The sequence below is a fragment of the Salminus brasiliensis genome, chromosome 14 (assembly GCF_030463535.1).
Source record: "Salminus brasiliensis chromosome 14, fSalBra1.hap2, whole genome shotgun sequence".
In the NCBI taxonomy this organism is placed as follows: Eukaryota; Metazoa; Chordata; class Actinopteri; order Characiformes; family Bryconidae; genus Salminus; species Salminus brasiliensis.
The window spans coordinates 31,440,622-31,566,544 of record NC_132891.1 but is presented as its reverse complement, the minus strand read 5'-3'; the positions used below and the strand labels follow the sequence as shown (position 1 = coordinate 31,566,544).

Genomic DNA, 125,923 nt, shown 5'->3' with positions numbered 1-125,923 from the left:
TAATCTGTACATAAATAAATGTCTAAAAACTTTTCAGATTTGATATGGGGGGCTATAGGCTTCTTATTGTTTCTCTGAGAAGGTTTAGTTAGGTAACACTGTGTTAAAACTACCCCCCTGTGGCTGAAGAAACAGTAGAAGCACCCTCATTTCAGGAAGGGGCTACAGAGAAACTGAGCAGCTGGACATTTTCAGGCAGAAGTGGGATACATAAGATATTTACAGGATTCTTAAGAATTAGCTCCAACTTGTAACCAAAGTACATCTGATAGATGGGTTGAATCGAGGTCAGTTCATGTTCAGGTCAGATCACAAGCGAACCGCCTCAGAGTTAGTTTGGGACCAGACCGATACCACCTCCTCTGTAGGGTCACGGTGCGGTACGCTCTTAAAAGAAGTCCTGCCTTCGAAAACTTACATTCAGATTAGAGCTGGGCAATGTGATGATATTTTATCGTATCGTGATAAATTTTGTTATCGTAATAACAATATGCTTTTCTTTTATTGGTGCCTAATAAACACTGATTAAAAGGTAAAGATGCACTGCAGGTATTTGTCACTGTACAGCGAAATGTGTCCTCTGCATTTAACCCATCTGTGGTAGTGAACACACTCACACACACACACACTAGTGAACTAGGGGCAGTGAGTACAAACACAGCCAGAGCGGTGGGCAGCCAACTCCAGCACCCAGGGAGCAGAGAGGATAAAGGGCCTTGCTCAAGTGCCCAACAGTGGCAGCTTGCCAAGCCCGGGAATCGAACCCACAACCCTGTTAGCGATAGCCCGGCGCTCTAATCGCTGAGCCACCACTGCCCCAGGTCAGCTGCAGGTTTCATTATTAACAGTGTAATTAGACTGTATTTAAACTTTAATAAGATGAAGAGCAGCAGATGTTGAATAAAAATCACCGTGCTCAGTACAGGAGAGGATCTGAAGAGTAGTTTATAAGAATGATAAATATTGATAAATATTGTGTATCACAAAAATATCGTGATACAGTATTTTCACCACATCGCCCAGCCTTAACTCAGATGTATATCTGACTGGTAACCATTGCAATAACAAGCTTCATTTATTTTACATTACCAGTTCATGTAAGCACAGGAACGCTTCGAGCTTAGTTGAGTACAAAAATGCGTCTTGTGTAAGCTGCATTTTGAGCATTGCTATAAGAGGTGCTACAGCAACAGCCAAGTTGTTTTGTACTGCCGGGTGCTTTTTTACGAGTAACCGTTCATGGCCGACCAGTTTGGATTTTGATTTGTCCTCTATCGCCCCACCCCGAGTACCGAGCAGGACTGTGCGTTTGCAGAGCGCTGGCATTAGCGCATGCGTACTAGTGCTGAGTATGTTTCTGGCATTAGAATCAAACACACTGTTTTGGTACAGCTTCATTAAAACCTCTATATGTTAATACGCTTTGTTCTGATTGGTTGTACCGTGTTTTGCTTTTGCATAATTCAAAAAGCAGTTCCGGATGAAACACTGCATATAACTTCTGTCTAACCGGGTGGGGCTAAACTGTAAATATATATGTAAATGTGTTGGTTTTTATGTAATCACAAAAAATACATATATTTCTTTAAATTATATTGTTCCTTTAAATACTTATAGGCTTTGATTACAGATCGTTACGTTGTTCAAGAGGTTTGTACATCAGTTTTCAGCTGTGCAAAATGTGAAATGCTTCACACCAGCTTCTATCAGCAGGCTGGAAACACATCACCACTGAGAATGGAAACTGGAAGATGATGGTTGGACTAATGGTTCAACTGGAAAAATAATGGCTTTGTAAGGGTAACACAGATTCCACGTCTTTTCATTAAGTAGTCTGCCTGAGACGAGTAGGCGTCATAAAATCAGATATGTAGATTTTTAAAACAGTAAGTCTGGATGTGAAGGGGAATGGAAAGTAGTGGTTTAACTAAATGTATGTGTTAAAATGGGCTCGCAATATCCATGTCTTTTGTGCAAAGGAGAAATTCTCCATTTCATTCTTCCATATCCATTTTATGCATAATTCAGTGGATGAGATGCATTAAAGAGTAAACCCACCCTTCTGCAATTTAGAGGATGTGAATAACAATAGAGTCAATAGAGTGACACTAACACTGCTGAATCAGTGGTGACACTAACACTGCTGAATCAGTAGGGATACCAACACCAGTGAATCAGTAGTGACACTAACACTGCTGAATCGGTGGTTACACTAACACTGCTGAATCAGTGGTGAACCTAACACTGCTGAATCAGTGGTGAAACTAACACTGCTGAATCAGTAGGGATACCAACACCAGTGAATCAGTGGTGAAACTAACACTGCTGAATCAGTAGGGATACCAACACCAGTGAATCAGTGGTGACACTAACACTGCTGAATCAGTAGTGACACTAACACTGCTGAATCAGTAGGGATACCAACACCAGTGAATCAGTGGTGACACTAACACTGCTGAATCAGTAGTGACACTAACACTGCTGAATCAGCAGGGATACCAACACCAGTGAATCAGAAGTGACACTAACACTGCTGAATCAGTGGTGACACTAACACTGCTAAATCAGTAGGGATACCAACACCAGTGAATCAGAAGTGACACTATCACTGCTGAATCAGTGGTGACACCAACACTGCTGAATCAGTGGTGACACTAACACTGCTGAATCAGTGGTGACACTAACACTGCTGAATCAGTAGTGACACTAACACTGCTGAATCAGTAGGGATACAACACCAGTGAATCAGAAGTGACACTAACACTGATGAATCAGTGGTGAAACTAATACTGCTGAATCAGTAGTGACACTAACACTGCTAAATCAGTAGGGATACCAACACCAGTGAATCAGAAGTGACACTAACACTGCTGAATCAGTGGTGACACCAACACTGCTGAATCAGTGGTGACACTAACACTGCTGAATCAGTGGTGACACTAACACTGCTGAATCAGTAGTGACACTAACACTGCTGAATCAGTAGGGATACAACACCAGTGAATCAGAAGTGACACTAACACTGATGAATCAGTGGTGAAACTAATACTGCTGAATCAGTAGTGACACTAACACTGCTGAATCAGTAGGGATACCAACACCAGTGAATCAGTGGTGACACTAACACTGCTGAATCAGTAGGGATACCAACACCAGTGAATCAGTGGTGACACTAACACTGCTGAATCAGTAGGGATACCAACACCAGTGAATCAGAAGTGACACTAACACTGCTGAATCAGTAGGGATACCAACACCAGTGAATCAGCAGGGACACAAACATCACTAAATCAGTAGAGACACTAACATTGCTGAATCAGTAAGTCAGTTAGGACACCAACTCCAGTAAATCAGCAGGAACACATAAACTCCAGTGAATCAGCAGGAATACCAACTCCAGTGAATCAGCAGGAACACATAAACTCCAGTGAATCAGTAAGAGCACCAACACCAGTGAATCAGCAGGAACACATAAACTCCAGTGAATCAGCAGGAACACATAAACTCCAGTGAATCAGCAGGAACACATAAACTCCAGTGAATCAGTAAGAGCACCAAGACCAGTGATTCAGCAGGAATACATAAACACCAGTGAATCAGTAAGAGCATCAACATCAGTGAATCAGCAGGAACACATAAACTCCAGTGAATCAGTAAGAGCACCAACACCAGTGAATCAGTAAGAGCACCAAGACCAGTGATTCAGCAGGAATACATAAACTCCAGTGAATCAGTAAGAGCACCAAGACCAGTGATTCAGCAGGAATACATAAACACCAGTGAATCAGTAAGATCACCAAGACCAGTGAATCAGTAAGAGCACCAAGACCAGTGATTCAGCAGGAATACATAAACACCAGTGATTCAGTAAGAGCACCAACACCAGTGAATCAGCAGGAATACATAAACTCCAGTGATTCAGTAAGAGCACCAACACCAGTGAATCAGTAAGAGCACCAAGACCAGTGATTCAGCAGGAATACACAAACACCAGTGAATCAGTAAGAGCACCAACACCAGTGATTCAGCAGGAATACACAAACACCAGTGAATCAGTAAGAGCACCAAGACCAGTGATTCAGTAGGAACACATAAACACCAGTGAATCAGCAGGAATACCAACACCAGTGAATCAGCAGGAATACCAACACCAGTGAATCAGTAAGAGCACCAAGACCAGTGATTCAGCAGGAATACATAAACTCCAGTGATTCAGTAAGAGCACCAACACCAGTGAATCAGCAGGAATACAAACACCAGTGAATCAGTAAGAGCACCAACACCAGTGATTCAGCAGGAATACACAAACACCAGTGAATCAGTAGAAATACATAAACTCCAGTGATTCAGCAGTCAAATCGTATGTGAGTTTCCATGGTTTCTTTACCAGCTGTGTCAGTAACTATCGACGGGGCTCGATGTAAATCGGTGACCGTGAGCGCGCTCGGTCCCGCCTCAGAGGAGCTCTCCGTCCCTCCCATTGGTTCACAGTCACGTCACTTTCGCCTCCATTGGCGCGTCGCATCCACCGGCCTCTGATGTAAACAGGAAAAGTCCTACACACTTCAGCCAAGTTTTCAGCTGCCTAGCTGATGGAGTCCCTAGCTAGAAGTAAACACAAGTGGCCTTAAATATTCTAGTTTCCTCCTACTGATGTAAGTAAGGTAAGAACCTGGATATAAAGAAGACTGATCCTCCAGAACGACTAACCGACTGATCCACCAGATTCCGCCTGCCTCCGCTCATCTGCTCGGCTATGCTAACGCGCTAGCCCAACCCGAAGTGAAGTTACAGCGTGTTTATTTGTAGCCGTTAGCACTTGGCTAGCTTGCTTTTTGGGGGCTCAGTCGCTTTCAGGTGGAGTATAGTTTTGGGAAATGACCGTCTGAGGGGGTTTTAGAGGAAGCGGCTCGCTTAAACAGCGACAGAGGGGGGCTAGCCAGTTAGCTAAGATGGCTAGCAGGTTGGCTAGCGTCAGTAAACTTTAGGTAGAGTAGGTTGGAGCCTCGAAACTCCAGCCTGGTGCTTATAGGTAGCTAATATTTAAACTGTAGTTTAATGTGGACACTGTAAGGTACTGTTTTTATTAGCTAGCTACGTTATCAAGGCACACTGTTGGGTTCAGGTAGGAGTTCAGTCGTTACGTCGTCACGTCGTCGGTGAGCTGATGTTTCCTCAGGCCAGTGCCACAGACAGTCGGTGTGACTCACTGAGGCATTTTTCTAGCCTTACTTCTTATTATAGGACGTCTGCTGCCATAGTGGAGAACAGCACACACCTTAGTTTTGTCACTGGAGAGAGAGTGTGTGTGTGTGTGTGTGTGTGTGTGTGTGTGTGTGTGTGTGTGTGGAGATGCCCTCACATCTTAATGCTCTCATAGTGCTCAACCATAAAGTCACCTTCAAGGCTGTGCTTTGATTTCACCATTTTTTCCCCCTCTTAGTTTATTAAATCTGTTATTCAGTTTATAAGGGATGCTGTATATAAATAAAACATATAATCGAGTAAACAGATTTAGAAAAATCAAGAGACAGATTTGTTAAATTGAGTGAATTTATATAATTCATTCATTCATTCATTCATTCAGTATTTTATATATGGCTCAGTACACTTCTTGTAGTTTGTCATTTAGTAGTTTAACCCTACTCTAGTTTTTTGGTAACTTAGTGAAACTAGTGAAATTCCCCGTTACTTGACTCCTATTCAGAGTGAAACTTGAATAGGAGTCAAGGGACTTTCTGTCATATCTGGTGAGACACACAGTCACTCACTCAGAGTGTTTTATTAAGGATATAATGATAAAATATTAGAATCAAGGAAGTTAGATACTTATACTTATCACAATACTTCAAAATATGTTCTCAGTATGTCAGTGTCAGTCGTTTTCTCTAGTGGCAAGAACTGGGAGATGACAAACAAATGAATACGTTTATGGTATTTAGCAGACGCTCTTATCCAGAGCGACGTACAAGGTTATTCATATCACAGAGGTGGGCCAATGTAGTGTTAGGAGTCTTGCCCAAGGACTCGTAGTCACCCAGACCGGACCAGATCGAACCCTGGTCTCCCACATGGTGTTGTAACTCATTGGCAGGTAATGGTGTTATCTGTTGCGCCACACCAACCACCATATTGGTCACCAACAATACAAAATATGACTGCTTAGACTGTTTAGAGGGTTGCCAGGTCTGGTGAAAATCTCCTTGTTTAAAACCCACCTTTAAATGTTTGAAGAAACCGGGCATAAGAACCTCTGAGGAGTGTTTTTAGGGTTATTTATTTATTTGAGCAAGAAATGGAGTCTCATGAAGGTCGTGCTCGTCTTTCCCTTGTCTTTTAAATACTAGTTGAGAAGTTGTCATCTTCCAGAGATGTTCACGTGTTAGAATTGTCTACTTTCTGCAGTCAGAATCATCTGTTTGGTACCTGTGATCAGCCATTTATTAATGATTAGTTTCTGTGTTTTGACCTCTAGTGTCTTTGTCATACTTGCAGTGCAATCATGCTAAGGCACCCCTGGAGCAGAGAGCGTTAGGGGCCTTGCACAAGGGTCCAGCAGTGGCAGCTTAGCAGACCTGGTGTTGAACCCACAACCCTGTGATCTATAACCCAGAGCTCTGACCACTGACGCACAAAACTAAGCACTTGCCCTTCTGCTGTGTACCGAGCAAGATGGTGAATATCCCAGCTGGTAACTACAGGCATGGTAATAGTGCTTAGTGTGCTTAGACTCACAGACTTTTTGATTGAATCTAGTCTATTCAAACTAGCTAAGGGTAATCTTGAGTAAACCGCGAAGCTCTTTTGTAAGTCTCTCTGGATAAGAGCATCTGCTAAATGCTGTAAGTGTATTGTAGATGTAGTCAGTTTTATACAGATTTTGACGTTGCTATTCACAGGAAATGACTTATCCATCCATCCAAATCTTGGTGCAGCTGAGCATTGATTGATATTCAATCTGGTAACAATGTAATCGCTTTCTGTTTATTGATAAACTGACTGGCCATAGTGTTAAGGAAGATCCAGCGATATATAAAAAATGCCAAAATCTCTTAAGAGTGATGATTTAAGACAAAATAAATATTTTTGATGTGAATTATGTTGAAAATACTCTCTGAATACCGTCTTGCTGTATAGGCTTAATAAACATTTAGATAATAGACCTCTTTTGGGAATTCTTTGTGTCTAACTAAAGTATTAACTAAATATATAAGTGTTTGATGATAATGCTTTAGGTACAGCTTTAAATTCATTTAAAACAAATTTTAAAACACTTTTTAATGATAATTGTGTTCAGTTCTAGTTTTGCTGTGCATGTTTTTAATCGTACGACTGTTGGTGGACCGGTTATGTTGTGAGCATGCTTCTAGGCTTTTAAAAAAAACGTATATTTAAAATTATGTATAAATTATAATAAGAATCCTTTGTGAACCTTTTTTAAGAGTTCCTTGATAAACCAAAATGCCCTTGCAGTTTCTCTGTGGATTTGCTCGTTTTCATATTTTACATGTATGTTGTTCTAAGAATATCTGCAAAACTTCTCAGATTCTACAGTCTTAATGTGATGGATTGACTTAAAAGTCTAAATGTAGATACAATTTGTCAAATATTCAGTTTGTGAAAAAGATCAAAGGTCAAAATATACCATCTTAGACCTCATCCAATGTTTTCATAATGATATTTAGTTTTTTTACGAGCTTTGATAAGTTGAAACAGGCAAACATGTGCATTGCAATCAAAGCAAGACTGTTGTGGCCTCTTGCAATGCAGTAATTAGAATAGAAAATAGGTTGCAGCTTGACTGCAGTTTCTAAACATCTGTTTGCAAAGCAAGAATTCTTAATCTTGTGTCAATGTTTTTATTTCCACTGTTGTTGTTTTTTTTTTTTTTTTTCATCCCTTTATTTATTTTTTTCTTCTCCAAGATGGACGACATCAATTTACACTACAGGTTCCTGAACTGGAGGCGTAGGATCAGAGAAATCAGAGAAGTGCGTGCCGTACGCTATCAGGAGCGATACAAGCGCATGCTGAAGGATGGAGACACTCTGAGGTATCTAGAACCTGTACATCTCTTCTGCAGCATTGCTTTTTGTTATAAAATGTAAACAGCTTCGTGAGATGAATGGCAGAAAACAGCTCTGTATTGTTGCTGTTTCCATTTTTTAAAATGTAATTAAATTAAATTGAATTGCAATACGATCTTTTTTTTCTTTGACGTTAAGAAGGTTTTTTTTTCCTTTACCTGTAAAGTTGATGTTTTGGTGATGCAAGGTTTTTGTGCAACAGTGACAGTATACTTATGAGTTATGAATTATTATTATATGAATTATGTTCCACATAATTTAATTTGCATCCTCTCTGATGGAAGGACGAACACAGAGAGTGAAAGTGTGACTTTTTTCATACAAATTTAGAAGTTACAAATACTATACTTATGACTAGTGGTGTTACAAATCCCCAAACCCATGGTTTGGATTGGATTTTGTGAGTCATGGATCAGATCATTTTTCAAAAAAAGCTAAAAAAGAAGAAAAGAAGCCAAATGATGCAGTGATTTTAGCTTTCGGTTTGAAAGTATTTTGTTAGTGACTTTTATTTTGACACATTCTGTTAGTTCGTTTGTATTAAAGACCTTTATTTTGACGCAGCCTTTTCATTTGTATTAATGACTTATATTTTGACGTATTTTGTTCGTATGTTTGTTTGTCTTAGTGGCTTTTATTTTGACTCGGTCTGCTTGTTAGTTTGTATTAGTGGTGTTTATTGACAGGTTCTGTTTGTTCGTTTTGTATTAATAACTTTTATTTTGATCCGATCTGTATGTGATGTAGTGGTTGAGTCCGTTTGAGACTCCCTCTCCTCACACTAACCAAACTCTGCTCTCCACTCACACACCAGGCTGATGGAGCTGCAGGTGTGTCGCTGTGCTCGATGTGTCACCCTCCGGCTCTTGAGACTCTCTATAGTGTTTACAGTCCGCACGCTCTGGTCACGTGACAGACAGCTGCTCAGTCTGTGTGTTTCCAGACTGAGGGAGTTATTACTGTAAACACTAACAGCGACAGGAGAACTGTAGTCCACGCTGTCATGGTTAAACTTTGGCCATTAATTTGCAAACCGTGCGCGTCCCAAACCGAGTGGACTAGATCTGTGGATCTGTACGGATCCTGGATTGTCTGTGATCCGTTGCGCTACTAATAAGTAGTAATGCTGCTAATTTTTTCATGTCCGTGTCGCTTCCTGCACATGGTTCAGAAATGCCACAGTCAGAGCTAAGTGCAGTGCTTCTGTTTCTTGGGGAAAGCTGGGGCTTGTCAGCGAGGTGGACTTGGGACTGAAAAGCATCATGTGTGCGTGCATTCGAGCCATCAGCTTCCACCAAAAACGCAAACAAGGCTGACTCTCTCAACCTCACTGATTGAAACAATTATAATCTCAGGGAACGTTATGGACTGCTTGTTTTTTGGTCAGCAAAAGATGAAAGGCGCGTTTGACGTATTGGAAAAAGCATCAGTCTTCGTGCAATATGGTGTTAGATTTCCTCAAAACATTAAATGTTTTTTGCACTTTTTGGATGTTTGAGTGCTCTTGAGGATTCGGTATCTGTGTCCTTTTGTACTGTGGATGACCTGAGTCAGTTCAGAGAAAGAGTTGAACCCTTCAGAACCTTGTATTTTCTGCCTGGATGCTCTTGGTCAAGTTTATTCTGAATCATAATAAATAAAAAGACAGTCTATCAAACAACACACTCCCTATTTGAAGTGGCAGATCTTTATTGAATAAAAGGTTCAAACAATGAAGTTCATAGATGGCTAAAAACCTCTCTAACCTCGAAAATTATGACTTTCAAAGGAAATGTCATTAAAAAGCTAGCAAAGCTTACAAAAGGGCTCCATCAGCCCATGAGCGCTATACAAAGGGTCAGTGTAGTGTGTAGCATAGTGTAGGGAACTTGTTGACCCCTTCAACAAGTGACAAACCTTCAAATCCGAACCTTGCGCATGATGACTTCTCTGACTGAGTCTGCCGATAAGATGAACAGTGAATGTGTCTTTGGAAGGTTATGAAGGAGGAAATCACAGAAATCTTTTTCTGAAAATATTTTTACTAAATACAAAAGAGTCCCTTAATCCTCCACAGCAGTGCTGAAACAGTGTTCTGTGGACAGCTGTTATTCATGCTGTTATGTTTAGAGAAAAGCTCTGCATACCAACATTAATACCCATCAAACTGTGAAACATGGTGGAGGGTGTGTTATGATATGGAGCTACTTTGCTGCCATTGGGCAGCCCTTAAAGCTAACAGACTCTGTATGACTAAAGAAACACAGGGGAAGTTCATATTTTGCATATTTTGTGTGTAAAATTAGACTGTCTTTATTTGTTTTTTATTTTCAAGAATGACCTTAATATTTTCCTCACAACACAAGTCAGTGTGGGAATAGTTGGTGTGTTATTTTGCCTCCCGAGCCAATCTGAGTCTCTTAACCCATTCAGTCCGATCTCTAATCCAGTCTGACTCCACTCCCTGACTAATCAGCTCCCAGCTCCTTTATAACACTGCAGTCAGCTCACTTACTGTGTGTGTGTCTGTGTGTGTTCTCCGGTTCTCCCGCTGGTAAAACAGGGCGTTTCAATGAGAGTTTTATAAAGGTTCAGATATTATGGTCTGTCTTCATGTTCCACTGTAAAATAGCTCCACACTGCCGACCCTCAACTCCCTTTTTTTTACCTTCTGAGAACGTCCTCACTGCTGCAGCCGGCTGGGAATAATGTCTGTTAATGGCGTCCTGAGGACAACAGATCGGTCCGGGACATCTCTAACATGGACCGTTGTCTATTGTACTGTCCGTGACCTGGCTATGTCAAATGTAATCATCTGTCTAAATGCAGATGACTAGTTTTTAAGCAAATATCTGGCAACGCTGATGCAATTCTGATATCATTATGCGCCCCTAGTCAGTACTTTTAGCAACCGTGCTTCATATTACCAGCTAAATGGATGTCTGTTCCCTTCTGTAGTTACCAAGGGAACTCTGAAGAAGTTGGCTGCTATGTGGCTTCGCGGCCCTTGTCAAAGGGAAACTGCTACTTTGAGGTAAGTTGCACATCAGCATTGAGTGTCTGTGCAAGTGTAAGTGTTGCAGTAGTGGCATATGGGTTTGGTTTGTACAACCTGTGTATGGATGGGGGGTCACAAAGGGTAGCAAAATAAATGAGATGCCACTTGTCCCGCACTGACACTGTAAGTGCATATTCAGTGTAAATTCCTGGATTAACATGATCAACATTTCATTTCTGTCCTCATTTCACTCTTCCCCATTTTCTCTCACAGTGGACCATTGTCCATTCTATTAGCTCTGTGTGATGATCTCCAGTACTCGCCACAGAGTTGCCAGGTTTGCGTTTTTCCTGCCAAGTTGGGCTAGTTTCAAAGTGTAGTCACTGGTGAAAATTATAAAGTTGTGGGCTAGGGTTTTTGGGGCTGCTTTTTAAGATGTACTGCAGCTGCTGAAAAAGGTCAGATTGTATATTTATCCTGGTTTGAATATCTGGAAGCATCTTAAGCACCAATAAATACAGGAGATACAGGACTAATGTTAAGAGAGAGGAGAAAGTCACTGTGTTTAGAATGATGAACTTGCTGTGGAATGACAAATATTTAGCATGAAGTATTTGAACAATGCTGTAACAGTGCTGACACTGTATACAGCACTGCTTCTGTAATAAGAGACGATTTTTAAAGGCAGTTAATGAGTGTGATGCATTTTTTATGGTTAGGCTTCCGCTCCTATTCACATTCAAAAACGCATCTAGAATTTACTGTTAAGTTATTTTTCTCATCACAAAATTGGTTCCATCCACTGGAAATCTAAATATGCTTGGTTGATTCATTTGTCACTTTCTGATTGTTGTTGCTGTCACGCAAAAAACATTAGTAACTTTCAATCGAAGTCCAGATAAAAAAGATTTTGTTTTACCAAGAGTAATTTTGACCCAATCTAAAGAACAACTGCCTGATTCATATCATGTCAGAAAGTAAAAACCTGCAAAAGTGATCATGCATAAACAACATTGTGTTGGTAGATAATTCACTTTGGTTCCTGAAGATCTGACCAATCATAGAGCTTGTTTAGCTGCAAAGAAACGCCAGAGAAAATAAACATTTTGAAGAGTTACTTTAACCTATTTGTTTCCAGTGTTACAACAAAAGAGAACTAGTACTGTAGCACTTGCAGAGGGGGTGGACAATATACTAAAAATATTATTTTATAACATTAAAGATACGCCATATTAATCGCAATACTTTGACACAATACAGATTTTTAAAAACAGCTGCCCAAATACTATTCCATAATATAAAAATAAATGAATTTTGGTCAGAATATACTGCACTTTATTCAGTTTAACAAGAAATGAAGTTGGTCAGTGTTCTCTAAACACTGACGATATCGACGATCTGCTCAGAAAAGTGTTTTGTGAATCACAGTAAGAAAATTGATTACAATGCCTAAAGCAAACGTTATGTATATTTTAATTCCTATAAGTTATTAGGCACTCTCTGGAGGCCTAGAAGGAGATGAGGGTCATTGTTGTATTATCTTATGTGTACATCCCAAAGAAATTTGAAGGCAGGCTGTTTGCGTGTAACATCTTGATAAAAAAAAAAATAAATAAAAAAAAAATCAAGAGTGAACGTGGGCTCTAATAAAACCACCTCGTAAACTCTCGTCCACTCTCTTTGCCTGCTCTCGCATATCGGAAATTAGGCCACAGTGTTGCATGATGTCATTTTCCTGCTTTGCTGCTTTTGTTGAAGAATTTCCATCTGAAATCAAATTGCAATTGACACACGTATTTGTTTTAGCTGCTTGTTGAATTCAGCTCATTTTTAAACCCAGGTTTCTTTTAATGAAAACCAAAAATCTCCATTTAGACCAGTGCAGACATCTGGTATTTCCAGTGACTGAAAGATGGAAACGGATTTGAAACGTAAACTGAGTGAAATTTCAGCTTGGAAATCATATAATGATGAATATCCTGCTGCATGCGTTTTTGTCCATTCTGAAAATTGCTTTTCCCTTGTCTTTCTGTAATAAGAACCTAGATATCTTCCATGGGAGTCATGGAACACAGGCTTCAGTTTTTCCTGTTTCTTCAAGAACATGGTACTGCAGTGCACATGGTTGAAACACTGGGGAAATAATCTGTAGTCACCCACTCGAGTATTATTTTGGCTTTGATCCAAAAGTTAAATCTTTGTAATTTAAAATGGAAATTGAAACGAAGCCATTTTACTCATCCAATGTTTAAATGATACTAAAAACTCCTAAGGCTTTAATGGATTTCTGTGGCAACATTGTAAGTAGTTCTTCTTTATTTCATTCTTTCTCACACTTTGTCCATTCAGGCATATCATGCTTCCAAACGGTACAAAACAAAAAAAAAATCTGGACGCCTATCAGTTTGGAAAAAGTTACAGAGCTGTTGGGTCAAGCCAAGGTCATAGGGCTTCACCGAAATACAATCAGAGCTACACTGTCCAAATGGAGAACGTTTGGAACAGTACTGAATCTTCCCAGGAGTGAACGCCCTTTTAAAACCTCTGTAAAACCAAGGCGTAAAATCATCCAGGAAGTGAAAAAGAACCCAAGAACAACATCTAAAGAACTACAGGCCTCTATTTCCTCAGCTAAGGTCAACATTCATGACTCAGACAAACCGTCAGAAAAAACACTGGGCAAGAGTGGGTGATCCATGGGATCCATAGCAGAATAGCCCAGCAGAAACCAGTGCTAACTAAAAAGTATATAAATGCTCGGTTGGGTGTTAAACAGAATAGGCTGTGTGAAGTCTTCTGAAAACCTAACCCTGTTTTTTAAAGTTAGAACCTCATACCAGCTGTGAAGCATGGTGGTGGTGGTAGTGTGATGGTTTAGGGATGCTTTGCTGCATTTGTACCAGTAAGGGAAATCTGGATCATCAATCTGGAGTGGATCATGCAACAAGACGCTGAACTTGTTGAAATTTTAAACTTTAAGAAAGTTCTAGTCAAAGTCTTAAGCTGAACCCTTTTAAAAATGTTTGCAGGATTTTGAAGCATTACAAATGTCCCAGAGCTGAAGCAGTTCTGCTAGGAAGGGTGGGTAAAAATTCCACAGTAGCAACATTTAACATACTGTTTAACAACTACACAAAGCCTTTGGTAAATACATAAAATGCCTATTGTTGAAAATCACATTAAGAGGTATTAAGATACTGACTTATTTTATCATTTTATGAATGATCAAATTTGGATTATTAGAACATTTTTGTTAATGTAAAGTATGTAACATTTACACAAAATGTAGTCCGAATAACCCTCTTTACACCTTTTAATGTTAAATATTTTTTTTTAAAATTCAAATTCACGATATACTCCTCTTGCAGATTCAGTAAACTTTGTTACTGGGAGTAATTTTTATTCACAAAATATACAGAGTAATTAGTAGAGACCGATACAGATACATGAACTTTGTGTATCAGCCGAGACCGATCCGATACCATTATTGAATTAATAAATCATATATATCTCACCATGTGGGAGAGACATCAGGATTGACTTAAACATTACTTTACTAATAAAATAAAAAAATCTATAACAAACAAACACCGGTATAAATGAGCCCAGTTGTTGTGGACTTTTGTTCTAAAATTTAAAGTCTGTGAGAGTAAAAAGGCTAGCAGCTCCGACCTTCTTGGACGAGCTGGATTACTCGCTGAGAGATGATGACAGGTCAAGGGCGCTACCGATACTTGCTGATTGCTATGATATATGTGTCTGTAGGTTACTCTGATCCTGAGTTATGAAACCTAGAATATCGGCGGTGCGAGAATCAGGTTCTGTGGATCAGACTAATTATCTGATACCCGATCCAGCTAATTTCGTTAGTATCGATGCACCCCTAGGAATTAGTAAATCAATTTCCTGTATGAAAGTGTTGCATATGATTTACATAAGGGTGTGTTACTTCCAATTTAAAAACAGAAATACTGAGAGAGATTGAACCATAGTTTCTATGTGACCTAGAAAAGTTTGGACTTTTTTTTTATACTTAAATTGACTTAAAAAGAAACTCAAATTTTAGTGAACTGGAGGCTTTATTTTATTTTAATAAAGTAAGATATTTAGATCCAGCCTTTACACAGTCAGTAGAAGTCAGTAGTAATATGCAACATTTGGCCTTTTTTACTTAAATGCTGCCTACTGTGATGCTCTTGTACTGGAAACCTGCAGCGTTTGGAGGGCAAGATGGATTCTATCAAAAATACTAAAATAAAGCATCAGGCCTTCTGTAAGGAAGCTGAGGATCAGGTGTCATTTGGACATCCCAACAAGACAACGATCGCAAAGCCCACCAAGGCTTGATTTCAGAAGAAGTCCTGGAAGATTCTGGAGTGGTCGTCACAGTCGCCTGACTTGAACCCTATAGAAAATCTTTGAGGGGGTTTTTAAAGAAGGCAGTTGCCACAGCAGAAAACACAAGAATATTGGTGAACTGGAGGCCTTGTTTTGTTTTAATAAAAGAAGTGTTCTGTATTTCTAGGCTTTCTTCTAACAATGTCAGTTCTGTTTATTAGTTTATTTAGTCATTATATATGAACTACAGTGACCCATAGGACGGTAGTAGTGGTAGTAGTCTGTAATTCATAGAGACCGGGGCTCAAAGTTGCTTGTCAGCAAATTCAAGTTATTTCATCAAGCAAGAAATTGAAGATTTATTTTTTTGGGACATAAGTGGGTTAATGATTCTGGAAGGGCTGACAATATCCTAGATATAACATGAACTTTTTTTTTTTGGTGATTCTCCAGAACATATTGCATGTCTTGAGTTGATGCAGGCGTACAAGCATTACCTGCCCCGAAACATTTGCCAAAATCCACTTCAGGAAAAAAAAAAAAAAAGGATCCAGGTGATTTAATACGGGAAAGCCTGCAAGGTTTGGGCTGTAAATTAGCTTTTGGGAGAGGGCACACAGCTGTGATTTATGGAGCTGGGCTGAGGCCGTCTGGATGAGAGGCAGCTTCTGCTGGGCTGTGGGCCGCTGGCAGCTCGGCCCGGTTTGATGGACTTCCTCTCCTGGGCATTGGAGCTGGAAAATAACACCCCGTCCATTATTCTGCTGCGCCGCACACGCATGCAGCCCAGCATTCAGCCCTCCTCAACTCACTGTAGCTTTCCTCCTGGAAGCTCTGACTTCTGCCACCATCTGAATCTCTGGCAGTGTCAAGGTGGCTGTCCCGCTGTTGGACGTTTTGGGACTCATTCTTTGTCGGTTTGCTATAACCTAGTTTAAAATGAAGGTTGTATTTTGGGGACACGATAGCTCACATGCAGGAGTTAAACTTGAATTTAACCCCTATTAATTAGGTGGGGGTTGTATATAGATGCAGTCGAAATTGTGTAACCCTGATTGCAAATAGGATTTATTAGCACATTTTACAAACTTTCAGCTGCTTGCAATAAACCAATCAAATAAGACCAGTTTAAATAGCGCAACACAACTAATAGAACAAGTGCTTCTTCACCTTTAACACAAAATGCTATTTTTCAGATTTCTTCAGCCTCTTCATGACACAGCCAGACAACAGCTCCTGGCAGCGTTCCTGAGGAATCTTAGGCCATTCCTCATGGACAGTGGCCTCCAGTTCACTAATGCTCTTGGGTTTGCTGCTGCTGCAACCACCTCCTTCGAATCCCACCAAAGATTTTCTATGGTGTTCAAGTCAGGCGACTGTGACGGCCGCTCCAGAATCTTCCAGGACTTCTTCTGAAACCCAGCCTTGGTAGACTTTGAGGTATGCTTGGGGTCACTGTCCATAGTGGGATTTGAAGAAGGCGGTTGAAGCAGCAAACCCAAGCATATTAGTGAACATTATATAATATCATATTTTGAAAAGTGTGTATGTATTTTCTTAAGTAAAGTAAGGATGCTTCTAATTTTGCACAGCACTAATTGGTACAGTCATCTTCTAACACCCAACCCATCCAAACACCTTAATCAAAATTGCAGAGAGTGGATAGAGGGATGGATATTGGGCGCCATACCAGCTGGAGACCCCACTGGCCGGCAGTTCAATTATCCTCTGAACTAAAAGGCTGCATCAAGTTGTGTAGCATGCTAGCAATGGCCCTCACTATTTTAATTGATGTTTCAGTACAGCAACACCAGCGAGGAGGCAGACGGGGTGGGGGGTGGACTTCTGAATGCCTTCGTATGAGTGTGCCCACAAGCTTAATGAAGATTCTCCAGTCCTCACCAGCGGGTTTGACATTTTCAGCCATCAGCTGAGCGTGATCGATTTTTCTGGGTGATGTAGGCCGCCTGATTGTGACGCACGTTTCTGAGAGAATCCCATGGATCACGGGAGTCTGGGAGCGTAATTTTTTTTTGTTTCTGTAAAGGTCAAGTTCCCGTTCGGAATATGCGTCAACGCCACGCTCATGTTTCCTCGTTACACTTTCACAGGGGTTTCATTTCACCTCTTTTGGCCCCCGAGCAGCAGCCCACTTGCCTGCTTACCCGGTACGCTCGCACATAGACTGCTGAACCCTTCTTTTTTTTTTTTTTTTTTTTTCACCCCCTTTCCTTGTTTCAACAACCTCATTGACTCACTGAAAAATAAATAATAAAACCTCCGTGATCTAAAGCCGTCTGTTTTTTCAGGAGGCTCGTGTGTGCATGTGTGAATCCATTTTGTTCTTAGAAAAGTGGAAATTTTCTCTATTAGCCTAAGTGGTTGTTTGCTCTGGAAGAGTCGGGTGGAACTCTGTAGCTGCCGAGTTCACGGCAGGGTTCTGTTTTGAGGAATGGCGTGTCTTCGGAGTTCATGGCACATCAGATTCACAGTGTGACACTTGTAGAGTGAACAGCGAACATTAATATTTAGGAAATGCTTTTAGGATTTACAATAGCTTCATAAAGCTTGGAGAGCAAATCCTCGAAAGAGTCAACGGGAGAGATTTTGGAGAGGGGTGTGAGGGGTAGACTTGGCCTTAAACGTTCAGGAACCTGAGTAGGCTTTCTCTCTCTCTTTCTCTCTCTCTCTCTCTCTCTCTCTCTCTCTCTCTCTCTCTCTCTCTCTCTCTCTCTCTCTCTCAGGCTATGAATAAGCTTTGGCTCTGTGAGCAATGTTTAGTTTGTAGAGCAGGAAGAAGTGGAGAGCCAACAGCTGTATAGCAGCCACCCTACTGGAGATGGCTACAAACATTAAACCACGTGGAGCAGGATCTAACCTGGTTTCCTACTGTGGCCAAGTTTCCTCAAAAGCAATGAATTTCAGGTCGTTGTGACCTGTGTGAACAACTTAATTTAAGTGTTGCATGGCAGGATGTAATTCGTTAGTAAAGAAAGGTGCTGAGATGTGTATTCCGAGGCAGTCGTTTAAGGTCAGGCTCAAAGTAGTAGTGGGGTGGTATTGCAGTTCATCTGGTATATCAGTTCACATATGTCCTCATTTTTTGAATTCATGGATGTTTCCATACAATTTCAAGTGCAAATGAAAGTGCGGCAGCCCCTCGATCAGTCCATACCCGTGTCCGCAATTCTAATGGTGGCTAGTTTTGTGGTAGTGTGTTGCTTGGGACACAGCCCCGCTGAACTAAAGCCTCAGACAGAAGTAGTTAAAGCACAGGGCCGGTCTGCGAAAAGACTCACCCCTGATGAAGCAGGCAGATGCGGGTGGCCTGACTTTGGTGGAGCGAGCGGAGAGGGTTGATGCTGCATTTTGCGGGCAGGAGTGAACTCGTGCCCAAGTCTTATTTTGGTTCGTTTAAATGTCTTTGGATCGTATAGTGTTCATACTTCAAATGAACTGCTCGGGTGGTCTTAGCCCACCAGAGTCCAAAAGGCAGCACTCAGACTAACAAACTGAACCAACAGAGCACTCGCACCAGGGTTCGTTTCAATCGAACCAAAGCTGACAAGTACTCTTAATACACCCTTGACGTCTCTTGGGATTAGCCTTAGCCTGAACTGACCACTAGGCCACTTTTTTTTCTGTGTCTTCTTGCACTGCCTAATATTCTGCCTCATTTGGTCAGCCGCATCGGTCCCCGAGTCTGATCCGTGCAACAGGACACCTGCCTCTAATGGCTTCTTTACCACATTCCTGAATTGTCTGGCTTCTAGGGCATACCCGAATGCTCTGTTTAAGGTGGAATGGAAAACTCTAATAAGAAGGTCAACAAGGTGGTATTTTTTTATGTTGTGCAGTAAAATACCTCAGGCCTGCTTTTGTTTGCAACAAAAATATGCAGATACACTGTGTCCAAATGTTTGTGGACACCCCTTCTGATCAGTGCATTCACTACTTTTAAGTGTCACCCATTCCTGTCATGGACATTACGTGAAAATACACGCTTGTGTAGTCCCATTGGCACCATGCCTAATGTGAGGTGTTGGCTAGAGGGGAATAGAGCCCCCCAGCATTGAGCTGTGGAACAGTGAAACCAATGCTTTAGGTATGAGTTGGGGATGATGTGTGTGTGTGTGTGGGGGGGGGGTGATCATTCAACATCCTGACCTCACTAACGCCCTCATCACTAAATGCATCCAGATCTTTACAGCAGTGCTTCGTAATCTAGGAGAAAGCTTTCCCTGGACAGCAGAGACTGTTTCTCCAACAAAAGCAGGAAACATTTCAGAAGAAACAATGAATGAGTAGGTGTCCCAATACTTTTGTCTATAAAGTGTATGCGTGCCGTGATTTTCTGAAACAATCCGGAAACTCCGATTAAACCATGATATCCATTTTTGACCACATCCCCCTGTACGTCTCTGAAGGAGTTCTGAAGTCATTGTGTTGGGATAATGTGATCCTACAAGATCCTACCATGCGAATCCTACATGGTAGGGCCTGGTTGGGCGTATTGCACAGTTGAGACGTTGTTTTGCATACAGGCAGTAGCTGGGAGGTCGCATTCTTAATAGCAGGTTACTTGCCATGACTCCTTCCTTCTGACTCAGTGGAGCTCTGCTAGGACCACAGGGCTGTTATTCCTGGCAACCTTTTTCTCGCAATGTACACAGCCGCTGGCACTTTCGTGGGTGCCCCTCCCACCCCCCCTATTGTGTTAAAGTCACGTCAGTAATGTTGCTTATTAAGTTTCAAATGCCCGCCGTGAGCTTTAATGCTGCTAATCTCCATTCAGTGGGGCGCTAAGGTCATTCTGGCTGGTTCTGCTAAAGGTTAATCACAATACAGGAGGAAACTTTTCTGTGGCGTATTAACAGTGTCTGTGGGTTTTTGTGAGCGTGCATATTTAATAAGATATTTATTGGGTCTATAAAACTGAAACGACTTGTGTTCTTGGGCCTGCAGGTGACCATAATGGACACAGGTGTCAGGGGGACGATTGCTGTAGGCCTGGTACCTCAATACTACAAGCTTGACCATCAGCCTGGCTGGCTGCCCCACTCCATAGCTTACCATGCTGATGATGGCAAGTAAGTAAACCCATTTTTTAAAGCCGTAATTCAGGTGTTTTGCCATGTTGATGTTTATTGATGTTTTGTGTTTACCTTGCGTTTTCTTCTGATGAATCTTCCATGTATGCCGTATTTATGCAGGTGTCGCTGCACAGTAGAACAGTGCACCACCACTCCAGAGCCTGCTAAATCTTCCTGAACTGGGATTTAAATTAGCCCCACTAGCAATCCTACAAGTGGTTTTCTTGGAAAGTTATCTTCCGGAGCTCAGCTTGACCTCCACCATCTCTTAATTACATCATGAACTGAGGAACCGGCTACAGGAAACTGCTTAGCTGTCTTCTCACAGCCTTGTCCTACTTTGTGGCCATCAGTTATTGTAATCGTCAGAGTGCTAGGAAGCAGCTTAGAGGCCTCCATGGCTGCTGATTGTTTAGACAAGGGCCGTTTCTCAGTATACTCACAATTCTTGTGTGTTTTTGCCTGACTGCATCTTCCACTGCCCAGGTTGCATTCCAGTACTCAAGAACACGTTTAGCAAAAACAGGTGAACAGTTTCTCCACCCAGAAAACCCAGGATGCATCGCTCTGTGTCTCGCCGTCGAGAACAAATGCAAATACCCAGCATCCGCTGCAAATTTAGCACTGACACAATGGCGATAGGTGCTCTTATTCACTTATCTTAGATGCACCTCACAGTTCATTTAATACAAACATATTAAATATTTATTCTGGTATGTTGTGAGGCTTGTTTACCCTCCTGTGGTAGCTGTAGCTAAGCTGGTTAGCTGTGGATAATGGTGACTAACAGCTGGGCTCGTTGTGTTGCGCAATAGCGAGTACACAGTGCATCTCAATAGGTGTCCTCAGTCTTTGTGTTCTTGCGAGTTCGTTCTTGCAAGGTAACTAGTCCAGAGCGTTCTTCCCAAGAACACAAGTCCGTTTTTCGTGTTCTTGGTATTGAGAAACACCCATGGTGTTTGAGGGGTCAGAGTAGTTATTAAGCCTCGAAATTTGCACCACCTGGCCTTTCCTAATGGTTACAGTAGACAAACCATAGCCCTAAGAAGCTATTTAAGCCCTGATAAGTCAACAAACTTTTAAATGGTGCTCCCCCCCCCCCCCCCCCCCCCCTAAAATTGTACAAAACTAAAACACTAAGAGATCAGATCACTATTCAGCAGGGAAACGTTTGCATTCCACTGTATGAATGCGACTGTCTTATATAACTGATGTTGCCTTTTTCACCCTGTTCGGATTCGGTGCTGTTTTTGTTCTGCTGTTTTTCTGTTAATGAAAAACACTTCCTGCCCTCTCAGCCCCCACCTTCCAAACGCACAGCTAATCAGATGTTGGTGCTGAAGGTCTGCTGACTCTTGTCTCTGCTCTGCTATCCTCTTCAGACTGTATAACGGCAACCCCGTTGGCCAGCAGTTTGGCCCCAAGTGTAACCGCGGCGATCGGATAGGCTGCGGAATCTATGCAGACACGTTTGACGCTGGACTCACGACTGTGTTTTTCACCAAGAACGGCAAAGAGGTGAGTCACGCTTGCTCAGAAGGCACCTCTGAACCTCCCCCATTCATGAAACCGTCGTGTGGCAGATGTGTGGACATGAATGCAAACTGTAGACCACAGATAATCCTTGTGCGATGACTGTCAGTTCACCTCAGAACAAACGGTTCAAGAACAACATTACAGCATTACACTGTGTTGGGCTCTTAGATCAGGGCTTCCTGGCTTTATTTTTTACTGTTCACTACTTCCTGTATGTGACCTTCTTTGAAAAGCAACTTCTCAGAAACGAACAGCGACTTCAAATGAATTAGATAACGCCAGAGTGTGAGCGGAGTGATTCGGCTCTGGCGTTTCGCCCATGTTGATATTCTCCCTGTGATGTAACCGACCAGCAATGCTGCTGTGCATTGTGGGTAAACGCTCGCAGTGAGAAAGTTCATAAGCACTTCGCTAATGTGCTGGCAAATATTTACATGCCGTAAAACTCGCTCATCCAACGGTAAGCCTCCGGCGCTAAAGCATCAGTTAATAAGCCCATGTTTTCCATCAGGCACGATCGGGGCCAACAGAAATGTAGGCCTCATTTCACACAGCGAGTTCTCCTCCAGCCTCTTTTGCACTTGCACAAGTGAGGCATGACTCGTAAATAAGTACCTTGTTATGACTTTCCATTCTCCCTTCTCATTATAATATTAATGGCTTGCAAACAGTTGCAGTGCAGATGTCGGAAAGTTGTCGTTTGCTATGGCTTGTCTGTTCGGTACGTACATTTTCTATTCGCTTAATGCTTTTGTGTGCGCAGGTGGGCTCTGTGGTGGTGCCGGTGGCTCCGGATGGACTCTTCCCAGCTATTGGTATGCACTCTCTGGGGGAGGAGGTGCGGCTAGACCTGCAGGCTGAGTGGGGCACGGAGGAGGAGGACAGCGTGATGATGGTGGACAGCCATGAGGACGAATGGGGACGCCTCTATGATGTCCGGGTCAGCGGAACGGTAAGCGGATTGCTTGTGGATAGTTTCAGCCTAGTAACAGCGAAGCCATGAACTGGCTGTAGATGAGCTTGACCGGGCAGAAGTGATCCAACTCCCACGTAAAGTACTACTCGCAAAGTTCACGCCACAAGGTAGAACTGTTGATTTACAGGTCTTGCTGGAAGCTTGGCCCTGAATGTTGTCTTCTGAGGACCAGCCATGCATGCCACTAGTGTAAGGACTTACTTTTGATGGGTGAATGGAAGAAGACTGTGCTCGTGTGCTTGCTAACATTGCTCGTGCTGGCTACAGCTACTAAAATGATCATTTCCGCTAGGGTGATATTTGTAACTAACATTCCAGCAGTATGTTCTTCATTTTGGATGTATTTGTATTGTTTGCCAGTGACTTCTTTAGAAGAAAATACTTCGCCTGCGCAGATTTGAATCATCCTAGTTGGCATGTAGCACTTGCAGGCTGATAGTTCCACACACCACTAGGCAAATTCAGTCACCAATTTGAAGTCGAGTGGCTGATGTTTTAGTGTGGAAACCTCAGGATCTGTTGATGTGTTAAGCTGTAAGCCTGCTAGCTAGCATACCTGATACCTGAGGGAGTTCTGATTCTGGGGAACTGATACTCTACTGATACTGACAAGTTTAGAGAGTATAAACCCTAATCTAAGGAAGTGAAGTTGTAGTAGCAAGTATCCAGAATCTCACCAGAGAGTGTTGTGGTGTGTGGAGATATTAGTTTGAAGGTCCCTCCGCATGCATTTGTGCCGTATTTAGGGTTGTTGTTAAATGTATAAACATTCAGTGTGCGACATTGGTTGAGAAGAAAATGCTCAGATGCGGTTTTACAATCCAATTTACCACCCTGTTATTTTGCCACACTGATTTTCCTTTTAAAGTGAGGTTGTAATAAAATAAACGTTTTTTAATGGCACCACAACAGATCACGGTAGCCACGTAGCATCTCATAGCCCAGCACTGTAACAATAGCAAATGTGGCTTCCTGTGGTCTGCCTTTCGTCCTTCTCTGGTTGGCCTAGTGTAGGGTTTCTAACCCTTCCCCACCTTTCACAAGCCACGGCGCGCCCATATTCTCCCGAAGTAGCCACTGTGTTTAACTTTGAAAGCTGTTCTCTGGTGGGCTGGATGTATAGAGATTGTGGGAGTAAACATAAGCCGGATCTTCTTTTCAGCGGAGAGTCACTTGCATGTACCGAACTCGTATTATTCAACTATGCCCTGGAGAATACAGTCTTCTAGTCAAGGGCACCATTAGGCTAGTGACCAGCACAGCCAGTCTGCAGTTTAACGTTTTAGCAGTTATTAGATTATGAGATTGCTGAGAAAACACATTTCTGGTTAATAATGACATTGGGAACTAATTGCTGGATATGTAACTTATAAGTTGTTTGGGCACGGGGGATAAACTGTGATCAGTTCGACATGTGGGGGGTAACACAGCTCTTTACTAGTCTTTCTTATTTGCACGTTGCTTTGGGTTTACACCTCCATTAAACTTTCATTTTCACTTTTCCAGACACGTTTAAAAAATTGCTTACATTTCTATTACTGCGTTATTTAAGGTTAAGGTTTTTTAATGTAATAAAAGGTTCATTATTTGTATTTATGCATAGTAGATTTGTGATTGTGTAGAACCTTTTAATACGTGCTTGCAGTGTCATTAATTTCTTGAAAATAAATTGCTAATTTAAATTGCAATCACAGTGTTTGTCAGAACAAAAAATACCAGGTTTGGATCTTTCCCCCTCCAAATTGAACAACCCTACCTGAACTGTTCCTCATTAAGAAAGTGAAAGAAAGCCTAGAAACATTGTTGCGTTGTTCTTTTTCCAAAAAATAAATGATGATTAATTGCTAATTGTGCTTTGCTAATTGTCAGTTTATAATTTATGACTCCTGTTACGCAGGAAATGTTGCTGTAGCAGAATTTGATCATCCCCATTTTGAAAGAGTAGTCTTGCAATGCTGTGATTAAGGCTGCGTCTCAAATATGTGAATTATTTACTGGCCCCAGGACAGGGAGTTAGTGTTTTACCAAACCAGAGTGAATTATGAAAGGACTGGGCCCGAGCTACAGGCTGCTTTTGTCTTGGCTGCCTGTGCGCACGTAGTTTACAGCACCTCCACTCTTGCGAAAAGCACCTGGAGGGCTAGTGTTACAGAGGAAGGTGCTCCGTGCCAGGCGTGTGTTTTTTTTCATACAAGATGACAAATTGGCAGAGGATTGTGGCTGCCAGAGGCGATGGTCTTCACCCATAATTCTCCAGAGTGTTGAAGTGAGTGCGGCAAGGAATGTTCAATTTTATTGGGATTAAAAATTCTCTGTTTGCAGATGTGTTTCTGGAAGGCCAGGTTTGCCCAGTCATCTTCCCTGATGCTGGATGATGTTATGCATCCAGATCACTTACCCAGTTTTCAGCCAGGCGCTCATCACAACTGCTGCCTGTGGCTGCAATGTGCTTTCCTGCGGGCTGATGGCACTGGCACAGAATGGATGAGAAAGCCAGTGCTATTATATGACCAAAACTTTTTAAAGTGGAACAGTGGATCTGTAGAGTTTGATGACAATAGAAGAAGCACTTTTGCTTCCCTAAACATGTTGTAGTGGGTGGTTCTGTAAGCTAAGACATGATTGGCAACAACGTTGTTTTATCATGCACTGATCAATCTTAAGATTTTGGTCTGTTTTCTCCAAAAAAACACATTTTATCCACCATGATGCCACAGGCACTGCACATTACTTCACTAATCAGATTCAAATATGGGCATTTCTTTTGTATCAGCAACAAATTGTGAATAAAAAAAAAAACTAGACTACACTAGAATGTTATAATTTAACTTTATTTAGTTTTAAGTCTGAGTATTTCTATACATATTCAAATAGCAAAGTAGAAATAGCAATAGCAATATCCACTCCTATATAAGGGTATAGTGCAAGAGGTATTATAATATGTAAAATAAATAAATAAATAAAAAACAAACAAATAAACTCATTGTATTAATAAATCAATGACTGGGCTTCATCATTTAATAAATATCTATATAATATCTATCTATATATGGGTTATTACATTTTATGCCTAAAAACATGGTAAAATGTTTTTTCTTTAAGTCTGTTTTATGATTTATGCAGTTTTTTTTTTTAATCCCTACGTAAAGATCTTTTGAACCTGACCTGACTATTCTCTGTGCAGATTTATGTACTTGAAAGTTTTGCAAACTATTTAATTAAGCATATATTAGATTATTTTAGATAATGCCACTTTTGCCTATTTAAATATAGAAATAAAAAGTGAGTGTGGCAAGGAATCTTTTAAGGAATTTTATTGGGATTAAAAATTCTGTCTTTGCAGATGTGTTTCTGGAAGGCCAGGTTTGCTCAAACTCCTGTGCCCAGTTATCTTCCCTGATGCTGGATGATGTTATGCATCCAGATCACCTACCCACTATCCTCTGCGACCATGACTATCCTCTGTGCAGATTTGTGTACTTAAGTTTTGCAAACCATTTAATTAAGCATATATTAGATCATATTAAATAATGCCACATTTGCATATTTAAACATAGATTTTGTTCAAAAATTCAATAAAAACCTCATGTTAATATAGGTAAACAACTGGGGAAGATTCATGGTGATCTCTATTAGTTATTTATCCTCATATCTCCTGTAGTTTCTTACCTTAAAAAGCCACTTCTATAAATGAGAAGAGAATGTGAGTGACTTTTTTTTTTTCTTTTTTCTTTTTTTTTCTTTAAAGAACCTCCATAATTCTGTTGTGTAGGAGGCCTTCTGGCTTTGTCCCGCCATGTTTGGGTTGAGGCCTTCACCTGCATGCCTCCATGAGGTTAAAACTGCTACCCAGAGGTGATAAAGGCATGTTTTGACAGGCATTGAGAGTTTGGGCTCAGAAAAGTGAGGGCCGACTGCTCTGAAGTCCGTTTTCCACATTAGTCACCGGTGAGTTAAGTAATGTTGTTGTTGAGGCACTTTCAACATGAATGCTTCATGTGAATGCTGGACTGACATTGTTGATCCAACAGTCAGTCGTTCTCATTGTTATAAATAGTTATTTATAGTGGACGAGCTGAATCAGCCTGAAGTGTTTTGACAGCGATATCTTGCTGGGTTTTCTGCCCATAGTGCTGGTTTGACAATGAGTTTCTGATTGTCTTTTATTTACTGATAGGGCTGCTTGTATTCTCAAATAATTTGAGAATGCTCTGAGTACACGCCAAGTATTTTGTTGTACTTACTGAGTAATAAGCAGTTCATTAATTTATGGTTGTAACTGAATAATTTATAGTAGTTCTTGTAGTTGGGGATAATTACTGAATAAACTATAGCAGTTGCTGAATCGTTTCTAGTAGTTGTGGGATACCCTGTAGCAGTTACTGAATATTTATATTAGTTACTGAATACCAATGTGCAGTTACTAAATTTCTAGTAGTTTCAGAATAATTCAGTTCCTTAGTCATTTATTTACTGAGTATTTAGCGTTTCTCAGTAAGGCGTTTTTCTGTTCCGATACAGATACTGATGCATACAACTGAGAGCCGCTACCGATTCAATGGCATGTTGAATAATTAAGCCATATACACCTGACCATATGTGAGAGACTTAAGGCATCAGGATTGATGTTATCAATACTTTACTAACTTTGTAAAACCATCTATAACAAATAAACACATATATAAATGAACCCAATTTCAGTTTATTGGGCACCAAAATGAATAACTGCTGGACCTCAGCACAGTGTTGTCTGGGCTTAGGACTTTTATTCTGAAATTCGAAGTCTGTGAGACTAAAGAGGAGCTGGCAGCTCCTCCCTTCTCGGTTCTCCTTATATGCAAGACAAGCTGGATTACTTGCTGATAGTTGATGGCAGGGCATGCTGTTTAGATCGGGGGAGTCTGGCTGATTGCTATGATGTGTATGATGTCTGTAGGTTACTCTGATGCTGGGTTATGAAGCCTAGATTACGGGCGGTGTGAGAATTGGGTTCTGTGAATGAATCAGACCTATGGATCAGACTGATTATCCAATACCTGATCCAGCTAGTTAAAAGGATTAAGTATCCTGAAATGCAGTTTTACTCGTTTTTTGGCTCACGGTTTGTGTTGCGAAGGCGGCCCAGAGTAGCCACGTAGCCTAGCCTGGCTACGCATTGTAACTTGGACACACTGTACATTTCAGGTTTCTTTTACTGCTTTAACTAAACTTAAAGAAAGAAAGCAAAGCAAAGTGTTTATCAGGCTGGTTTGTCTGATGATGAACATCAGTTTTGAACTTGCACACCTACACCAGAATGGTGAACGGTGAGGGAGGGGGGGGGGTTGCTGAAAAAGGTGACAAACTACACTCAGATGACTCAGAAATCCCAAACAGGCCTTAATGAGTCTGCTTTCCTAATTTCAGTAGCTGAGCACCCCCTTAACCTCCCACGCTTCTCCTCTCGCCCCTTGTCACGGAAAAAGAGGTGAGAACTGTCTTCAGAAAGCTAAATCAGAAGAAAGCTGCAGGCCTTGCTGTGTTCAGCAATGTCTCTCAGCTGGTGCCAGCATATACGGCTGTTTTCAACAGCTCCTGCGCTCTGTGTGAAGCGGCAGAATGCTTTAAAGTGGCTTTGATAATTCGGCTATCCAAGCCCTTAATAGTTTCAGACTTATTGACCTTGCTGCAGTTATGCAGGCATCAGTCAGTTAAACTTCATCAGGGAACCCCATAGGGTGCCATTCAAAATAACAGGTATGTTTAATAAAATTGCTTTGTATTTGTTTTTACTGGGAATTCATATAATAATCATATAATACTGTAATGGGTTGGTTGAGCGATGCCGTAGAAGAACCACTTTTGGTCCCGTAAAAAGTGGCGTAATGTGTGAAGGACTTTGTAGAATTTGTACAGAACTTTTACATTAAGTGAAGAGGAATTGGGGCATTTTAAAGTTACAGAATGTCCCACACAGAGTCCCAGTGTGCCTTGGTTCAGATGGGAATTGTGGGAACAGCGCTGTGCCTAAGTTGTTTTCTCCGTTTATGGTGATCCTCTTGTGTTTCCCTGATATCTTTTTTTTTTTTTTTTTTCCAAGGCCAACGGATTTCCATTCTCTAGAAGAGGATCTTCATCTTTTAACAGCTAGCATTAAGTTTGCAACTGGCAGCGTATTGTGTTTCTGTTAACTCCTGAAGTGAAGCTGAAGTGAGATCTGGCCTTGTGCTGCATAGCCATCAAGCTAAGGACTGTAGCCTTGCAACGCATTTGACAGTAAAAGCAGTCCAGTCGAAGTGTCCGGTCTATATTATCTATCACAAATACACTGGATAGATTCCTGTGCCATCAGTCGAGTTCATATACATTTACTTTGGTTTTGCTGTCCTCAGCTCTTCTGACTGGTATGTATTTTATGAGGTGAGTTGGAGGAGGGCTTAGCCACAGAATTCACAGAACACCAAGTTCTTGCTCGCCGTGGAGCCTAGGCTTTTGTTAGCTCTGTTGACATTCCCTGCCGGTGGGACGGACACTTCTGTTTAGATAAGCGGGTATTACAGTATAAGTCAGTGCGAACTGTCATCGCAGCTGTCTACGCTGACCCCAAACACTCCCATGAATTATATTTTTACATTTATGTGGCATATAGGCATCGCTGTTAGTTTGCTAATTTCAGACGATAGCTGGAGGTTATTTTTGTGCTGCATTGTGTTCTTCACGCCTGATCCCCAGTCGCCTTGATTGATCCTGAAACCATGACCACTGCTACTACTGGAAGTACCTCCTAGGCAAAATGAGGAGGCCTATTGATGTATCTTGACCTCTTACTGCCAGAGTAGCCTGAATACCCATTGGTGTGGTCCCCTCTGTTTTCCCTTGACTGATTACCCCTTCAATGTGGTTCAACCCCCCAGGTTGCCTTCCCTGACATCCCTGCAGTGTCTTCCCCCATGCTCCCACCTCTGACTTCCCTACAGTGTTGGTGCCTGGGTTCTCTCCCCCGATTTTCCATGCGATATGTCCCCCTTGTTCCTTCCACCAACTTCCCTACAATGCAGTCCAGGGGTTCCCCTTCTCTGGCTTCCCCGCGATGAGGTCGCTCGGGTTCCTTGCAGTGCCCGTGATACTCCCCCTGGGGATGCTTCCCCGTGCGGATACCTGAAGTACACCCCCTTCTCCAGTCGAATTAACGTTAGCTTTTAGTAGCCATTGTGTTTAGCCTCAAGACTCTCGCTCGTGGGCTGGGGTGTATGGAAATCTTGGGGTTGTAAATATGTAAGTCATGAGTATCATGGGGTTTTGGAATTGTCTCATTTTACAGCTCTGTTTTGGTTTTGTGGGATTACATCTAGGGCACCTTTTAAGGGACACTGACATCCATGAAGGAAGGCCTTTGGAGCAAGAACAGGAAAGTTGCTGACTCCTAAAAAAGTTTTCGCTTTTGTGCAGCAGACGTCTAACCACAGATACCATTAGCACTGAAGCCCTCAGCTGTTTCTGTCCAAACTTAATGGGTGTTGCTGGTAATGATGATCAAGTCATTACTGCTGAGACCTCACCCGGAACGCATTTAGACCTTACTGTCATACTCCGAGCTATTGCAGGGTTCAGTGGCGTGAAACTCGAAGCAAAGTAGACTGCGGTTGCTTAATAGTTTTTTTTTTTTGTTGTTTTTTTTTTTCTTTTTTTTTCTTCTTCTTCCCCCGCTGTACTGTTTGTATTATGAGGATGCGTTTGGCTGGGGTCGGTGCGTACGTGCCACTCCATGCGAACGCAAGCCAGAGATCCCGATGTCTGTTGCCACAGCAGTGGCTGTGCCCGGCCGTTTAATCCCTCTGTTCTGTGGAGCGGGCAGACTGCACCTGGGCCTCTATATCTACCCCCCCCCCATCTCTCTCCTTCTCTCTCTCTCTCCTTCTCTCTCTCTCTCCTTCTCTCTCTCTCTCTCTCTCTCTCTTTCTTTCTTTCTTTCTTTCTTTTCTTGTCCACAGTGAGCCACAAGACACAGATGTATAGAATCCTGAAACATGCAGAAACATAGACACAGCACAAACCAACGAAGGCTGACTGTTGAACTGATAGTTTGGAACATGATTTTCCCCTTTGTCCCAAATATAGGCAGTCTGCCAAGTGTAGCACTGGAACTAAAAGGCTAATGGCTGTGCAGTGCCTTGCAAAAGCATTAGAACCCCCTTAGAGTTATCAGATTTGTCTGGATTACGGATGACACACAGATTGTTCCAGCCAGCGTTTTTAGTCCAAACCAATATGCTCTTAAAGTACATTTTTGAAGTTCACATTTCAATATGCATCATTTATCAGCAGATCTTTGAAAAAGCTAGAAAATGCTGCTTGCGTAAGTATTCAGGCTAATACTTGGTAGAATATTCAGTTAGTAAGATTTATCACAAAATATTTTCTTTCAGAAAAACCATCACTTTAATTTAATCTAGCCTGAATGTCAATCTATTAAAATAAAACGACTGCACCACATATTAAAGTGTCATTTGTATTTTTTGGAATTGGAAAACCTGAATTTTCTTTGGCATAGTTGAAAAATGGGAGTTATGGAAGTACATGGAAGAGACAAACCGTGAACCTCAAACAGTGCTGTCTTTCTTCGTTCAAAGCTGTATACCAGGCAACTATTTAATACCTGTCCCAAAATATATTTACGCCCCCAACATTGATATTCACTCAGCCCACTAGTGAAAGCCTTTAGAGGTAAATACAGTGACTACTTCAGGGAGAAAAAAGGGAGGCAATGCTAAGAAGGCTAACAGTAGGCCTACCGGAACAAGAGCTGCTGCAGGTATCTGTGTGGTAGAGATAAGGGATCGGAGTTGCTGCACAGAGAAGCAGGGTAGAGGCTAAAGGTCTAAATGCTGATGCTAGGCTGAAAGAGGAAGGGTGAACTATGTGATGCTTACCCAGCCGACCGGCTACAGTCATTTCACCAATAGGACCAAAAGATGATGGCAGCACTGTTTGGAAAAAAGTTGGAAATAATTATGAAAAGCTTTAGTTCTTGTTACAGTGTTAGGCCTCAAGTGCCATAAACATTGGATTCAGGCGATCCATTTCGGCCTGTTGCCACAGGTGTATAAAATCGAGCACCTAGCCCTGCAGTCTGCCTTTACACACATTTAGTGAAAGAATAGGTGGTTCTACTGAGTTCACTGAATTTCTTCCCTCCTAGATAGTCCAGCATCAGCTTCAGAGTTGCGTTTAGGAACCACAGCAACTCAGCCACCAAGTGGAAGACCACATAAAGGACGAGTCTGTGAGCAGCAGCGCCTACCAGCGCCATCTATCATGTATCAATAAAGGCGCCTCCATACGCACAGAGCGGACTGCCACAGCTACAGGTCGGCATGCATGTGAACTGTAATTGTGTGGAATGCAGTTTTACGGCTGCTGCAGTCTTTAATGATATTCAGACGATGACCCTGAGTGTTTCTTCTGTGTTGGATTTTGCGCATTCTAATAGAAAATGACGGCATTTTTATTTATTTATTTATTTTTGAACCAAGTCTGACTCAGACTCAGCCAAAGCCACCGTGAAATGTGTAAAACTGATGAGCCTCTTGAGGATGAAGAGTAAAGCCACACATCTGAAGTGACAAAGTTTGTCTCTACTTTTTATTTTTGCAGATCTGAAAAATGATCTCAAAGACTCAAAGTTTGTGATCCGAGAAGAGCCCATTAACGTGAACGAGGCATTTGAACGAGTGCGTTGCTCTTTAAAAGGGTGCAATTGCATTCTTATGCTATTATATTATCATTATATCCGTTTGCATAACATGGTCTCAAAATGACAATAATATGGTTTATTGCCATTATTTCTGGGAACAATAATCGTCCAAAAAAATAGTTATCCTGACGGGCCTAGTTCCAACTATTTGGGGCCCAAATCCATATTAATGGCTGTGAATTTAGAGTAGGTTGTCATAAAAGCCCCTGTAGGAGTAATGTGTAGTTGTCCAAAAACTTTTGTCCGTATAGTTTACATACATGCACACGCACTCTCTGTCGGTTCCTAGATCCGTGCACCCACTGACTCATACGAGTGGTTTCGTCTCACTCTTGTGAGTGGGTGCAAAGGTACGCGAGTGCAGGATTTGTTGGAGTAGCTCCTTTGGGCCTCAACACAGACACGTAGCATTAGGAGCTTAGCCTATTTGTTTCAGTGCTGAGTGCAGTTATCAAGGGCCGACGGAGTTGGGTGGTGGCAGATGTGTCATCCTGCTGCAGCGTGTCTCGCACCCACTCGGCTCAGTGATTTATTGCAGTCCCAGTCACACCCGTGCGGTGAAGCCTCTCACCACACTGGCTCTCTGAGCACCGCACCAGAGCCGAAAGATGCTTACTGTACACTTTTTCTTACAATTAAATTTCTATGAGAATTAAATCATTGTGGCCGCTGTATTGGGATGACGGTAACGCTAACCGCTGACGGCCAGCCTGCATAGCATATAAATGCGCTAAATGCGCAATTGGGGCATTGTTTTGTGCGTGGGCTGTTTCGCTTCCCTTCAATCCAGTGTCCTTTCAGAGACCCTTTTCTGGGGTTTTTTATTTATTTGTTTTTTAATTAATTACACACTCGTCTTAAGATGTCTGGAGATGTTTCACATGCACAGACAGTGAGCTGGCTCCTTCAGTCAGGCAGGGTTCATCTCTTTCCTGTAAACCCTTTGGTTCCTGTATGTAACCAGAGTGGGAGAGCAGTGGAACAGTGTTTTTTGGATTTCTCTCTTCTCTAGGAACGAGAACGCGTGAGAGAAAAGGAAATGCAGACTTTATCGCTGGCAGGGTGAGGCCAGCTAACCTGCTTTAACAAGAGAGCTTTCCACTGTGGGCGGGACTGCTGCTGCTGCCCTGTTCGTGATGGAAAGTGAGACGATGACGACGACGACGGCGAAGAACAAAAGAGCCAGGATTCTGGTTTGGGCCTCGTGGTCTTGACAAAAATCAGATTTATGATTGCTCGTGAGCGTTATTAGCTGTCGTCGGCAGGGATTAGAACATTCCAGGACGTTTCATTTAGGGAATTTCTGTTGGAATACCCCATGATGTTCATTTCTACCTGAAGACTCTGGAGACATGAGAGCAGTGCATTTAATCTTGACCAGTAATGAGATGAGAATAATGTTAGTATTAATGGCGTAGGCTCTGCCGTTAGCCCAGGTCTTCTCGCAGATCCAGGGATTCTCGCAGATCCTGCTGAACTTAGAGGCAGGGGGCAGAGCCTAGCTCCAGGCAGCTGCCAGTACCGGAAAAAGGGATAGATGTGATGTTATTTTTATTTGTTTTTTTTTTTTAACACAGTTGGAGGCTGGTGATTGGCTGAAGAAAGGTGACGCTGTATTATAGTCTCCTGGTAGAACTTTTACTAGAGCTGAATAGGTAGGGATATGGTAAAGCAGTGCAAGGACACGAGACTGGGTGCATAGACAATAAGTACAAAGACAATAAACATAATAAATACAAAAATATTCCAATATGTGCATGTGCTGGGTGATTAAGGTCCAAACTAAGTTACTACACCAATGGTAAAATGACATAAATGTAGGATAGCTAGTAGTGCGGCGTGTAGGAGTGCTAAGGTAGACCTGTCTGGTACAGCATCACATATGTAAACAAGGTGTACAGTGCAGTAATGAGTATAGCAGCTCGGTGTTCAGTTAGAGAGAACAGTACCCAGCTTACAGTTACAGTAGAGCTCCGTGTGGGTAGGACGAATGAATTGCAAGGATCAGTAGCAGTGATCAGTCGCAGTCTGAGAGTGTGTGTCCAGATTCTGGTTGGTGTTGCTGGTGTGACCAGTTCAACAGCACTCAGGAAGAAACTGTTCTCAAATCTGGTGGTTCTGGCTCTGATGGCCTTGTACGTCCCATATAATGGCAAATCTATAATTTTAACCGTTAACCAGTTTTAGAAGTCTAAATGGGTCTTGTATAGGGCTGTTTTTTTATAAGCAGTGACCATAATTCTGAACATCAGCTAACATTATGCAAACGCACTTGCCTTAAAGGTGCCAAGGACCAAATTTATTGACTATTTCAAGTTGTTCTTTGATGGATAAATAGCAATTATATGAGCTTAGTTGGGGTTTAAAATACTTAGATGTGGTTTTACAAGCCTATTTACCACCCTGTTATTTAGTCCCCGAATGAATGGTGGACTTGTGGTGCAAGGATTACAAACCCTTTTACAACTTTTATTGGCTGCTTTACATCACTGTAAAGCCCACAGCTCCATAGTGTAGCCTTGCCTAGCCTGGCGTAGCTTTTGAGACTGTTAACAAACCTTTTTGTAATTATTTCCAGAGTCTTACTGTGATGTTGCTGTCCTCTCTATGACTTCTCTGCATCTTCTCAGCATCTCGGCGGTTAGGTAGCAGAAGAGATTTTCTGAAGCAAGATTCTGCAAGATTTTTGCAACAGAAACTATTATTAATGTTCTTGGAGAGACATTCAGAAGGTCTTTGATGAGGAGTTAAGTCTTTACTTTACACATGCTGTAGTTCGGTGGACGACATTGCATGGATCCAGGGCTCAAAGTTGTGCTAAGGTTCAGTTGGTACTCAGTATTGTAAAATGGTTAGGTCGCTGCCTCTTTGGGGTAATACATAGCGATTAGCAGTGGAGAGTTGAGGGCAGAAAGAGAAGACCACTGAGGCACTAGACGAGAAGATGGACGATTAACGGAGGCTGACAGAGGCTCTTATACAGAGAAACTTAAGAAGGTTAGCTTGCTTACTGTAATACCAAATACCTATTAATGCACAATACTCAGCAGCTCCATACATACTCTACACTGTGCCTGATCGTCAGAGAAATTAGAGTAAGACACGAGTGCAACGGTCTTACTCTAGAGAACGGTCGTCCGTACATCTTGAGAAAGGGTTGGTCAAGCCTCCGACACTCTTTAGGCGTCAGGCTCGCTGCCAAGCAACCTGTACCGTTTCTAAGAACCTGTGCTGATATTTCTGAATTTGTAATAGTGACAGTACCACACTGCACTGCCTGTTTGGTGCCATTTGATAGCATGAACTCCTTTTAGGTTACAGTATATTTTAGAGCTGTTTTTGGGTGCAATGTCGATCATCTGTTGTCTTTCAGGATGATCTGTTGATTACCACTACCAGTCGAGGGTGAGACTGGATGCCACATTGACCTTTCCAGGAAAACCTGGTAATGCATCATCCAGCAGGGCTTTTATAATGTTCCTGCATCAACTCTCAAGATAAAATGTACTTTGCTTTTTGGAATCAACCACATTTAAAACACCGTTCTTAAGAGCCTGTTAATTCCCTTGCAGAACTGCACTGTGGAGCTCCTAGAGTGGAAACAGCTGAAAAGGGCTGCTTATCACTTTGGACACGATTCCTCTAGCTTTCCAGCTGTTGCTGCAGAGAGGGGTATCCGATTAGTGGTGTTATGGTCTTTACTCGGCTGCGACCCACCAGAGTTGAGTTCATCACAGGTTTTAATAAGCTACTGCAGCCATGTGAAAACTCTGTAGGTCCAACTAGTGGTTGAGCAAGGAGTTACAGCTCCCTGTGGAGCATCATGCAGAGCTGCTGTAATCCTTAACTTGCGAATATAATCTGATTGGCTCTTTGAATTGGATTGCTGATACATATCCAATCGATTTTTCCATCACTAGCATATTTGTAATGACCCTCTGATGGACTGGCGCCCTGTCCAGGGGGTATACCTGCCTTGTGACCAGTGATTTCTGCGACCCTGACCAGGAAAAAGCATGTAAGAAGATCTTCTCCTTAGTGGCTTATTGAACCAGTTCCTATTTGAAACTAGAGAACCTAGTTTTCATCCCCCTATCTTCTTCACATCATGTCAAGTGCCAAGATAAGCTTTGTGCTTCATTGGCATCAAGTTCATCCAGTGACACAAGCTAAAGGGATAAAGGGAGGTTTAGAGAACTGGGACTGGTCTCAGTAACTTCACATAGATGGTTATCACTTGGTAAGATGTCCAGAAGCATCATATATCAGTCCGCTGTTACAGTTGGTAGTATCCTCTCAACAGTAATAAAAGTGTCAACGCAGTCCAAGCAAACATGGGATCTTGGAGCGCTGCCCCACTTATTTTGATCCGACCGTGCCAAGATGTCCAAAATGATCACCCAAGCCATTAAATTTCACTCCGTTTCTGCACTCAAGGTCTGGATTAAGCCTTATTTTCTTTCTCTGTATGAATATGAAGTGTCATTAAGGCTTGCGTAACTCCTAATGCCCGCTTCTTGCTGGTTTACTTTACGGAGTGTTGAGGTACATTTGCTAGGGATCTTTTCGAAATATTTTGGAGCTCCTTGGAAACCTTGAGTGGCAGTTGTGTCTGGCACATAAGACCAGCGTGAAAGTGTTCTATCAAGCCTCTTAATGGAAGATTGTGTCAATTAGATTGAAGTGCCTCTCATGTAGAGTGTGTAGACATGCCTAAAGAAGCTCTAGCTCTTGTTTAATGGCAAAAGCTGTCGTCTTCGTTTCCATCGCAGTCAATCACGGGGTGACAGTAGGTGAGAACATGTTCTGCTGTCCAACGACTGACTGACAAGCAGGACTCAGATTGCACAAATGACAGAAGCACTCCTGCTGATGGAACGGTGCCAGTCAGTCTCCTCCTCACCTCTTCCAGCTTTTCGAGATGCTCCAGGAACCGGGAAGCCTGTTCAGAGTGCTGCACCTGTTGCCTGGGCAGCGGGTCAACAAAACAAGCTTCAAACCCCTACGCAGGGCCGTGGATGAGAGTGGCGGCGAAACAGGGCTGGATCTGTCAGCACCATCACCGGAGCGTGCCGGGAGCTGTCGGGAGCCGTTGGGAGTGGCCAGCCTCCCCTGTTACTCAGCCTCGAGTAGGCAGGAAGGTGTGACTCCAGCAGTTTTACCTTTGCCTTCAGAAAGAAGCAGGCGACTGGTCCTGGCATGAAGAGTAGGAAGGTGGAGAGGAATCTTGGAGCCAAGGAGAACAAAAACTAACAACAGCAGTACAGTCACCCGCAGCAGAGTTCTAAAAAAAGAAACCCCACAGTCTATATCCATTAATGGAGATTAGCAACCAGGTGCGTGCTATCCTGAGTCCAAAACACCAAAGGAGGACATGCCATTTGTACAATTTTTGCTTGGCAGTGCTGTGCAAGTTTGAATATCCCAGCATATCCCATGTGCTGTCCGTGACTAAAGGCCCTCAAGACCACTGATGGGGACCATCAGTTTGGTAAGCCTTAGTGGAAGAAAATGAATGAAGGGACGACGAGCCTGACCCATTTAGACCAAAGCTGTATTTGACTTTTTGGGTACCTGTCTGTGATCGAGTGAGGGCAAGATATGGCCCATGAGGAATCTGTGCCAGTATTGCTTCACCACTCTCTGTGTCTAACAGCCAATGTCAGTGGTAAACAAGGGTTCCAGGAGTTGAAAATAGCATCACAGGATTGTTTCCATTGCTTGGATACATTGGGGTCATTTCCAAAATCCAACAGCAGTTTGGGGCAGTTAATGAAAATGCTTAAAATATGAAAGTAATTGCAGAGCTGGGTTGTGGATTAGCTTAAGCTTGTTTGTTTTAGAACAGTAACATGATCACAGTGTCCTTATCAGTACACACTATATGGACAAAGGTATTCGGACACCTGTTCGTTCATTGTTCCTTTTGAAATCAAGAGTATTAGAGTTTATACTGCTTTTTTTATTGGGAGAAACCGTCTCTACAGTCCAGGGAAGTCTCTAAAGTTCAGCGTCAAGAGCGCAAGTGAGGTCAGAATTATAGGTGATTACCACCCAACCTCATCCACACCTCCCCAACTCATCCCAGAATTATTGAATGGAACACCATCCCACCAGAGAGAGTTGCTGGGGTGCTTTATACCCCTCCAGCCCACGCCTGGCATTAGGCAGTGATTCTCTACAGAGTCTACACAAGCTGTGTATGTATGTATGTATGTGTGTGTGTGTGTGTGTGTGCATTTGCACATCTGTGTCAGCAATGGCTGCAACTTAAAGTGGCTTAAAGTGAACATGCACGGATGGATGGATTTGATTGCATTCAGCGACGAGAGCGTTAGCGAGGTCAGAATGTTGGATGACGATCACCACCCCACCTCATCATCCCCAACTCATCCCAGAATTATCGCACGAAGCACCATCCATCATTCCAGAGAACACAGTTCCACTGCTCCACAGCTCAATGCTTTACAGTGTAAAAGTGATCTCCACATCACAGTTTGCTTCATTCCCGTGGAGTTAAAGGTTCAGATGCATAAATCAAAGACTGACCTTGAGCAGACTGAGGGGAGACTGCAGCACTGCCAGCCTTTACGTTGGGCTTGTTCACACAGTCAGGGTAATTTTAAAATGAACCTAAGTGCTCAACAGATGTTAAGTGATTCTAGTAAATACCACCTCCTCACCTGTCTCACGTGGCTGCACCCATGTTCTTCTTCTGTGAGCTTATTAAAAAAAGAGCGGTCAGCCTTTATCCCGCTTTAGTCAACCTATTACAACAGCATCTCTATGCACACACCTATAAACATAGAAACAAACACAAAAAAAGCTTCTGAAAAGCACTCACTCATCTGGCACACAGAAACTCTGCTCAAAAGAGGACACACCTTCTGTACAACTGCTGCCTAGCAGCAGTGCAGCTCTGGATTGAGTTCCAGCTGCATCGTGGGTCCTTCGGTTTTTCAATAGGTTCCCCAAACACAGACAAAGGTTCTATTTTGGGCTTTCACTTGACCTGTTGTACAGTAAGGTAGATTTTGTAAAAACTATTTTTGGGCGCCCCTGGCTTCAGAAATTTTTTCTGTTACTGTGAGTAGTTACGGGAGGAGAAGAAGAGGAACGTATCTCCAAATTTCATAACGACCAAGTCACGTTCAGGTAGTACTGCTTGTAGGATTGCTCGAAGGGCAGACAAATCCCCTGTTTGACAGCAAAAGGCCTTCAGGCTTCAGAGGTAATCAGGGTTCGCCCTCTCCACACAATTTCAAGATCTACAAGATCAACATCTAAATGAACCTGATGTAACGAGTCATGTGGGCTGATGAATCAGATAAAAAAACAACATTTAGGCTGAACTGAACAACGGGGTGTTTTGGAAAGAAAGGTGCAAAATTTCATGAAAAGAACACCTCTCCAACTGTTAAGGACGAGGGTGGGCAGTTCATGCTTTGGGTTTGTGTTGCAGCCAGTGGCTCCAGGAACATTTCACTGGTAGTGGAAGGAATGGATTTATTTAAAAACCAGCAAAAATCTGTTTAAAAAAAAAAAAAAATGCTGAAGATGAAAAAAGGTCCTAATGGTCCTAAACACACCTCAGTGAATCCACAGTGAACTTCCCTGAGAGGTGCAAGCTCAAGGTTATGCCATGGCCCTCACAGTGCCATGTTGCCCCCCAATCCAATCTGATAATAATATTCACACAGTTTCGGTTTCTATAATCAGACTTTCTGGACTGATTGATTTAGTTTAGTCGAGACTTTTCTTAAAATCACTGTTTTATAGTGTTTAATATCTTATAATCCAGTCTGATCTCCTCCCTGACCAATCAGCTTTCAGCTCCTTTACAACACTGCAGTCTAATCACTTCCTGTGTGTGTGTAGTGTAATGGTACACATTCTGGACTGATCTATCTAGTTGTTTGTCTGTTGATGTGATATAGCGGGTGAATGTGCTGTGTGTGTGATTTGGATTTCTATAGTGTATGTGTGTGTATTAGCATTAGCGTTAGCCTTCCCTCTGTTCTGAATGGGTTCTTCAGTGCTGGTTTAAAAACAGAGAAATGCTAGCGAGTCTCCCGCTGGTAAAACAGGGCGTTTCAGAGAGAGTTTTAAAAAGGGTCTGAAATTATAACATATAAAATATTAAAGATGTGTCAGAACATCATTCCTTTTTGGATATCAGGTCATGTTTTACTCTCCTAGTTATTCACAGTAACAGCTTTTTTGTCACTGTAAATGTGCTACTTTTTTCTGGTATCACCTAGGATGATCTAATCAGTACCGTGCTGGCACAGCAAATAGGAGAGGATTTTGGCCTTTCAGTGACCGTGCTAGACACCATTATCCATATCTGCACTGGTATGTGAGCCTCTCATCTGTTCCGTCACTGATAACTCTTCTGATGTGTCTCTCCTCAGTTGCTGGAGTATGTGGGGAAGGGGAAAAGCATCATGGACGTGGGGCTGGCTCAGGCTCGCCAGCCGCTCTGCACACGGAGCCACTACTTCGAGGTGGAGATTGTGGACCCTGGAGAGAAGTGCTACATTGCCCTGGGTCTCGCTCGAAGAGTAAGTGAAGCCCTTATATATTGTTTATGATCCTGTTTGTATGGACTGTCCTGTTTAGATCGCAGTATTCCTGTATATTTAGAGAGAACGAGGTGTTGGATTGACTTTCTTAACTTTCTTTTTAGAGCAATTTAAAAACAAAACATATATGTCCAACTACAGTGTGGGATATTTAGAGAAGTACCGGGTATGTGTCTTTCTTAAGACCACACGTATGGTTTCTGTACAATAAAACCAGCCACCCATGGTGCGGCGTCCATTTACACCTTCATTGAAGCACAGCACATACATGAGGAGCGTCCTTGTGATGAATCACCTCTAGCCCCTTCCAAAGTGAGAGAAGCCGTGCAAAGGAAAAGAACACTCAGCACTGTACTCAGGCACGCAAAGTACTCGGAGCAGACTTTGTTTCCATGTTGTAATCAAAAGAGTGTTCCGGTGCACAAAGCCATAAATTAAAAATGCACTTTCTGAGTAGACAAACTGACATCCCTTTTTTTTTAATGTCTTGCTCTGCCTCGTGTCCCGTTGTTGTTTCAACCCTAATGAGTTCAAACGAACTGTCCATGTCTCGGAATGCATGTAATGAGGTGCGTCAAATGCGCGTGTCTGAGTACGGGCGCACAGCCTCCCCGTCTCCCTGCCTCTCGTCTCGGGCAGCCGTTGTTGGAGCTCGGGTAATTACTCTCAGGTCTCCAGACGCAGACGGTAAACAGACTTGTCAAGTAGAAGGTTGAGCAAGGCCACTGCCTTGTCGTCCTACAAGAGGGGGGGGGGAAAGGGAAGTGGGGACGGCGGGGGGAGGTTTATCAAAGGTGCTGTGTCTTTCACTGGAACGTTGTGGTCCTTGTGCATCTGCGTTTCATTATACATCGTTTACAGCAAAGGCCAACAAAGGTGGTAAAGCAGGTAATTGCAGGGCTGCTTAATTACTGTTTACTTGGGTCGGACGTCAGGCTTCTCACAGCATCCTGTTTCTAAGAGACCGTCGCATGCATGCATTCATGCTCGCGAGCTGGAGGTTCACGTGTTTGAGAGAGAGTCCTAACTGGTCTTTTTGGTTTCCCACTCACCTCTTGTACTGGCAGGACTGAAGGGGAAACCCAGTGTTGAGCCCTGGAAGAGCAACTTCATTGGAAAAACAGTCTGTTTCATGAACTGGTTTCAGCTGGATCCCGTCTTGGAGACCAGTAGGTAGAGAGCTTGGTGCTCAAAGCCTTCAGAACAGACCTCTCCATTTCATCTCCGGTTCCAGCTCAGTCCCCATCCCCAGGTGCATCAGGAGCTATCAGAGCCATACAAAGGGTGTAATGAAGCTGGTTGGTCTGAAAGGTGGACGTGGCTCACGTTCTAGCGCGCATAATTGACGTGCATGGAGAACATTCTTTAGATGGCTAATGTGATTTCCCTCAGTAGACGTGTGCTTGAATGCGTGGAGGCAGATGGGGGCTGGAGTAAAAGTAGACGGCTGTTATCTGAGATCAGTGAACCCTCACCCCGCTGGCTGAAGACTGTGCTGCTTTAGTTTTAAAGCCCCCCCACCCCGTACCCCATGTCCTGCCAACAGCTTGTTTGCAGATCCGAAGCCCTTCTGCTTGCATCTGGAATACAAACTTGTTGCTAGGATGCAGGACAAAGGTCTGCATGACCCTAATGAGAGGCGGCGGCGTGTCCCGGTGCACCGGTGCCCCAGAGCCCCAGAAGCCGCGGCCGAATCAATGGCCTCGTCCGTTATCGGCCTCTGGCCTTCCCGACCTGAGACGGCCCTTTCCTCTCTTCCCTTCCGGCTGCACCACTTCAGCTGTTCCCATGGAAAGAGAATGTGTGTGTGTATATATGTGTGTGTGTGTGTGTGTGTCCACTCACGCACGCATTTGAATGTTAAGAAGTGGTCATGTCAACCAATTCCAATATTTGAGACTATTAAATAAGAGATATATGATAATATACAAAAGTATACACATATTTTACCCTGCTTATGTCAGAGTAACTGTCTCTGCTGTCCAGGGAACGCTTTCCATTGCATTTTGGAGGATCTGATTGCCTTCAGCTACAAGAGCGTTAGTAAGGTCAGAATGTTGGACAATCACAACCTCACCTCATCCCCAACTCCTCAGCTCATCCCAGAAGTTTTGGATGGAGCAACATCCATCATTCCAGAGAACACCATTCCAGTGCTCCACAGCTCAATGCTGGGGGGCCTTTATACTTCTCTAGCCCACGTCTGGCATTAGACCAAAAGGTTCATGTTTATCTGCTCCCGATTGGCTTTTCCACTAGCAGTAATTCTCTACAGGGTCTAAACAAGCTGTGTGTATGTGTGTGTGTCTATGTCAGCAATTGCACCTGACTTCTTGCACCGGGAAGACTTTTTGCCTGCGAACGTCCGCACGAGTTCAACTTCGTGAACTTAGACACTTATATTTTGCATCCCTGACCACTAGCGTGTGGCGGCTTTGGCTGTGCCTGTTCTCTGTCTGAGCCAACACTGAGGAAGCGCTGTATTACAAAATACAACACAAGCGAGAGGCGGCATGGTACACAGTCGGGAGGTGGGATTAGATGGTAATTGGCGCGTTAGCTAGTTTGTGAAAGTGCCGAACCGAAATGAAGGACCTTTTACACCTCTGATTTCCGGCCTCGCTCGCAGCCACAGCCCCTCCGCCCATTTTCAGTAAAAACTGAATATACATAATGAACAAATTAAGCACTAGTCAGTGAAGCCAGACCCTCCACTGAAAGCTGAGTGTGGTACAGATATTGTGGGGTGTTTATAGACTTGAAAAAAGCATTCAGTAGTATTGATTATGGCATATTAATGAAGGAATTAGAAAGGTATGCTAGTAGATTTAGGCCCAGAATTGTTTATACTGTATAGAAATTATATTTGTAAAGTGGCAAAATACTGCTCTGTAAAAGGTTTAGGAACAGCTTCAATATACAGTGCTAAAAACTGGAGAGTCTCACAGAAACCGTTTGATATATATCATTATGTTGAACATATCATCACCGAATTAATTAGTAGAACAAGTATTTCATATTAAGTTCATATATTTGGCAATCAGACAGTGAAAATTAAAGTTAATATTGGGCTGCTAACTGACCATTAATAATGGTGGAAACCACACAGCCATTTTTCAACATAGTGAACCATAAAGGTTCATTTAAGACGTCAGTTTTGAACAGTGTAACCGCCGCTGGTTGTGAAAGTGCCGAACCCAAATGGAGGACCGTTTACACCTCTGATTTCCGGCCTCGCTCAGAGCCACAGCCCCTCCGCCCATTTTCAGTAAAAACTGAATATACATACATAATGACACAAGAAACAACAGTTTAGATATTAAAACAAAACTGTTTTAGTTTCTGTTGAACTTGTTGCTGAATCAGAAGTCTGCTGAATACAACACATCTGACATGCTTTTAAATATGGCATGAATAACTTGCACACGTCATGTTATAAAGCATCAAAAATCCTAACACTAATGTCTAGACGGAGGACTTCAGTAATAAAATGCTTCACACATCGATATAAGATCAGATTTAGAATGCTTTCAAGGCAGAGTTTCATCTCTAGTTTGTGTTTGTTCGTCTCCTCTAGTTCCTTTCTTAGAAATCTCCCTGGGACTGGGCTTTTATTCAATTATGTATTAATTCTTTTTTTTTTCTCTAGGGGAGCAAAGGCTCATAGTGCCCCGGGACCTCATCCTAAACATCCTGCAGTTCAAAAACACAACACTCAGTCTGTACACCAGCACCAGCACCGGCAGAGGCCAAGGGATTTGCCTCCAGATGAATTTCATGTTTATAATTCAACAGTGACGAGAGGTTTTGGCACAAAGGAATCTTTTCACACTCCCATCCTGCCCTCATTGTGAGGGTCGGGGGCCCGTACCTTAGTCTCCCTCGCTTATCTCTTTGCTAAATTTGTACCTTGGAGATGGGCATCAACCTCCATCAACAGCCTCTCGGCCACTTGTTGATTTTGCCACAGTGTGGAAATGCAGGCTGCTCAAATAACGCAGACCAAAGCCCCCGAGGATCAGATAGGACTATGCCACTGACACAAGCACTACTGTTTGTGTTCTTTGGAAGCTTGATGCCTCAGTTTAATGGCTTTTGCAGCCACTCTCTGCTCGGATTTTCCTTCCTTTTCCGATCCTCTTTTTTTTTGTTTGTTTCTCGAGCAGCAGAGAGGGTTAATTGATGGCGTTACTTTAAGTCCTCCAGCTGTTGTGTTGTGTTTTCTTTTCCTATGGTACCTGCACGTAGGATTGACACGATAGTGTGCTCTGTAATATTATTGTTAAGTGCCTGCGCTTGTGTGTGTGTGTTTGTGTCTGGAACATGATATGGAGCACAGATGCAATCGAGCAAACGTACGGAATGTGCAAACATCCATCACGCTATTAGGAAACCCAGACAGAAACTCATACAAAATGAAAACGTATATGAAAATGATTTATTTTGACATGTACCGTCTCTCACGACAACCGCCTATTGTCCCTGCACGCTCGTCAGCTTTGCCTGAGGTGTCATCGCCTGGGTTCTCCCTTTGCAGAACCGAGGCGATTGAGATGGTTCTTAACTGTACTCCGGGGGGATGGAAATAAGGGGATGGATATTTAAGCATCTCATCCATCTTGCTAAGGCCTGGGGTCTGTGGCTTTCTCACCAAGACAGTAAATCCTTCAGCTTCTCCTCTGCTGGTCACTGACCTCGTCTCTATTCCTAATTAGATAAACAGATCAAACGACGCACGGTTTTCGGCGCTGAAGACGTAAGGAAACGTAATCTCGGAGAAGAGTTTGCGAAAACCAGGTCTCTTGCGGTTACGGAGCCGAGAGGGAGGATTTGGCTAAAGAGGAGAGCATAACTTGCATAGTTCTGCCTCTGCCTTCTCCTTTCCTAACACTGCCCACTGCACATCTTTCCAGACCCCCCTACTCGCCTGTGGTGGTGCTGCTTTCTCCGGTCCACCTCAGACACTTTGAAACAAGGGACTGAGTAGAACAAATTAAGCACTTGTCAGTACAGCCAGCCCCTCCACTGTGAAAACTGAGCGGCGTTATATAGCACAGATATTGTGGGGTGTTTATAGACTTGAAAAAAGCATTCAGTAGTATTGATTATGGCATATTAATGAGGGAATTAGAAAGGTATGCTAGTAGAAGGGTAGCATACTCATGGTTAAAAAAGTTATCTTGATGATGGGCATCAGTATGTACAAAGAAATAAGTCTAAGGTTAAGGGTTAATTGTGGGGTTCCACAGTTCCGATTTAGGCCCTAAATTGTTTATACTGTATAGAAATGATATTTGTAAAGTGGCAAAATATTGCTCTGTAAAAGGTTTAGGAACAGCTTCAATATCCAGTGCTAAGAAAATTGAGAGTCTCACAGAAACAGTTTGATATATTGAACATATCATCACTGAACTGAAGTAAGACAAGTTCATATTTCACATTAAGTTCGTATATTTGGCAATCAGCCAGTCAAAAATTAATTAAGTTAATATTGGGCTGCTAACTGACCATTGATAATAGTGGAAACCACACAGCCATTTCTCAACCATAAAGGTTTTTTGTTTGTTTTATTTTCTTTTCCTATCAAATGAATTATGTTTTATTTATTTATTTATTTTTGTGAGAGAATTTATTCTGGAAAGTTATTAATAAGGACTGAAACAAACCACTACTGCTACTACATACACATCACTACTAATAGAATGGCTCCCCAGGGCAAAAGATGTCCCCTACCACGTTTTTCTTCGGATCTTGATTGAGTCATCCCTGTAATTCCAAGCCAGTAAGGGACAAATGCTTTATCTGTTAAATTTAGATCTTCAAAAGAGAGAAGGCAAAACATCTCAGGAACGTATAAAGGTTGCGTATTACTTGCGCAGGTGCTTTGGTTGCAAAAACACATTTCCAATAATTAACTGTGACTCATTCTCCGATCTTATCAAAAAAAAAATTGGCCTTTCTGAGTGTTTGTGCTGGCGTGGCACGGCTATATACAAAAGACGTATCCTGTGCTGCTATGTGACAACACTCCAGCAATCGGTTCTCCAGAAAGCTGTAATTGTTTTATGTCTGTAGTGCTGAAGTATGAATAATTAAATTGATGTGAAAGTGTTGAGTGAGGCGTTGGATTTGAGTGAGTACATACACCATTTCAATGGTGTTCAGTTGAATCTTGTAGAGAATGTATATGTAGAAGTGTTTTATTTATGTGTTTTTATTATTTCTTTTTCAGGACTACCCAAAGAACAGACACCCAGGCTGGAGCAGAGGCTCGGTAGCATATCATGCAGGTGGGTACCCACACCTTCTTTCTCTATGCTGCAATAGTCACTCAGGGCCAGTCCCATCCCTGCTTCAGGAGTGGGGTCCTGCTAGTGCTCACCTCAGTAGCAGGAAACGTCTGGATAGGATAGGCAGTTTATCTCCTGGAGCAGCATTTTCCAAACCTTTTAGAAAGGAGTTGATCAGAAGGTCTCTGGTATCCATTAGAAGGCTACTCACTGGCAAAGGAAAACCTTGTTTCTCCACAAAGGCAATTTCTTAAATATCAACCAAGTATTTAGAATTTCTGTTGATCAGTTCTTTGGCACAGTGTAAAGACTGATAGACAACTGCTAGATTCACATTGTGTCAAAAATTGAGTTGCAAGGTTTTTGCATGACAGCCACAATATATTAGACCATAATCTTTTGAGCAGTCTAAGAATAGTACACAGATAAGGCTGAAGTCTTCAAATCTGTCACCATTCTCACATTTATGGCCTTTAGCAGACGCTCTTCTCCAGAGCAACTTGCAAAAGAGCTTCACTGTTTACTCAGAAAACACCCTTAGCTAGTTTGTATAGACTAGAATTCAAAGATGCCTCTAAGCTTAGACCTTACTAAAAACAATATCAGTCAATATGGAGACCACAATACTCAGCACTACACTTCACCTATGTACTCTCGGAAGAGGTAGGTCAGTTTGCGTTTGAGCAGCTCTACCGTTCAGACACCCAGGGGACGTTCGTCCACCACTTCGGTGCCAGGACAGTTTTCTGTTTATCTTAAGGGATGGCGGGTCAAGCTGAGCTATACTTGAGGCTCGAACGGCTCTTAGTACTGATGACCTCCCAGTTGCTAATGTACCCACATACTGTGAAGCACATACTTTGTATTGTTAATGGACTCTACAGATGAGCTTTGATTATCAACAGAGTGTTTACGGAAACTCTGTTGGTTTCCAACAGGTTTAGGTTTGGGATTAGATTTAAGTTTTGGGTTGAAACTGAGCGGTAAATTGGGAAGTCCTGAAAGCCTTTCAAAGGCGGCCAAGTGTAGTTCAGTTACCGAGCAGCTGATTGGACAATCGGTATTTAACAAGAGGTTTAGCCGGAGTCTGAGAGAGCACAATTGGCCCGGGGGGCACTTCCTCCACACATCACTCCTAGCTGTTGTATCAGAGCTGGGGAGCTGCGTTTTCCCCTACCTAGCGATGCTGCATTGGCGGCAGTTTGAAAAAAGGTGGTGGCTGGGGTGGCTTTACCTGTGTCGAAGGAGACGTGTGCTAGTATTTGGCCCTTCTAGTGTTGGGGGCTTTGCTAGTGATTGGAATAGTTCACATGAATGGGGTTTGGGTATTTGGCCTTCTGTTTCGAGCATCAGTCTTATTTTGTAGCCCATAACCCATCAGCCCTAATATGCTTTGTTTTCAGAACAGCAGCACTGTGGCCAAGATCAGTAGTTCCCTCATGAAACATGAGGATGGGCTTATGATTTTGACACTGTGGTAACCTGAAACTTAATTGCAAACCAATGTTAATGTAATATAATATCCTATGTCAGTAATATGTTACAATAACATTGTTCTGTAGACTTTTTGTGCTAAGCTGGAGTCTTAATTCCTATTATTTTATATAAGAAATGAATCATTTTAACATGTAAGTAATGAAACCTACAGCAAGAACTTCCGAACCAAGAACCAAGTTAATCTCAAACTCCCCAAACATTTTTTTAAGCAAGCATCTCTGTGGTGTTAGCATGTTACTTGGAGTTGGAGAAAGATGGATTTAGAGGCTTCATAGACTGTAGATTAGTCTCCAAGTCAACTGCAAACTGAGAACACGCCCAGACAGTGTGCTGGTGGCTCATATACACAGATAATACCTTTTTTATTTTGGGAAACTGGTATGTGCCTAATAAGCCCCTGGTGATGACTTCGGTGTGGGGGGGGCTGTTCAGACAACAGTGTGTTGCGCTGCCTTTTCTTAGGACTGTTTTTTTTTCTCCATCTAAAGCTTTAAATCTGCTCCATCATCTACTCCTGTTTTATGTGCCTTTGCTTACCCATGGATTACATGGAATTCTAGTCGGGGGCTTTTTAAGTGTGATCAGGAGCCGCAGGGTGGCTACGTATCGCCGCATCTGTGGGTTTTGTGTCTGCAGCTCAGCGAAGGCCTGATAACAGGCTTCAGGAGATGGAAGATGGAAGGGCGATTAGCAAGGGGAGCTGGGCTTCTGAAGACCCGGAGAGGATAAATAGCGCTATCTCAGCCTGCAGATTCCCATCTCCGCACAGCAGAGAGAGGCAGTCCTGCGCTATCAGATAGAACTGAGTAATGATGCACAGTTGGCCCCACGTGAAGACGGCCACTTCTGCGCTATCCCTCCACACATCTATCGTGGCATCTCGCTTTGTACTATAGTGATTTAGCCTGGCTGGATTGATGCACTGCATTCCCATGACTAAGCTGGGCTTGGTTTGTGGGGTAGTGGTGAATTGTAAAAGACTTCAGTGATTCAGAATTGACCGTTCTTTAGAAAGCAGTTAAATGAATGAATCTTAAATTTGGACTTACTGTTGAATTGGCACGTTCAGCTTAATGGATCACAACGTATCAAGCTCGCAAAGGTGCTGGTTTTAATCAAGCATCTGAGCTCTGTGCACTGCAGCTGTTGTGGTGCGCTCCCCACCGCAGCAGGCCAGTGTGGCATGAGCTCAGTTCTCTGCCACTCACCGGGGGTTATGTGGGTTCTTGTGGCTCCTGGCCTAAATCTGAGAAGGCCTTAAACATTTGTGCGCCTCAGCGCAGCTCCTGTTAATCTTATTTGTTAGTGGGGTGAGTGATGGATGTGGTTTTCCATGCAGTGTGCGAGGTTTGCTTTACCATGCTTGGGTTCACATGCAGGCGTGCAGTCCTGGCTCCGTGATTGCAGCAAGAGCCTCTGCATGGTGTGTTCGCAGCTTCGGTGCTAACTTCTCCATCAGCACCTCGAGCCTGGAGTAACAACCTTTACTAAACCTCTTTACAATCGTGCTCCCAAAACAGACAGCTTTGTTGTAGCTTCTAGTTTACTTGAGTTCCTTGTCTAAGCAAAGACATGCTTGCTTCAAGGCTGTATTTAACTAACAAGCACTGGGTGCTTATCCTCGCCAGTTTACATCATGTAAACTGCATGCTTAACCTCAAACCGATGTGGTTTGAGGCACTGTTTGACATACAGTTATCCCTAAAAAGTGATAAAATAATTCAGGCTTGTTTTTAGCTCTGACCTAAATGTGCCCATCTTTTAATCAGGGGCTATAAGGTTCCTTTATGTGTAAGCTACATTAGCTTAGCAGGAAAACAGCCTAGAATATCACTCCTGTTTTTCAAACTCAAAGTTTTAATCTTCGACTCACTGTCTAGTTTAAAGAGGCCCTAGAAAGGAAACCCGTATTTACCTTGGCATAGTTGCATAATGAGAGTTCGGTACATGGAAGTGACAAACCGTGAACCTCAAACACCTCAAACTCTTACATAACATCTTGACTGGTTACGTTTAGGCCGTCAAAGTTAAGATACTTTCAGTCCACTAGTGAAATCTTTCTGATGATAGATGCAACAGCTACAGGAGAATGAGGATAAAGGCTGAAGGTCCGGAGGAAGTGCCACTGTTTGGTATCTGCGTGTGGAAGCCCGGAGGACCATGAAACAGCGTGTGGAAGCAGGGGGTGCGGCTGAAAAGGCTAATAGGTTATGCTAGTCCGGCCGGTGAAGACCGAGCGGCTCGCCAGAGGAAGCAGGGGAAGCAAGCAAGTGAGTACTAGGCTGAGAGTGGACTGAAAAAGGTGGAACGGCCCACTGGGGAAGCAAGCGGATGCTAGGCTAAAAGCTTACTCCGCTGACTGCATAGCCCACCGAGAGGACCCAGAGGAAACAGCAACACTACTTGCTAATTTTGTAATTATTCTCGAGAACACTGCGGTACCCGATAGTGTTCTTATTACAGCTCCTACCTGGGCTAGGCTATGCTATGCTTCGCTTCTGTGGGACGTTGCGGTGACGTACCAGCCAATAAAAGCTCTTTGCTTACTGCTTTTTCCTTGAGCCCACCCATCGTGTTTCATTCTGAGCTAATGTGTTATTCTACAGCAAATAACTGCTTAAATACTCTTTCCTCTAAATGTTACTTTCAAGAAGAATATGATCGTAATCTCACCAGTAATCAGGATGTAAAATCCTCGGCATGAAATACCAGTGGTAGAAATGCCAAAAAAATACATTTACACAATACTGCACTTGTCTTCAGGTAGCCCTATCGGTCTTGCTCCTCCACTGTTATTCTTCCCTGTGCTGTGAAAGAGCCTGCCTGCTTATCACACCCATCAAGCTGCAGTTGTTTGTTATTGGGAGCTTGCAGAGATTTCTTCTGGGACGCTTCACAGTGCCTAGGTTATGGCTGGTGTCTCCTGAAGGAGCTTTGGCAAGGCCTCAGCAGCGGGCCAGATGCAGAAGCCATGCCTCATTAAGGTACCCAGATCTATACGAAGCCCCCATTTGTGAGGCATAGTGATCACAACCTGACGCCACTGCCTGGTTCTGCCCTACGCGGAGCCTTGGGGCGATGCCCTCACGTAGATCTCTCCCAACCCCCTGTTATTTTCTGATCTCAGCGAAAGCAAAAAAAAAAAAAAAAAAACGGGCTAGTATGTGACTCCTGTCCGTAGAAACCAGCCAGGGTTTACATTTTGTCCTCGGCCTGCAGTAAAGCAGTGCTGTCTGGCCATTAAATGATAGTTTAGTTAAACCTTGTGGGGAGGGAGGCTTTGCTCTTCAGAGTTTAATACAAGTACTGACTCTGCCAAATGGGTCAGACCTGTTGGCAGAGTGTCCATTCCACAAACTGCCAAATCAAGTACAGTAAAATCCAATATTACTCCAAGAAATGCAGGTACGTCAACTTTCCAAAAAATGAGATTACCCTTCTGTCTGGAAACAAAACAGTTTGCGTGGAGACACTTTGTAGCAGTAGAACGAACCTCATAGTCAGGGTTTCGCACAATATTTTTGGCTGGCACAATATCGTTTTATCCTCATCTTAATTGAAAATGACCATTTCAGTATTTACAGCCGTTTTAATCTAATGTCTACGTTTTTTTTTTTCCCCCCGTAGATGTGCTAAAGCTTCTATCACAAGGCTTTTAAAAAACGCAAATCTAAAGGGACTCTTTACCTTGCAGTAACAAAGTTTATTGATTCCTTAAATTATTAATTATTTGTTTTATTTAATGTTAATTAAAATACAATTATTTGTATTCATATGTACGTAGAACTATCTGCTATTGGTTAAGGGTATTAGAACTAAGCTCTCAAGGACTCTCCATGTAAAGGATATAGTTGCTATTGCAGATCAGGTTAGGCTTTTTTGTTTCCTATAAATTTTTGGATCCAACTTTTCCCTTTTTCTCTATATTTGATTCTGGCAGTTCATAGCTCCTCCTAGCACTAGCAGTGCACCCAACACTAGGAGGGTAAGGGCTTTACACATCTCCACTGATACATGCAAAGTTGGCTGCCCACCGCTCCGGGTGTGTATTTGCTCACTGCCTCTTGTACACTGGTGCGAGTGTATGTGTGTTTGTGTGTGTGTGTGTGCTCACTACCAGGGATGGGACAAATGTGGAATACACATTTCACTGTACATTGTACAGTGACAAATACTTGCACCTTTAGCCAGCCTGTGCCACATCGCCGGGCAGTGACGCCTGTGCCGGCCAACGTCCCTTTTATAGTGACATGGGGAGAAAGCGGCATCAACACACCCGCAAAGAGCACGGCCAATTGTGCTTTATTGGACCCCGGCGGCTGATGGCGAAGCGACACGGGACGGGATTCGAACCCCTGACCCCTGGGCCATAGTGCTTGTTATTTTTTTGATTGATGTTTTATATTTAAAATATTACCAGAATTTTCAATGATTGAAAGTTCAATAAAAAATGTTCCTTTTGTTACCAGATTCTGCAGATATTAGGGTCTCTTGTCAAGAGCACCAGAATACCCTCGTGGACCACTTCCCCAGGTTCCCTGGTTTTGCTCTTCAGTCTGAAAGGACCATAAAGTATCCGCCTTGTTTGCGGAAGCATTGGAGTCAGCAGCATCCCGGCGGGGATGTCTTCTCTCGTCTTTTCCAGACAGGGCTCTGGGAAAAGGCCTGTCGTACGAGGAAAGCCCTGTGCATTCTCTGGTGTACCGTTTCCCATCTGCTCAGGTGCCAGAAGGCCTAGAAGTGTTCCAGCAGGCCAAGAAAGCACACCCAAGCCCCCCTCCACTCGCCCCCTCCCTTGTCTATTTTTAGCCATCTTCCTCTCCCACACTGGTCATGGTGTTTGCTGAGTGTGTGGTGTTGTGACAGGGGCCCGCATGGGAGCTTTAATGATACAGTGTCTCCATCGCCCTCCCCGTATTCAGATAGAGATTGTTTAAACAGTATCCTGAGCCGGGGACGGGTCCCATGACAACTCCACAAATATTTACCCTCCACGCGGTGCGATGGGCTTTTTTCTGCAGGCTACCTTTTCAGTGTCTTTCTTTCACTCCCTTTTTTTATTGTTGTTGTTGCCTCCGTCTTGGCATCTTTTGTTTTGTTTTGTTTTCCGCCAGAGAGCTCAAATAAGAGCGGGGAAGAAGTTTAGATAGAGAGGAGAGAGCTCTGCTTTGTTTTGACCTGTCAGTCTCCGCATCAAGAGCATAACAAGGTCTAGGATCATTAAGAGCTGGATACGAGCGGAATGTTCTAGCTGTACGGGGACATTTAGGTTCAGACCAGGTCTCAACGTGGAGGAGCAGGTGCGGAAAACCACTGGCTTCAGAGCTGTTTCTGTCTCTCTCTCTCTTTTGTTTTTAATCCCAACTTGCAAATACATTGGACTCTTATAAGTATTACGGCCTAAGGATGGTCTATTGCTACATACACTCTGTGGCTGTACTGGTGTGTTAGTCCCTAACTCTCTGGAGTGGATGAACATGCTGGTGAGAAGGCTGAGAAGACTGGTCAAGAAAGTCGTCTGGGTTAGGATTAGGCTTTGGGTTGAGGTTAGGGCCAGTATTAGGGTTGGGATTAGATTTTTCGGGTTGCAGTTAAGGTTTAGGATTAGACCCAGGATGATAATTAGATAATTATGGTTAGGTTTTGGGTTGAGGTTAGGGTAAGGATTAGGGCCAGGGTTAGGATTAGGTTTTGGGTTGAGGTTGAGGTTAGGACCAGAATTAAGGTTAGGATTAGGCCCAGGATGATAATTAGATAATTATGTTTAGGGATTAGGATTAGGTTTTGGGTTGAGAGAAGAGTAAGGATTAGGGCCAGGGTTAGGATTAGGTTTTGGGTTGAGGTTAGGACCAGAATTAAGGTTAGGATTAGGCCCAGGATGATGGTTAGGGTTAGGTTTTGGGTTGAGGTTAGGGCCAGGATGAGGATTAGGATTAGATTTTGGGTTGAGGGAAGAGTAAGGATTAGGGCCAGGGTTAGGATTAGGTTTTGGGTTGAGGTTAGGACCAGAATTAAGGTTAGGATTAGGCCCAGGATGATGGTTAGGGTTAGGTTTTGGGTTGAGGTTAGGGCCAGGATGAGGATTAGGATTAGATTTTGGGTTGTGGGAAGAGTAAGGATTAGGGCCAGGGTTAGGATTAGGTTTTGGGTTGAGGTTAGGATTAGGCCCAGGATGATGGTTAGGGTTAGGTTTTGGGTTGAGGTTAGGGCCAGGATGAGGATTAGGATTAGATTTTGGGTTGAGGGAAGAGTAAGGGTTAGGGCCAGGGTTAGGATTAGGTTTTGGGTTGAGGTTAGGGCCAGAATTAAGGTTAGGATTAGGCTTTGGGTTGCAGTTAATTATCTGATTAACTATATATGAACTATAACGCTTGAACTATTGGCTACATTGGCCCCACAATTTCCAGTGGTGCTGCTCTCTTTCTTCAGGGTCTGTAAGCTTTCAGAGAATGTGCACAAATATGGAGAAATTGAAGGCGGAGTACAGACAGAAGGCTTAAGGAACAGAAGGAAAACCTACATATGTATCTTGTATACACTCAGGGCCTCAAATAGGGCATTGTATCTTAAGACAGAAGGTTGGAAAATTGTTCTTGTAGCCTGTAACCTTGAGGTTTATTCCCCTTCAGAATAAATAGGTTAGTTGTATATGGCCGACGATGCTCTATTAAAACTCATCTATCTGTCTGTGTCATTACCACACACTAAATTACACTTTTAATACAAAGTTTAAGGCATCAGCTGTGCAACGGCATTTTGAACACTAGCCTACTTTTCCAGATCCTGTTTCAAACACTGAATCACAGCCGTAGCCTTCTAGACCACCTGAACATACGGCAATAGACAGCTCTGCATTTTGCCCTGTGAAGGCATTAAGAAAAGTATTGACCCGCAGCTGCGTAATTACTGTTCTGTAATACAATGAAGAAGCATGGTGGCTTTTTTTGTGTTCACCAAATAAAGTGACCCATGTAAAACTGACCACTGCTTGTTTGTTTGGTTTGTGTCGCTGTCCAACAGACGATGGAAAGATCTTCCATGGCAGTGGAGTCGGAGATCCCTTTGGGCCACGCTGCTTTGAAGGGGACATAATGGGCTGTGGGATCATGTTCCCTCGTGATTATGAAGGTGAGACTTCTTTTTGAAAAGTGAACAGAAGCAGCCAAAAGTTTGGACACACCTGGTTGAATGTGTGCTCATCATCATCATCATCGTAAAAACATTGGGTCCTGTGGACCGTGGTTACGATGTCATGGCTGGGGGGGGGGGGTGGAAATACCTCTCAGCTACTGTATGTAAATAATACAGTAATATATCATCATTGACTCATTAAGCAAGACCAATAAATAGTAATCTCCTGTACTATTGTAATCTCTTTACAGTTCTGCATGCAACTTAGGCCTACTTTAAAGATCCCAGATTTGCAGTCACACAACAACCATCAGTTTTTCTTGGTCTTCCAGACCTTAGCATGACCTCCACCATTCCTATTAACTTGATTGTCATGTCTTGAGGACCTTGAGTACGTTGTGAACTAATAAAATGGCTAGATGAAAGGCCTTTAACTCATCCGTGCAGTGAACACACAAAGTGGATAGCGAGAACACGTGCCAATAGCGGTGGGCAAGCTGCCATCTGCCAAGCTGCTGTGGCTCCCGAGGAGTAAAGAGGGTGAAGGGTTTCACTTAAGGGCCCAACAGTGGCAGCTTGCCAAGCCCGGGTATCAAACCCACAGCCCTGTCATCAATAGTCTGGTGCGCTAACCTCTGAGCCACCACTGCCCATAAATTGCTTTGCTGTATAAGCAGACCTAAGCAGCCTTAGAGGAGCCCGTGGCTGTTGATTGTTGGCGCATGGTTTGAGGAGTCAGAGTATTTATGGATTAGCTTTGAAATGAGCATCTCCTGTCCTTTCCTAATGATTTTTTTTATTGTTGTCTGTCAGATGAGATAGACGATGGGGAGGCAACAGATGAGCGACCCAAGCCGGGCCGTGTCCAGAATTTTCTGTACCTGTACGATGAGGACGAGGAGGAAGAGGGAGATGATGTGGATCAAGAGCAGGAAGGCAGGAAGGTTATGGTAAGTGGTTTTGACATCTCTGCTCAACTTCATTCCTGGGGCTACAATGGAAGTGTGACGATAATAAAAAGTTGACAGTACAACAAACGAAAAAAAACTTTCCGTGGAATAACTTCACCTAAGAACAGGCAATAGCACAGGCAATAACACCCTCGGAAAAATGTTCATAGCCCATACTGAAATCTCTTACGTATCCGATTTGCGGCAATGCGACCTCAGTCTGCACGACCGTGCAGGAATTTATGTGACATTTCCGTCAAGCCAACTTAGTTTCATTGTAACTTCGTGCGCACGGGAATAGACCCCTTACGGCAACGTCATCAAATGCCTGTTACTATGGGCATACTTTGTGTTGTTCTCGGCAGGTATATGGAAGATACAGAGGTGCTGTGCTCAACATGTTCGCATTTTCTTGTAAGCTGTATTGAGGTTTTTACGGTTTGTCCTCCAGCAAGTCTTAAAGTAACATTAGCAGTTTTCTCCACTCATTTCCACATCACGCATGACGGTCAGTTCAGCAGCGTGACCTGTTCAGACTAATGTCCGATACAGTCCACATCAAGAAGACCGAACACAGTGTGAACAACCAAACAAAACTATTGGGTTTGGGGAATTTGGGGAACTTTTTGGGTATTGATTTATCCAAGAGATAAACATGCTGAGTTCATAGGCATTAAACTCGCCTGTGGACACTACTTTGGCCTGGGGGGTTCAAGTCTGAGCTCTCTGGGTAGGTAGATGTCGCTCTGTCCTCTCTTTACTTTTAAAACGATGTTGGCCGGCACAGTCATCTGTTAGCTGGTGCAGTGATCTGATCACTTTTAAGGGGGTTGAGTATTTTTGCTGTAGGTGGTCATTTAGAATCGTGCCAGAATAGAGCCATACTCTAAATGCGCACAACCGTCAACACATCAAATCAAGTAGGTTTGATAAAACATTTCACGTTTAATAAATGTTATACTTTTGACGACCTTGTTAATTACTGTTATTTGGCTAATAAATGACTTTTAGCTAAATGTCTGGTACTGACAGCTAGTAAGCTGCTTGTCGGTCTCAAACATGCACACCTATGTGCACACACACACACACACACACACACACACACACACACACACACACACACATACATACATACATACCCATACCCATGTGCGCACTCATACAGGCAAATGCTTCTCTTAGAAACTTGCCTTCATTTGTTGTTGGCCCTTTGACAGACACTCCTGTGTTTTGGAGTTTTTGATGCCTGCGCATGACCCAGACTCTTTCATCATCTAAAGCATGGCTGTTTTTAAAAGTGTAATCATCCATATTTCTTTTTTTCTTTTTCTTCTTCTTTTTTTTTTTTAACAACTGCTCCCTGACAGGCGCTCGTTTGTCTCTGCAAGACCTCAAAGCCTTAATTTGACAGCTACATAAATTAATCGTCATGCTCTTTGTTAGATGCTGCTTCAAGTGCAGACTGGAGTCGGTCGCACTTGCGATATTTTTTTCCCTTAGCAAAGGGCAGATCTTTATGCGCTAGCTTTGTGCACACGCATTCCGGCTGCTTTTCTTTTTTCGGATTTCCATGGGTGTGAAAATTGAGCTGTGGCAGTTTTATTTATGGGGGATTTCAGTATTGACTTGACGCAAGCGTATGACTGCAGAGCCTTTCAGCTTTGCCCACTGGGGGAGGGTTAGCGTGTACCTTAGCACACTTTCACAAGAATATTGATTGGTGCGCTGGGTTTGCTCAGCGCATGGCTGCTTGATGCTAAGAATGAATGAAAAAATGAAGAACAGAAGGCTGGTGTGGCTGCAGGTTTCCATTCCACCCAAGCGGGAGCACACCTGATCAGTTGTTTGAAAAACACTAGCAGCCAAAGCAGACCTTTGCAGAGAAGAAGCCAAGCGTGCTGGATCTGAACTGTCCAGGGTGGTAGCCCCTATCCACTGTGCTATCCAACTACTTTCAAAGCACGTATATGTTCACCAACAAACAACTGCAGGTTAATATGATGGTCTGGGGTTGGTGGAAATAGAGCCTGATGCGTATAAATTGGCAAAGTCCTTGAAAATGTAGTTACTGAGTCTGGATTTCAGGGCACATTATGTTAAACCTTATGTAAAGTTATCTATTTTATATATTTTTTTTATTTTATAACTGATCTAAACCAAAGAGTAAAGCCCTGAAATGCAACCTCCAATACCTCAGGTGTATGCAGGCCTTTATAACCAAGTCTTCAGAAAAAGACAGTAGCAGTCGTGTGACTGCATTTATGACTCACTGTTGCCCCTTGTGTTTACTTTGCAGGTCTTCTTCACCCGAAATGGGAAGATAATTGGGAAAAGGGAAGTCATGGTGCCGGCCGGAGGCTTCTACCCCACTATTGGAATGCTTAGCAGCGGAGAGAAGGTGAAGGTGGACCTGCACCCTCTAAGTGGTTGACGGACAGCAGACGCAGCCAGTCCGGTGTCAGCGCTTCATGCCACGAGCCGTTCCCCAGGCTTTCAGCTGTATGTCGCTTAGGGCAGAACCGCAAGGTTAGAATGGACAATTTGAGAGGGAATCCGAATCTGTGAAGGGAATTAATGCGACTCTCTTAATCGCGGGTGAAAGCAGGCGCTGTAGAAGGAGACGGAACGTTTTCCATATCAATTGCCGTGGCCCGAAAAACCGCAAATGCATGATTCCCACTTCCTCACAGACAACCAATGCCTCTGATATTATCTTGAAATCAGTCTCTATGTTCCTTATTGGTTTTTCGTTGACGGTTCTAAACGACACCAAACCATATTTGACTAACGAGATATTTGACTTTTCTGTAAAAATGCATAGATCATATGTTCCTATATATTTTTAATGTGCTTGTACATACTGTAAATTTATATATGGGCTGCTGTACAAAAACGAATCTGCCACAGAAAGTAACAAAGGATCACTTCAGGAAATAGTTAAACGAATGAATGGATGGGTGAATGAATGAATGGACGTGAGGGGTGAATGGGCAGAGGCTGACATTTCGGTTTAAAATAGCATGCATTCAAGGGGCAGTCACGTCCCTGAGCATCGTCATCACACTCCCACTCCCAATCACTCTGCCGCAAACTCGCCCTCCCCTCAGCAAATCTTAAAGCTAATGACATTTCCGTCCTTTTTTTTTTGTTGTTGTTGTTTTTTATTTCTGAATGTCAGAGTTAATCGTGTGCCGGCTCCGTTATCTCTTCTGCCTGAAAATGAGGGCTAGGGCTGGAGCGGAAGAACGTCGTGAGGAAACTGACGTTTTGCTTCCAGTGACAAATGTTTTCCTTGGCTGCTATGAAGCAAAAAAATAAGAGAATCAGCAAATTCAGGCAAGTGAGAAAGAGGAGCGCAAGCTTTACTTCTCGGTGTTGATAAAGGCTGGTGTATCCACGCATGTATGCAACTCAGTACAAATCAGTTACTGAAAAACTTGATCAATTCTTTGAATTTTAGGCACTAGTCTTAACCTTGCCTCAGGTTGTACACATCAAATTTTGTTTAATATCTTTTTTTTTTCTTTTTTTTTTAAACCCTGGATCATCAATCCCCAATTCTCACAGTGATCTTCATCTTAGAGGAACTTTAGTTCTTTTAGTTAGTAAGATGAAGGAATTCTTTGGTTATGTGTACTTTTAATGTGAGCTAGTTCAGTTCACCAATGCCTCAAGCACTTTAGAGCAGATTGATCTGAAGCCACGTGTAGAGCTGGTTTAGGCTGCACGTTCGTCTAGACCAGTCCGCAAACTTCAGACACAGTAATAATAAAGATATTTGTCCGGTTTTGTCTTTTTCATGTCCCGTTCCACAACTGAGATGCTTTTTTCACCCCCCTATGTTCTTTCATTCCAAAAACGGTTGCATTTTTGTCCACCTCATTCTAGCACCCTCAACCCACCATACCAAAAGGGAAATTTGATTAATTATGTTGCATATCAGTTGAATGATTTACATTAAACTACATTTGTCTGGCAACATTCACTTCAGTTTGTGGTGCTTCAGATGTTTTCTTCTCCGATTCTAGAAATATACACACGGATGTCGGGCCTAAATGAAAGGTAAGACGAGTAACAGGTCATGACTTTGATCTCCACACCTTGTGTTTGTCCAAGTCCATTAATTTGCTTTGAGTGCACCATGTCTAATCGTTTGTGGACGACGCTTCTTATTAAAGTTCACTCATTGCCGACACAGGTGTTGAAGTACACACGTCTGACAGCTCCACAGAAAAGCACTGCCGATTGTGGAGGAGCCGCACACTAGACTAAAGCAGTCATGCCCAATGCCGAGGGTTGGCTAAAAGGGTGTAAAGCCCTCCAAGCACTGGGCTGTGGAGTGATGGAGCTCCATCCAGTATCAGAACCTGACCACAAATGCTGTTGTGGCAGAAGACAATCAAATTTTCAAAATCTAGTGGAAAACCTTCCTTGTACATCACTTGATGATGGTACAAGACACCTCTTTGGTGATTTGTTTCTACACAGACTGTTCATGGCTTTATTTAAGCGCCGCTCATGAAATTTGTACGGCTTTCATCAAGTATTTCCAGTTGTAAGAACTTGTATATGTTCACAGGAGAATAATTCCTATGGATCGGGTTTGGTGTAGATCCAGGCATATTTTAATGGACGCTCTGTTTAACCAGCGGGAGAACCGCTCTCTCGCCTTTCTCTGGTTTTAAACCAGCACTGAAGAACCCATCCAGAACCAAGTGGAGGCTAACGCTAATGCTAATACACACACATACGCTATAGAAACCCAAAACCAGTTATTTTACACCAGTAGACCAACAACAGATATCAGTCCAGAGTGTGTACCTCTATACACACACACAGGAACTGATTAGACTGCAGTGTTGTAAAGGAGCTGGGAGTTGATTGGTCAGGGAGGAGAGTCAGACTGGAGTATAAGATATTAAACACTATATACAGTGATTTTAAGACGAAATCAATCACTCCAGATTCATCAGCAGCTCATCTGATCTAAACTGTGAGGCTGGATTATTTATACAAACAAAGATCTGATTGGTCTTTACTGATACTCAGCATTAAGAGACCAGAACATCCCTATTTGAGAGGTTTTCTGATATGCAGATATTCAAAACTACATATCATCTACAGCGTCTAGACTGTCCATAATATTCACACAACACTGATTATGTTTCTGACTGGACCGTTACATGGGTATCTGCAGGGGGACTAAACCCAAATACCTCCTGTCATTTCAAATTATGCAAGAAGCAAACAGCCAAGTGGTCTTCTTCAGCTGAATACTTCAGATTCTTGTGTTGGAATGTGGCCGGTTGGTGTTTCTGGCAAGTGACGGATGGTCGATTTGGTCGCAAACACTGCTGTTATGTTGGATCCGTACTTGACCTTATAAACGATGAACTCTTTAATTGTAGCATGCGACGCTTTGCCCACATATGGCATCAACTCCAACATAAAGACTTTAGAAAGTTATCATTCCCACATGAGTTTCTGGAGTCCGGCATTTCAGCGAGATTCCTTTTTATAATTATAACCCCATATCCACCAGGAACGACATCTATCTTCTGAAAGCCCATCAGACGGGAAAATTACGCACACTCTGTATCACCAGAATGTGTGTGCAACTGTGCACTGAAGAGAGAGGTCAAATTCCACTGAACGCCGTGTTAGTTATGGCTGGCTTAGCGTATTTTAGGAATGCGGTATGTGCTCGCTCATCAAATCATCCTTTCCTGGAAAGACTTTTCATATAGAACATAGATCATGGGATGACAACAAGGCCTGCGCTACTCGAATGCACCCAGGGTCTTCTGTTTTCAACCGACAGGACTTTGTCCCTTCACCTCAAACACAAGCGATCAGCGAACACATGCTTGGTGCCGGACGTTTGCTTCCTGAAGGCATGACGGCCGCTAATGGAATCTCATACCTGGACTTGGACGATAACCATGGACAGAAGACCTCTACACTTTTGTCCGTGTTACAAAATACTGTGTTACTGTGTGTTACAGAGAATTCAACCCTTCCTCTCTAGAGAGTCGCCCAGGTGCTTGTTCAGTCTCTCGTCACTTCAAGACTTGACTACTGCAACTCTCTTCTGGCTGGTCTCCCTCTGCGCACCATCAGGCCCCTGCAACTCAACCAGAATGCAGCGGCACGGGTCGTCTTCAACGTCCCTAAATTCAGCCATGTCTCTCCACTGCTGCGTTCTCTCTTCACTGGCTTCCTGTAGCTGCTGCCCGCATCAGATTCAGAACCCTGACTCTGGCCTACAAAGCCAAGAAAGGACCAGCCTCTCCGTGCTTGATGGCAATGGTCAAAAGCCGATCCGCACCAAGAGCCCTTCCAGCTTCGAGTACGGCTCGGCTCGACCCGCCATCCCTCAAAATCCGCGGAAGACAAGCGTCCAGCTTTTTTCTGTCCTGCACCAAAGTGGTGGAACGAACTTCCCCTGGGTGTCCGAACAGCAGAGTCCAACGCTCGCTGTCTTCAAACCCAAACTGAAGACCCTCCTCTTCTGAGAATACTTGGGCGAATAGCAGAGTGGTCTCCTTACTGACTAGTGTTTAGTAGAGTCTAAACTTAGGTAGAGGTTTTTCTTGGGTAAATAGCAAAGCACTCTGGATAAGAGCATCTGCTAAATGCCTTAAATGTAAATGTATGTTTGAGACAAATGTGTGACGATTCAGTGATGCACTTTAGCACAATGCTAAGTGGTGGGCTGTAAGTTCTCCAGTACTTATTAGCTACATTAGCCTCCTGACTATGTGGTCTAAAGTATGTTACAGTGCTTCTAATTAGAGGGTTTGTCTTTTATATTTTTAGCCACATCTATTGCTAACAGTGCAAGCAACCAACCACTGGTTGAGGAATGGGCTATACTGAAGAGTAGAACCTCAGTTCTAGATAAGAGACCACGCAGTACAGTAACTTCCAAGGAATTGCGTGGGTTGTAGCAGCAGTTTGGACAAGGCTCCTCCTTAGTTTCTTTTCTTACAGCAGGACAATAAAGCAGGGAGTTTGGTGTGGAAGAACTTGCCTACACAGAGTACTGACCTCAACCTCATCCAACACCTTTGGGTTGAACTGGAATGCCGGCAGCAAGCCAGGCCTTATCGCCTGACATCAGTGCCAGACTGCGCTAATGCTCCTGTGGCTGAATGAAAGTGAATCCCTGAAACCACGTTCCAAAATGTAGTGTAAAGCCTTCCCAGAAGAATGGAGGGGGTGGGGAGGCAAACCCCATAATAAACTAACGAAAAAAGTGATGTTTCCAAACAATCCAAACAAAGATGTTTGCAATAAAGACAAAGAAAACAATTATATGTTAAATATTTATTAAACAAACAAAGCTGCAGGAAATTTGGTCCGCTGATAAAAAGGATTTTCTGATTTGTGAGAACATCAAAAAGCAACTCATCCAACAAAGAGAAACTCATGATGCATGACATATTGCATAACAGAACAATATTTCTATGCACTGGACAAAAAAAACAAAAAAAAAAACAAACAAATTTCTCTCTCAATCCCAGGCTCTGTGCAAAAGAAACAGCCCCCGCTACATGTAGCTGTTTAATAAACAAAAGGACCCTTGTACATCAACCACAATCAACAACCTTAACAAGTATCGACTGCCAGCTGTTTCTAAACATCTACTGCTGTTATATATGAAGGACTGTCTAGGACCACCTAAAAAAAAACTAATAGGTAACATGATAAAAGCCTTTTAGCCATTTAGACTACAACAAAATAAAAGCGGCGTGATGAAACATTCAGCTATAAAACACAAAAATGAAGGTAGAACAAACAAACATTGATATATTTAGATTTATATATAAGTACCAAATGCAGCAGTTTTTCTGGAGACCAGGCTTGTCCACCTATTTCATGTGCTGGTTGCTTATTACATGGCCTTACGGCCTTTGAGGATGACCAAATGATTATTGGGGTTTTCTGTGGATGTTGGCTTGCATTCGGTTAGACAGGCACGAAAATAAAAAGCTCAGGACAAAAGAGCCTAATTGCACAGCATGCGAGACCGAGGCATACTGACGACGGGACGCGGCTTGATGAGTTCTCCCTAAAAAAGCTTAAAAAGACTAAAAATTTGTTTTGTTGTTTTTGTTTTTATTGTGAATCATCTTTAGACGCGCAGTTTAATGGTTTAATCCAAGACTAGGCTTATAGTTCAGTGAAAAATGTGATTCACACAATTTCCCTCTTATCCCAAACGCTGATGGAGACCAACTTCCAATGTTTAGCTACACTGAGTGCGTAGCTCCAGTGGAGGCGGACTTTGGCCTCCAACGAGTCTCAGCTGATGGTTTGGAGAAGAGAAAAACATGTTGCTTTTATTTTTTCCCCAGAACTAATCCTATAATAAACCATGTCCGGAAACCTCAGAATGTCTTCCTGTGCTTTGGACAGCAGGAAAATGGAAAAATGGCGAGCCCTTCTCATCAATGTTTGGTTTTAGTGTTTGGACCAGTGTTAGAGCAACGATCAGTCTTCGTCCTCGTCATCGTAGTGGCGATTCCTTCGGATCTGTTCCTCCACCGACTCGTCACCCTGGTCTTCCTCGCCTTCCCAGAATCCCACGTCCTGAGAGGATTTCTGTCGCTCCATTTCGGATCCGGAGCCTGGCTCCGATTCGCTGAGGGGCGAGGATGGAGGCGTGATATCCAGTGAAGTGCTCTGGCATGTTAAGGAGGCGGGCTCCTCCTCTTCCTGTCGGCCATCTTTCTCTTCTCCTTCCATATTTTCCTCAACGTCTCGGCCGTTCTCCTCGTCCTGTTGGGCTTCCGCTTCCTCCTCCTCTTCCTCTTCCTCCTCCTCTTGCTGAGTGGGACTGGCCATCATTGGGTCTTCAGTACTCAGAGGCGTGTCCGCAGTCACTTGAACGGGGGACATGTCTTCCTCAGAAAAGTCCTCTTTGTCCACCAGCTGGGGTTGAACAGGGTGTGTCTCACAGGGCTGAATGACCGGTGCGGAGTTGGTGACTGAGAATGGCCGGCTACGCTCTTTGAGGGAGGAGCTCCTGTGGATGCTGGACAGCTCTGCTCTCTCCGGGCTGACTGGGGAGGAGTCGCCCTCTGGTGGCCACTTGGGGCGAATGGGACGCACGCCACCCTCAACAGATGCCTTAAGCGAATCTCCCTCACCTTCATCCGTCCTAGGAGGCCAAGAAATCTTCAGCCGGCCGGTTTCCACTGGCTTCTCCGCCCGCTCGGATGCGGACTGAGCTCGGGTCTCTAAAGTCGCAGCAAGGACGTTGACTTTTTCCAGGGGAGACTCCTCCACTGTGGGACTGGTAGTGCTGTCCTTTGGGACATCCTTCACCTGCTCCTCCAGGTCATCTCCTCGAGCCTCCCATAGCTCCTTATGAGGTCTGTGGCCGAAACCCTCATCGTAGTTGCCTTTGGCTTTAAAGAGCTGGCAGAAGTGGGGCTTGCAGTAGACATTGCTGTGTAGAGAGGCGTAGCTCCCCAGGCTGATCGAAAGAAGGCCAGAATGACAGAAGAAATGAGTCACACATCAGAGACCAAGACTGACCTCAACCAGACAACGGTGACCTGATCTCGGAGCTTAGATTATAAAATCTGCCGGTCCACTCACCTCAGCTTGGTGTTGCAGTGGGCACAGCGGAAGCAGGTACTGTGGTAGACTTGCTGATTGGCTACTAGTCGCTCCAAGGGGTAAACAGTCTTCAGGCACATCACACAGCTCTCTCGCACAGGAAGGCGGAACTTCTGAACACACACAAGTACATAAATACATTTCTACACCAGAGAAAGATCAAATTTATTTATTTATTTATATTTATTGGTGGTTACAATCAAGCTAAGAAATTAAGGATCACCTTAAAAGCTTTACTTGGACCTTGGTCAGAAACTGGAGTAGTTGCAGTGGGGCCTGGTGGGAGAGAAAAGACCATTGAGCAATACTAAACTGAGGACACTAGAGGGAGCCAGTGGAAACAGTGGTATCTTCCAATAACCTCCTAAAACCGCAGGCTTAACCAGTCCAATTTCATCACTATTCAGTTATTAATCTTACGATATTATTTATTATTTGTTTGTGAAATATTTAAATAATTAATTAAATAATTTATTATTATTAACTGCTTTATCGTTTCTTAGCTCAAACATATCGGCCTCTACTACTGTGGAACATTGCTGTGAAGATTTGATTGCATTCAGCGACAAGAGTGTTAATGACATCAGGACGTTTGGCCACTTTATCATCCTCAACCCACTCCAAAAGGTTTTGGAGCGAGCACCATCCATCATTCCAGAGAACACTGCAGTTCCACTGCTCCACAGTTCAATGCCAGGGGGCTTTATACCCCTATAGCTCCCATCTGCTCCAGGGAGTCCTATTATATTGGCAATACTTCTCTACAGGGACTAGAAAAAGCTGTGCAAGTGTGTGTGTGCATTTGCACATCTGTTTCAGCAGTGGGTGCAACTTAAAGTAGCTGGAGGAATTCATTATAAGGGGTGTCCACAAACATTTGGACATCTAGTGTATCTACAGGTTCCGCAAGACATCCCCTGAAATACTGTAGTGCAATGCTGAGGAATGAGCACTGCATTGGGTCTTACCATTGCTGTCTGTAGATGAACCTTTTCTGCTGTTGGGTTCAGAGGTCGAGATCTGCTGAACAGAGAAAGCAAAGCTTAGCAACAGTGCCCCCTACAGGCAGGCCTATTCACACATGAGCTGCACAAGGCCGGTCAGGAACATACCACATCTTGGGTGGCCGGAGGGACATTCTCCTTCTGTTTGACACTGGAGCTGCACACCTCCATGTCCAGTTCACTCTGCTCGTGAGGAGAAACAGGAGAATCTGAGTTTTGTTCAATCGGGAGAATGATGCTACTAAGCGAAGCGAGTCCCTAAAAAGATGCAGAGCAGTAAAATCTACAGTCACCATCATCAGCTACAGGCCATAGCTGTTCTGTAAATAACACTGTAAATAACACTGTATAGAAATGTCCTCGTGAAGTCTATGTACATATGTCCAGTATGTAAATACTAGAGAGTCACTAACAGCCCGAAACAAATTCCTAGTGTGTGTGAGAACATACTTGGCCGATGAATCTGATTCTGATTCTGATTCTGAATCACATTTGAGTGCTTGGTCAGAAGACTGGCCTTCCTGGCGTTAACGGATGTAGGATCTATTGTAGGCCTGTCCATCAGTGGACAGGTATAAGTCCAGGACCAGCTCTGACCAGAGATTACTTGGTTATTGAGTCATTTTCAGCACAGCAGTGGCTGTGGCACTGTATTGGCATGGTAGAGGCCCTGTGTGCGGCACTGGAGTGTGATTACAGAGGGTGAAGAACAGAGCCTTGAAATTCACAGACTAGCTCCTGGTCATGGAAAGCACTTGGAAAATTGCTAAAAGAGACAATTGCTAAATATATATATATATATATATATATATATATATATATATATATATATATATATATATATATATATATATATAAATAAAGTGCCTGGAAATATTAGTGTGAGGTCTTGGAAAAGTGTAATGTAAGGCCACAGATTAAGCCACAGAAATTGCATATTTTAGCTGCCAAAACGCATCTGTTATTCCTGAGCAAATATTCCAAACCCAGTGAGGGATGGTTAAAATCGTAGTCACTATCTAGACCCTTTTCACCAGCACAGTCAGTCTACTTATATGTATTAATTTTACTGTCTGTAACTATCTTCCACCTGGGACGATCTCACTCAGGGTGGAAGCTCTTGCGTAAATGAAACATGGCCAGCATAATTCAGACCAGATTTGGGGATTTCTTTTCTTAAATCTTCTTGGAGATTGTTTTCATACAATCCTTCGAACTGAACTGGGGTACTCTGTGGTTTTAAACTCCACCATCCTTTTGCTAGGAATGAATCTACACAGCCACTGCTCTCTAAGACTGAGTCAGCCTCTACAGCTCCTTTTCTAGGAGGAGTCCATTTCAGTCAGGGATGGTGATGGGTGCAGAAGATCTGATGTCTGTAGATGTTCATTCTAATATGATCTTCTGTCAACAGCAGCTGTCTGGTATGGACGTCCTGAAGAGGACGTCTAAGTTCAGCCATGTCTCTCCACTGCTGCGTTCTCTCTTCACTGGCTTCCTGTAGCTGCTGCCCGCATCAGATTCGAAGCCCTGGCGCTGGCCTACAAAGCCAAGAACGGACCAGCCAGCCCCTTCGTACTTGGTGGCAATGGTCAAAAGCCGATCCGCACCAAGAGCCCTTCCAGCTTCGAGTACGGCTCGGCTCGACCCGCCATCCCTCAAAATCCACGGAAGACAAGCGTCCAGGCTTTTTTCTGTCCTGCACCAAAGTGGTGGAACGAGCTTCCTCTGGGTGTCCAACACTCACGGTCTTCAAACCCAGACTGAAGACCCACCTCTTCTGAGAGTACTTGGGCGAATAGCAGAGTGGTTTCCGTACTGACTTGTGTTTAGTAGAGTCTAAACTTAGAGGATCTTTGAATTTTAGCCTTTTCAAACTAGCTGAGGTTTTTCTTGAGTAAATAGCAAAGCACTCTGGAGAAGAGCGTCTGCTAAATGCCTTAAATGTAAATGTAAATGTCTTGGAAAATGATGTCCTGAACAGAGTGGGAACCTTGAAAATGAAAAGTGAGACACTTACAGGAGTGGAGCAAGGGGTGTCTTGTTTAGACACTGCTGCCTGATAAAGGGCCATTCTGTCCCTGAGTGGAGTGTTCTCCACCGTCGGGTCTCCACCAAACACTCCTGAGAGAGGGAGAGAAAGAAAGAGCAAGTCAGAGCAGTTGCAGAGACACTGAAAGAGGCAAGAGGTCAAGTTAAGAATGAAAAACAGGCATTTCCAAGTACTAGATGACGTAAAGCCTGCCATCAGCACTTTCCGACACTCTCTTGAACTCTCTGGCTGACCGCCACTCTGGCCGAGAGGAAACGCGTAACTCAAGACCTCAAGACCTCCCCCGTTATGTGCCTGCTGAAGTTCAGAACATGGCGCTTTGGGATGTTTTGCTGTACCTTTGTCTCCAAGTTCCATTTTCTCCGGACCACTTCCTTCTGTTTTCATTTGCTCCCCAGAAACCTGCACAGACAAAGCAGAACAAGCTCAGCATGCTTTACCAGAGGCCGAGTGGTCGAGTGGAGTCGTGGAGACGACAGAGCCTGTAAAGTTATGAGTTAGTTAAGTGGAGGAATCACTATTGGAAAACCTCTGTCATCTAAGAGTGGCTTCACGCTCCACGCGAGAGAAAAGGCAGTTGCATGAGCCGGTAAATAGGCCCTCAGCGTGATGCCGGATGCTAGGGCCACTCTGTGACGTTAAAGAAGCGGCCGTCTTGCCAGCCTCTTCTGCTTGTTGTTTTTTTTTTTCTTCCTCCTGCCTTTAATAATCCACTAATGAGCTCAGAGCGACGGAAGCGCGGGCAGACACCACCGTCTGGCCACACGCACCATGGCCCCTGCCAGAGCCACCAGCAATCCCGCTAAACCCCAGTCTGCCCCTACAGCTGGGCCTGCTGCGAGGACAGCAGACAGGGACCGCGGAGGTCGACACAGCTGCAGAAACCACAGGATTAGTCTGCTCTCTTTGGTTTGGCGTAGAGGCGGAGCAATAGGCCAATATGTTATTATCATAAGTCAGATTACGCTGCATCAGAAAAGTGTCTCTACAACACTAAACAAATGCCTGCATCGTAAAAAGGCAGATTAGGACCAATTATGAAGAGCCTGCAAACATCAGCCAGCGTTTAGTAACTGTGTAAACTACAAAATAACCAACAGCTGATTACAGCTTTGCTTTTTTGTTGATTTTCTTTATATTTCCTCCCAATTTGGTACAGTCTATTAACCCACCCGTTCACACCCCCCACCCCCCCAGCACTCTCAATGCTCTAGGAGGGTCCTTATTACCCACCCAGAGGGGTACTCCAGGATCACTTTTTGAGGTCACTCACACTGAATGCTATACGGTCAGACAACAAGTGTGTAAAACGTCCTTCATGTTTTACCAGATTAATGTAGATGTCCACCCCACTAAGAGGTCATGTTGAATCCAAGCCATGGTCCAGTAGAACTGGCCGGCTTCTCATCAGAATGGATGGCTGCCAGGTTTACCCCTCATGCTTTGCCAAGAGAGACCATTAGCCAGCTTTCTCATAAGGCCATGAATTCAGAATCTATAAACTATAAACACTAACATATACACACTGACCGGCCACTTCATTAAAACCACCTCCTTGTTTCTGCACTTACATCCATACATAGATTAGCTTCACTTCCCAAATAGGGGCACTGTATAGTTCTGTAATTCCACACTGTAGTCCATCCGTTTCTCTCCATACTTTGTTATTAGCCCTGCTTTCCTCCTGTTCTTTAATGCTCAAGACCCCACAGGACTGACCACCACAGAGCAGGTGTTTTTCTGGTGGTGGGTCATTCTCAGCACTGCAGTGACCCTAACTGAGATGGTGGTGGCTTGTCAGCATCACTGCTGGGCTGAGAACAGTCCACCAACCAGAAATATCCAGCCAACAGCATCCTGTGACCATTGATGAAGGACTACAGGATGACCAACACAAACTGTGCAGCAACAGATACAGAGCCTCTGTCTCTGATTTTACATCTGCGAGGTGGGCCAACTGAGTAGAGTGGACAGTGAGTGGACACAGTGTTTTAACCACCATGTCAGTCAGTGTTACTGCAGTGCTGAGAATGACCCACCACCCAAATACTACCTGCTCTGTGGTGGTCAGTCCTACATGGTCCTGAGCATTGAAGAACAGAAGGCTAACAAAGCATGGGAAGTGTTTACACTGGAAATGAAGATACAGATTCAACTATTTTAACTAAAATGTGCCCATTTCCAGAACTTCACACCTCTTTACACATAATAACAGTACAAGACAACAGCCCGTGCTATTTCACACTACAACAGAAGACAAATAGCCCTCACAGATGCTTACTGGCAGTGAACTGGTTCAAGTTGACAATGCATCAATCCAAAATCCCAAAGCTGACAACATCCTATAAAGGCCCAAGTCTCAATGCTGGAAACTGAACAGCCAGCTGGTCAGTAAGCTGCAGGACAACAGACATAACCGCTCGAACAACCCGCACTCACTGGCAACTGGCAGCTTACTGGTTTGAGTCCACCAAGCCATAAAACAGCCTCACCTGACTTCAGACAAGCACTGCTCAAGTGGCCCAAGTCTCAAGCAGGTCTTACCCAGCCAAAGCTCCCTGCGAGAGCTCTAATTACGTCTTACCTATTAAAGGAGGCTTCAATCCAGCGTGAGTCTGATTCCTGGAGCCGGGCAGAGCAGAGTGTGTGTGTGTGTGTGTGTCTGTCCAAGCCTGACCGAACTCACAGCCTCAGATTAGAGATGGGGAGCTTGTCTGTGTTTTGTTGGCAGTAGGGTGGAAAGGGGGTTGGGATGGGCCCCAAGCAGCTGGTGCAGCCTTTAACTACAGGGAGGAGGAGGGTGGAGGAGGAGGAGGTGGGGGAAAGAGGGGGGGGGGGTTAAAACTGTCTTGTTCCAGCACTCGGTGGATTAGCCATCAGTTGGAGAGGCAGGCAGCCGGGCCTGCGGTTACAGTCTCCAGACTGAGCAGTGACACCGGGGGGAGCAGGAGGCAAATGCGGCACAAAGGCCCCAAGGGGGGGCGGGCTGGGGGTGGGGGGCAGCACAGACAAAGACCTCTTACACTAATCCATCATACAAAAGAAGCAGAGCATCTGAGAGCGGCCTGCCATGACTGCATCCAAAGAGGGAGCAGAAGAGCAGAGTACCACCTTCAGCTCTGTGCTCCATCAAAGTACAGAGAGATTCAAATCACTTAATGCTGAAAGAAGCAGCTCACACCGGGGGGCTGCCGCTCACGCTCTGCGCTGAGGCAACAAAGCGAACTGGAAAATGCTAAACTCTGTAAAAATGTCCAAATGAAAGGCTGGTAAACTGTAAATACAGTCTCCTCAAACCCACGCAGTGTAATCTGCTGAATGACTGACTATTCTAGCTACCTGAACTCCTGCTTTGTCATCAGCATAAAACATGCGAATCATCAAAGATCCAACAAAGAAGCAAATCACTGCAGAGCAATTACAGCCATTCGAGCCTACTGCCTCTCAAGAAAGAGCATATGGCTGAAATCTAATCAGAAGCACACCCACCCTCATAATGACCACCCTTTTCAGCAGCACCCAGCTCTGATGTTTACTTCTGAGAGCAAGCCATTAGACCACCATCTATCACTCCAGCAGAAACATGAGCATACAGAGAGAGAGAGAGAGAGAGAGAGAGAGAGAGAGAGACAGAGACAGAGAGAGAGACAAAGAGAGAGAGAGAGGGGAGAAAGGAAAGGAAAGGTAGTGTATGAAATTTACAACTTTAGTTTTGCACTGGAGGTACGAGGACACTGGAGCTAGCAAGCTATGGATGTTTGTATCAGGCTAGTTGGCATAATACGTAAACTGCATCAGTAATTGTTAGGGGGTCTCAACTACACTTGCTTATGTGGTTTTGGATACTGTATGGAAAAAAATAGCTGAAATAGCTAAAAAAACAAAACACATAATAATAATAATAATAATAATAATAATAATAATAATAATAATAATAAAAAAGTTGTAGCAGGCATCTTAAATGGGCCATAGAATGGAAAACTGTATATATGGCAGCATTATTTTCAATTAAATTTACACACCCAAACATTTACATAAACCCCACCCACTAGCAAAAGCCCTTCTAGCCCTAGTCAGAGCTGCAACACTAAAACTCCCCCCACTTGATATCACACTCCCCCAAATCACATGTAATGTTCCCAGCACTGGGAGGGTGAGGACTTACACATGCACGACCAGCCACTGCCTAACCACCCGGACACAACAAGGAGGATTGTGCTCCCTCTGGCTTCAGCTGCTGATGGTAAAAGTGAGAGGACAGCTGCACTACCCTTTAAGACTCAATCATTACAAAACAATAATGATAACAGGGCTAGGCTATGCAGCTATGGGCCATCTTGGTGATGTAAACAAGCCAATAAAAACAAAGTTTGGCTTTTCAGTCCACAATAATAATAATAATAATGATGATGATGATGATGATAAAAACAACAGGGTGGCTAGTAAAACTAATAGGCTGATCTTTTTCACCCCAACCCGTCACACACTTATAATTTATACATCAAATAAATGCATTGAATGGCATCTTCATAAAGCCTTTTGTTTATACCATTTTTGTAAATAACAGCGTCATACAGTGTCAGAAACCATCAGCAGCTCAACAGCTTGAGTTTTCTGCACAGTACCAGCCATTAGCTACACTAATCTCGTAGCTTAATCGCAGAAAACTAAAGAAACAAACTTTGAATTACTCCATTAATTCAAGCTGCTCAGCCCCTCAGCCTCATGACCTTCCCTCCAGCTTGTGCAGCAGAAGCCGGGCTTTGACAAAAGCCGAGCTGAGCCAGCCCTGCACTGGTCATGTGGAGCCTGAGCTCATGACATCACCCCAGGGAGCAGTGCGGTGTGCGACTAGGCGTAGGATGACCCTGACCTCCAGTCAGGTGATGAGCAGGGGCGCTGAGGCCATGCAAGGGCAGGAGGGATGCCTTGTCAGGCTTTAATAGCAGATTTAGGAATGTGTTCTCAGTGCCTCCATATGGAGGAGATCAAGACCATGTCCTGACCTTTCAGAGGCAGCAGGCTGGGGTGGGGTGGGGCGGGGTGGAGTCTTGGGGGATATGCGAGCATGAGGAGAGCGAATACAAAGAGAACACATGCTCATATACAGATGGAAAGAACATATTAAGATTCAAAAGCTCAGAACACCATCCCCCAGTACCAATGAAATCAAAACCAGCCCACAATGAGGGTACACCGCCCCTGAACGTTTGCACTGAAACAAAGCAAAGTTCAAGGCAACTCTTTATTTTTGCTGAATAGAAAAATGTTTTGAATGCTTTGAATGAAGATATCATCATACTGGATCATGTGATGACATATGACAGGGGTGAGGAACTGAGGATCCGGCACAGTTTTGGAGTTAGGAGTGCATGAATATGGCCTTCCCTGACGACTGGAGTCATTTGGGGAAGGGCTCAGTATCGCTGGTTTGCTTTCACACCCAAGAATACCATACAAACATGACCTGGACTGAGCTGTGCAATTTTGCAAAACAGTAGGAACTAGGCTCATCCGTTTAGTACTTTTTATTATTTGCCTTGGATGTAAACAGTCATACAGCGAAGAATAGGGCTTTCTGAGGTCATGGCCTTTCACCGTGCAGGAATACCTGATAACAAGGAGCTGTTGTCGTAGGAGAAGGTTTTTTTTAGCCATGCAGGTGATAAGTGAAAGCAGTCATGTGACAAAATGAACCAATCACACAACCCCGCCCGAAGCAAGCCCCAGATCACCGATTTCAGGAGGACCAGAGGTCAGTACCGTTTCTGCATTTGAAAACAGTGCTCCTAGGCCTGGAAAAAAAAAAAAAACACCCAGAACTCTTAACCCAGAGTTCTTCCTAGACCCTTTTCAGTATGTGGAGGTTCTTTAAACTTCCAAAAGGTTCTTCACACTCAAAACAACTGATTGGAAAACAAGGTTCTATCCATTGAAAGATTCTTAGGGAACCAAAAGTGGTTCTTCTATGGCATCGCACCAAAAATATTGGCACCTTCATTTTTACTATAGTTCACTGGGTGATGATCGGCTGCCTCAAGTGCCTGTAATTGGTCTGAAACCACCCCAAAAGTGTTTTCACACTGCAAACAAACTGAACTGTGATTCAGTTCGATCCAGACTGAGACCACTCTATTTGGTCAACATCCCACCAATTAGCCCTGGACCTAAACCTCGGGTTCCTCTTAATAAATGATGATATATTGTGAGACCTTTAGACCTGGTCTGTTCTCAAAATAAAGGTGCCCCCAAAAGAATTCTGACAGATGCCATAAAACAGGGTGGGGATGGGTGAGAATCCGGCACATATTGAGGGTTTCCCTGTTTTTGAAGCCTGAAGACGCCTACTGTTCAACAGTGCGGTATGTTTTGCCTGTTGTTACTGAATTTAATTATTATACAAATCTAATATTCACCCCGCCTCCCCAAATCCATATTCTCTCCTTTGCTCCTTTACACCCTCGTAAATCCGCTCTCCCGATCTCCGCCTCTCTTTTCTCATTTCCACATGAGGAACTGCACCCCATGGAAGACAGAGCGCCATTGTCTCTGGTTATAACCCTTTTTATTTTGAACACACAACCTTTTGAGAGTCAGCGGCAATGAGATTAAAGAATGCTGGGACTGTGGATGAAATGAAGATTACACATAAAAGTTCAGTGCTTCTTTCCCACACAGGCTGGTAGGACATGAACTAGGCTTGAGGTTCCAGTGTAAGCCAGCATTGTGAAAAGTTCCACGTTTGATGTTAAGCAAGGTCTTAAGGCTAACAACATACAGAAAAATGGACCCGGTAGACCTCCAGCACTATCCCACCAAATAACCAGCACTTACACGTTCATCTTTAAAGGGGCTGTATACGATTCCAAGCCAATACACTTTGCTAAATTCAACAGAGTGTCAGGACAGTGAATCTGGCACATGCTATGTGCTGAACTACATGCACTGTCAAGGAGAGATGGCTCAGAAACAGCCGAAAAAGAAAAGACCTGACGACCAAAAGCTAAAAGTTCTTAGATCAGGCGAGGGTGAAGACATATGTAAACACTGGTGAGGCAGCAAAGAGACTCAAAATGTTGAAAGGCATGAAAGGGGATGAGGATGGTGCTCTATTACTGCTCAATATAATTGAGTAACATTGACTAATTTTTGCTTAAAGTTTCAGAGCAATGGCATTATCAATAGTATTGTTTTGTTCCCAATGACTGTGAATGGTTAAACAACTGGTTTGCTTAGCTGCAGCAATTGAAGCAATGGTTAGCTAACAATAGCTAACCTACCTAAAGCTAATTACCAGACATGGAGTTCTTCGCACTAACGTTATTTCATGGTATTTGATCGTACAATATTTCCGAAGGGTTTTATGGCCACAAAGCTCTGGGGCCGGAAGCCTCTGAAGGAAAACAACAAGGATGGGTGGGTTTGTGAGAGAGGAGAACATAAAGCTCTACCTACCTACATAAATAAATATCTGACAAACCCAAAAGGTGTGTGTGTCCATCTTTCCATTGTGAGAAGATTACCAAACACTGGGGGTCTGAAAGGATGTGGAACTGGCTAAGTAAGTAAGTGATCTTACTGAAAATGTACAAACCCAGCAAAGCATCTATTGGAGTTTTCAGAACAATGGACTGACCACCCAATTATGACTAAAAATGTTTGGCATGGACCTGGATGGTGAGAAAATGCTCCAAGGCCTAAAACCTATGTATTGTCACAGCTGACCACTATGGTGAAGAAAAGGCAAAGCTCGTCTTCCCATGACCAGGTAGCTACAAGGACTCACCTTGTTCTCGAACATCATTTTGAGGCTGCTGAGAGGAACGTTGGGTTTCTCAATTGTGGTGCTGGTCACTTCCGACGCCTCTAGGCTCTCCGCATCTCGCTGCACCCAGTTCTCCATAACTGCTTTCCTGGGGCTCTGAAGGTGCTCTTGACTAACCTGGCCGTCTAGGAAATCGTCTGGCTTTGTGTTGGAGGATATGCCACCAGCTTTTGATGGGGTGTGTTTGTCTGCAAAGCCTGCAGATGTTCTCCGAGCGTCTGTGGGCGGGTCTCGGGTTTGGTCCTGGATTCGGGGTTGCGGTGCTGAAGAACTGGGGGAGAGAGGCTGCTGGACCTCCCACCGCTTCTTCAGAGCGCTGAGATTGCCGGTGCGCAGGGCAGGGTCTGAACTCTCCACAGGCTGGAATAGAAAAAGATTCATTATCAGCAAGGTAGCTTTTAGGACAGGAGATAATTTGGTGGGCAAATTTTCTCCAAAATGTTTATAGTAGAAGGGAAATGTTAACAATTCTGTCCCAATTTAGTCATTTCCAATTCCCACCCATTCGCTAGGACTCCCCAGATCATATGACGCAGGGAGGGTGAATGCCGGCATGTGATTCCTCATTGTCACATGAAGCCAGCTGACCTTGTCTTCTTGAACTTCTTGAACGAGCTTGGAGGGGAACGCTAACTGCTAATTTTGTTATGACAGCTAACAGCCAACAGGGGGGTTGGGGTGGGAGTGGCAGGGCCATCCGAGTGATGCTCGTTGGGACTCCTGGTTATGTATGGCTGTGGCATCACCAGGGATCGAACTTATGATCTCCCAACGATAGTGGCTGCACCACTCAGCAGCTCACAATAGTCTTACACTTGATGTTCGTCATATTTGTACATTACTTTGTACATTTTACAACAATTTACGCTAGTTTAGGTGTTGTAACACAAGTTAATTAACTGCAATTTGGAGGCTTATTGTAACAAAGACAAAACAACACAATACATCTACACTCTTATTTGGCAGATCTTTAAACTCAGTGTCAGACAAGAAACCTTCCTTCCAGAGAACGGAAAACAGCTCTAACATGCTTTAACATGCTCTAAAATCCGCCCTCAGCATTAAGGGAATCAATAGCATATGACAGAAGCACATTGTTAGTCTGCTGGGTAAATAAAGACAGTAAAAGAAGAAAACCTGGTGAATTGAGCAGCTCCCTCAGACCTTGCAGGTGGAAGAGAAAGAAAGCTGTCCCAGATGTGAGCTGTTAGGAACTATCAGCCCACCCCTGTAATGACACAGGGGGAAAAAGGGGAGTGGTGAGGAAAGGGAGGGGGGAACAGATACACAGGACGAGAGGAAAAGACAGAGGCAGTGAAAAGCAGAGAAAACCCAAGATATGAAGAGTGAAAGTTTACAGAAGCCACTGAAGAAGCTCTCTCTTTAATGTGAGCAGTTTGAAAAGTATTCGGTCATTACTTGCTAGGAGTGTAAGCCATGTACACGTCAAATAAGCTCTTGTTGATTGACAGTAAATATAAAATCTATAAGGTCTTTGACAATTTTATTGTATACAATAAGAAAACCCTGCTGATTTAGATCAATTAAGAGCCTAAATCCAGCCAGGCCAGTCAGGCAAAGAACGAGGCCACGTTATTGCCAATCAATGATCAGTGTCATTATGTACAAATCAAAGAAATAAGGTTTGAGGAGTGTCCTATCCTGTCCAGCATCCATCCTTTTACTTGTCTGCCACAAATTTCTTTACTTCACCAAAAAGCCAAAGAGCCTGACCCTCTGCAAAGAGCCTGAAAATGGTAAACTGTGGGTCAGATGACCGGCTCTTTGGCTTTTTGGTGAAGTAAAGAAATTTGTGGCAGACAAGGAAAGGGCTAGGACACCTCTGACCAGTGGGAAGGGTCACTTGTCTACTTTGATGGATGCTGGACAAGCTGTGGGTCAGATGACCCACAGTTTACCATTTTCAGGCTCTTTGCAGAGGGTCCGGCTCTTTGGCGAAGTAAAGAAATTTGTAAAACTGTAGTTGTTAAGACGTACAAAACGTGACAAATTTTTCATGGTGCTAATTTGGCGTCAGCACCCTGCCCGGGTTTGTTTTCACCCAAAAGAGGGCATGGTGGTGGTTTGGACAACAGGGAAGTGATATATGCCAGCTCTCATGGATTGGAGTTATGAGGCTTAGTAAAGAGAGAGCAGATTACTTAATATCCCACCAACTCTCACAGTATACACAATGCGTCTAAATCATCACACTTGCCTCGAACTGCACCAAATTCTTTTGATATGTTGAACTGACAAATGTAGGTCTTGAAGGTGATCAAGATGGGTTGCTACTGTTTAAGCTATGCAACATACTTGTGTTGCTGCTTTCACATTTCTTAAAAATGGCCAAATGCTCCTCCAAACACAACGCCAATGCACACCAATCATAGTTTGCCTTCAGGAGATCACAACCAAGTCATGCGCTCAGCCAGATGGAAATGCTCTAATAGACACTTCACAGTCAACAGCACAGAAGCTCAAACCCCTCAAACACCAGTGCATGAAATGCTAATATTCCATACGGAGATGCGGCCAGCTAATTTTCAGCTTCTCTCTGAGGCCAAACACAATCAAGCCTTTGGTTCCCTGCCTGGACTGGCAGAGGAGGCTCTTCTCCCTGCTAAAGAAAGAAAGTGAAGGCCTATAATAAACCGCTGAACCATACAGACCTCCACAGTTAGTCTTGTGGGAGAACTCAACATTAGTTCCATGACCTGCCACAACACATCTGACTGTTTGAGGCATGGACTCCACCACAGCAGATCCTTTATGTTCTTACAAGTTGTGAGGTGGGGTCTCAATGAACATCAGTGACCCTGCTCACAGTGTTCACTGGTTGTCCTTGCCTGAAACACTTTTGGTAAGTACTGACCACTGCAGACCAGCCTGATGTTTTGGAGGAGTTGTGATGACCCTCCAGTCGTCTAGCCATTACCATATGCATTAGTCGAAGTGTCTCAGATGCTTGTCCCTAATGCTTGTCCATTTGTCCTGCCTTTAACACCATCATCACCTTCAAGAACCGAATGCTCACTTGCTGCCCAATATGTCCACCCTTTGACCGACAGATGCCACTGTTTTTTACTTCACCTGTCACACCGGTGCTAATGTTGTGGCTGATAGGTGTACACTGCCCATGAAGAGGCCTTGAGACCTTGCCTCCTTCTGAAATTTGACTTTTTTCTATAAAAGCTTTTAAAAATGCTCTTTTTTGCCACCTGTACTTGGTGTATATTCAGCAACACTCCATGTTCCAGCTTTCCAAAGGTGGTTGAATCACCTGAAAGGTTTGAAAGCTACAGTAAAGCAAGGGGATAAAATGTGCTCCCAGGACTGTACAGTACTTTTGTCAAATGTTGCCTCAGATTGTTGTTTTACAGTTTTTTGGGGAAAAATAAACTTTTTAAACTTAAAAAAAAAGTCAAAGATTGAAAAAGTTAAAAAGAATGAATGATATTGACAATGCTTTTGCAGGACGGGGGTAAAATATTGATAGTTGCAAACCCCAACCCATTTATTAAAACCCGACTCTGAAAACGTAGCTGTTACCAAACCTGTGACGAGAAGTTTATCATGAAAGGAAGAGAACGAGGGTAAGCGTGTTCCTTCCAGCTCTTGGAAGTATTCAAGTGACCGCTGGCTGACCTTAGACGTCCATGTCCTGTCTTCCTGTCTCCCAGGCGAGCGGTAAATGAGGTCAAACCACCAGCAGGCCTAGTCATCACTATTGCACAGTAAACTGGAAACTATAATCCCGTTTTAATGATATACCCCAATATTAAAAACATCCAGTGATGATCAGATTAGTAGTATCTCCAATAATTGTGTATGTTACCAGGATATACCAGGACAACATCTCTACACAAGCCATTATCTGAACAACAAGCAGTAATACTGCTGAGAATTCACCATTTACCCATCCTGCAGTAGATGTTTTAGGAATATTTATTGATGTAGATATTCCATGATCATACCAACACCACCTGACCTCATCTGTAACCAGCTCACCCACCCTTAGGAACAACTCCCACCCTGACCGTAATGAGAGATGTGAAGCTACAGCAGCTTAAGACTCTCACAGATGCCTCCTTTCCTGCTACCTGTTCAGCTCCAGTGCTGAGTCACTGTCTGCCTCTTCTGCTCGGATGCTGCGCTCTCGTCCTTAGGCAGGTAAAGGTCCTCCTGGGCCTACATCCTTCTGCAAATTCATTTCTCCCCTTCAGCTTCACCAGCTGCGTTTAACATGACACTACAAGGCTCTGTGTCTGCTAGCACACAATGCGCAGAATAGCAGGAGCTGCTCAACTGCAGCAGACTTACCTGCAGATTAAGGAGTCTAAATAGGGATTAAGTTGACTAGCCACAAACTGCAGTGCAGAAAATAACAGGTGTGAGGCCACACAGACCTGACAGGCATGCTTCCAGAAATCTGGTCACAGATACAGATATAAACCTATTCGACTAAGTAGTCCTGTGCAAGGTCACACGTTTCTACGTTATTATTTTTGTATTGCATGATATTTTTCAGTACAGCGTTTGTGTGGCTCCATGTTCCAGAAATGGTCGGAATTGATTTTTTAATTACCATTTTTTAAACCAGCCTTTCTTCAAACGGGTTGTTTTGTTACTGTGCCTTTAAGGGTGATTAGTAAAACAATGACCTCTGTTCTGATTGGCTGTGCTGTACGCTACCTAATTCAATAGCAGTCAGAGCTGAAACACTCCTAAGAACTGCAGTGTGAGTGGGTGGAGCTAAACCATAGTGTTAGGCCGAACAGGCGGAGCTATGTAAATGAGTCGGGTCTCGTGACTGAATATGTGAGATTACTTCACTTTCACGATAGGGGAGCTCCCTGTGGCAGACTGGGGTTTTGACCAGTGCGATTCTCTGGCCAGGCGAGCACACCACTCTACACCAATAAGAGTCCTTGGGCAGAACTCCAAACTCTACATTCACAATATTTACATTGGTGCTGCATAAATTCGTGCAATCATACATTTCTGAATCATTATCAATATGACAAGTGATTTCAAACTTTTGATATTTGATATGTTTCGCTGAGACAGTCGTTGTTAGTTGTACGAAGGAACATGCTTAGCCAAGATTAGGATTAGATCAGGATTAATCTGGTTTCATTCCTGTTCTATATATATATATATATATATATATATTTTTTTTTTTTTTTTTTTTTTTTAATCACAGGCACTTACTTTTTTCTTGTCAAAGTTGATCTCTTCTGCTGCCTTCTGGTACCTGCAGAAAGGAGGTCAGATAATACATGGTTAGACTAAAATCCATAATAAATAAATAAATCTATCTATCGTCCTACACATTAGCCACAGAAAATGGATTAACCAGTGACATCAGAGGAGCACATTTCATAATATCTGTTTATTCGACTAATCAAACCATCCAGACTTCGAAGATAAGGAGAGTCAGTGGAGCTCCTTTGTAGAACAACTGGTGACCTCAGGTGGTGCAGTCTGGCAGTGCAGGAAAGAGGAAGGCGGATTCTAGTACCTTCTGATCACAACATGCCAGAGATTCAAAGATTACTAAATTATTTTTTTAAAAAGATACTAGATGTAAGTAATATGTGGGATTTAAAATATCATCCCTGTCATGCAAATACCTTATATCCCCATTTTTGCCATTTTGGCTTTTTGTTGTGTCCAAATTTCATGATGAATGGACCAATAGAAATGCTCCAAAATGACTTGGAATAAAATGAAATCTAAAAATGTCTAAAATCTAAAGACTTCCATTGAAAATGTAGACGCTGTAACAGAATGACGAATACTAATACCATAGACCAACACGACAGCAGCTAATAGGCCCAGAATTCTTGACATCGATTAAAGTACTGGCTCGTCAAAATATCTAATTTCTACAAATTCTGCCTCATCTCAACTGTGGTTCCTAAAACCGTCTCCTCAAACTATGTGTAGGTGTTGAGAAATCGACTTGCCTATGTGGTTTCTGACACTGTGTGGCATGCTGTTCTCCAGAGAACTGGAGCTTTTAATAGTTGGGTTTTAGATGGAAGTAGTCAGAATGACCCAAAATACAGGTGAAATGCAGCAGAGCAAAACATCACACTTTCATTCCCAAAGCAAGCGAAAGGGAAATGAATATCTGGATACGCTTGAGTGCAGGATGTTGCAAGAAGGGGGATTCGACATAAGGAAAATTCGAAAATGAGTCAGAAGCAGAAGGCAGCCAAACCAAGAGAGTGCATGAACGGGCATGTGCTGTGAGGCAAGGAGGCAGGTACGTACTTTGAGAAGCGCTCAGCCAGAGCCGTGCTTTTCCCCCGTGTTCCCACGATGGACAGTTCTTTAGCTGTGACGCGCAGGGACTGGGAGGCCCACTGTCTTCGGTCGAACGAGCTGACGGCCATCTCTGCTTTTGAGGCTACAAGGAAGAAAGTTAGCCAATCAGTACGGAGCTCTGCTCATGACCCCTGACACCTGTAATATCCTCACCCTGATGACCCTAATGGAGCTTCGCAAAGTATTCAACCTCTGTATCAACCCCCCACCACCACACACACACACACACACACACACACACACACACACACACACACACACACACACACACACACACACACACACACACACGATCAGGGCAGTAAGATCACACCTGAAGTGGACAGTGAGCAAGTGGGGGTTGGGTGGGTGTCTTGCTTAAGGGCACATCAACTGCCAGAGGCCTACGGGTCCCAGTATCATAGCTGTGACATCACAACCATGATGAGGTCAAATCAGGTTGTTTTCCAGCTTAGTTTCGATGCTGATTACCTCAGAATTCTTCAGCACGACCTCAAACTGTCTCAAACGTGGTCACAACTGGGTGTTCCAACAGGACAGTGACCCCAAACACACATCCTGTGGCTGGCTGTGGAATGGCCCTCGTCTGAAATATGTGGACTGTGACCTCAGGGGCACCTCAGTCGTAGATGCTGGTCCTGGAGATCATATCAGCGACCGTCCAGGCCCAAGCCCACTTTTCTAACCTTTAGGCTATAAACATGTGGTTCACAGCTGGTTTTGCAATATAGTGAAGAAACTATGCGGACAAAAGTATTGGGACACCTGCTCATCAACTGTTTCGTCCAAAATGAAGGGTACCAGCATTGAATTAAGATAAAATACAAATATGTTGGAGTAACTGTCTCTACTGACCAGGGAAGGCTTTCTACTACATTTTGGAGCATTGCTGTGGGAATTTGATTGCGTTTAGCGACTTTTGTTAGTAAGTAGGTCTGAATGTTGGATCCCAAAAGTACTGGATGGAGCACCATCCATCATTCCAGACAGCACAGTTTCACTGCTCCACAGCTCTAGCCCACGCCTGCCACAAAGCCTTAGGTCTTAGCAAATGGTATTATACTCCCCAAGTTAGCTACTACCTACTAAAATATGTGCAATGTGCTTAAAAGTCAGATCCCCACACCACAAGCGAGCCAGATTATCCTGTAGTGTGGGAAAAGGTATTAACACACATGGGATTATGTGATTTTAAAGACTGTATGATGTAAGACTGCCTAGAAAAGATGTCAAAATCCAGACAATGCTGATTAGCATCTCTATACTGCACAGCCCCAACTGCTCGGTGCAACTCAGGATAAGGAAAATAATAACATGATGGTGATGATGGTGAAATATTCACATATATTGTTCTCACGATCACTCAAAACATGCCCGGAAGGAGCATTTGAGAAAAAAAAAGGTCTGTATGAGGTCATGTCTCAACAAAGTGAGGGTAAACTTCGTGGGAAAAAAAAACTTAGGGAAGGATTTTATGGGAGCATAAATTTCTACCTCTTAGACAGGAAATGAGTCATTGGTCTGATTCGGCAGCAAACACCTGACGCTCACCTGCGCTTACATCGCACACTCTCATGAGTCCCAACCTACTTCAGATAGGAGTCAGTCGGGTGTCACTTATCCCTCAGGGCACCTGTGCCTGCTGATTGCCTGCTCATTGTGAATAAGGGTGTGTGGCGGCAGACTGGCTGAAAGCAAGTGGAAACTTGCATGAATACGTGGCCTACAGTCTGACTGACAGGTGAGATCTCTGAATCGGTAACAAGCCTGGAAAATGTTAAGGTCAGTAGAAGTGTATGAAGCTATCACGTTCAAGATCACCAGTTCAAACACATGTTAACAAGCAAACAGAGGTGCAAAGGGAGGTGTCGCCACTTTGCAAAGGTCTGAAGAAGACCCAATCGCTCAACCTCAGCCAAGAGCTTTAAGATGGTCAGGAACACCACAATAACCACCAAGGCCTGCCATGAACTGGGAGCTGCTGGAACACCACTGTACATCACCATAAACTTGGAGATGCTGCTGTCCAATAAAGAAGCTCCCGCTCCAGGAATGACACCTTTGAGCTCGACGAAAAGAAAAAGACCACTGTACCAACTGTTAAGCATAATAGTGGTCGTATCTGGGGCTGTTTTGCGGTCGGTGGAACTGGTACTTTCCACAATGAAGAATGAGGACTACCTCAGAAGTCTTCAGAATACCCTACAGAATAACTAGCCAGATGGTTAAAACTTAGACCTGACTGGGTGTTCAAACAAGACAATGTTCCCTAAAACACAGCAACAGTGGTTGTGGGATGGATAACAGGCCAACTTTAAGCTTTTAGAGTGGGCTTCCCAAAGTCCTGACCTTACAAATATGGAAGAACAATCAATTAAGGCCAGCTGGAAAACGTGACACCTTCAAAATTAGCCTGATTATCAAATATCAAAAGGATTTTTTTATTTTCAGGTCTACAAGTGTTGGTTTAAGCCTAGTGGCTTAGATACTTCAAATGGTTCTTTAAGTGGTTCCATAGTGGAGGTCTCCTTTTAAAGGTCTAAAGAACCTTCACTGGATGTAAAGCTTCTTTACACTCAAACATTAAAGCGACCAAAAGTGGTTCTTCTAAGACATCGCTCAAAGAACCACTTGAAGAGTGTAGAGAAGCGGGCCTTAGACACATCTGCAGTTCATCACATGGTGCACTCGGACAGACACTTTGGCAAGTCCTGACACAGCAGCTGACTCACACCGTCTACTCTAAGCTCGCTGCGACTCACTGTAGCTTCGTCATTTATAATCTGTCATTCAGTTACGTTTTCAGTAAATCAAAGTCCCCCAGTGTCTTTGTAAGGTCATGTTTGGGTTTTTTCTTCTCAACCACTTCCTTTCTGGGAGTCACTGTCTAAGAGTTTTAGTTAGGCCTTCTGCAGCCGTCCCATCTTAGGGCTCTGCTATCGTCTTTAGCCAAAGTCCTCAAAGACAAAAAGGCTTACGCAAGCAGTCACAGGCAGGCAAGGGCAGGCCTGAAGAGAGAAGCCCTGGTTCACTAAACGCTATTCTATTCAGTCGCAAAAATTAGGAGGACTTCACGATGGGGACGGCATCAGTACCAACACGGAGCTTTACGGTTCTTCTGTGGCAAATCCATGAAGGAATCCTTTATAGCATCTTTTATTAAGAAGTAGGTCTTCTTAGGCTCCACAGGCTCTACACTATCTACTATTCAGTTCATTTGAGTAGAATGGAAATTTAGGAGGACTTTAGAAGAACTATGAGGCAGAGCTGACACAGATATCAGCAGAAAATGGTAGATTCTATGGTAGAAGCCATTGTGCAATTGCACTGGCTATTCTCCACCACATCCTTTAGAGTGAACGGGCCATCGTTTTTTTTGTCCACATAGCTAAGATGAGTGAACAGCGTCCCACAGCGCTGCCTCAAAAAAGCCCTTTGCTCACAGGATATGATTCAGATCCTGCCACATCCCAAACACCCCTCCACACAACCCCCTGAAAGTTCAGAGGTCAGCGTCTTAAGCCATCAAATTCAACACAGGGGTTTTCCAGACGTGCTCAAGACGGACGCTTCGCCACTCATAGTCATCCTGTTACAGTAATTCATTAAAACTAAATTTCACAGCTGAGGTGGAAGTGTGGCTGGTCCACCATATAATTCTGCTTTAATGACAGGATATGTCAGGTCAGCACAACCACATCAACACCATAGCATGCTAAGACAGTCTCCCAACATCCCAGAGAAGGACTTAGCCTACTGCCTTCCTCCAAATCTCCCACTTTCCCAGCCAAGCAAGAGGAGATAGGCTGCCAAGGCTGGAGTTTATGCCACCATCAGTCTTTCAGACACTGTGTGAGGCCATAGATTAAGACTTTGCCAATGCAGGAGCATGCGTTACGTTAGTAAACCCTTTCTGAGAGCTTTGGTCGAGGAACACAAAGACATAACATGAAAGAAGAACCAAAAGAGACTCAACATGCAAAAGCAAAACTGGCTTCTGAGGAAGTTCTCCCACATTGAGCCCGATACTGATGGAGATCTGAATCAGACAGTATTAGACAAAGCAGAATTTCTTATTAAGCTGGACAAAAACATTTGGTTCCTTAAACATCATGGTTGGAAAAGAGATGTGTGAGTCCGAAGAACCGACTAGCTATGTAAAGGTTCTTTCCCAATTCAAAGACCTTTCATACCTTCTTCTTGAAACCAAACATGGTTCTTCTAAATTGGTACTGCTTAAAGAACCCTTTGTAGCACATGTTTGCTGTTTAGGACTTGAATGGTTGAATGAACCAAACAAAAGCTGTACATCTAGTATCTTAGTGTCTACACAACAAAGAAACCACATACCTTGAGCAAGTGCACGGGGCAGGTAGATAAACCTCCTCCTCCTCCTCTTTTTGTAGTCAGGTGGTTAAACTGTGTGGCTCTCAGTTCAGTGTCTTAGTAGACTGTAAGCTGTTGCTGCTGCTGGTGCTGCCCTGCTCCACTGTGTCTCTGCTCAGTCTGAGCAGCACTTGGCTATTACACACAGTTTGAGTCTGAGTGTGTGTGTGGGTGGGTGTGTGTGTGGGTGGGTGAAATACTGAGGGCTCCTCTCAGCCAATGAGGACGCCGCTCTCTCTTTCACCTAGCAGGTAAGGCCCCAGCCATTGAAAGCATTCATCGTTACCCCACCTCCAGACAATATCACCGTGGCCTTCAGGGTGACTCAATTCCAGACTCCCTCAGTGGACTGGGAATACCCCTCGCAGTTCCTGGAAATATTCCCCACCCTTTTCCAAAGCATAAATCTGAAAACAAGCAGACATCACAATGCTGGAGAAAGTTACTGTGGAAAAAAAAGGCTTTTCACTTTGTACCTCGAGTGTGCTTGGGGAGTTCATTTAAGGTTGAAGTATGAGGAAATAAAGAACATGGGAATTTTTAGGTTTGATTTCCTGATTAAAGCATTGCGGTTTACAGGGAACAGTTGGACCGTTAAAGAAGCCAAGAAAAGTTACTTCATTACTGTTAATGTAGAGAAATCTAAAAAGAGTGAAAAAACAACCACCACAATGCAGGCATTGAACTGTACAGGCATTTTTCACTTAACTTCTTTTAAAAGAAATCTGAAATTAAAAAATGATCTGGGCACTGACACTGATCACTGGACTACCTTAGACTGCAAGGGTTCAGAATCTGCCCTTTGATTATTGGTTTATCAGTTTAAATAAATAAATAAATAAGTTAAATTTGAAAGTTGAATCGTTTAAATAGCTAAATAACTAGATTTAGTGTCTAATTTAAGAAGATTACATTAGTGGAGACTGTTCTTAAAGTATTGTTTTTTCTCGTTTGCTGAAATTTGAGAGGGATTAGTAAGCCAGCTACTGGTTTCCCTCAAATTTAATCTCTTACTGCATGGATTTAGCCAACTGAATACTAAAAAATACAAACAGCTACGTAAGAAATTGATAAGGAATTCCTTAGGAAATCATTTAGACTTATAGTGAAATGTTTGTTGGAACTTTTTTGTAGAAAAAGCATTTGTAGAAAATCAGGCCCTGACAATTTAGCACTACTTACGTTCCAAAACCACCAGAGAACTACACTTTATATGTAATCCTGACAAAACACGCTATATGTAACGCTGATAAAGCGCTATTTTCTCCTTATTCTAAATGTAGTCAGCAAATATGTGTGGTAGCTAGCTATAAAATAGGCAGCTAAGCTTTTATGAACTAGTTTAGCAGGGTATATATATATTAGCGACATACACTCCTCTTTACCAATTATTACCAATATGTGTAAGCACCGACTAAATTTACGTCAGGATAAATGCTAATACTGTTTCAGCTGTGAATGCTAGTGCTATCTACTTTGCTATCTACTTTGCTACAGGTTTGCCACTGGTGCTAGCTAACTGGTGGTGTATAAGCTTCCAGTGTATAAGCTGGTGGCTCAGCGGTTAGAGCACCGGGCTATCGATAACAGGGTTGTGGGTTCGATTCCCGGGCTCGGCAAGCTGCCACTGTTGGCCCTTGAGCAAGGCCCTTTACCCTCTCTGCTCCCCGGGTGCTGGAGTTGGCTGCCCACCGCTCTGGGTGTGTGTGTACTCACTGCCCCTAGGTCACTAGTGTGAGTGTGTGTTCATTACCACAGATGGGACACATTTTGCTGTGCAGTGCATCTCTACATTTGGGCAATTCTGGCTAAACTCCCACTGTAAGAGTACTACAGAGGCTGACACACAGCTATACACTGCTAGCTAACCCCCTCAGAGGGCGAGGGAGGATGGCTTGTACCGTCTAGGCCAAGACTGCCGTCTGCATGAACATCTCATCACCATAATCCTAATCACATGTGTGGGCTGTGTAAGGGTGGGCTTGGCACTACATGCCTTGAGCTAACTCCTCTCGACACAGAAGCACATCTTAAAAGGGGATTTAGAGGCCTGGGGCACAACTCTGGGCTGTTGAATTTGTGCTGGAACAGTGCAGGTGTTTGGAGTTCAGCGTTGTGGATGGGCTGAGCTGCCGGGACCAAGAAAAACACATCATTTGAACTCGTTAATTGACCCCATGCTAAACCTGTAGCGTCCAAAGTTTACTTTCTTTTAGTTTTAGTTGGAGCTTCGTGGTTAAAGTAGCTAACAAGCTATTATGCCTTATGCCTGGGACTTTTATGGGTGTTTAGGTATCTTAGTCAGGCTTGCTTTTATGGTTTCTAACACTGTACTGGTATCTGTAATAATGGGCAAATGTACGTCGGTTAAAAACAGTTTAAAGGATAAATATGCTCTGTACTTTTCTCCATTGGTATACTGACTAATGTTGGACTTTCACGACCTGACCTAAACTGGCCCATAAAAAGACCTTATTTTCTATACTGACCGATCAATATTTTGTACTTGATGTTAGTCTAAAAACATAGTCAACATTTAAACATTTCTTACAATGAAATATAGCCTATTTTTTTTTACATCCAGCAAAAACGCAGTCATCTTATTGACATATTAAAGGAACCCTGACCAACTTGTGTCCATCCATCTATAATTGCTGTTATATCAAGTTGACCCGAAGCTGCAAGTTCTTCTACAGCACTTCCTGAGGCACTCATTAGACTCAACACACAAACAGGCAAATATTTACAAGGCTATATAAGTTCTCCTGATTCTCCAGGGAGGGTAAATAACTCAGCAGCCTTCGGATTCGAACGGAAATTCCCACGGAGATTTGTCTCAATAGGGTCCTGTAAACCCCACGGGACTGTAGACGACAACAGCGATACACATTTACCATTGATGTTCTACATGTGTGCTCTTCTATGTGAGGGGCATCCCAGCTTTTAGGCTATTCAAGTCACAGAGGTCAGTTTAGGCACCATGCAGTCTGAGGGACCCGTTCATATTGCACTCTTGTTTGTGCCAAAGCATCTGAGGCAGCCACTGAAGTATGAAATCAGCTCAGGAAGGCACGATAAAGTGCTCTCAGGTACAGTAAAGCCGAAACTTAATTACCACTGCATTTCCCTCCCGTTCCCCCCTCCCCTTCAGCAGGCTCTTCCCGGAAAAGGGAGGCTAAATTTGTGAAAGAACATTGTGAAATGAACATGAAGGAGATGAGGTTTTCATCTCGCCTCCCTGGATTCCTGGGAACAAAACAGCAAAGAGAAGGAAGGCAGTCTCAGACTCGGACACTTGGACACTCGACTCGGGTCACATTTTTGAGCAAGCACAATACACAACTAATAAACAGGCTCTTTCTCCAAATTCAGCACAAAATGCCACTTTTAATGACGACTGCAGTCTCAGAATTATTCAAACCCTTCATGACAAGCGTCTTTAGTACTCCGCAGAGCACCCTGGAGCTGTAATGACCAGCTGCAAACATGATGCACAGCCAGACATCAGCTTCTGGCAACATTCCTGAGGAATCTTAGCTCATTCCTTGTGGGCGGTGGCCTCCAGTTCTCTAATATATGCCTTCCTCAAATTCTACCAAACATTTCCTATGGTGTTCAAGTAAGGCGACTCCAGAATCTTGATGGAAACCAAGACTTGGAGGGCTTTGAGGTATGCTTGGGATCATTGTCCTGTTGCAAGGTCCAAGAGCGCCCAAGCTTCAGCTCTTCTTCACAGAAGGCATAATGTTTTCACGTAGGATTTACTGATACTGCACTGAAATCAGGTTAATATTAAGCTTCTGGAATGACCTTCCTAAAATTCTGAGCTCAACCCTATCGAAAAAATGTGGACTGTGCTTAAAGATTGAGTCTGTGCCAGAAAAGCAAGCAATTTCTACTGAAATCCTGCCAGAAAAGTGGTCAAATACCCTACTCGAATTCGCCCAAAATTTTGGGACTGCGAGCAAGGCACCTAAATGCACAATTTCTCGAGATGCTAGGTGCAGGCCTTTAGAAGATATAGAGCCATAGAAGCTGAATTTGTCTGAAATTTAGCTGGTCACCCCACACAGGTGGATACCGATTGCCTGGAAAGTGCTCCAGTCCAAGGTCTTTCCAGCATATTTTGAGTCATGTCTGGAACGGTGGAACGGAACCCTTGCAAGGAAGTCCGTCTGAAACAACTTCACCTTTCTCTTTAACCCCGTTCAGGAACTGCTCGCACAGCACCACATGCCTTCCTCTGAGTTTATGACCTAAAGTGTGGGCCAAAGAATCATCGTAAGGAGAAAAAAATACCCTCTTTTAATGAACATCGTCTCCAGCATGAGGCCAGCTTACACATGAAAGACATGAAAATTACAGCAGATTTTAGTGGGTTATATTTTCTTGGATATTTATGTCATATATGACCATATGATCATTATTCTGAGAAAAAGAATGAAATCCTGACATCCTGAAATTCTGGGGGTAATTCCCAAAGCAGGATTTCCCTGTCCATTATGAGAAGAGTTGGATACGCACTGGATAATCCTCAACTAGGAGCTCTTACACGGCTCATGGAGAAATCTTTAGGGTATTTCACAAAGCAGGATTTCTCAGTTCAGACAGATAAAGTAATCCCAACGGTAATAAGAGAAGAGCTGATGGACATTCTAATGGGATAGTCCTCACTTTTGGTCTTTAATTATTGGTAGGAAATCCTACTTTGCAGATTGCTCATATGCCAAATTAATCAGAAATTGAAAACTAGTATTATGGATAGCTTTTATGGACGGGGACATAGTAAGTAAGAGAAGTCATGCTTTAAAAAACCCCCAGTATGAATTCCATGCTGGTTTAGGCTAGTGCGTCGCTGGTTGACTAGCCTTTGATAAACACAGCATAGACTAGATACTGCAGGGTTTTGGCAGGGTGGTAAAAATTATATTTACACAAGTGAAAAAATACTTAATAGAAATAACAACATGTGGGGGAAACGGATTAGGTGTACAAAAAAAAATAAATAAAAAAATAAATAAAAATGATTTGTATATTTTATTGTATATATGTGCAACTAATCCTCCGTCCTGTTGGTGGCAGCAGAGAGAGGCCGCGCTCTCACACCACCAGAAGAGGAAAAACCAAAACAATAGAAAAGCGCCAGACTACATCTATCTACATATTTCAATAAATATATGTTTGTTTATCATAAATGTCCACAAAAATACTGCAGTGAAGATCGGCGGACACAGCCAGCTGTGTGACACGGTTTAAACTCGGTTGCGTTGCGCCCTGCAGAGGTAAATTCGCTACAGTTTCCTGGGTTTTTGCAGGAAGGTGTGCTGTCGAATTGTGCGACCTGGTCAAGGCATGCTACCATAGCGTTTATTTATAGGTAAAGCTGGATAAATAAACCAGTGGGTCGGAAATTTCGATAGGATAAAAGCATCATATCAGAGAAGGCTCCCAGCAGAAGTATAGAAAAATTATTTGGATAGCATTAATGACTATATCAGGGTTATTATAAGATAATCTAAGATATTTTTTGTATTTATTTTTATTAAGATTACTTTTGGAGAACTCAAGCAAATTAACAGTAAGCTTAGATTGTATGAATTACCATAAAAACGCATTAAAAGATTTTAGATTTTGTAAATATTGGACCGCGCATGCGCAGAGCGCAACTCGACAGAACAACGGATGGAGCTGATCACATCACCTACAATGGCATCATCCCTGACACGCAAAAAAAACCCCAAATCTTGCTGCATTTCTTTCTGACATAATTCTGATTCTGGGGATTGTGGCAGCATTTATTTACACTGTAGTGACCAGTAGAAGTGCTGCAAAATTATTTGGAAAATTATTTTTATATTGCAAAATTATTTTTACATTGACCTCCATTGCAAGTTAAGACCTGTAATATAATCCTGTAATATAAAAGTTTATTTAGTAGCATTTATAGGCATTCCTGATGACCTTTCCAAAAAAAATGACTTGAGTGGGATTCAGGTTGTTGTTCCAGCTAAGCGGTGAGGGGGGCTCTCCTTTCCTTCTTGAGAAGGCTGCCTTTGCTGGGCTAAAGCAACGAAATCTGGAAATCTGGCTACTGTGGTTTGAGAGTGTGAGTCTCACAGCCACTGCTGAGAGAGTTGGCAGTTATTGTATTAAATTCTTCAGCTGTCTGGCTCCTGTCATCATCATCATCCTCATCATTGTGAAAAGGTCTGGCTTGGTATGCTTCACACCAAATCACTCTGGACGGTTGTTTTCACATCTTAAGCATCTAATTCTTACTGATATTATCATACAAAACTCTTTAAAATGCCTTTGCACACAAAATATTCTTCTGTAGGACAAATCGAATATAAATATTATAGGGAACGGTGTGGTAGGACTAACTGGACATGACCAAGTATTTCTCAAGGCTGGAGAATTTAACATTACACAATATGATGCATTCACAACAGGCCGGGGTTAGCCAAACTTTTGCATAAGGTCTGTGTACATACAGCGATTAACTTCAACATTAACACCACCACCTTGTTTCGACGCGCATTGTCCACTTCCCATATGTTCCCATGTCCGTGTCACTGCAGTGCTGAGAATGACCCACCACCTGAATAATAGCTGCTCTGTAGTGGTCAGTCTTGGTGGGTTTATTTATGGAACCACAAAGTGCTCCTGTATGGTCAGAGGAGCTGAAAAATGGATAGTAAGTGTAAAAACAAGGAAAGAAGGAGGTGGTGTTAATGTTATGGCTTTATGTGTGAACCACTTTCCTGTCTTTGTGTTCCAGCAGGAGTCCAGGAGAAAAGGGTTTGCTGGTCATTCGTTCCATAACAACGTAAGAAACCATGGACGGAGATCCAGCAGGCGGTACCAGGCTCCTGCAGAAGTTCAAGCTTAAGCTCATAGATGCTCTGTGTGGAGATCCAGACTTGGTGCTCCAGCATTGCCACTCGCTCTGCTTACTGTCCCAACGAGAGTATGACCAAGTGAAGGTCGCCTACGTCCCATCTGAGAAAGTCCGGGACATCCTGGATTACGTGATGAGAAAAGATGGCAAACGTGTCCAGACCTTCCTGAAGCTCTTGAAAAACAGTGAGATGCAGGAGACCTTTCCCAAACTGGACTTTCTCAAGGAGCTGCCTCTCAGCGGACCGCGGGCTGCAGGTAACGGCATCCGTGCTTTTCATGTTGAGCGCGGAAAAAAAAAATAATAGTAAACCTAAGATCGTTGAGCTGTGGCTGGGTGCGTTTCACTGATGTTTAATATGGTTCAATTTCCAGAGAAGAAGAAGAGGAAAAAAGAAGGAGAGATGCCAGCAGATGAAGTGTCACCAAAGCAGCCATGCAAAAAAAACAGTAAGGAGTTTTCCAGACTTTGATTAAGCTTCAGTTTTTTTCAAGGACAGTCCTCATTATGAAGATCTTCTTGCTGCTTCCTTAATTGATCCTTTCTGTAGATTGGGTCAATAGGGCTCAAAAGCTTGGAATCATTTGTCATATTAATACTTATTGTTTTGTTTGTTGGCCTTATGGGATCCATGTGAAGCCTAGTATAATCTAAAAGGACACCAGAAGCTGTCTATAGAGGGCTTATTTCATTTTTCAGTAATTTGGGGAACAAGTAGTCACCATGCATGTTTAAGGTGGTAGTAACTTCAGGCTCCTGCAGATGGCGCTGCACCTTCTGCTTGTGCACTTGCACCTTTGATAACATGGTGCTCTTTCTCCCAGGCAGCAGAATGGTGACGGAGAAGCAGCTGATGCTGGTGACTCGCCACATCGGCAGCAATTGGAGGGAGGTGGCCAGGGTGGTCCTGGAAATCTCCAACATCAGGCTGGAGCAGATTGTGGAGGAGAACCCCCACAACCACAGAGAGCGTGTGTTTACCGCACTACGAGAATGGAGCATGCGCGAGAGGGACAAGGCCACAGCAGCCCGTCTGCATTCTCTCCTCACTCTGGAGGAGAACGCCGTGGCTCCTGGGAGTGTAGACTTTCTGCTGGAAGAGAACTGAGCTGCCATGCCACTCCCAGATCAGCTAGATCAGGGTAGGAGGAGAGACAGGTTTTCTTGCATAGAGTAGTGTTTTGTAGGGGTGTAAATCTTCAGGGACCAGTGCATCACAAAGTCTTAAAGATTTGAAGAGTCAGAAGCATCATGAAGTCTCAGATATCACCACTGTTTGGTGGGACTTCAGTTCTGTAGTGAATTAGTGCAGTAAACTTTCAAATTTCACTACTTTCCATATTTCTTGGGGTAATCATTGCCAGTCTTTAGCAAATGATTATCAAGGTGCATCATGAACTCTCAAATTTGGCCACAGTCTGAGTTTTAATTTTGGTCATTTTTTGGAATATTATTTTTACTCTGAACACACTGACTCGAGTGATGGTCCTCTAACTCGCCCCGCTGTTCAGGTCTGCTCGGTCTTGGGGGGAGTTTAACTTAATTTGATGTAGCAAAGCGGTTTGGTTTCCCCATCACGAACGTTTTATCGTCCAGTTTATTCCTCATCAAATAAATGCTGTAATTTTGGGGCAGACCAAGTTTTTGCTCCCCTCTTGTGCTTTCTGTGTATTGGTACGTTAGCACCACCCTTGCAACCATATTGAATTTCAAAAGCGAACAGCTAGCAACAACCTTGCAGCCACCTGGAATACTATAGCAACCTCCTTGAATCTATAACATAGCATCATCTAGAAACCCCCTGGCAGCCACCATATATGGCACATCACCCAACCAGCAGCACTTGGCCAACCTTAAAAATAAGTAAAAACACCCAGCAACATCCTAGCAACCACCTGGGATACCATAGACCAAATCAAACTGGTTGTAAACTGTATACTGGTTTGCGATAATTCCAGGTGGATAGCTTCTTTTATGTAGCTGTAAACATGAACGAAGCAGGCTGAACCTGAACTGTTTTGTTGCGTTCTCTGCCAGACCCAGAGGGAGGCGCTAGAACTTTCAGGTGTAGAACAAATATACAGCCATACTGAGACTGTGTAAAGAATCAGAATCAGCTGCAGATGATTGGAACGTGGTTAGGGAGGATTCTAGAGGAGCCTGTCTTATTTAACCCTCAGACATTTAGTCTGATTTAGTTGAAGCGAGGGGTGAAGATCCCCATGGCCAGATCCAAAGAGCTCCCTGAGGCCTTCAGAAGGCTGTAGATGCAGATGAGTCTGGGTAGGGGTTTAAAAAGATCTCAGGGCAAATAGAAATCAGCCGTTCTATCAGGCCATACTAGCAAGTTCAGCCTCAAGATGTGTAAAGAAGTCTCCAGCAGTCTTAAAATGTCATCACATGACCTACAGGTAGTTCTGGCTGCAGTCAATGTCAAAGTGCTGCTTCTACCATCAAAGAGAGCCCAAACTTGTCTGATTTTAATGGGAGGAGTGCAGGGAGGAAACACCAGGGCAAGACTAAAGTTTGCTAGAGAACACCTAGACCAAAACCAGAACTTTAGTCCTGCTTTGATGTGTATGTTTTGTTTCTTTTTTTTAATTATATTAAATTTTAGTATTTTCGTTTTCTTTTTTTATTATTACTTTGAAAACATTCCATAAATGTATTTTTTTAATAATTGTAATTTTTATTCACTTTAATTGAATTTTAGCACAGTGCTTTATTACATTCCCAGGGTTTCCTCTTCTATACTGCAGCAGCTCACCAGGGGAATTTCATGAAGCAGGATTTCTCAGTGACTCAGATAATCAGGCACTCCTGCTCGTTTGCTAAATTATACTGTGATCAGATCCTGCTTTGTTTGGGATCTGGGATCCTGGCTCTGTTTCTTAGTCTGCAGACAATGGTTCCAGCATGCCAGTTATTACTCCACCCTACCAAAGGCCTGGAGGTGCACAAGTGGCCTTTGAGAAGGTGCAAACTGGAAACTACACAGAACTCCAGTAATGCTGGACTGAATTTGTTTTACGCAAGGAATTGATTTCTGTTGTCTACCAGTGTGAGTAAACACGTCCTAGTAAACGGCTTTAAGAGCTCAGAAGTATCTCTCAGGGAGAGGTTTCACCTGAACTGGACATTTCTTTTCCCGTCTGTCCTCTTCAGACACCTTCCCTGCAGATTTGCGAATGCAGGCCTTTCTAATAGTAAAGGGCAAAGTGTATGGTCATTTGTCTAGGGGATATTTCTGAGGATATTAGATTAGAGATAATCCACCTGCATAAGGAAGGAAGCAGGAGTTTCCAAAAAGTGGAGTTTAGAAAATGCTTCAAGGAAAAATGGGACCCATTAACAACTGGGTAAGACCTGGTAGACCACCATCAGATAAACAACACCGAAAACTTCCATGGCTGGGAGATCTTTGGGATTACTTGGATGGTGAGAAGCAGGAAAACTTCTAAGGCTGAACTTTGGAGGTGTGGAAAAAAACTGTCCCCGCAGAAACCTTGAAAGTGAGTCTGCTGAAAGAATGGACGCTGTACTGAAGGTAAAGGGTGAAGATCTGAATACTGAGATATCTGATATTTGTAGTTGTTGGAGCCTCTGTATAATATTCTGTCATATTTGCATTGCATATTCTGTTAGATTTTTGGCAATTTTGTGTTTTTTTTGTTTTTTTTTGTTTAGTTTTTTTCTATGGTTTCAATGCTGTTTAGACTGGAAATGAGAGGAAGGTCTCCTCCATATCTTATATTTTGTATATCTGACATTTGTACTTGGTTTGTAAAGGAAATAAAATCCTATTCTTTCAGTGGTGAGCCCATGCTTACTTTTTATTTTTACAGTCTCATGCAAACGTTCTGGCACCTTTTACGCATTGTGTCATTTTATTAATTATTATCAATCACAGCATTTGTTGCTAACCAAACAAAACGAAATATTTTCAATTATTTCAAACAATCGTAATGCACAGTTACTCTGTCTAATTCAGTCATAACATCAAAAAATAAACTGTACAAATGTTTGTCAAATGTAAAACAACAAAAATGATGGCCACCTTGCATGGTCAGTGCTTAGTGACCCCCCTCTGGCAGAATTCACAGCCTGTCAAAGCTTTTTGCAGCAGCTGAAAGACTTTCAGTTCTTTTAGTTAGAATTGTGCTCCACTCTTCCTGACAGAAGGCCTCTAATTCTGAGATGCTCTTGGTTTGTCCACAAATGATCGATGGTAGGTGAGGGCCATTCCTACAGCTTCAGTTTGTCTCTCCTCAGGTAGTCCCTGGTGGATTTTGAGGTATGTTGTGGATCATTATCCCGTTGTTGAAACCTCCCTTGTTTTCAGCTTCAGCCTTTGATCAGATTTTGCACAGAACTGACATTTGCATCCAGGGTTTGCTGATATTTTGCAGACTCCATTCTTCTGTCGACCCGTGCAATATTGCTAATGCCACTGGAAGCAACACAACCCCAAAACATGCTTGAGCCAGCTCCATGCTTCACAGTTGACAAGGTGTTCTCTTCATGACCTGCAGCTCCTTTTCTTTTTTTTGTTTCTCCAAATGTAGCTTTGGTGATTGATTTGTTTTTTTCTCTTTGACTTCATCAGTCCACAGCACCTGTTTCCTAAACTCGCTTGGCTTCTCTAGATGTTCTGTAGTATACCTCAGGTATTGAGTGTTGTAGCTTGCAGTCCTTCTTTTCATATGGGAGAACATAAGCAGTTCTCTCTCCTTTTTCCTTTCATTCATTCTTTGTGAATATTTGAATATACTTACTTAAGTTACATACTCAAAAAGTACATACTCAAAACATACATACACAAAAATACATACTCAAAAGTACATACACAAAAGTTCATACTCGAAAGTACATACTCAAAAAGTACATACACAAAAGTTCATACTCGAAAGTACATACTCAAAAAGTACATACACAAAAGTACATACTCAAAAGTACATATTTAAAAAGTACATACACAAAAGTACATACTCAAAAAGTACATACTCAAAACGTACATACACAAAAGTACATACTCAAAGTACATACACAAAAAGTACATACTCAAAAGTACATACTCAAAACATACATACACAAAAGTACATACACAAAAGTACATACTCAAAAGTACATACTCGAAAGTACATACTCGAAAGTACATACTCAAAAAGTACATACACAAAAGTACATACTCAAAAAGTACATACACAAAAGTACATACTCAAAAAGTACATACACAAAAGTGCATACTCAAAAAGTACATACACAAAAGTACATACTCAAAAGTACATACACAAGTGCATACTCAAAAAGTACATACACAAAAGTACATACTCAAAAGTACATACTCAAAAAGTACATATACAAAAGTACATACTCAAAAAGTAGTTAGTATTATTAATTAGTATGCAGTTGGGACCCACTCTGAGCCCTTGCAAGTCTAAGGGCCCCCAAACGTTATAATTTTGGATGTTTTTCTGTATTGAATGACTAGAAATATATTGTGTGAAATTATTGATTAGCTGTAGAAGCTTACAGAAGTTTTGTGCAGAGTTTTGCATCAGACTGATCAATTTCTTTTATTGATTTTATTTTTCCAGCTTTTTTTTTTTTACAGAAACAACAGCTGGACCAGTTTCACCTGCCATTTGGCATTCATTCATTCTTACTCTGAGGAATAGGGCACATAGAGCACATTTGCAAATGCAAGCTGAGCCTGTTTGTTTTTTTTACTAAACTGCACTGTAACTAGATTCTTTTCCCCATTGTTTTCTTGATACAGGCATTTCTCTGAGCTCAGCATTCCCAGTTCCATCTATAAGTCAGTTTCCCACACACAGATTACAGCTATCTGTGAACTAATTAGGGAAGCTGTCTAATTAAAACTAAAAGCTTTGAATGTGGTCATATTCTGAGTAAAAATTCTGCCTGGGTGAGCGCTTCAGTAATAGCTGAGCTTTTTCCTCAGAGAATTCCTGGCGTGAGGAATGAGGAGGGTTTAGAGAGATGGCTTTTATGTTCCAACTTAAACAGTTATCTGCTGGTTCTATGGTGACCTTCGTTCTCTCGGCAAGTATCACGTTGTTTCACCCTGATGCATTTTCACCCTGGTGTTTCACCCTTGTTCACCCTTGTACTGTGAGCCAAGTAATCAGCTGGGAGGAGGGGCTTTGTACTATTCCGTTGCACAGTCATCAACTTGCTAGCGCTGCCTGACAGCATGGAACTTTTTCATCCCGGAGCCGTTTAACTTTGTATGTTTTTTTTTCTTTTCTTTCCTCCCTACTGCTCTTCACACTGTCTGAGCTTTTGCTGGCTGGAGGGACACTGTTAATGTCTCTTTGCTTCCTTTTGGGTTTTCATGAGTCTTTCATTCAAATCCAGGCTCATCGGTTTCTTCTCACTTATTGATTTTTCCTGATTATTTATTTATTTCTTGCCCCGTTTTTGGCCTTGAGTCCATTTGAAGTAAAAGGGGTAAAAAAAATAAATAAATAAAGGCATTATGGTTAATAATTGCCATACTGGTGAACAGGACTGGAAGTTAACCAGTAACAGTTTTATCAGCTTTTACAGCATAATTTAGATTTTACAATTTTGTATTTATTGTTTTATGAGCTAATGCTTTAACTGCTATAGACTCCACTCACGGCATCATTTCCTCGAAATGAGAAATGCTGTTTGACTTGGATTTTGCTGGAACTAGTTCTTGTGACTTTTGAGCCACGATATGTTTGTTATAGCCTAATATTTATTTGACTCTTCTATTTGATTTTTGCAGATTGCGCACAAATGACCTTCTTGACAGTTAAGCTACTTAGAGTTCATCATTTCTGTTTTCCTGTTCCATACATTTTAATTTTTTTAAGCTATTGATTTGCAATATTAATTGTACTAATTTACATGAATACTAAAACTCTAATACCTGGGACTTTTGTTTTATTCCATGCAAGAAATTCAGGTTCTATTCGCTTGACTGTGTGCGTCATATATACACTGATCAGCCATTACATTAACACCACCTCTTTTTCCAAATAGGAGCTCTAATTTCAGACTGTAGTCCATCTGTTTCTCTGCATACCTTGTTAGCCTCCTTTCACCCTGTTCAAAAGTCAACCTTCAATAGTCAGGACCCCACAGGTCAACCACAGAGGATGTAGTATTTGGGTGATGGGTCATCCTCAGCACTGAAGTGACACTGACTGACATGGTGGTGGCGTGTTAGTAGTGTGTTGAGCAGTGGATCAGACACAGCAGTGCTGCTGGAGTGTTTAAACACCTAAGAGTCACTGCTGGACTGAGAACAGTCCACCAACCAGAAATATCCAGCCAGCAGCATCCTGTGACCACTGATGAAGAAGGACTAGAGGATGACCGACACAAGCTGTGCAGCAGCAGATCAGAGAGCTTCTGTCTCTGATCTACCCAAATATTACCTGCTCTGTGGGGGTCAGTCCTGTGGGGTCCTGACCAATGGAGAACAGGGAGAAAGTGTGCAGAGAAACTGATGGACTACAGTTTGGAGTTATAGAACTACACAGTGCTACTACTCATCACACCGTGTCACCGCAATAGGCTAATCTCGATGCTAGTAACTGATCAATAGCTTTAGGCTAATCTCGATGCTAGTAACTGATCAATAGCTTTAGGCTAATCTTGATGCTAGTAACTGTGCCTTCATTGATTAGCTCTAGCGAGACCATTGATCAGGTGATTTCCTGTCTGTCTCAGTGAGTGTTTAGGCAAACAGAAACGTCACTCTATCTTAAATAGATGCATAATTCCTGGAAAACACTGTTATTGTTAGATAATGTTCAGTACAATGTATGGACAAAAGTATTGGGACACCTACAGGAGCTTTTTTGTGATATCCCATTCTAAACCCATAAGCATTACTATGCAGTCGGTCCCCCTTTTGCAGTTTTACAGCTCCCACTCTTTTGGGAAGGCTTTCTGCAAGATTGTGGAGACTGTTGGATGATGTTGGATGGAAGGATCATCCCAAAGGTGTTCGATGGGATTGAGGTCTGTGCGGACCAGTCAAATTCTTCCACGCCAACCTTGTCCACAGTCATGCCAGCACCGAACAGGGCCTTCCCCAAACTGTTTCCACAAAGTTAGAAGCATACAGCTGTCCAAAATATTTTGCTCTGCTGAAGCATTAAGATTCCTCACTGGAACTAAGGGGCCTATAGCATTATCCCCCCTCCACCAAACTCTACAGCTGGCCCAGTGCAATCAGGCAGGTAATGTTCTCCTGAGATTTACCAAACCCAGACTCCTCTATCAGACTACCAGCATGATTCATCACTCCACAGAACACAGTTCCACAGCTCCAGAGTCCAGTGGAGATGTGCTTTACACCTCTCCATCTGATGCTTAGCATTGTGCTGGGTGATGTAAGGCTTGCCTGCAGCTGCTCGGCCATGGAAACCCATGCCACAAAGCTCCTTGAGCACAGTCTTTGTGCTGAGGTTGATACCAGAGGAGTTTTGGAGCTCTGCAGTTACTGAGTCAGCATAGCGTAGGCAACTTTTTTTTAATGCACTATGCTCTTTAGCGCTTGCCAACTCTGCTCTGTAACTTTACGTGTCTGTTGGAGGTGCTGTGGAATATCACCATCAACTATTGCAACTAGAGCTCTATAGAACCACCTATTCTTTCACTACTGTTTGTAAGGGCAGCTGTGGCAATGGGATTTAAAGAAACCCTTAAATGCAACGATTAAGAGGTGTGTCCTGATACTTTTGTCCATATATTGTTATTCTTTTATTGATGATTTGTTAGTTTTTGCAATTTTGCATTGATCACTGAAGGTCTATGGTAATAGTGACTGGACAGACTTTTGCCCTACTGGTACTTCAAAGAAGTTCATAGCAATCATTGTTGCTTATTTTATCAGTGTTATCAAGAATGAGTGGGGATGACCCTGCATTGCACAAAGGTAAACGTCTCTAAACTTAAATTAAACCTAAATTCTGTCTCATATACACGCAAATGTCGTCAAATGGGCTGGACCTCGCCTGGTATCCCAATTCACTGCTATTTTTATCCAGCTGCCTTACTGAGCTATAGCTCCTCGCCTGTTGCACCCCGACCCGTCTCGTCCAATCACAGGCCGGTGCGCCCAGGCTCCTGGCTCCTGATTGGTCCGCGGCTCGCCCTATATTACACCTCAAAATATCAGGTTACATATAGACTGCGTGCAGTTAGCAGACCACACGTTGGAGCCCAGCAATGAGTACAACCGTTTCCAAAGGTGAGGAGCAGCCTGGTTGGCTTTACCAACCAGTGCAGTTATGGGGGGCTGAGGGGGGTTTTTCAGAGGGATGGGATTCACTTGCGTGTGATTAAATGTTCAGTGCTGTAATGGATGCAAACGTCTGTAACATCAGTTAATCACTGCAGGCTGAATGTGCGTTGTGGTTTTTAGCTCAGTAGCGATTGTGGAGGGAGATGTAAGCAGCAGGGGCGGTTACTGTTACTGTAACAGCTCCAGAGCTTCAGTGCACGATGCCAGCGAACTCAGTAACCCCTCATGCAGGATGCAGACGCTAGCCTAACAGGCTAAAAGGCTTTAAAAGGGGGGTTTCTGGAGGAATTTGAATGGGAAATGCTTCATTCTGACTAAAAAGTGCATCAGAAGTTATGTAACCTGGAGCAGCTCAATGCACGCGGTCCCCAACGTGGCGTTTCCACCCCGTTACTGGGCGCCTTGGTGACCAGTAGGGACGTGATGAACGGAGAAAGTGAATGGTGGTGGGGGGGTGGAGCCGTCCCGTCACTTCACTCAGGCTCAGCCCCGAAAGGCCCCCTTTATGGGCATGTAGTGCCCTTCTTAGGGCTCATGTGTTATTACATAACCTAGGGATTAGGGCACTGTTGGAGATTCAGCCCCACAGTAGAGTCCCCCTAGTTTCCCCTTCCTTTCCAAGGTTGATCTTGAGCCATCTGGCCCTAGGTTTGCAAGAGGTTTGCAACTGACCCCAGATCAGTGGGCAAAATGAATTCTAGCAAATGTGTTTGTTTGTTTCTTCTCTAATTTCCTAGAGTGCAGTACGATTAATGGAGTGAATGGCCATCATGAGCCGGACCACTCCGAGCCAAGCCGCTCGGAGGGCGAACTGTTCCTCTCCGAAGCTTTCAAAGTGATCCTGGAGGAGGCAGTCCACAAGGCCACTGATGTGAACGAGAAGGTACCGCCGTACTACCAAGCTCTTATTTTCAGTCCTAGTTGTTGAACATTCCCAAAGTTCGACCAAGCAAGGTGTACGTGTGCATGCCCAGGTGTGTGAGTGGAAGGAGCCAGAAGAGCTGAGGGCTCTGATGGACCTGGAGCTGGGAGACCACGGAGAATCGCACCAGCAGCTGCTGCAGAGGGTCCGTGATGTTGCCAAGTACAGCGTCAAAACCAGTAAGCGTCCAGTTTGCTTTGATGGGCTCAAGAAGACTTCCATTCTCATATACTGTATACTGCTCTGCATAAGTGATGGATGAGGACGTTTAAGTGTCCAGTGACCAGGAGTCGGAATTCTCTGTTCTCCTCCTCAGATCACCCTCGATTCTTCAATCAGCTCTTTGCCGGAGTCGATTACCACTCCCTGGCCGGACGCCTGCTCACGGAGACGCTCAACACCAGCCAGTAAGTGTGGCACAGTTGGCACAGTATGTGAGAAAGATATGGGCGTTGCATTGCAGCCTCGGAGGCAGACGCGCCCGCTGGGTTCGGAGTAGAGGATTCGTTTACGATGCACCTGCCAGGCTGAGCTTGGGTTTAGCCCAGCGGCTGCCCTGTTAAATAAACAACCACTGGCTCCCCCAAAAAAATGCCGTACAGAGGTCGTTATGAGATCTCTGAAGAGGGTCTGAACCCTGTGATGCTTTGGAGACAACAGGCTCTGTTTACTCTATTATATATAGAAAGTCAATGTAGCTAAAAAGATTTTAGTCCTTTTGGAGCATTTCTATTGGTCCACTCATTATGATATTTTTAGACAATGTTAAGGATGGCTGTCAGATTAAATTATGTCAGAAAGAGCAAAAGCTTGGGTGCTGTAGTCAGATGACACATTTAGTTGATGTTCTAAGTGTAAATAATTGAACAAATTGTCTATGGGAAATAAATATAAATGTAAACAATTTCTGCACATTTTCTGGATTTATACATTTTATAAAAATTAAGCATTAAATATTTAATATATTGTTACGTTTGCACATGCTACAATTCAATTATTATATATATATATATATATTTGCAATATGTTAAAATAAAGCTACTTAACAGTAATTACGTTTAATCATGTTTATCAGTCGGTGAACATAGAACATCGCTTAGAAAATCAACTAATTTTAATTCTAAATTGTACCTAGAATTAGCGATAGGATTCCAACTGCAGTGGCAAAAACCTCACACTTACAAAAAAGCAGCAGTAGCTGCCGCGAAAAATGCAATATATACGCATAAGCCAGTTTTCATCAAATAGCACAGCATTATTATGCGGTTCTGATAAGGCACAGAATCAGCTCTCTGTTGCCCAACTGCATTGCACCTCTGAAATTTTCCATTAAGCCTTGTATCAATGATTGTCAGATCACCTCACTCCCTCAAGGTTATCAAATACGAGCATGTGACATGAATCAGATTTGTAGCCACTGGCTGCAACTACCTGAAGCACTTGTGCCAAGTGGATGGATTAGGTGGAGATACATGTGGAACAGCTCAGAGGCACTTTGTGATTATTGGAGAAAATCTAATGTAAATATTTTCTTGCGTGAATGTGCTGCGTCGCTGTCACGTTGCAGCTTCGACTCAATGCCAGATAGGGGGGGTGGGATTTCTTGAAAGTCAGTTTGTCCATCCTTGTCTGGGAGAGCAGTAAAGCTGGATCTTGTGAGATAACCAAGCATGTTTATTGCATTATTCATTTTTTTACAAGCCAATTTATACATAGCACTGTACAAAAGTCTTTGCAAGACTAAGACTGTATTTTTTTTACGGTAAAACACTAACATTAGAATAAATACAAATAAAAACTGAGTTTATTTTTGTTAGCTTAACTATTTGCCAACCCTTCTACAGAGCAACCAGCCCAATGTTTTGTCTGCTAATTCAGTACATTATTAAAGGGGAATTCCGTCGATTTCAGTTTCTCAATTCACTTAGATGTAAACATCTTAGATGTGTCATTTCATTTGGTTTTCGTGTGAAATGTTTGTTGGTGTTTATTATAGAAGAATTTGCTGACTCTACCGATTTCTTTACAGTGGTGGTGAATGTAGCCAGGGGTCACAATGTCTACAATACAAATTTACCATTTACGTTTTATTAACCACCAAAACCCACCAGTTATGTTACATTTAATGGTAATGAAGGTCAAATAGTGGTAAATCTGGAAAACTATTTTTGTCTTTGGATGCTACTTCTGTCGTACAACTATTTGGATGCAAGACGTAAAATATGCTTTAGCTTAAAAGGCTCAACTTAAAACAATGGTTAAAAAATACAACAATGATGCATCGGGAATCAGGCAGCATTTTCAATTCCATTTGTTGGGATGTATAAATAATAAGCTAATTGAGATGTCATGTTGCATTCGGGAAGGTTCTCTAGAATGGAGCATTTCACAGAAAAACACTCTAAATCACCTTGTATGGATAAATAATTAAAACATTGGTGGAATCCCTTTGACCAATAAGGTGAGCTGTTGGTGGTGCTGAACAGATCCATACAGCAGTTGCCCAACTAACATAAAGGATAAAGGATAAAAAGGATAAAGGTGCACGTATTCGTCACTGTACAGTGTGGACTGTACAGCGAAATGTGTCCTCCGCATTTAACCCATCTGGTAGTGAACACACACTCACACACACACACACACGTGTTAGGGGCAGTGAGTACACACACACACCCAGAGCGGTGGGCAGCCAACTCCAGCGCCCGGGGAGCAGAGAGGGTAAAGGGCCTTGCTCAAGGGCCCAACAGTGGCAGCTTGCCGAGCCCGGGAATCGAACCCACAACCCTGTTATCGATATCCCGGCGCTCTAACCGCTGAGCCACCACTGCCCTGTGGGGCCTGTATGGGGCGGCCCAACTGGGATCCAGAAAGTTTTGTCCTCAGGTTCCACATTGGCCCCACATATAAACCCACCAGGGTCAGTGATGGGACCAGGAGGGGTTAAACATGGGTCCTATATAGGTTCTACACTGCATACGGGGCCTGAATGGGACCAATGTGAAATTTAAGGTTGGTTGTAACGATGGGGCCCTGTGTTCATGCATATGTTCAAATCCATTCAGAAATCATGCCCACCAAGAACCCACCTAGCCCACATTCCACTGGGCTGCTGAATGTTGGCAGGGTGGGGTTCATTAAGAAGTCCACAAGTTCGTCGGACCAGCTCGCCAAATCTCTGTGACGTCTTACTTTCTGTATTGCACAGGCTGTCGGCTATCTCCGGACCTTTGCAGATTCATACTATGCAAATCTCTCGCAGGTACACCTATGAGGTGGCTCCAGTGTTTGTTCTGATGGAAGACGTGGTGCTCCGCAAACTGCGCTCGCTGGTGGGCTGGACTGAGGGGGATGGCATCTTCTGCCCCGGAGGCTCTGTTTCGAACATGTTCGCCATGAATGTGGCCCGTTACTGGGCTTTCCCACAGGTCAAAACTCAGGGCCTGTGGTCTCTCCCCCGCTTGGCTGTGTTCACATCTCAGGAGGTAAAGAGGAGAAGATGACTTTCTGAAATATTCGCTTTGCTTTATCTGTCAAATGAGAATTAACGGGATACCACATAAAACCACTTCAGGAGACACGTTAGAGCCACATGTTATTTACATTTACATTCACAGCATTTAGCTGACGCTCTTATCCAGAGTGACTTACATGGTTACTCTTATTGCAGAGTCTTGCCCAAGGACTCTTATTTGATGTAGCGCAGCATAGTCACCCAGACTGGGAAGCGAACCCCAGTCTCCAACATGGTGTGGTAGCTCAGTGGCAGGTAGTGGTTATCTGTTGCGCCACACCATCCACATGTTATAGCAGTGTGAATGCGGCCGTCTCTCCAAAACATTATTACAACCCCTCTCAGTACAACCAAAACACCAGTAATTCCTGCCGTGCAATGAGCGAAATAGCATAATCCGTCCCACCCAGCAATCAATTTTCAGTCCGACTAATCAGAGACGCATTTAACTACCCAGTGTAAGAATCAGGATACAATCAAGATACTAGTCACATAAAGTGACCAAGTTTCACTTGGCATTGAGTGGTGCCAAAGAAGAACCACTTTTGGTTCCATAAAGAAGCCCTTTTTTAAGAGGTTTTTCACTCGAGGCTACGAGGCTTTTGTTAAGCTTACAAGTAGCAAACAAATAGCACAGTTAAACCGCATAAGCCTAAACCAACGCAGGCTTATCTATGTTAAGTAGTTAAGTAATCTCAAAGACCCCATATGGACAAAAGTATTGGGACTATTGGGAAGTATCTGGCTATTAAAAAGAGTTTATCCTGCTTTTTTTGAGTAACTGTCTCTACTGTCTTTAAGACTTTCTACTAGATTTTGCAGTGTTAAGGTGAGGATTTCATTGCATTAAGCGATAGTGAGGTCTGAATTCACAAATATTTATACAATTGGGACTAAATTCACTTCGATTAACATTGCAGAGATACAAAACACATTTTTTAATATCTGTTGGTTTACCAATACAGTCAAATGAATACAAATCCACCCAATACCTTAGGGATCAGTTGGAGTGCTAGAACCAATCATCCATCATAACTACTCACTAATGCTCAGTTGGCTCTATGCAACAGAATACTCACAGCAATGTTCCAAAAAGTAGTGGAAAGCCATCCTTGAAGAGTAGAGACAGTCCTCAATAATGCCCTTGATTTTGGAAGATCAGGGGACGAACAGGTGTCCACACACATTTGACCATATAGTATGTAATAAGTATGGTGATTTGGGCGTACTAGTGGTTACTAGTGAGGTATACATTTCCATTACTTGTTAGCTACATTAGCCAAACACGATTCTGATACCATTATGCATTCCTATAAGCCTGTCCGTTTGAGTCAAGTACATTATATGTCCAAAATTTTGTGGACAGTGCATCTAATTAATAAATTCGGCTCCTCTAAGGTGCATCCATTGCCATCACAGGTGTTGTGCACATACCAAGAGTTGGCTACAGGGGTATAAAGCCTGTTAGCATTGCGCTGTGGTGCAGTGGACCTGATGGACCACCATCCACACTTGTGCAGAATCTGTATAGGGAATATAGTAAGTGCATTTGAGGTGAGGAGAAGTAAATGATTTGTTTATTTATTTGTTTACTTCATTCATCTGTTTCTTTGACTTGTTTCAGAGTCACTACTCCATGAAGAAGGCTGCCGCCTTCCTCGGTATCGGGACGGAGAACGTTTACCACGTGAAAGTGGACGAAAGGTACGCTAGCCAGCACAAGACCTTTGCTGGTAATTTCTGCATATGCCCACATCGCTTGTACTCCACCTCAACCTTCTCTAACCTCTCTGTACCCACAGTGGCAGAATGATCCCAGAAGACCTTGAGGCTAAAATTGTTCATGCCAAATCACAAGTATATGCATTACCACCTTTTTCTCTTGGTGACACATTGACAAATTTTCTTAAACCATGAGAATTTAGCTACATTTAGCTACATTGCACTTCTTGAACAGAGAAGCACTGAACTGAAACCTTTGATCTGCATCAGATTTATAGATTCTGATATTTGCTTGGGTTGTTCGAGCTTCACTGGGCCTTCTCTTCTCCTTTGCAGGACGCAGTGCCGTTCTTTGTCAATGCCACGGCTGGCACCACTGTGCAGGGAGCTTTCGACCCCCTGGACCACATAGCTGACATCAGTGAGAGGAATGGCATGTGGATGCATGTGGACGTAAGCCCGGCTCATTTCTTTATCAGCACTATAGAGAAAATCACGTTATGCAATAAAAAGAAACAGTTGGAGCAAAAAAGAACAAGTACACACAAGACCTAGCGTGGAGTAATATCGTGGAACGTGCAGTACCGTGAGTTGATGTGACTCGACGTAGATCTCTTGTCACGTATAGAAATCTTATGTAAGCTCAGCAGATACCACTGCAGGTCTAAACTGGCCCTGGACCAGATCTGGATTCCCTAGAAAGTCTATGAGCAGATAAGCAGGTCTTGTCATGATAGCTGGCTTCTTCTTGATCTCCTCCACAGGCCGCCTGGGGAGGAAGTGTGCTGTTTTCCCAAAAACACAAGCATCTGATTGCAGGACTTGAAAGGTACCTTAGATCACATATACACATATTGTACATGTTCACTGGTCAGTTTATTAGAAACACCTTGCTGGTGAGGGACTGGAGCTTATCTTTTTTCTTTTCCATGCATTAGACAGATAATGGATGAGCCGCAGTCATGGAAGAAACTGGATGTGGATTTTCTTATGTTTGAAAAATCACCATTAGAGACATTAGTTTGGGAACCATGAAAAGATGCTGCCAACATACTCGTTATACTAGTTATTACATTTAGGCCGTACCCAACCCATTCCCCACATCCCCCTCCAATGCGGCGCCCCTGCTTACAGAATAAAAAAGTGGCTATGTGCCATTGATGTTCAGTCTAACATGATAACACAAAGGACATACAGAGGATAGTTGGTATAGAACTGACCAAAATGACTACGAGACCATTTCTACGAAAATAACCAGCTTCACTGAGTAAATAAGTCAGTCGTCAGCATGGTTTCTGGCTGGGATGGGGACACAGAATAAGGACCAACTTGTAGCTTGTCGCCCAACGTTTCCTATTTTGTCTTCAGGGCAAACTCTTTCACCTGGAATCCACATAAAATGCTGATGGCTGGGCTGCAGTGCTCCGTCATTTTGCTGAGGGACACAACGGTATGAGGCTGTAAAAATCAAACATTGTTTGTCAGTTGTTTTGTTGGATCAAACAGTGAAGTGACTGTAGAGATCTAAATCTGATCAGCTAATGACAATACATTAAATAAAATCCTGGGATCCATTAAGTTCTACTCATTTAAACATCAATTAGCACCAATCAGCCATTACTAGACCACCTTTCACCCTGTTCTTCAATGCTCAGGACGCCACAGGACTGACCACCACAGAGGATGTAGTATTTGGGTGGTGGGTCATCCTCAGCACTGCAGTAACACTGACTGACATGGTGGTGGTGGTGTGTTAGTAGTGTGTGTTGCATTGCTGGTACGAGTAGTGGATCAGACACAGCAGTGCTGCTGGAGTGTTTAAACACCTCTTCTACAAGGTGGACCAGCTAGGTAGGCATGTCTATTAGATTGGACAGTGAGTGGCCACAGTGTTTAAACACTCCAGCAGCACTGCTGTGTCTGATCCACAGTGTCACTGCAGTGCTGAGAATGACCCACCACCCAAATACTACCTGCTCTGTGGTGGTCAGTCCTATGGGATCCTGACCATTGAAGAACAGGGTGAAAGGAGGCTAATAAGAAAGTATGCAGAGAAACAAATGGACTACAGTCAGTAATTATAGAACTAGAAGTGGAGCTGATATAATGGACAGTGAGTGTAAAAACAAGGAGGTGGTGTGAATGTTATGGTTGATCGGTGTAAATTAAATAAAAACATAGACCAGGCCGATTGATAAACTTTCCGTATCCCTTTCTCCTATCAGAATCTGCTGATGCGCTGTTACTGTGCCAATGCTACATACTTGTTCCAGCAAGACAAGTTCTACGACATGAGCCTGGACAGCGGGGACAAGACCTTCCAGTGTGGACGCAAAGTGGACTGCCTGAAACTTTGGCTAATGTGGAAGGCAATAGGCGCCCAAGGCCTATCCAACCGTGTCGACAAGGCTTTTGCCAATACAAGGTGTGTATGTGTGTATATATATATATGTATATATGTGTATATATAATTTTGTAATGTTAAAAGCTTGTATCTACATTTATACTGCTTTTCACTTTTTGATATGATTCAAAGCTTAGTTATAAATTATATATTTTGAAGATACAAGGTTTTTGCATAACAATGACTCTGAGAAAAAATCCTCTGAGTGTCACGTGACACATAATAATGATAAGAATAAGAACACAGTGTATATCCACTAGGCAATCACTAGGTCCTGGGTATACTCACTGATAAATACACAATGGCCTCTTTTCCACCGCAGGGCCAAGTTGACACTACAACTATCTAAAAATAGTCATGTGACAGTTGCTGTTGTCGGATTCGTCTGGTCTCACACTCCTGCCCCTGATTTCATGCGAAATAGAGCATACCAACCAAATACGAATTGGAGAACCGGGAGTTTTTTGGATTGTCTTTGCTGATCGAGCCAATCAGCGGACCCCTACGTCATTAAGCCCTCCCACTGAGCGGATCTGTGGCCTCAAGTACATTTAGATAACTGTGCTGAGGAAACAGGGCCAGGCTTGTGAACGGTTGTGAGCGCGGACGGTAACCATTCCGGTGGCTTTTCCACATGGACACGGTTACCCTCCGTGCTCAGAACGTTTCAGTGATGTATACAAGACTCATATTAAGCCATCACTGGCACTGTATGTACAATTTTGACACGAGATAGAAAATGACCAACATAATGAACCCTGAACAACTCTCCTAACTCCTAACTTCACAAACCTACATATGATCTATCAATGCCATCACAAAAACGTAACAAAGAACAGCTGCTGGTGACATTTCTACCATCAACAAGTTAGTCTTGATGTGTCTAATATTAGATGTTCCTTAAATATAAACATTCTGTAGACGTTTCCTCCAGCTGTATATGAGTTTTAGGCTACATCCAGTGCTAGCTGTAATGCTAATATTAGCCAGTTACCTCAAATAGTCGTAGTCTTAGTCTAAATTCAGTTCAAATTGAATTATATAGACTTCTCACAGCGAATGTTGTCACGAAGAAGCTTTACCAAGATCCGGGTCCGAGCCTCTTTTGAGCAAGCCAGTGGCAAGGGAAAACTCCCTCAGATCGAGAAGAAGAAACCTTGAGAGGAACCAAGACTCAAAAGCTTCCTCCTAATTATCCTCAGCACCGGATAATAACAATAAGAAGCAAAACAGGAAAAAGCAAAGACAAAACAAGACTGAATTAAGAGAAAAATCAAGCCAGTAAACCATCACGAGCACAGCTATGCAGTGAGGTGGACCAATGCGCGCCCCCAGAGCAGGACAGCGGGCAGCAGGGTAGTGGAGATAGAACTGTTGGAACTGTTTGATATAAAAATGTACCAAGAAACATTAAAATAATATTTCATACAGCTAGTTTTTTGTTGTATTGCTATTCTACACTCTGTCAGCTAGCAGCTTGGTGCAGTAGTAAGTGCCTCAGCTTCAACACTGTTCTACAAATTTTCACTTCTCAATATCTCCATTTCTTCCTGACTTCTCCAGGTACTTTGTTGAGGAGATAAAGAAGAGGGACGGTTTCCAGCTCGTCTCTGAGGTACCATATTGAAGTGATCTCTCCCGCTGACGTCTTCATTCATATTTGAATATTGTATTAAAATTGTCTTCTGCATCTCCCCACAGCCTCAGTTTGTGAACGTATGCTTCTGGTTCATACCACCCAGCCTGAGAGGGAAGGAGAACAGTGCCGATTACCAGGAAAAACTGGCAAAGGTTTGTCCACTATGCAAACTATGAAGCAAGCCCAGTTTGTCCAGTATTAGAGGATTGAAGCCAGAATGTGTGTTCTGTTCATAACGCAGCAAATTTGACTGCTGCAGGTAACATTTAAGTTAGGCATCATCTTATGCCACTATTTCACTTATTTCACCACCAGGTGGCACCGTACCTCAAGGAACGCATGGTGAAGAAGGGGTCCATGATGGTGGGCTATCAGCCGCTGGATAGCAGAGTCAACTTTTTCCGCATGGTCATCCTTTCACCCCAGCTGACCCACAGCGATTTGGACTTCTTCCTCGATGAGATAGAGCGCCTGGGAGAGGACCTGTAACTGGACCCGTCAGCCGTCGTTCTCTCTTCAACCCCCTTTTATTCTGCCCTATAAATGTTGATTTGGGTGTGTTACTGCTTGGTGGAACAAAAGCTTGGACCCACACTTTGTTGATAAGATTTGGGACCACTGTTAGAAGTACTAAGTGAAGGCTGTGATCCTGCAGAAGAATGCTTAATGCTTCCTGTTCCCCCAAAATTCAGCCTTAGGACACTTAATTTATTTTCCAGCCCATGCTATTTTTCCGTCCTCTTCCATTGAATTAATTGTGTTGTCCTGTTTTTACCCTTTTCTGGCTAAATCCACACTGTGTGATGTGTAGGTCTGCACTAGACTTGGTCTATATGCCAACGTTTTCTTTCTTTATATTCCATGTTCCTTATATAATGCTCTTCCATCCATGCTCTTTTACCTTTTATTTCAGATGAAATTTCATATAGTCCATCACTATAAGTCTTACTGGAGCTCTTTCAAAATTCTGAAGAAAATAAATGTAGCATTAGGTCAGTTTATATTAATTTTTTTTTTACATTTAATGTTATGCTGTTATATCCTACTTTACAATATTGCAACCATGCTTGTACTGCAGTGGTCAGTCTTAATAAACCTAGGTTCATTAGTACTGGATGATGTAAATTTGAAAGATTACTTTTTTGATACACTGAAAAGTACATACTTCTCAAATGAGTTTTTCATTTTTTTTTTTTTTTATCAAAGAGGAATTCCATGGAGTCCATGGAGAAATTCCTGCATAGGTAAATGGTTAGGTCCATCAGCAGAGTGGGTGTGAAATGCTCAGTTCTAGAGAAACTTAAAGAGACAGAATTGTCGAGGGTGGTGAACGAAACCTGACGTCTTAGCTTAAGATATCTCGTAGTTAAGCTAACTCCATAAACCTGTAATATTAAGTGCAATCATAGGTTAAAGGACATAGGTTTCCTGATGTCTGAGACATTGTTGTTATAGTAGTTTGGGCCTAAAACATGTCGGCTTTTTAAAAATCGACTCATGGCGGAGGAATACATGCAGGGTGTTATGTTAAGGCAATATGGCAACTGATTTTTTCAGATTTAGGGTCTGTTTGCCCATCATTAGCATTACATATAGCTAAATCTCAGGAGATGTGTAGATTCACTGCTGGTTTTGGATAGTCGGTAAAATGGCTATATGGTTGTGTTGTAGACATGGTCAATCCTGCTTCCTATCACCACCACTGTAATGAAATCTGAGCAGGTCCATTTCTCTACAATAAACAATTTCACGCCAAAAGTGCTGTGAACTGCTTTGTTTACATCTCAACCCTGAATTATGCAGAATTAAAATACAATCTTTTTTAAGGCCTAGAGGTCGAAGAGGTCTTTGGACGAGTTCACTTGCTAGTCGATATGTTTTTTTTAATGCACAGCGAATAACAAGAACATGTGTCAGCATGTCATATTGACAATAATATCTTTGGACATCAGTCTCATATTCGGTGGCAGTGATCTTTATTGTGTGCACTGGCTGATTGTAGCCTAGATCAGGCTAAAGGCAATGATGAAGGCCTAGTCATAATACACCTACATGTGCAGGCAACCGGAGTATGGCTTTAAAACATTAACAGTTTTCCAGATTATTTTATATAAATATAAATCTCAATATGAATAAATAATGTTTAGCTAGACACAGTTTCTAATCAATTTCTTCATTCATCATATTGAGGGAAAAAATAAAAAAATATTACCATTTTTTTTTTTTAATTAGGCAAATAACCAGTAAAGTTTACTGTAAATGATATGACCTTATTTACACTTAAAAAAATAACAACACGTAATTGAGCAGGGCTGCTCTTGTACGTAAGACTGTAGACACACACACACACGCGCAAACGTAAGCACGAAAATACATTACCCAGAATGCATCACTCTGGGAACAAACTGTAGCAAATAAACGAAGGCTGCCGGATAATAAACAAAATAAAGTTCACCATAAATACCATTTCTACTGATTTCAAACTCTAGAATAACAGAAATAAACACACATTAAAGTTAAATATCATAAAAAATAAAATCAATATAAACAGCCAGCCCATAAACATTTAACAGATATCAAAAATATCAAAAATAGCCTCTATTTTTTTTCCACAATTATTTGATGAGTCAATTCTGATCCCTCTTTTCTCCTTTAAACCTAAAGCATCATTTACACTCTGATGACGGAAAGGCGCCCCCTGCCTGCCCGGAGTGCCCTGGTCACGTGCTCCGCTCTCCCTTGAGAGCACTTCCGGTAGCGTTTCCTGTGTTTGTAAACTGGAAGAGAAAATTGGAAGTCGGAGGAGAAAGACGGAGCGGAGAGAGGAGAGAAGGTAAAGCGGGATGAGGGGGGCTTTATCCCGCTCAGTGTGGCCGAGCTGGAGGGGGGCAGCGGCGGAGCGCGCAGCTGGCCGCTGGGTAATATGAAGCACAGCCGCTCCGCTGCTGCTGCTGCTGCTGCTGTGTTGATTCAGTAGGTGGTGAATGGAGGTTAGCTTAGCATCAGGCTAACGACCCCCCCTCCCCTCCTCCCCTCCTCCCCTACAACACTTCAGAGAGAGTGTGTGTGTGTGTGTGTGTGTGTGTGTGTGTGTGTGTGTGTGTGTGTGTGTGTGTGTGTGTGTCTAAACTCTGAGCACCATAAACACGAGGTTAGACAGTTAGACAGAGGAGGAGGAGGAGGAAGAGGAGGAAGAGGGAGGAAGAGGAGGAAGGGGGAGGGAGGGGGAGGGGGGTAGCAGCAGCAGTATTAGCTGATAGCAGTAGTGAAGATCTGGGCAGGGCTGATACGATGCTCTCCAAATATATCACGATATCTAGTGATATTTACATCCGCATTAATGGAGCTAGTTCATGGGCCCGTTCTGCATCCTGAGCCCTGATACCATTCCACACAAGGTACACTGTAAAACATCCCAAACAGCCAGTGAGTGACTTTATATACACCCAGGATTATCGCTGGTGGAATTACGGTCATTACAAATCCAGGTGTCTGAACCCTGGCCCTGGAGGACCACCGATCCCTTCCCGAGTCGAGGCCGGAAGCCACTGACATGTTCAGGGCAGGGGGTCCTTCAGGTCCAGGGTTGGGAACCACTGTGTTAGAGAGCATGTTTGGTCTCCAATGGCCCTCCCTCCCTTCCCCGCCCTCCCCTGCGATGTTATCCAGACTAATGCAACCGAACTAGCGGGCGCACACCTGTACAGGTGGTTTCCGGTCGAGGCCGTACACATTTCATTGCTCTTCAGCTTCTCCGCTCACACGGCTCCCTCCATCGACCCATATCCGAATGATCTCTGTAATCATGCTTCATCCTATAATTTTGCACTCTGTGGCTGCTGCTGTTTTGGACTTGTGTTGAATGGCTGCTTAACAGGATTGCTGTCTGTGAAGATACCGTTTCCCAACCGCGCCGGACGTCTCGGAGTAAGATCGCTGATCCAGAGTCGGCTTCGTCTTGTCCAAGCTGTCCTGCTTATTAACAGGGCTCGGGAACCAAAGTTCAGTGTGGTTCAATTCTAAATGTTGCTGAATGAATTACTTTATTGCTTCAGAGTATTAAAAATACTTTCATTAAATAATAATAAATAGCAGCAGCTTGCCGTAAGCGCTCCGGTGCTTCTGAATCCGTTAACAGTCTAGCAAACGTCTGGCTAACTCAGGCTGGAGTGGTTAAGGTCTAGCTAACGCAGGCTGGAGTGGTTAAGGTCTGGCTAACTCAGGCTGGAGTGGTTAAGGTCTAGCTAACGCAGGCTGGAGTGGTTAAGGTCTAGCTAACTCAGGCTGGAGTTGATAAGGTCTAGCTAACTCAGGCTGGAGTGGTTAAGGTCTAGCTAACGCAGGCTGGAGTGGTTAAGGTCTAGCTAACTCAGGCTGGAGTTGATAAGGTCTAGCTAACTCAGGCTGGAGTTGATAAGGTCTAGCTAACTCAGGCTGGAGTGGTTAAGGTCTAGCTAACGCAGGCTGGAGTGGTTAAGGTCTAGCTAACTCAGGCTGGAGTTGATAAGGTCTAGCTAACTCAGGCTGGAGTGGTTAAGGTCTAGCTAACGCAGGCTGGAGTGGATGAGGTCTAGCTAACGCAGGCTGGAGTGGATGAGGTCTAGCTAACTCAGGCTGGAGTGGTTAAGGTCTAGCTAACGCAGGCTGGAGTGGTTAAGGTCTAGCTAACGCAGGCTGGAGTGGTTAAGGTCTACCTAACGCAGGCTGGAGTGGTTAAGGTCTAGCTAACGCAGGCTGGAGTGGTTAAGGTCTGGCTAACGCAGGCTGGAGTGGTTAAGGTCTAGCTAACGCAGGCTGGAGTGGTTAAGGTCTGGCTAACTCAGGCTGGAGTGGTTAAGGTCTAGCTAACGCAGGCTGGAGTGGTTAAGGTCTAGCTAACTCAGGCTGGAGTTGATAAGGTCTAGCTAACTCAGGCTGGAGTGGTTAAGGTCTAGCTAACGCAGGCTGGAGTGGTTAAGGTCTAGCTAACTCAGGCTGGAGTTGATAAGGTCTAGCTAACTCAGGCTGGAGTTGATAAGGTCTAGCTAACTCAGGCTGGAGTGGTTAAGGTCTAGCTAACGCAGGCTGGAGTGGTTAAGGTCTAGCTAACTCAGGCTGGAGTTGATAAGGTCTAGCTAACTCAGGCTGGAGTGGTTAAGGTCTAGCTAACGCAGGCTGGAGTGGATGAGGTCTAGCTAACGCAGGCTGGAGTGGATGAGGTCTAGCTAACTCAGGCTGGAGTGGTTAAGGTCTAGCTAACGCAGGCTGGAGTGGATGAGGTCTAGCTAACGCAGGCTGGAGTGGTTAAGGTCTAGCTAACTCAGGCTGGAGTGGTTAAGGTCTAGCTAACTCAGGCTGGAGTGGATAAGGTCTAGCTAACGCAGGCTGGAGTGGTTAAGGTCTAGCTAACGCAGGCTGGAGTGGTTAAGGTCTAGCTAACGCAGGCTGGTGTGGTTAAGGTCTAGCTAACGCAGGCTGGAGTGGTTAAGGTCTGGCTAACGCAGGCTGGAGTTGATAAGGTCTAGCTAACTCAGGCTGGAGTGGTTAAGGTCTAGCTAACGCAGGCTGGAGTGGTTAAGGTCTGGCTAACGCAGGCTGGAGTGGTTAAGGTCTGGCTAACGCAGGCTGGAGTGGTTAAGGTCTAGCTAACGCAGGCTGGAGTTGATAAGGTCTAGCTAACGCAGGCTGGAGTGGTTAAGGTCTAGCTAACGCAGGCTGGAGTTGATAAGGTCTAGCTAACGCAGGCTGGAGTTGATGAGGTCTAGCTAACTCAGGCTGGAGTTGATAAGGTCTAGCTAACGCAGGCTGGAGTTGATAAGGTCTAGCTAACGCAGGCTGGAGTGGTTAAGGTCTGGCTAACGCAGGCTGGAGTGGTTAAGGTCTGGCTAACGCAGGCTGGAGTGGTTAAGGTCTAGCTAACGCAGGCTGGAGTGGTTAAGGTCTAGCTAACTCAGGCTGGAGTGGTTAAGGTCTAGCTAACTCAGGCTGGAGTGGTTAAGGTCTGGCTAACGCAGGCTGGAGTGGTTAAGGTCTAGCTAACGCAGGCTGGAGTGGTTAAGGTCTGGCTAACGCAGGCTGGAGTGGTTGAGGTCTAGCTAACGCAGGCTGGAGTTGATGAGGTCTGGCTAACGCAGTGAATGACCCTCAGCCCTGTTGTTAGAACCAGAACGTGATCAGTTTGCTCGCTCTGAGAACTTCGCTACGTAAGACCCCTGAACCATCAGGTCTGAATATGAAGATGCCCACTTATGATCCATAGACAAATATGGGTGGATATTTTCTTGGCTTTACACCCTCCTCCTCCTCCTCCCTCCCCCTCTGTTTTTAGGCTTGCACCCCCTGATGATTGTGGCTTGTGTGGTATCTGTTCATTCCCTCTGCCCAGTGCGAAGCTTTCTGTCCCCCACCACACGCACACACTCCCATCACTGCGATGTCACAACTTTCCAGCAACTCAGTCCGAGAGCACATGAAATGGGTCAGTGTTTTTTTTTCTCCCTTTATTTGCATTTTCAGTTCTTTCAGTTTCATTGTGTTCAGAGCTTCAGTTTTTATGTTCCTCACATGCTTCCACCGTCAGTCCTGCGGTGCCATAATCTGCATCCAAGTCATATCCGCTAATCTTTTTGCGTATAATTTGCAGTCGAGTCCGTCTTAAAGGAATAGTGTGCTGAGAGATCAGAGCAACAGGACTCCTCACTTCGCTCAGACGCAGTCAATCAGCCAGGACATGTTTGGTATCTGACGTGAGCTTCTTTAGCTTCACATCGCTTGTTCTTATCTAATGTTGCTACACTGAACATGGAGCTGCGAATGTTCATGCTAATGTTTTACATCACTACTGTAAGACTGGTTAGCATCCTTTCATACTGCATCAGTGGTCACAGGACACAAAGTCGAGCAGCCAGTCCCATGTCAGTCATTTAATGTCGGTCATCACATGTATTACTAGTCCCGCCTAATTAAACTGGACTCAAGTCCAGTGTTTGTTGGCAAAGTTAGCCTAGCATCTCCTAAACTAAAGAAGCAAACCTCAGATGTCAAACATGTCTTGTCTGATCGACTGCATCTGGGGTAAGAGGTCAGTTTAATTTTTGGCAAAGCTATTCCTTTAACCACTGACCACTGACTCGACCACCCTCTTAGCTGGACGTCAGTGAAGTCAGTTCGGTTCAGTCTGATGAATCCGTGTTAGCAGCGGTCAGAAACAAGGCAGAAGATAGCGATGAGTCTATGAAGATTACTCAGATTTTAACTTGTGTGTGTGTGTGTGTGTGTGTGTGTGTGTGTGTGTGTGTGTCTGTGTGTGTATATTTGTGTATTTGCAGGCTGGGTTGCTGGGCTGTGAGGCAGTGCTCTCCAGTATGGCTCTCATGCAGGCCAATTCCGCGCCCAGCCATAAAAAGATGACCACTCCGCTGGGCCAGGGTCAGAGAGACAACCACAGCCACGGGCATAACCACAACCAGAACCAAAACCACAATCAGAACCACAGCCAGGAGTCCCACAGTCACCACAGCCACATGGTCCTGCCCTCTGGAGTCAGCTGCCCACCAATGGTAAGCAGAAGCTCCACTGAGATTGCCTTTATAGAGTCACAGAGGATTTAACATTTGTGAAAACAAGTATTTTAATTATTGTTCTCACAATTTAATATCAAATTTATATATTTATAAAACCTTTAATCAAATAATGAAGTTAAATTATACATTTTAAAATTAAATAAAAAATATTTTTAGTGATTATTATTATTATTATAATTTTAGCAGTTAACAGGTTTTATGTGTGTGTTTGCTTCGTTCAAATAATCCAACCTTAATAATGAGGACAAATTAATATTTAATAATTTTTTTAATGTTTCAGAATTTTCTTTAATCATCTTTTTAAAAACACAATATGCACTTCAGGCCATTGACCTGCTGCTGCTGCAGCAAAATAAATAAATAAATAAGTAATAAATACATAAAGGCTGTTCAGGCTCTCGCTGTAGGCTGTTCGTACGTGGCACCGCTTAGAGAACCGTTTGAAGCACCGTCCTGGCCGTACAGATCTAATGGATATCGCATGTTTGTGCCTCCAGCTCATTAATAAGGATGGAGAGTTCCACTCTTCCAGGCTGCTGGAGGAGAAGGACATGCAGTCCAGCCAGAACCTGCAGCCAAAGAAGAAGAACAGGAAGACGGGAACGCCAACCAAAGTGAGAGAAAAGGCGCAGGCAAGTGACCGGCCCTCCTGCCTGGTTGCATGTAGCTTCGTGTGAACTTGTCTGATGCTCTGCGCTTCGAGAATAAGCATGTTTACGCCTGTGTGCGAGTACGGCACTTCTTCCGTTTTTCACTGTGTGTGTGTGTGTGTGTGTGTGTTTACAAAGGTTCAGATGCCTGACCCCAACGATGACAGTTCCCTCAACTCCCAGGTGCAGAAGAACTTCATCTGCGAGCACTGCTATGGAGCCTTCCGGAGTAGTTACCATCTGAAGCGGCATATTCTCACCCACACAGGTATGCCTCTGAATGCTACCAGGATCCTCCTGAATCTCACATCCTTATTTGTGATTGATCCCAATAGATAATGCCAATAGATTAGGACTCTTTGGAGCAGATAAACATGAGCCTATTGGCACCATGCATAATGTCAGCCTTGGGCTAGAGGGGTATAAAGCCCCTCCAGCATTGAGCTGTGGAACTGTGAATGAGGGTTCTCCATCCAATACTTTTGGATTGAGTCTGGGATAAGGTGGGGCAGTACGCATCCTGACCTCACTAACCTCAGCTCACTGAATGCAATCAAAACCTCACATCAATGCTGCTCCAAAATCTAGTAGAAAGCCCTCCTCCCTGGACAGTAGAGACAGCTACTCCAACAAAAGCAGGATGAACTCTTTTTATTACTCTTAGTTTCAGAAGAAATGGTGAATGAGCAGGTGTCCGAATACTTTTGTCCATATTATAGTATAGATTAGTATGCTCTAGTATGCTGGAAAAGGAAGCTCTGAACCAAGAAAACATAAAACAACAAACTCAAGTCTTTTTTTTATGTTTTTAATTTTTGTTTATTAACAAAAATATACTGCAACTACAGTAAAAATGATAATTACAATACATGCTGATAAATGTGGGTTTCACAAAGGATGTGCGCCAATCTGACCAGCAGGTGGCACAGTTTGCACAGTTTTCAGTGTCCAAAGCAGTGGTCTCCGTCAAACTGATCTCTGGCAAACTTTAAAGTCTTGGCTTGTCGACGGCAAGCTGATTGTAACCTGTGCAGTTGGGTAGTTGCTGACACCAACTTTCACACCAGCTGCAGTAAGAGCTACCTGTAGATCCTGTGATGACATTCAAGGATTGTTGGAGACTTCTTTACACATCTTGAGGTCTGCTCTCGGGCTGAACTGGCTACGACAGCCTGAGCTGGTCATGTTGGTGGTTGTTCTTAATGTTCTCCACTTGTAAACGATTTAGCGGACAGTGGAGCGGCTGATTCCTGATTGTTCTGAGGTCTTTTTAAACCCCTTCCCAAACTCCGCCTTCTTTCTGAAGGCCTCAGAGAGCTCTTTGGATCTGGCCATGGTGATCTTCACCACGCACTTCAACTAAATCCAGCGCAGACCAGACTAAATGTCTGAGGTTTAAGTAAGACAGGCTCCTCTAGAATCCTCTGATCATCTACACTGATCCTCTGATTCTAATTCTACACTTTTTAAGTAGTAATAAATGTGGGGGTGTGCAAATATTTTCCTCACTGGAAATTTACAGATCTATTTATTATTTATCTAATTATTACATTTTATAAATGAATTTAAAGATTTGTTTCAGTTGTGTGTTTAGTTACGTTACCACCCAAAAAAAAAAAAAAAAATATATATATATATATATTTATATATTTATATATACACACACACATACAACTTTCTTTTGTCTATATACATATAATTTTTTTTTTATTAGCTTGCCTTTGATGGACTGAACAGCTGGGTTGATGATGGAATCTCCACTAGAAGTAAGGTCCCAGTCCTAACTGTGTGTGTCTGAATTGTGTGTGTGTTGTGTTTGTGTAGGAGAGAAGCCGTTCGGGTGTGATGTGTGCGACATGCGGTTTATTCAGCGCTATCACCTGGAGAGACACAAACGCGTACACAGTGGAGAGAAGCCTTATCAGTGTGACCGGTGTCAGCAGGTCAGAAACACACACACACACACACACACACACACACACACACACACACACACAGTCATACATTACTTCTATTTCCGAGCTACTCCTTATCACAGCTCTGTTTATGCTAGGCAGATTCCAACCTCGCTTTGCCGTGTTTTAAAAAATAACATAACTGTCCAGAAGCCTGGCGCACTGACGTTGCTGCAGGTTGCGGTAACACACGAAACACACTTCATGCTTGAATACGAACGCAGACGCTTCGAGCTACGCAGGCTAGTTTCCTAATGCACATTTTGAGTGTTGCCACTAGGGGTGCTACAGCGCCAGCTGCCAGCTGTCTGGTACCGCCAGCCCGCTGTTTTCCATGCCGATTCTCAGTCTTGTGTTCCTGTCTGGACTGGTGTTCCTGTGTTCTTGTGAAACGTCATCAGTTGCAGCCCAAGTACTGCTCCATTCGAAAGCTCACATCTAGCCAAGATATCCCAGAGTGCATTACGCACAACGCAGCTGTTCCAATTGCAAGATGACCGTAGAGCGTCCTCCCATCCTCAGGGGGTTGTACTTGTCAAACTTGCCAAGTCAGAACTACCAACTACACCAGTACCAACTTGACTAACTTTGTAGTGAGAATCACTACAGTAACGGTCATCTGATTGTCCAGTTAACCGCTGCTGCAGGACTGCTTGCGTACTAGCACTGAGTATATTTCTGGCCTAAGGCAGTAAGTGTAAGGGGGGGGGCTTGTCGTCGTCGGACAAAATGGTCTCGGCTCGGTCCCAAACAAACTCTGAAGCAGGCAGGTCTGACCATTAAGCAGTGGGAACCTTCTCACATGGTTTGCTGTGGCGCATTTTGGTGCGCTTGGATTGTTGGATTTTGAACACAAACCAAACCACAGGAAAAAAAGCTCCAATTTTCGGACCAGAGTGTGCGAACGTCCTCAATTGAAC

The 125,923-nt window shown here is 43.4% G+C and overlaps 5 protein-coding genes across 15 annotated transcripts in view; 4 read left to right on the top strand and 1 right to left on the bottom strand.

Annotated features, from left to right (window-relative positions):
• Positions 1-4,532: 4,532 nt before the first annotated feature.
• spryd3 (SPRY domain containing 3) lies at positions 4,533-61,178 on the top strand. Of its 2 annotated transcripts, none has more exons than XM_072696171.1 (11): positions 4,533-4,664; positions 7,926-8,053; positions 11,025-11,100; positions 20,368-20,492; positions 21,878-22,013; positions 22,795-22,983; positions 41,155-41,304; positions 47,558-47,615; positions 56,133-56,240; positions 57,057-57,193; positions 59,490-61,178. In XM_072696171.1, the coding sequence occupies exons 2-11, from the start codon at positions 7,926-7,928 to the stop codon at positions 59,622-59,624; spliced, it is 1,242 nt and encodes a 413-aa protein (XP_072552272.1). In that variant the 5' UTR covers positions 4,533-4,664; the 3' UTR covers positions 59,625-61,178. The 2 variants fall into 2 exon arrangements, with proteins under 2 accessions (XP_072552272.1, XP_072552271.1); XM_072696170.1 differs by lacking the exon at positions 4,533-4,664 and adding an exon at positions 6,409-6,675.
• Positions 61,179-64,507: 3,329 nt separating this feature from the next.
• Positions 64,508-88,531, bottom strand: lima1a (LIM domain and actin binding 1a). 3 transcript variants are annotated; one of them, XM_072697137.1, is made up of 11 exons: positions 88,392-88,531; positions 83,988-84,123; positions 82,920-82,962; positions 77,667-78,065; positions 70,219-70,282; positions 69,848-69,951; positions 67,936-68,010; positions 67,792-67,846; positions 67,047-67,099; positions 66,803-66,936; positions 64,508-66,677 (listed from the first exon to the last, which is right to left on the bottom strand). In XM_072697137.1, exons 2-11 carry the CDS (start codon positions 84,107-84,109, stop codon positions 65,690-65,692), a joined length of 2,037 nt encoding a protein of 678 aa, XP_072553238.1. In that variant the 5' UTR covers positions 84,110-84,123; positions 88,392-88,531; the 3' UTR covers positions 64,508-65,689. The 3 variants fall into 3 exon arrangements, with proteins under 3 accessions (XP_072553238.1, XP_072553240.1, XP_072553239.1); XM_072697139.1 differs by having other exon boundaries at positions 66,803-66,933; XM_072697138.1 differs by having other exon boundaries at positions 67,792-67,843.
• A 5,018-nt stretch (positions 88,532-93,549) lies between these two features.
• On the top strand, positions 93,550-99,139 carry LOC140577061 (uncharacterized). Of its 3 annotated transcripts, none has more exons than XM_072696841.1 (4): positions 93,550-93,709; positions 95,212-95,585; positions 95,703-95,777; positions 96,153-99,139. In XM_072696841.1, the coding sequence occupies exons 2-4, from the start codon at positions 95,267-95,269 to the stop codon at positions 96,434-96,436; spliced, it is 678 nt and encodes a 225-aa protein (XP_072552942.1). In that variant the 5' UTR covers positions 93,550-93,709; positions 95,212-95,266; the 3' UTR covers positions 96,437-99,139. The 3 variants fall into 3 exon arrangements, with proteins under 3 accessions (XP_072552942.1, XP_072552941.1, XP_072552943.1); XM_072696840.1 differs by having other exon boundaries at positions 95,209-95,585; XM_072696842.1 differs by lacking the exon at positions 93,550-93,709 and adding an exon at positions 94,436-94,634.
• A 5,377-nt stretch (positions 99,140-104,516) lies between these two features.
• On the top strand, positions 104,517-116,549 carry csad (cysteine sulfinic acid decarboxylase). Its single transcript, XM_072696185.1, has 14 exons — positions 104,517-104,584; positions 105,376-105,521; positions 105,613-105,739; positions 105,877-105,967; positions 108,820-109,042; positions 110,696-110,775; positions 110,874-110,928; positions 111,130-111,246; positions 111,558-111,622; positions 112,162-112,243; positions 113,019-113,218; positions 114,761-114,812; positions 114,899-114,988; positions 115,152-116,549. The coding sequence occupies exons 1-14, from the start codon at positions 104,563-104,565 to the stop codon at positions 115,323-115,325; spliced, it is 1,524 nt and encodes a 507-aa protein (XP_072552286.1). The 5' UTR covers positions 104,517-104,562; the 3' UTR covers positions 115,326-116,549.
• Positions 116,550-117,580: 1,031 nt separating this feature from the next.
• znf740b (zinc finger protein 740b) overlaps positions 117,581-125,923 on the top strand; it is a 10,704-nt gene continuing 2,361 nt past the window's right edge. The window contains exons 1-6 of one of the 6 annotated variants that reach the window (XM_072697466.1): positions 117,596-117,669; positions 121,144-121,293; positions 122,144-122,374; positions 122,896-123,030; positions 123,187-123,316; positions 124,873-124,991. In XM_072697466.1, the coding sequence (XP_072553567.1) occupies positions 121,249-121,293; positions 122,144-122,374; positions 122,896-123,030; positions 123,187-123,316; positions 124,873-124,991 (660 nt within the window). In that variant the 5' untranslated portion in view covers positions 117,596-117,669; positions 121,144-121,248. Of the gene's footprint in view, positions 117,670-118,021; positions 118,838-120,816; positions 121,294-122,143; positions 122,375-122,895; positions 123,031-123,186; positions 123,317-124,872; positions 124,992-125,923 lie in introns of those variants that run through there. The other 5 variants (XM_072697467.1, XM_072697470.1, XM_072697469.1 and 2 more) reach the window with 5 other exon arrangements.

Coding starts and splice junctions, on each gene's coding strand:
- lima1a (XM_072697137.1), bottom strand. CDS start 84,109: ATGGCCGTCAGCTCGTTCGACCGAAGACAGTGGGCCTCCCAGTCCCTG. Junction 82,963..83,987: donor CTGGCTGAGCGCTTCTCAAA/GTACGTACCTGC, acceptor TCCTTTCTGCAG/GTACCAGAAGGCAGCAGAAG. Junction 67,100..67,791: donor TTCATCTACAGACAGCAATG/GTAAGACCCAAT, acceptor CTCTCCCACCAG/GCCCCACTGCAACTACTCCA.
- csad (XM_072696185.1), top strand. CDS start 104,563: ATGAGTACAACCGTTTCCAAAG. Junction 112,244..113,018: donor TTTTGCTGAGGGACACAACG/GTATGAGGCTGT, acceptor TTCTCCTATCAG/AATCTGCTGATGCGCTGTTA. Junction 113,219..114,760: donor AAGGCTTTTGCCAATACAAG/GTGTGTATGTGT, acceptor TGACTTCTCCAG/GTACTTTGTTGAGGAGATAA.
- spryd3 (XM_072696170.1), top strand. Junction 8,054..11,024: donor AAGGATGGAGACACTCTGAG/GTATCTAGAACC, acceptor TCCCTTCTGTAG/TTACCAAGGGAACTCTGAAG. Junction 11,101..20,367: donor AGGGAAACTGCTACTTTGAG/GTAAGTTGCACA, acceptor TTGGGCCTGCAG/GTGACCATAATGGACACAGG.
- LOC140577061 (XM_072696841.1), top strand. CDS start 95,267: ATGGACGGAGATCCAGCAGGCGGTACCAGGCTCCTGCAGAAGTTCAAG. Junction 95,586..95,702: donor CAGCGGACCGCGGGCTGCAG/GTAACGGCATCC, acceptor TTCAATTTCCAG/AGAAGAAGAAGAGGAAAAAA. Junction 95,778..96,152: donor GCAGCCATGCAAAAAAAACA/GTAAGGAGTTTT, acceptor TCTTTCTCCCAG/GCAGCAGAATGGTGACGGAG.